We start from the raw sequence: 144179 nt of genomic DNA, 5'->3' as shown, positions 1-144179 counted from the left end.
ATTTCCAAGAAATACAATATATTTACCGTAATGAATTGAGTCAAATCATATAAATCCTGCTAAAAATTTTTTTTTAGATAGAGATCTCATTATATTTCTACTAAATACCATTATTACTTTTTTGTTTTTTAATTCTCTTCTCTCCTATAGAATACTATCATGTCAAAAGACTCCTCATTCTATAAACCCAAATTAGGTATTATATCTTTAATATACAAGGAGGTCAGGACACAGTCAATCATTAGAGTTTCCTAAATTTAACTTAGTGATTAATGTAATTATACCAGCATTAAAAAAAAAAAAAAAAAACTTATGAAAAAGTAACATTAGACACAGACAACTTTATAGGTGGTTTCAAATACAATTTTAAAAATTAGAGTTCCTGTCTATACAGTGTTCTATAAAACAGAATGAAAGTAAAGAAAGTACTTCAACTTATTTATGAAGCAAATTGTAATCGTGATATTTAAAACAGTGATTATAAGAAGGAAAAACTCTTACTCATCCTGAATTATGTCCAAAATTTAAGCAACCCCAAATGAAACACATATGCATTTTCCACTACATGGAATTGAGGAGCCCCAAATTCAAGATTCTTTTGAGTATACCATTTATATACATGTTGTTCAAAACTCATCTGTTAATCTAATAACCAAATGTATCTGAACACTGGAGAGAGGAAAGTTATTTTGGAAGCCGAATCTGACATATTCAACACCCTCTATCCAGGAATACTTTTTTTCTGCCTAGTTCTTGCCTGTAAACTTTGAAGCACTAATAAATTTAGTGTTGGTAAGATCTGTGTATTAGTTTTCTATTGCTGCCGTACAAATTAAAAACAATACAGATTTTATTTTACAATTCCATTGGTCACACATTTGACATGGAGCTCACTGGGCTGAAACCAAGCTGTTGGTAGTCTGTGTTCCGTTCTGAAGGTTCTAGAGGAGTACCAGTTTCTTTATTCATTCCTACTGCTGGTAGAATTTGATTCTTACAAATACAGAATTGAGATCCCATTTCCTTTTTGTCTTTCAGTTGTTTTAGTGACAACCCACATTGCCTGGCTACTGGCTCCTTTCTACACTTTTACAGCTAGTAATGGTGGGTGGTAATTTCCCAATGGTGCTAGTGGTAAAGAACTCTTCTGCCAACGCAGGAGACATGAGATGCAGGTTCGATCCCGGAGTCCAGAAGATCCCCTAGAGAAGGAAATGGCAACCCACTCCAGTATCTTGTCTGGAGAATCCCATGGACAGAAGAGCCTGACAGGCTACAGTCCATGGGGTCGCAAAGAGTCAGACATGACTGTAGCAACTTAGCAATTGTGAGTGAAGTCCTCCTCACACTTTGAATTTCTCATACCTGTCTTTCTATTGTTGCACATCTCTGATTTATCTTTTTGCCTTCTTCTTCCATTGCTAAGGGCTCATGTAACTACACTGATCCCATCAATTAATCCAGAATAATCTCCCTTTTGTAAAATCCATAACCTAATTCTATTTGCAAAGTTATTTTTCCATGTAACATAACATGTTCATGGATTTCAAGGATTAGGACACGGACATCCTTAGAGGCCATTATTCTGCTTATCACAATCTAAATATAATCCAGTAGATGGTGCCTTAATAATTAATTCCATCACATACATACAGAAAGAGGATCTTATATGACAATATTTGGCCATGGCCTTCAAGATCCTTCAAGACCTTCTACTGCTTCCTTGACTTCATTTCAGGCATTTTTTCCTCACACTCTATTCCTCTAAAATAGCAAATGCATTTGTAATTCAGTCTTTACACTTCCCATTACCTCAAATGTTTTCTCCATCTTTGCACAAATAACATCCCCATATCTGTATCAGTCAGTTCAGTTCAGTCACTCAGCCATGTTCAACTCTTTGCGACCCCATGGACTGCAGCATGCCAGGCCTCCTTGTCCATCACCAACTCCCGGACCTCACTCAAACTCATGTCCATTGAGTCAGTGATGCCATCCAACCATCTCATCCTCTGCCATCCCCTTCTCCTCCTGCCTTCAATCTTTTCCAGTATCAGTGTCTCTTCCAATAAGCTGGTTCTTCACATCAAGTGGCCAAAGTATCAGAGTTTCAGCTTCAGCATCAGTCCTTCCAACAAATATTCGGGACTGATTTCCTTTAGGATTGACTAATTGGATCGCCCTGCAGTCCAAGGGACTCTCAAGACTTCTCCAAAACAGTTCAAAATCATCAATTCTTCAGCACTCAGCTTTCTTTATAGTCGAACTTTCACATCCATATATGACTACTGTAAAAACCATAGCTTTGACTGATGGACTTTTGTTTTATAATACCATCTCTGTATAACACTGGTCTAAATGTAAATGGGGTTTAAACCCATGATATCTAAATTATCCACTTTCCTCACTCAGTCTCTGTCATATTATACCAATTTATGGTCTTCACAACATTTAATACTTTTTAAAATTAACTAGTAAAATTATAATTAATCTAGCAAATACCATTATTTCAAGACATAAGTAACCCCAATGACTACAATGTATAAATTCTTATTTGAATTACACAAAAAAAGCTATTTGGTATTCTTCTTATAGGAGATTGAATAGAAGAGGGCTTCATGGAAAAATCGATCCCTGTGAGAAAACAGAATCCAATATAAAATATGTCATATGAGCAATCTGTAGCAATAAATGCATAAAAAAATAGTAGTGCTATTTTATAATGGAGTTATGTTAGAAAAGACAGGCAACTAACCAGATGTCTGCTTTTAAAGATGAAGTTGAAACAGCAGGTCCATGTATATCTCACTTAGTGTTACCATATATGCACAGCAGTGGAAACTCTCACTGACATGCCTTTTATTTTTAACCACTCAATATTATCATTTAACAAAATGTAAAGTCTAACTTTATAGAATAAGCTTTCCAACTGGAAAAAAGCATTATTTCTGAATTTGCCTCTTACATGCCGAAGAAGCAGATACACTCTATTCCCCTCTGGCTAGGTGAAAATTTTCCTCAAGTCTATCTCCCAGGAGTTCTTTGCTCCTCACTCTAGGCCATACTGAGCACTGAATACTTTGTTAAAATTTTCTATATATATATATATATATAAATATGTTATCCTAGTTTCATAAAGACAAAAAAATAAGTGCTAGCCAAAGAACATATTAACAGTTTTATGAATTGGTTGGGTTATTGACTTTTAATATGCTAGACAATAAAATGTTATTTTAATAAACATTCATAAGTGCATTGTTCATAAGGCATATTATCTCTTCTTTCAATATTATAAATATGCAACATTTACATTGAATAAAAAAAAGTTACTTTGTAATTTAAATTTCAGCTCAAATTTCCATAAAATGATTCAGATTGTTCAATGACTATTTTAAAATAATCAAGCTGTATATTTTAACCTTTCCTAAAGACAACAGGAATGGACTAGTGAAAGATTAACCATTATCTACTACAATCTAAATATTTAAAACCAGGGCTCTAATGGCACTGATGAACAATGCACTCATATATTTAATCACCAAAAGTGTAAGTAAGAGTCGCTCAGTCATGTCCAACTCTTTGCGACCCCATGGACTACAGCCCACCAGACTCCTCTGTCCATGAGATTTTCCAGGCAAGGTTACAGGAGTGGGTTGCCATTTCCTTCTCCGGGGACCTTCCCAACCTGGGTCTGCTGCACTGCAGGGAGATTCTATACTGACTGAGCTACAAGGGAAGCCTGCAAAGAGTTAGCCAATTGTCAAATTTTGATTAAATGGAATTACATCATGACTTATTTTGGCTACTTTATTCTGATATGTTACCGAAGGTTTTACATTTTCATTTAATTTTAATAAATGTTCTGAAAAATAATGTTGGAAATAGATTTTAATATTGAAATTCAACAAAATGTGCCTTAAAATATAGATTTTAACATAAAAGCTCTAGTGTTTGAATGTCTGCGGTTTGCTTAAAATAGAATGAAGTAAAATGTATAATCAAGAATAGGATGGACAAATATATGGGAGAGATAGCAGCTGACGACTAATTGTTGTTACAAATGTTATAAATCCATTAGATATTCTCAGAGTTTAGAGAGCTGGAAAAATCCAAGCATTGAAAAGAATTGATGGCCAAATTTTTGGAATATAGTAACTAAGTTTCCAAAACATTCTTTGTTCTTGTTCAGTCTCTCAGTCATGTCTAACTCTTTGTGACCCCATGGACTGTAGCATGCCAGGCTTCCCTGTCCTTCACATCACTCAGAGCTTGCTCAAACTCATGTCCATTGAGTCAGTGATGCCATCCAACTATCTCATCCTCTGTCATCCCCTTCTCCTCTTGCCTTCAGCCTTTCCCAGGAGCAGAGTCTTTTCTAAAGAGTCAGCTCTTCACATCAGGTGGCCAAAGCATTGGAGCATTAGCTTCAGCATCAGTCCTTCCAATGAATATTCAGGATTGATTTTCTTTAGGATTGACTAGTTTGATTTGCTTGCATTCTTGATTGACATAATTTGATATCATATTTTAATTGACATAATTTGATATCTAAAAATACAATAGAACAACTATTACTAAAATTACTACAATTACTAAAATCACTGCCACTATCACAAGCCATTTTTGGTAGCCTGGGATGTTCAATTTGTGTCTCTGGCCTTTTATGTACCTTCGCATTTCCTTGTCCTCTTCTTTGAGAAGCACAGAAACTCCTGACTCCTTCCTCAATGTATCTGCCCTAGACAACTGCCTCGTTTAATTGGCTGATCCACTATGCCCTGTTTGTATTACTGTCTTTCATGTCTTGCCTCTCAATCTGTGTATTTTAATTTTTTTCCAATTTTAATTAAAAATGGCCTACCTAGGTATATATACATAATATATTCCAGACATACAGAAATTGTTTTGGATAGCCACTTCTTTTCAAGTGTCTAAAGGAGTTCTAAATCCAAGCTTGAGAACAGATTGTCTGCTGCATGTCTTTCTTGTGAGGAGCACAAAATTTGTAAGTTGTGTTTTATTCTCTACATCAGTTTAGGTGTCAAGGATGATATATGTAGTAATTTGTAGAGTAGCAGACCAAACATTGATGAGTTGACAGGTGTTAGATATGTGCTATCTTTTTAAAGATGCTATATTGCATCTGATTAAATTCACATTCCTACTTTAGCAAGGTATCTGTACATACAGGAATAAAAAAAAGGGGGGGATGTAATGAGAATCTTAAGTCTGTGTACCCTGAGGGCATCATTGAAAAGATGGAGTGAGATTGGTTTTAAAAAATAATTCATAAAAATCTGAGCCTATAATCAGCAGTGCTTTAGTTGCAAAGTTTAAAGCTAGGATACCTGCATCAAAACATATATATTATTTTTCATGCTTCCAGTCAAAATCACTGGTACATTATTTACTGAAAAAAATTCTTTGTGAATAAACCAGGATGTGGAAGGTACTCAAACAAGTTCAATTTTTAATGGAATGATGCTCTTCTCTGATGCCTCCAGTTGGTACCCTCTTAGCACTAAACTCTAGCTCTCTTTCCGCATAACGGTATGAGGGTCAAACTACTTGTTACAGTAAATGAAATGCTTCCCTTCCCATTGTCCAAGTTTCAGGAACTTCTCGCTCATATTTGCACACAACTTGTGCTAAGAACTCCTTCTCATGTTGTACTTCAGATTGAAATTGTAATCTGCTCACTAATACCTTCCAAACTGATACATGTAATCCTGCAGCTGCTTTGTATGATGTGACATCCATTTACCAGGTAGTCAGACAGAACATAAATTATGTCAGGGAACACAAGTAATATTGGGATTTTTAATTTAGTATGAAGAATTAATACATTTTTAAAACTTGATGTAAATGGAAACTTTTTGAGTCTCACTTCATTCACTTAGTTACAGATTCATTGGTGACTGAATATCCTCAATATATTTCTTTTTTATTACAAGTTATTGGTATTTATTACATTCTAAATATTTGTTTAATTTTAATTAGGATTTACTTTTATGGATTTATAGGTTTTCTTGAAGTTTCATTTAAAAACTGGTGGTAAGCAAGTGAATAAAATATATCTTCTTTGGTACCTCAATAACTATATGTAAGTATATACACGTTTGTAGTTAGTTTTTTGAAAAAACAATGGCTTACCCTGTGTGCATTCACGCACATGCTAAATAGCTTTAGTTGTATCTGGTTTTTTGTGACCCTATGGACTGTAGCCCATCAGCCTCCTCTGTCCATGGAATTCTCCAGGCAAGAATACTGGAGTGGGTTGCCATGCCTTCCTCATTGCCTACTCTAACTTCAAATAAATCTCTCAAGTCCTCCCTAGCTATATTGTCATAATTTAATCCAAGAGTCAACTTTTAACCCAGGTTCCAGACTCAACTTTAACTCAGCAAATTTCGATAAAATTTGCTCAGAAAGCCCTATTTGGAAGAAAGATAATTTCTTTTTTTTTTTTTTGCTACAGTTTAACATTATGATCATTGTCCCATTTTATTAAATAAAATTCCTAAATGGTATTATTAATTCATTATATTATCTCATTATCTTGTTTATGACACTTATCAATAACATTTCATTGGACATTTAATCAACTTTTAATTTGCTGCAATTTTAAGTACTATACAAAAATTGCAAATGATATCCATTTTAGACGTTTTTCCCCAAAATGCACTTAAAGCAGTAGAATTATAGGATTTAAACTATTTCTTCAGATTAAACTCATGTAAGTCAAATTGTTTCTTCAAAAAAAAAAAACAAAACTTAGATTATAAAAGCATCCTCCAAAAAGTGATAATAGAATATATATATGAAAGGACAATGTTTGAACCTTAGAATATTAATATTGATTTAACAGATATTACACTTATTATTTTTAAAATTTTATTTAATTTTAGTTTATTGAGAATTTTGATACATAGACATTTCAAGTTATATACTGTTATTTATGCCATTTTTCATTATATATACTCTTCTCATTTGTATTTTAAAGTGTAATGAGTGAACAATCTGGATAACAATGGCATGTAATTTTTCTATATGTCTTACTTTTTAATGATAATGTATATGACTATTTGGCCTTCCCTGATAGTTCAGCTGTAAAGAATCCACCTGCTAATTCAGGAGATGCAGGTTTGATCCCTGAGTTGGGAATATCCCCAGAGAAGGAAATGACAACCCACTCCAGTATTCTTGCCTGGGAAATTCCATGGATAGATGTGTCTGGCAGGCTACATACAGCCCATGGGGGGGTCACAAGAGTTGGACATGACTTAGAAAATAAACAGCATATGACTATTTAATACCTGTGATAATATAAAAAATGACAAAAATACAAAATGGGAACCTAGCAGTAACACTTTGTCTTTATACGTAAATCCTTCACTACTTCAGTGACAATGAAACAAAATGACTTTCTTCTTATTGTTTTAAATGCAGTAAAAATCCAAACTGTATTGTATCCAGTAATTTCTATGCAGTAGTAATTTGTATTGAATTGTATGGAGTAATTTGAATGCAGTAATAACCCACAAAATAATTTAAATGTAGTTATGTAAATGTAGTAAAATAAAATAAAACTAAGAAAGAGTGACAGGAATATGACCAATCTCCAGAAAGGAGGAGCAGAGACATAAAAGATGAGAAAGGAGCTTGATATCGAGGCCTAGGGCTCAATCTGTATTTCTAGAAAGGGCTTCAACTCTTACATGAGAGAAAAGGAAGTGAGTAGAGGGCACAAATTGGAAGGAGAGGGAGGTAAACCCTCAAGCCTCTAATCTATGGCCAGCACATGTGAAGAAAAGCAACGTTTTGTATAGTTTGATTGTGGGAAAGCCTACTTGACTCAGAAAAGGTAGCCATTAATGTTCTAGCCCTTTAACAAGGTCAACAGCCAGTAATGAACTTCAGAAAGCATAGCCAAAAATCACATGAGAAAACTGACAAATAGAAGTCTGTGTCTTTAGAACGAGACCAGCTTCCCACACCTAGCAGTGGGAGGTATTTTTACCAGGTGTGTGTGTGTGTCTGATCCTTTGTGACCCAGGTTCCTCTGTCAATGTGATTCTCCAGGCAAGCATACTGGAGTGAGTTGTAATTTACTCCTCCAGGGGATGTTCCCAGTCCAGGGGATTGAACCCACATCTCCTGGGTCTCCTGCATTGCAGCAGATTCTTTACCACTGTGCCACCTGGGAAGCCCATTTTACCAGAGGAGGTGATGTTAAAGTGAGGTTTTGGTTATCACAGCCTTATTAGTGAACAGCGAAGCAGACAAAACTCCAGGTATGCAAGAAAGGAGGAAGCAAAGGATGACTCAACCTTTTCTCTAATAAGACCTGGGGCTGATATTTGTTATCTATTATTTTTTAAAGTAATTGTTGAGGAAATATTTGATCACATAGATATACTAGTAAAATTAAAATCAGTGAAAAGGAGTCTTTTTATAGATGAGAATGAGAAGACAGGCAGAGAGAGATGAAGAAAAAGAAGGGAAGAAACATTTAGTCATAAAGACAACGAGTTAGGGAAAAATAAGTAGGACTGGACTTTAGTGAATTAGTCGATATATGTGTACCTCAAAAGAATACTCAAAATGATTTGAGAGATTAAAGTGAATTCACATAAATGGATATATGCTTTTAAATGCAATATTTTTCTTAAACAAAAGGTGGGTAAAAGTGGCAATGAAGATCAGATATCAGAATATAGAGGAAAATAACATTTTTTAAACTTAAAGTTATTTATTTCTTTTTAATTCTATTCCTAACAAATGTGTTACCTGTACATTCTTAACTATAACTGAAATCTTCAGCATACCATGCCATTCATTCTATTCTTTTTATATATGTATGTGTGTATATAAAGAGACGAAGAAGAGGAGGAAGAGAGACAGTGGGCTTAATAACCACTCTGATCATGGCTCAAAGTATCTTTTTCCGAAGTACTCCTTTTCCTCACTCTTAGCGTGAGGTTTTTGCTCATATTAAGCTGTTCCATCTCAAATGCCAGCACGACGTGTATCGGGTGAAGGAAGGTCTTCTTTCTCATCAGTAGGGAGTTATGTTATAGTGCCTCCCACTACGGCTCATTGTGTCCTCAGTGCTTTTCCTCAAGCTGCTTGTTTGTTCTACCTCTCTTTGGTCTTCCTTGGGGCTTCCCTGATAGCTCAGTTGGTAGAGAACCTGTCTGCAATGCAGGAGACCCCGGTTCAATTCCTGGGTTGGGAAGATCTGCTGGTGACTGAATAGGCTACCCAGTCCAGTAATCTTGGGCTTCCCTTGTGGCTCAGCTGGTAAAGAATCTGCCTGCAATGCGAGAGAACTGGGTTTTATCCTGGGGTTGGGAAGATCTCTTGAAGAAGGGAAAGGCTACCCACTCCAGTATTTTAGCCTGGAGAATTCCATGGACTGTATAGTCCATGGGGTCACAAAGAGTCAGACACTGCTGAGCAACTTTCATTTCACTTCACTTTGCTTCCCTTCCCTTTGTTCTTCTTGAAGTTCTGTATTGTTACCTGTTCTTTCTCCATGCCCAAGCCAGGCAAAGTATTTCAATGGTGTCTTTGATGCCAGGGGTTGAGCTTGATAGAAAGCAATCTAGAGGAAATCCTTACCATTCATCAGTCATTTTAAAAAGCAGTATAATGTCTTTATAAGAACTTTAGGATTTTGATACATATCCTCAAAGGAATATAATGAAAGTGATACAAACTTGGTCTGACATTTTATCCTTATTTACAATCTTATCAGTTTTACTCCATATTTTTGCTTTGTACTTGGCCTCTTCCTAAAACATTAAGAGATTGTAATAGAGGATCCAGGGTAGTTCAAACAGTAAAGAATCTGCCTGCGATGTGGAGACCTGGGTTCAATCCCTGGGTTGGGAAGATCCCCTCAGAAGGGCATGGCAACCCACTCAAATATTCTTGACTGAAGAATTCCATGGACAGAGGATCCTGGTGGACTATTGCCCATTGTGGTCACAAAGAGTTGGACTAACACACACACATACTGTGAGTGACTAATACACACACACACACACACACACACACTGGAGAGGATTAGAATAGGAAATTGACTTCTTAGAGCTGTTGGATTCTAGACTTCTGTATTAGTTTTATTTCATATTTGGTCCCATACTCTTGCTACTCTAGTTGGTCTTGATATTGGCCAATCTGCCCATTATGTGTGCAACATATATTTGAATGAGGAAAAAGAGTATCTCTTTCAAGCAAATGGTATTTCACCTCTCTCTGCCTTTACACGGAGAAGGCAATGGCACCCCACTCCAGTACTCTCGCCTAGAAAATCCCATGGACGAAGGAGCCTGGTGGGCTGCAGTCCATGGGGTCGATAAGAGTAGGACATGACTGAGCGACTTCACTTTCACTTTTCACTTTTGTGCATTGGAGAAGAAAATGGCAACTCACTCCAGTGTTCTTGCCTGGAGAATCCCAGGGACAGGGGAGCCTGGTGGGTTGCCGTCTATGGGGTCGCACAGAGTCGGACACGACTGAAGCGACTTAGCAGCAGCAGCAGCTGCCTTTACAGATAAAAGTATTAATCTTGTCAGCACTCTGTATTCAGCCTCTAGTTGTATTAAATTATTAGCTGTGTGATCTTGAACTTGTGATTTGATCCCTTATTTTGTCAAATATATGGAATTTGTAGTTTCTCAAATTTACCAAAGAATAATAAGAGATAATAGTAATGACACCTAGTCAATAAAATGAAGATTAGAATCATAATTTACTTTAATAATTTAACTTAAAATTCTGACACATGGTAAGTGCTCCAGAAACAATACTTACTATTTTGTTCACTGTGGTATTCATTGGGATTTTGACACATATCCTCAAAGGAATATAATGAAAGTGAGATTAACTTGGTCTGACATTTTATCCCTGCTTATGGTATCAGTGTGTCCTCCTGTCTTTTAAGCTTAATTTTTTAGTCATTCTTTCTTTACAGCAACATCCTAGCTTTCTACTTTGCTCAGTAAGCAAATACCTTGAAATAACACTCTACATTCTATCTTTATTTTAAACTACGGATATTCTTCATAAACAATTTCAAGATGGCTTAAACATATATAACTCTCTTGAAAGTTCACCTGTGACCTAGTAAGTTCTAAATCATATTTTACAAAGTCTTTGAAGCATTTGATAAGGCATTTTATCTAACAGTGTCACCTCTGACTTAACCCTCAGGCCAGGTAAAAGTACCTGATGAGAAAGCAAGTCAAGAGGCCAGCTTCCTCTCTGAGGCAAGTGAAGGTTGAGCTCCCCAGCTTATGAAGTGAAATTTCATGAGATTTCACATGAAACACTATAAGATGTACTGCCTGTCTGAGGATGTGTTTACATACAGATGAAAGTCTCCCACCTACCCTGAAAAACCAAATCAAAGCACAGAACGAAAAAAAACAATGCTGGAAAGAGCAAAGAAAAGTATGTGAGCCGATCTGCTGGATTGTTGGCTGAATTTGTGCTGGTCTTTGTATCATCACAGGGTACATGTCTGGAGTTGTAAATTAAATAATTTCTTCAATACAGGATCTACATGGATGAAACTTCAAAAGCTACTATATGTGGATAAGTGAGGAAAGAAACAAAGATGGTGAAAGGGGAATCAAATCAAGATAAGCTTATAAAACAGAAAAAATAGAAAAAAGGTATATAAAAAATAAGTAAAGAGTAAGCATAAAACATTACGTAAATCTTCTTGAGATGGATTTATTCCAGGTGGGAAAAAGGTGAATTTACAAAATGAGTACAAAATAATTGCATGTAGAACATTTAAGAAGGTAAAAGGGGAAGCAATGCCCCATTCCAACACTATTTAAAAGAGAAACATAAAAAGTTTTCCTTCCTGACTGTCTGCCTTACAGATTTCAAGCTCCAACGTCACATAAGACGGCAACATCCTTAAAAAAACAGCTTTTCACTTCCTTCTAGTAGTTCTACTTTTCTGATTTAACATGAATTGATAGTGAATTTGGTATCAAAATTGTTTCCAGAAAACAACCAGGATGGATAAATTCTATGAATTGATTCTTAGTTATCTGGACTTGTGTTTCTATCACTTAATGGCCACTCAGTAGCAATATATTTACGCAGATAGTCACATAGTAATCAACTGGCAGAATGTTCATTTTGTATTCCTGCAGTGCTGGGCTCTGGTGATGAAGTGAAAGTGAAAGTTGCTCAGTTGTGACCGACTCTTTGCTACCCCATGGACTATATAGTCCATGGAATTCTCCAGGCCAAAATACTGGAGTGGGTAGCGTTTCCCTTCTCCAGGAGGTCTTCCCAATCCAGGGATTGAACCCAGGTCTCCCTCATGTTATAAACATAAAATATATTATCACAGGTCAAGTGCATATGGTCATATATTACAGCCAGAGAAAGAGCAGAAAAAGGTGGTGCTGTTATTATGATTGTTGTTATCATTGGTGGTAGTAAGAGCAGCATTAACATTAGTAGGAGTCCAAGTGTTGTTGTTTAGTCACTAAGTCGTGTCCAGCTCTTTTGCAATCCCATGGATTGTAGCCCACCAGGCTCCTCTGTCCATGGGACTTCCCAGGCAAGATTACTGGAGTGGGTTGCCATTCCCTTCTCCAGGGGATCTTCCCAATCCAGGGATTGAACACAGGTCTCTCTCATTGCAGGCAGATTCTTTAGCAGCTGAGCCACAAGGGAAGCCCAAGAATACTGGAATGGGTAGCCTATCCAGTCACAGTGGATCCTCCCAACCCAGGAATTGAACTGGGTCCCCTGCATTGCAGGCAGATTCTTTACCAACTGAGCTATCAAGGAAGCCCTGGCTCTGGTGATGGAGAGTTGTTAACCCCAAGTCAGGAATACTTCCACACTCCTGTTCCTTTCACAAAAAGTTGAGACTACTACATGTATACTTTGGGTTTTCCATGTCAGTACACTAATTGGCAAAGAAACAGGTCACTATATTGATGATTGATTTTGATAATTGAGGCAGAATTGGGGTTATTACTCTGCAGGAGGGATAATGAAGAGTATGTCTGAAATGTTAAAAGTCTCCTAGGTCTGTTACTTAATACTCCCATATCCAGTGATTAAAGTCAAGGGGAAACTACAATGACCCAGGTAGACAGTGTGGTTCATGCCCTAGGCAGTAAGACTTGGGTCCTCCCAGCTAACTGGGGTCCTTGGAACAAAGACGTAGAGAATGGCTAGTGGGGGAAAGTAATTACTACGAACAACTCCAACTATGAGAAGAATTGCAGAGACAAAAACTGTTCTTTCTTGTTTTGATATGAATACATTTGTGTGTGTGTATGTGTTATGGCTTTGTTAAATTAACAAATGTTAAGTAAAATTCCCAATGTCAGTGTTGGATGGTGAAGCAAGGTTCAACAAAAGAGCACAAGAGAAATTGAAATAGAGATGTTTATTACTCACAGGTCCTGGAGGAAGTACTTAACATGCCTTTAAAGGTCACATGGGGAGGTCAGGGCAGCATGCAGGCAAAGTGGGAGACAGGACCTAGGACAGTGCTTTTCCTAGGGTCTGTAGTTAGAGTGCTTTGATGTTCCAGGGCTGAGGTCAGATTACTCAGTTTAAACCAAAAATTATAAGGTTTTAGTGAAACTTCACAGGATACACCAATGGAAGACCTTGGGGAAGAGGAGACTATTTACCACAAGGGCTGTTGGTAATGTCAGTTCAAGAATTTGTATTTGTTTGTGACTCTTCAGATTCTTTCCTAGGGTGCTTGAGCATGAGGGGCTAGGGTTAATGTAAAGTCACACAGTTTGCTTGGCCGGGAAAAAAAAAAAAAAAAAAACAAAAACATGGAGGTGGAGCAGCTTAAACTCTGGACAGTGTGTATATATGCAAGTTTCCCTCTTATCTTTCCCCTACTCAAAACAATACAGTATGATAATAGTAGTTAACCTTATATCTCAGTATTTTAAGTTATAAACTTACCCATCTGCCATGGCAGGAGACATAAGATATGCGGGTGCGATCCCTGGATTGGGAAAACTACAGGACAGGGAAATAACAACCCACTCCAGTGCTCTTGCCTGGAGAATCCCAAGGTCAGAGTAGCTTGGCGAGCTACAGTCCATAGGGTCGCAAAGAGTCATACGCAACTGAGGTGACTTAGCAGTAGCAAACAAATTATAAATAGGATACTGAGACTTAAGGAGAAAAATAATGAATACCAACTAAAGGTGGAAAAGAGCTTTAGTCTCTTCTTTTGGGGAAAGAGTAAGCTTGCTTGCAATTACCTGTAGAATAACTGCATCGGGTCTTGTGGAACATGATTATCTTATTGTTTTATTCAGAAGCTAACCTGATTTTCGGAGCCCTGTTTGAATGCTGGGGTCATTAGTTGTGCTGTGGTGGCTTCATTGTACATGTGGTGGCTCTGCTAAATTATGTCTCCTCGGATTTCTTTCCTGATATACTCTGGTTAGGGAAGGGCACAAGGATAGTCTGTGTGTGATCTGGAAGGTGAAAATGAAGCAATGCCCATATTGCTTCCATAATCAGAAGGCTGGTGAAGACGCACCGTATGTTCTTTCCACTCAGCCAAGTTGTTGCTTATCTGCTGGCTCACCTCCTTGGCACAGAGCAGTAGCTTGGCAGAATCTGTTCCACCTTTCCCAGCTCTTAAGTTAGATGCATATTTAGGCCTATGATGAAGTTTGCCAACTTTCCTGCAGGACACCAACATCATCAAATTTGGAGATGGTGAGAGACAAATACGGTTAGTTTTCAGTTTTCTGGCAGCTTGCAGTTTGTTGCAATTTGTCCATGTCTCCCCCAACTTTCCATCCATACTCCCTTTTTGACTGTCTGCCCTTTGTACCTCAAGGTTCAGCATCAGATGAAAACACAAGAGACATACAGAGTCTTTTCACTCAGCTGTCACACTCAAATTTCTGCAGCATTGCATATAAAGAGTCTGCTTCTCTTACAGAATTCTGACTGGTACACTGGCCTACCAGATATTAAACCTTAATCTTAAGCCTCTACATTTTAAATAATAATTTGCTGAAAGATGAGTAGTAGACATTGAAACGGAAGACAAAGTTTATATATGGAATCACTTCAGATGGAAATGTAACATGAGCTAAAAGCAGCGTCTCAAATTAGTGTAGAAATGGTGAACCAAAAATATATGGTGTTGAGATAACTGGATTGCTATTTCAGAAAGAAGATAAAATTGGATCCATACGTCATGGTGTATATGGGGCTAAATCCTAAATGGATCCAGAATCTACATTTTAAAAAGGGAATTATGTAAATACTGAAAAAGGAAAACATGCATGCACTAACTAGGTGACTTCTATCATATACCAGATATAGGAAAAATCTTCCTAGTTTGACACTAAAAATTCCAGAATCTATGAAAGTCTGTATACATAAATTCAGCTGCTTATTATCAACCACTTTTTATCTGTGTGAATGTGAGAATTTAGAGTTCACTGTGTATAAAATATGATTAATATAATTATAACAAATACACATGTTATAAACATGAAATATATTATCATAGGTCAAGTGCGTATGGTCATATATTACAGCCAGAGAAAGAACAGAAAAAAGTGGTGCTGTTGTTATGATTGTTGTTATCATTGGTGGTAGTAAGAGCAGCATTAGCATTAGTAGGAGTCCAAGTGTTGAGCTTAGTCTCTAAGTCGTGTCCAGCTCTTTTGCAACCCCATGGATTGTATCCCACCAGGCTCCTCTGTCCATGGGACTTCCCAGGCAAGATTACTGGAGTGGGTTGCCATTCCCTTCTCCAGGGGATCTTCCCGACCCAGGGAATGATCCTGAATCTCCTGCATTGGCAGGCAGATTCTTTACTACTGAGCTACAGGGAAGCCCAGGTATTCTATTATATCAGTGTAGGTTTAAGACAATTTTATTCTAAGGAGAAACAAGGACTAAAACTATGGATATATGTATGATAAAAATATGACTTAAAAACACAATTGTGAAATATATAAACATTTCTGAGTTGAAATATGACTGCTATCTGATTAGCCCGGATGGCCTGTCAAATAAAATTCGAAAGATTTGACAGAAACTGTGATAACATTTTGAGACACATTGAATAGTTTTTATAATAAGCTGTTAATTAGAGTCAATTGAAGACACAAAATTTTTGGATCTTAATGGAAGACCCAAAAGTTTTAAAACATTATTAAAATTCTCTAGTAATAACTGAGACACTAATTAAAACACAAGAGATATAAAAATCATTTTTGTATTTAATTTTCTTAACTGTTTAAAAGAAACCAATCATTATTTTTTTCTCTTCTAATTTCAAAAGTTTCATACACCCATAACAAAACAAGCTAATATGCTTTGCTGCTTTTCTGTCTAGCCTAATGATATGCTTACAGATTTGAAATCATTGTACTTTCCTCAACAATCTTTAATGAAGATATATTGCTTCTAATCTCACATAAAGCTGTCTTCCATATCACAAAATTGCATAAAAGCATAATACATGAAGCTCTGTAATTAAAGATGCCTGTATAGCAGCAGTTTGTTTCTCCTAAATATTCTATTATTATAGGAAAATAAACATATTTAACTTAATAAAATAATTTACAAATCAGGTAAAATGTAATTAAGAGGAGTAAAGAAATGCAGGAAAATGGCACTTTGATTTAAGATCAAAGTCTGGGTAAACGAATATCCTGATGCATTGAAATAAAGCACAGGATACAGGATTGCATTTGTGGTCATCTCACGTTTCATTAAGTGTTTTACTTGGATTTTTATGTTTCATATTTTTTTAAAGGAAGAAGGCATGTAATTTACTGGGGTAGGCACTATTTTTTAGTGCTTGTTCTTTGGGGACAGAGCCTCTATGAAATAGCAAGCATTTCTCTCAGGAGTGCTATAGTAAACCATGATAAACATGACTATCTTACTTGAATTAAGGAAACAGCTTGGCTTTTTTCACTTAGGATACTATCGGCACTATTACTGTTGTTGTCTAGTGGCCAGGTTGTGTCTGACTCTTCTGCGACACCATGGCCTGTAGCCCGCCTGTGATGGACAAGAAATCCCTTAGATTTGGAGTCATAGGATGCCAAGTCAAGTGGCAGCTACTGTGTCTTTATTACTTTTGAATCTCTTGGATGATGACTGAAGTCGAATCTGTTCATTTGAAAAAGTGACATATCATTAAATACCTCATATATTTGGAATATGATTAAGTCAGAGATATATGTCTAAAGCACAATGTAGATCATAAAGTAACATCAAAATATTCCCTATTATTAATATGATGCTACCTCAAAAATGTGTTTATTAAATCTTTCATTTCCTGGATCCTAGACAACCCTATGTAGAATAGGTAATTTTTTAATTCAATTCTCCATGAGGATATGGTTGAGATTTTTTTCATGTCCCCTTATAACCAATTTTAAACACTTAGACATTATCTAATCCAAGTGTTTCCAAGACTAACTTACTGAAAATATATCTGGTTCTGTTTCAGGTATATCTTAGAGTCATGTTTATTTGTAACCTGGGTAGAACTACGTCTAAGTGAGGGTTTAAAAATATGCTCCGAGCATCATTCAAGGATGCCACGTTTGTTGTATGTTCATTTAGTTTTCACATTATTTTTTGAAATAATCTGAAATGTCAAACTTTTCTCTTCCAGCTTTTCAAATATTACTTTTGGGAAGAAATATATGAGTATTCCCATTTATAATAATAAAACTCACTGTGGTATCACTACCACAGTATGAGAAATGGACAGTTGTATCTCCATTTTTCATACAAAAGGACATGAAGAAGGTATACACATACACATCGTCCAACAATGCATCACTAGTAAGTGGTGGAGTGGCCTTGCAAACGCAAGTGTTCGGATTGAAGTATATTGCTAAGTGTATTGCTATACTTAGCCAAACTATAAGGCAGATCTCACTAGTACTGTAATAAATGGCATATTTTGTCTTCCTGTATCATTGTTTTCACACAGATAGAGCAATCTCATTAACTTTTCACTGTGGTACCTACTACTTACATTGACTACTTCAGTTGTCACCTCTCAGATACAAGATTATTTACATTTAAGTAAATTAGAGTTTGCACTGGATAATAAGTGCTTCCCAGGTGGCACTAGTGGTAAAGAACCCACCTGCCAATGTGGGATACTCAGGAGACCTGGGTTTGATCCCTGGTTGGGAAGATCCCCCATAGAAGGGCATTGCAACCCACCCCAGTATTCTTGCCTGGAGAGTCCTTGGACAGAGGAGCCTGGCAGACTACAGTCCATTGGGTCACAAGAGTCTGACATGACTGAAGTGACTTAGCACTTGATAATAGGACAGGAATCAAGAAAGATACACATTTTCCTTGACCTTTGAACAAGGACAAGTTTAGTGACACTGAAAGCTGCATGGTGAAACATTCACCTACAGTCTTTCTTCTATAACCACAGAGCACTGGATCCAGGACTTGCCTTCAGATTTCAAAATCTGGGGGTGTTCAAGTCCCAGGGTCAGCCCTCTGTATCTGTGGTTCAACATCATTGGATTCAGCAAGCGGATCATTTAGTACTGAGTTTATTGGAAAACAACGACAACAACAACAACAACAACAACAACAACTGTGTGTCAGTCGACTCATGCAATTCAAATACATGTTGTTCAAGGGTCAACTTATGTTGTTGTACAACCGAATAGCTAGATGGCAGGGAGAGTAACTAATACACTTCACTGTTTATTTTCCCATTTTAAAACATGTCTATTGCATTGTCCCATATGATATTTCTATTTTTATATTTAACTTGTACATTTTTATGAGTGACAAGAATTGTTAAATTTTAAAAAATGATACATTTACAGAATCTCTGAATATTTTTAAGGAATCCTTAGAACATTCTTATTTCACTATTTTTTGAAATGCATGGCTCATTCACTGCACAATTTTATTTATTTATTTTCTATCCTATAATAAGCAGGAGCTTTATGAGTTAAGATTTATATGTAATTATCTAAAGTAAGAAACAGAAGGCATTGCTGATTTGTGTCTCCAGATTTTTTATGTTCAAATGAAAAACATTATATAGTTCCTTGCTATATATAGTATACATCCAGTGAGGTTATAATCACTTTTGGAAAATATTTTCTCCAGTGTTAAAACTATAAACAACTCAGAAAAGTAAAACATCCTAGTCATCATTTCAATTCATAAAACTTCAACTAAAAATACTAAGTCACCTCTTGCACTGATATAAATTAAAACAAAATATATTAATTGCACATATTAATATTGTTAGATGGTGATTGCAGCCATGCAATTAAAAGACACTTACTCCTTGGAAGGAAAGTTATGACCAACCTAGCCAGTGTATTGAAAAGCAGAGACATTACTTTGTCAACAAAGGTTCATCTAGTCAAGGCCATGGTTTTTCCAGTGGTCATGTATGGACATGAGAGCTGGATTATAAAGAAAGATGAGAGCCAAAGAATTGATGCTTTTAAACTGTGGTGTTGGAGAAGACTCTTGAGAGTCCCTTGGACTGCAAGGAGATCCAACCAGTCCATTCTAAAGGAAATCAGTCCTGAATATTCATTGGAAGGACTGATGTTGAAGCTGAAACTCCAATACTTTGGCCACCTGATGCAAACAGCTGACTCATTTGAAAAGACCCTGATGCTGGGAAAGATTGAGAGCAGGAGGAGAAGTGGATGACAGAGAATGAGATGGTTGGATGGCATCACCGACTCAATGGACATGGGTTTGGGTGAACTCCAGGAGTTGGTGATGGACAGGGAGGCCTGGTGTGCTGCAGTTCATGGCGTTGCAAAGAGTTGGACATGACTGAGTGACTGAATTGAACTGATACGTTCTTTTAACCTAAATTATTTTATATTTTTTGTCTATAATTCAAAACTTCTCTATTTTAGATTTACAGGTTTTCATTTTTTATAATCCATTCTAAATGCATCCTAGATTACTTTTGATATTTTTATCATATCTAACATGTAGCTGGAGGATTATTTATTTTTGATTGTTTATTTGAAGGCACAAACAATCTGTGTTATATCATCTTTAAGTTAAAGATCTATAGATTTTAAGATACAATTCATGCAATAAAATAAATTAAGCAATTATAATTTTAGGAAAATATAGAAAATGATGGTCAAATTGCTGAAATTATTTCCGTGGGTCATGTTAACATGAATTGTTAATTACTAAATATGTGTGGAATCACAGGTTTTGAGAGCAGTCTTTCAGACTTGTTCTGTATCCAGAAGGAATTCTTGTCTTTCTCACTAGTTTTATCTAATAAGTTAGCTGGCTACATTTAGCTTGTTGCTCACATGGAACTACCAGCTCCCAATTGCTTGCCACCAAATCTCCACTGATTTTGAGAATACCCTTAGGCTGGAACTTTCTAAAATTCTGTTCCAAAAAAGTTGACTCATCTGGGGAGAGTTTCAGACCTGTCTATTGTGGTGGCCTGCCTCTCCCTCTGGGAAAATCTCTGAGCTGCTACTCCAGAGCTGGGCGCAGGGACTGGGGGCCCTTTCTCTCAGGTTGACACCCCTTTTCTGTGAGCCAGGAGCTGGTCAGGAGCGCTGGTCTCTATTCAGGTCTTGCTTCTCTGAGTATGGAACCTCCCACCCCACAACTGAAGTGAAATGAGGGCTATTGGGGTTCCAGTCTCAAGCCTGCTATGTCTGGTGTAGAAGTTCCATCCTGTGAGGGGGTACTGGATGTAAAAGGGAATCTCTCAACCCTGGGATGCTCTTGCTTCTAGTTTAGTCTTTGAAACATGGATTTGGGGAGGTGAGACATGCTGGTGCTCTGCCTCCCTTGGGGATACTCTACTGCCCTTGAGTGGAATCTGTGGGGGAGATTCTTTGTCACCCACTTAGAATGTAGGTTCCATCTCATTCATTGTGGAAGTGGAGTCATGGCTCAAATGCCACAGACTCACAATTTTACAGGATTGATTTAGTAAGTTTTCTTCAATACATGTGTTATATTTATCATATGCCTTTAGGTCAATTTACAATGATTTTAAATGGTTGGTTGGTGTTCATTTATTTATTTGTTTTTCTAATTTTTACCATTTATGAATCTTTTAGTTGGGTAAGAGTCCAGATATTTCCCCAAGGCACAATTCCAAAAGTCGTCTTTCCCAAATATTTATTTGAAAGCACTTAAGTAAGCTTCAGAACACAGAAAAAGTAAAGACTGGAAACATACTGTAGGCAGGGTGAAGAGCATAAGCAACGTTTCCAATGAGATCGTGAATACAGGACACATTTAAGGAACAGAGAGTCCAGTTTCACAGAAACATTAGGGTCACAGAGAAGTGTTGAAAGAAGAGACTGGAAAGACAGGATCATAGTTTCCACCAAGGAAAATAGAGGAATACTTGCTGGAGGAGACTCTTGGGTGTCCACCTGGACAGCAAGGAGATCAAACCAGTTGAACCTAAAGGAAATTAACTTTGAATATTCATTGAAAGGACTGATACTGAATCTGAAGCTCCAAAAGTTTATTCGCCTTATGTGGGAAACTGAATCATTAGAAAAGACCCTGATTCTGGGAAAGATTGAAGGCAGCAGGAGAAGTGGTTGACAGGGGATGAGATGGTTGGATGAGATAGTTGGATGGCATCCCGACTCAATGGACATGAGTTTGAGCAAACTTAGGGGGATAGCGAGGAAAGGGAAACCCGGTATGCTGCAGTCCATGGGGTCACAAAGAGTTGGACATGATTTAGTGACTGAACAACAACAATGTTTAATTTGGTAGATAGTGTAATATTACTGGTGACTTTAACAAATAGATTAACATTTGGGTTTTTTTAGAATTTTATTTTTAATTGGAATATAATTGTTTTACAATGCTGTGTTAGTTTCTTCTGTACAACATGAATCAGCTTCAACCAATCCATTCTAAAGATCAGTCCTGGGTGTTCATTGGAAGGACTGATGCTAAAGCTGAAACTCCAATACTTTGGCCATCTCATGTGAACAGTTGACCAATTGGAAAAGACTCTGATGCTGGGAGGGATCGGGGGCAGGAGAAGGGGACGACAAAGGATGAGATGGCTTGGATGGCATCACCGACTAGATGGACATGAGTTCGAGTAGACTCCGGGAGTTGGTGATGGACAGGGAGGCCTGGCGTGCTGCCATTCATGGGGTTGCAAAGAGTCGGACACGACTGAGCGACTGAACTAAACTGAACTGATACATACATCCCCCTCTGCCACCCCACTCCCCAATCCCACACTTCTAGATCATCACAGAGCACCTGGCTGAGCTCACTGCTATACAGCAGCTTCGCACTAGCTAGCTGTTTCACATGTGGTAGTGCATATATGTCAATGCTACTCTCGCAATTCGTCCCACCCTTTCCCCTCCCTGTGCCCACAAGTCCACTTGCTACATTTGCATCTCTATTTCTGCCCTGCAAATACATTAATCAGTACCATTGATCAGGCAAGATAATAACAGCTGCCATAAAAGGTAGAAGGAAGTAATGCTTTATTATAATTAAATATTAATATCAATATATAATGTGACTGTGAATTTTATGTGTATATATATGAATTTTATTTATGTGTATATGATTTTGAATTTTATGAATACACAATGGCTACCAGAGATCCCCTTTTTGAAAGCAAATTAAGAGCTTCAGTATTATTTAAAACTTGAGAAGAAGAGGGTTATGAACTTAAAACTCAGAAAGCTCATCTTCATGATGAAAATTAAATTCCTTTGTGAATAATCTTCTTCTTTTTTTTTTTCTCATTCACAAGTCTTGTTCAGTACATAGCCGTGTGGAATGTGTATGAGTGGTGGGTGGTCTTGGGAAGAAGTACCACTCTGGGTGTCAACTTAATCCAGATGTAGAAAACCCCATTTCCCCATTCATCAATCTGTCAACTCAGTGTGTTCCCACTCTCATTAGGGAATCCTCAGTTAAATTCAAGTTAGAGTGGTACCATGAAAGTAGATGTCGGCTTTAGAACATAGGCCCAGAAACTGTGAACTGATATAAATGAGGAACTGCGGAGAGTACATGGCCAGTCTTCAGAAAATCATAATGGAATAAAATATTCCCATGAATGATTTTTTCATAGAAAAAAATCAGTGACAACTAGATACACCTTAATATGTGTAGCACATACTTAAACTTTAACACGATGGTTGAGAGTGATGCAAATGTTCTCAAAGATAATTTTTGCATCTGTTCACACCCTTTTGACATGGCTCACTGGTGTGAAGAGTGATGCCATCCTCACTGACAGAAACGTAATGACTTCATACTGGAGCACAAGAAAAAAGAACAGAAAAAGATGCCAGATTGTTGGCGCTGCTGTCACTGTTTTCTTTCGCTAACACAGTTGTTGACAGCCAAAATTGAAAACACGCTGAGTTTCCCTCAGCACCTGATGTTGGGAGATACTTCATGGCAGAGGCACAAATCCTGAGATGGGTTAGGAGAGCACGGCATAGGAAATAGAAGGGCACAGAAACATCTGAGGCCAAGACCACATATCTGTTGCTCTGTTGCCAGGAAAACTGAGTCAGCAGTGTTCAAGATGGCTCCTAGATACTCTGTTACAGACCTCAGTCTAGGAATCTCTTCCAATGACTGCTAAATCATGTAGGAGGGACACCCTTTCAAGGTAGGAGTACATTTAGATGCTAAAGAAATGCTGAGGATTTACTTCTTTGTAAACTGATGGCCCTTTCCCCCTCAGAAAGAAGCAGCCATTTTCTTAGAACATGAATGATTCTAGATGTATGAAGACAAAGAAGAGATATATGATCTTTTTGCTGATGTTCACTTGGACTGGGAAGAATATTAATTTATATATTTTTATTTACTTAAGAAACAAATTATAATTTTTGGAAATATTTTGTGGTACATGGTTCTTAGATTTTGATTAAAAGCATGCAATAAAATAAAATAAGCTCATTATATCTTTATTCTGGGCAGATGAGCAATCTCATTAGGGAGGGGAATAGAAAAATAACTTCATGGCAACCCACTCCAGTATTCTTGCCTGGAGAATCCCATGGACAGAGGAGCTTGGCGGGCTACAGTCCACGGGGTCGCAAAGAGTCGGACACGACTGAGTAACTTCACTTTCACTTTCAACATACTTTATCCGGTATTTACTGTCACAAGGTGGCACCAGGTATATGTGTGTGTGTGTGTATATATATATATATATATGCTGCTGCTAAGTCACTTCAGTCGTGTCCGACTCCGTGCGACCCCATAGACCGCAGCCCACCAGGCTCCCCCGGCCCTGGGATTCTCCAGGCAAGAACACTGGAGTGGGTTGCCATTTCCTTCTCCAATGCATAAAAGTGAAAAGTGAAAGTGAAGTCCCTTAGTGGTGTCTGACTCTTAGCGAACCCATGGACTGCAGCCTACCAGGCTCCTCCGTCCATGGGATTTTCCAGGTGAGAGTACTGGAGTGGGGTGCCATTGCCTTCTCCATATATATATACACACACATACATATATGTATACACACACATATATATATATATATATATATATATATATATATATATATACACACACATATATATATACACACACACTTTCAAACAAAGCAATAGAAATGAAAATAAGATGGGTCAGAATTGAAGAGAAGGTAACAGAAGATAAAATTAAAAATGCACTACCAGTTACATGCTCTGAACTTAAGACAAAAGAGGCAATTGTTGTGTTGGCAAGGGAAAATAAGAACCAACTTATTGCAGATCAGTGAGAGTTGTGGAATGGGAAATATTCTTCAGGATCCAAATTTGTCCATTCAAATGGTTTATGGTATTTCTGCTGATACTTTATAGTTCATACATTTAGTAGATATATTTGTTGATATGTGTGTTCTTACTATGAAGATTCTTAAAGCCATATTGAATTTTTAGTAGTGAAAACTCCCCTTTTCCCTATTTTAATACATTCAAAGGTAAATATACATGATACATAACTCTTCCACTTTTCATATAGTTCAGAGTCTCTAGGATCTATTTAATTTAAATTCACATGCCATTTTATACACCCTCACATTCATTCTAATACAAATTAACTAAAATGTATCTTTTCAATAGAATAATTTATCTATTAACAGTTTAGAAAAGAAAATGACTCCTAAGGGAATTCACCTTAGATATCATGAGACACACAATTTTATAAGTCAAATATTTACTGTAATTGTTATATGCAATAAGTTAATACTTCTAATAAAAATGATTCTTATCTTTTGGAGGTCACATTTTCTAAAATGTCCAATCCAAAAATACAAAATAAACCAATATAAAAGTAGCACAAAGAAAAAAAAAGTTTCAATTAAAGTGGTATGGATGCTAAGTAGCTTCAGCCGTGCCCAACTCTTTGCGATCCTGAACTGTAGCCCCCCTAGGCTCCTCTGTCCATGAGATTCTCCAGGCAAGAATACTGGAATGGGGTGCTATGCCCTCCTCCAAGGGATCTTCCTGACCAGGGATCAAACCTGGGTCTCTTATATCTCTTGCATTGGCAGGCATGTTCTTTACCACTAGAGCCACCTGGGAAGCCCTCAGATTAAGTAATACAATGGGATAAAAGGTATGGTTAAAATTAGACTGATGAATTAGGAACTTTGAGGTCATTTACTTTTGTAATTAACCTACCCTCACTGGATACAATAAAAATTCATGTTGTTAGACACTTATTCTCCATTAATCCTTTTGTTAACTTCTCTCAGGCTCCTAATCTTACTCTCCAGTAACTGTTCCAAACATTTATTGTGCCTGATAAGCCTTGAATCTGAGGTAGGCAAATTAAATTCCACAGGCCAAATTTGGCCAAACCGTTGTTTTCACGTGGCCCTGAAACTAAGAATTACTTTTTACATTTTAAAAGAGTTGGAACAGGGAAAAAAATACTGTCTGTGCTTGAAAATATGCTCCCTGAAAGCTTTGATCATGACTGCTTTAATTCTGACATCTCTATCTGCTTTTTTGACTTTTCATACTGTTCATAGGGTTCTCAAGGCAAGAATACTGGTGTGGTTTGCCATTCCCTCCAGGAAAGACTGAGGACAGGAATAGAAGGGGGCAAGAGAGGATGAGATTGTCCTTTTTAATTTGATTTGAATCTCCCTGGTTCTTGGTATGACAGGTGATTTTTTTAAAAATGTGAATATTGGATGTTTTTATAACATGCTGGGTCTTATTTATTTAAACCTTTTGATTTAGCTATTTTTTTTTCATCACCATTCCATCAATGGAAAGTGACAGTGTGCTGCCTCAATACTTGCAGGTGAAGGTAGAATTCTGGGGTCCCCGCTTGGCCTGAGTATGTTGATGGGAATTCTGGTTTCCCACATTTTCTCAGTTGATACCAAGGTAGGGAATGCCTTGTTAAACAGTGAAGGTCTTGACCCACCACTAGGCTTCCTATGACTCTGCCTCAGATGGAAGGAGGGCTACAGAGAGACCTTACTATTGTCAGCTGTGAATATAAGTCCAGGCTACCCATGAGGTTTCTGATACCCTAAAATCTCCCCATTTCTCTCCAGCCCCAGGCCCTGGAAACCACCATTCAACTCTCTGTATCTATGAGTTCAGCCTTTTTTTTAAAGATTCCATGATACTGTGATTTCACAGATAGAAATTGATACTATGAAATCAATACTATTTCACAGATACTATGAATTCATATAATACTTGTCTTTCTCTGACTGACATATTTCATTTAGTATAATGCCCCTGAGGTCCATCCATACTATCACAAATGTCAGGATTTCCTTTTTTTTCTCATGACTAAATAATATTCCATTCAGTTCAGTTCAGTCCAGTTCAGTCTCTCAGTAGTGTCTGACTCTTTGTGACCCCATGAATCACAGCACGCCAGGCCTCCCTGTCCTTCACCAACTCCCGGAGTCTACTCAAACTCATGTCCATCTAGTCGGTGATGCCATCCAGCCATCTCATCCTCTGTCATCCCCTTCTCCTCCTGCCCCCAATCCCTCCCAGCATCAGGGTCTTTTCCAATGAGTCAATGGGCATATGTATATATATATGTGTGTGTGTATCTGTATACATATATATATTATATATATATATATATATATATAATATCTATAACACATCATCCTTGTATGGGCACTGAAGTTTCTTCAATACTTGTTTATTGTGAACAATGCTGCAATGAATATGGGAGTGCAGACATCTCTTTGAGACCTGGATTTCATTTCCTTTGGATATATACCTGGAAATGAGATTTCAAGATCACATACTTCTGTTTTAATTTTTTGAGAAACTTCCACCTGTTTTCTGCAAATGGCTGGGCCAGTTTACTTGCCCATCAATAGTGGAAACAGATCCCCTTTCCTCCACATCCTCTCCAACACTTATTGCTTGTCTTTTTGCTAATAAATCCTAACAGGTGTGAGGTGATATCCCATTGTGGTCTTTTTTTTAAAGAATAACTGGGAGTATATTTTGCTTAAAATTAATTTTTGTTGAAATATAGTTGCTTTACAATGCTGTGTTTGTTTCTGCTCTACTCACCATGGTCTTTATTTGCATTTTCCTGATGATTAGTAATATTGATCATTTTTTCATGTATCCTTTGGCCATTAGAATGTCTTCTTTGAACAAATGTCTATTCAGTTCTTTGCCTCACCATTTTTAAAAATTAAATTGTTCTTTTTAGGATAGATCTGCTATTCTAAATCCTTCATCTGCAGATCTATCGATTTCCCCTTCATTTTTGGAGTACACGTTGCTGAGTAGAAGATTCTGGGTGAACAGTTTTTATTCTTCAACCCTTAAGGAAAGGTTTTTCTTCTATTAAACTGCTCAAGTATTTTGTTGTTTGTTTGTTTTAATTGAAGGATAATTGTTTTACAATGTTGTGTTAGTTTCTGCTGTACAATGAAGTGAATCAGCTATGTGTATACATATATCCCCTGCATCTTGAGCCTGTTTCCAGCCCCTCGCCTCACCCCACCCCTCTAGGTCATCAGAAAGCACCACGTTGAGCTCCCTGTGCTCTATAGCAGCTTCCCACTAGCTATCTATCTCACATATAGTAGTGTTAGTCCTAGTCTCCCAGTTTGTCCCACCCTCGTCTTCCCTCCCTTTGTCCATGCGTCCACCTCTACATCTGTGTCTCTATTCCTACCATGCAAATAGTTTCATCTGTAATGTTTTCCTAGATCAGTTAGGCCATACACTTTTTATTAATCAATATTTTCAGAGAATATTAAATTTTTATCCCTACCATCTCCCCCACTATACAAATATCTTCTTTCTCTCACCTTACCACATTCCATCACTCCCACTCCCTCCAATAAATATTCACAAAGTTTTTATTTCCACGCATTTGAATATAGTAGCTAGTAGCTACTGGTCACAAGTGTCTACTGAGTGCTTGAAGTGTGGGTAGTCTGAACTGTGAAGTATCATAAATGTAAGATATACACTGAATTTCATGGACTTAATTTAAAAATAGAATGTGAAATATAGCATTAATATTTTTAAAACACCAAGTCAAATGTTCCAAGCCATTGCTTTTCAGATAGATGTAACAGGCTTTTTCTTCCTCTCTCCTTTCCTTCTTCCATTCTTTCCAACTTTAAAAATCTAAACTCGTAAAGCAGTTGTAAGAAATAATACAGATAGCAGCTATATACCCTTTATCAAGATTCTCATAATGGTAACATCTTAATAAACCACAGCATCATATCCTAATTAGGACATTGACTTTGATACAGTCTAAATACTGTACCATCATGATTTTTCCCTTTTATAACCACACTTACTTCTCTTCCCAGAGGCCTCCAACTTAATTTCTGTCCATTAGTAGTATGTTTTATATTCCTGTAATTTGTCATTTCAAGAGCATTGTGTAAATGGAATGATATATTATGTAATGTTTTTGAGATTGGCTTTTCTCACTCAGCCTAATTCTCTGGGATTTCTCCTAGGTTGTTGGGAGTATCACTGACTCATTTCTTTGATTATTAAGCAATATTCCATGCTATGCATATATCAGTTCATTTAATCATTTTCTCATCCCACTACATCTGATTTATTTTCAAGATTTATTGTTACTGTAAAGCTGCTATAAACACTTTTGAGCAGGTTTTGGGTGAACATAAGTCTTCAGTTCTCTGGGATAAATGTTCAGAAGCATAATCACTGTGCTCTATGGAAAGTGCAAACTTGGTTTAAAAAACAAAATCTATCTGTTTTTAGGAGGAATAATGCCTCTTTACATTCCCAACAGCAAGCTGTAAGTTATCCACTTTCTCTACATCCTCAACAGCAATTAAAGTTGTCATGATTTTTAATTTTTGCCATACTGATAGGTGTACAATGCTATCTACTTGTGGTTCTAATTTGCATTTCCCAAATGGTTAATGATATAGAACATCTTTTCCTGTGCTAATTTGCCATCTGTTTATCCTCATAAGTAAAATGTTTGTCTTCTGCTCATTTTCAAGTTGAATTGTTTTTCACTATTGAGTTTTGAGAATTCTTTATATGTTTTAGATACGAGTTTGTTGTTAGATATGTGTTTTGCAAATATTTTCTCCTACTCTGTAGGTTGTCTTTTCATCTTCTTAACATCATCTTTTGAAGAAAAAAATTTTAAACTTTGTTGCAGTCCAACCTACCAGTTTTTCCTTTTGGGGATAGTGTTTTTGGTATCAAATCTCTTTGCTTACCCCTAGACTTTATCCCATATTGTTTTGAAAACTTCTATAATTTTATGTCTTTTGTTTAAGTCCATAATCCATCCTAAGTTAAGTTTTGAATAAGGTGAGAGACTTACACTTAGGTGATGATGATTGATTACATGGTTGATGATGATTGATTTTTGTCCCTAGGTTGTTTGGTGCAAATTTCTGCATCTTTTTGTTGGATTGACCCTTTAATCATTATACTATGTCATTCTTTGTGTGCTCAGTTGCTCAGTCATGTCTGACTCTTTGTGACCCCCATGGACTGAAGCCGACCAGGCTTCTTTGTCCATAGAGATTCTCCAGGCAGGAATACTGGAGTGGGTTGCCATGCTCTCCTGCAGGGGATCTTCAAAACCCGGGGATCGAAACTGCACCTCCCACATCGCAGGCGAATTCTTAACCATCTGAACTGCTAGGGAAGCCCATATGTCCCTCTTTATCTCTGGTTATTTTATTTGCTCTGAGGGTTACTTATCTGATATAATATACCCACTTCTACTTTCCTTTAATTTTTTTGTGATATATCTTTCTCCATGCTCTCAAATCACCTATATCATTATATTTGAAGTGAATTCCTTGTGGACAGACTATATTCTCCTCTTCCAATTTCTGTTTTTTAATTGCTGTGTTAAACCATCTGTATTTAGTGATCTATTAGAGCTTGTATGTCACTTAATTTTTCTGTCTTTTATTTTTTCCTTTACGTATTTTTATGTTTTTATTTTTCATTTTCCTGTCTTCCTATAGGTTTCATGAATATATGGGAATTTCACCTTTATTTAGCCATAGTGTTTGTGGTTTTTCTAGGTACTGCATTATTTATACACATAATTTAACTACTGAGGCCATCATTTTACCACTGTGAGTAAGGTATAGAAAGTTTATTTCATTTTACATACCTTCATTCCCTGCCCCTCTCTTAGAATATAATTGCTCCAAATCTTTCCTATTCAATATATTTATAACAGCATCATTCAATGTTAAAAATTTACTTCCACTGCCAAATATAATATGTCAATAGAAAGAAATCCTTGTCTATTTATTCTAATTTTTAATTAGTATATGTTTTCTTCCATTCTGACTTTCCAATACACCTTGTATTTAAAAACAATCATTTTCTTTCTTTTTAGATGACTTCTTTCTTAAGCAATACTTTGACAAGTGTGTGTGGACATGGTTTGGGGGTGACTTGGAGAGTGAAAGGCAAAGGGTGAATGAAGCTGATCATTTTATGTAAGTAACTCTTTAAATTCTAGTGTGAAAAGAAGAGCCCCAAATGAGACAACAGCTAGAATGAAGGACAGTGAGCTTTTAAGGCGGTTTTGTTTGTTTTTAAAATGGTAGAATGTGTATCTATTGATAGAAATGAAACATTACAGAAGCTGGGGATAAAGTGTATAAAAGAAAATATTGGGACTTCACATCACAATTGCAACTATATCTTAGAGCCCTCACACCACAAGTAGAGAGTAGCCCCTGCTCTTCACAACTAGAAACAGCCCATGTGCAATAATGAAGAGCCTATGCACCTTATCAAAGGCCCAGTGCAGCCAAAAAAAAAAAATTCTAAATAGTAAAGAAAATATTAAATGAAGGTTTTAAATACATGACAAAGTAGGAGAAATTTAATTTCAAGCATTAAAAGTACATGTCTTCGGCAAGAGAGATCTTTTCCTTGCTTTGACAGGAAGGGACAGAGTAGATAAATAGTATATGAAATCACTTTTATATGGAGCATAAAAATACGGTACCAACGAACTTATTTACAGAACAGACATAGGCTCACAGACATAGAAAACAAACTTATGATTTTGAAAGGGGAAATAGAGATAAATTGGGAGTGTAAGATTAACAGGTGCCCCTGTCATATATGAAACAGATAAACAATAAAGATATAAGATATATAAACAACAAGAATTTACTGTATAGCACAAGGAACTACATTCAACATTTTATGAAAAACTATAATGGAAAATAATCCAAAATATAGATATACATGTATATGTATAACTGAATCACTTGCTGTACACCTAAAGCTAACATAATTTTATAAATCAGCTATACCCCCCAAAATAAGATAGGAGGGATGTTTGGGTATCTCATGATGGGAGAATACACAGTTTTCCAACTGTCATACTTTTTTTTTCCTCAACAAGAAATAAGACAATTTACTTTGTGAAAGGAAGGTCAAAGGAGAAAATTTATTATAAATTCTGATAGAAAGACGTGAAATGGGGCAAACAGATAAATGGAGATGAAGTTGTTTCAGAAACACAGTAAGAGACTCAAAATGTTGAGGGCCAATTTTTCACTTAAAAACTTTTGGGAAAATTTATTAACTATGATTTATCAATTTTGTAGTTAAAGATCTTTATATTTTTTAAACTTATTTTTATTGTATGATTTTCTTGTATATCCTGACTCTTTCTTGCTCAAGGAATTTAGGCTACATAGGGGAGATATGAAAATATTAAGTGGAATCCTTAATTAAATATTCAAGCTTGCTTGCATTTTTACATTTGCAACATATATAAGTAAGTAGCAAAATATATGAATGTGGATTGTTTTAAAATGTTCACTTGACTTGAGATTATTGCAGCATCTGGTTTATGGTTCACCAACAATATTAATAAGAAAGTAAATACAATATGCTACTTTGAGCTATAAATCATATTTATTCATCCTCTAAGGGCTTATAAACCCTTGTGTGCATAAGATCTCATTGTCATAAATTCTCCTTACTCAGGGAGGTAGTAATATGTACTAGCACTTTTTTAAAATTCTGGCTTCAATGTAGTGAGTTTGTTGTTTTAAGATCTTGCTTGACCACCTACAACATGTGTTTGTAAATCCCTATATACAGCTTTGTATTTTTCATGAGGCTTTCTATTCCAATAAGAACAGCTGGTGAAATTAAAGTTACTGTCCTAAATTTCAATTAGAAGCCATTGGTGTAAAGCTATTTTCAGGATCATTTGCTTGGCTCTGGAATAAACTCCTTTTAGTTGTTAGAAATGTAATCTCACTTTGCTAATGTTTAGCTCAAGAATGGATATCAAGAAGCTCTGAAAAGTCAATGAAATGTCTATAGTAGATTTTTAAAATTAGTTTGGCCTGGGCATCAATAACTTTGGTGGCATTATTTGTTAAAATATATTTTTTTTAATTTTTGCAATTATTTGTTTATTCACTTTTGTTTGCAATGAGGAGTTTTCCTTTCAATTTTCAAAGAAAGGATCTCATTGAAGTTTGTAAAGGATTCCAGAGTTTAAAAACCCTATAGTCATCTGTTCTAACTCCATCAATTTACAAATAAAATCCTGAGGAAATACACATAATATGTGCCAATTGAAAATACTGCAAAGTGATATAGACCCCTGTTCATCTTGGATATCTGCCTTTTCCAATAGAGTACTATTCCTTTTATTTTCTGATTTGACTATACTGATAGATTGTACATTCTTATAGTAGAAGGGGCTGTAAGAAAACAGAATAACTTTCCTATTCCAAAATTGAGCGTCATGTTTTGGGGTTTTGAGATTTCATCAAATTAACACCTTTGAAATTGAATGACTCATTGAAAGACTGGTTAGGAATGAAAAGAGCAATTTATGATAATAAAAGTATTTGGAAAATGTGACTTAGGTATGCTTATCTTCAGATTAAAATTATACTCTAGTCACTGGTCAATCCACTTTGGTGACCATAGTCTGTAAAAATTAGAGCATGGAATTGCAGAATTGTTTGCAGAAGACAGATCCTAAAGAGAATCAGAAGTGAAGTGAAGTCGCTCAGTCGTGTCTGACTCTTTGCAATCCCATGGGCTGTAGCCTACCAGGATCCTCGGTCCATTGGATTTTCCAGACAAAAGTGCTGGAGTGGGTTGCCATCAGAAGGGCTTGAATATTAACTCTCTATCAATTGTACCAAATTCATTCATCAAATAATTTATTTCTTCCTCACAGGAAGTGAGAGAAGAGGTGTGGCAATGCCAGAGGTAATGTAATAATAGAAGCTCCTCTTTATGCAAAAGCAAGAAGCAGAAAAAAAGATAAAAACATTAGACAGTAGGAAAAAATTGTATTATCAATTGAGCCCCTCTAAATCCTTAGTACAGTATTGTACTAAGCATAATTGTGGCTATGATATGAATATTTTGGTGGTATAATGAAGCCAATATAGGAACTTTGAATTAAACACATCTCACTATCTTCTAAAAATACTGAAGATGGTAGAAAAAAATACACAAAAGCAAAATTAAGCCAGAAATCTAAATTAAGTAGGAGAAAATTCTAGTACCTTTAACAGATATTAAACAGGGTTCATAATTATCAAAGAGATATTTGAAAAAAGGAAATAGAAATTATCAATTTGTCTGTTTAATGCTATCATAAGGTCACAAAAAAAAAAAAAAAAAAACGAAAAAAATTCGGTAAAGTGAGAAAGACATACCATATCTTCCCTACTCAGTCTCACTACTCAAAAGACTCAAGTTCTGTAACAGAAAATTGGACCTATCCCTCTCATGATATTCAAAGGAGACAAAGGAAGTAGGGATGCAGTTATTTAGCTGTGATGTCCATCATTCATGAAAAATAGAGGTAGTAATGATAAAGAAAGGTACAACTGTTTCAGCAGAGGTTGCTGCAAAATTTTGCTCATGTTCTCCATCAGTTCAAATTGCTTAATAACAATACAGATAAAATCTGAGACACCATTATCTTCTTGTGTGTGAGGAGTAAAGGCTTCTGAAAACTTGAAGTTTGAATGGAAGTTTTAGACATCAATCTGATATCCGGCTCAACTAGTACTGTTCAATTTAAAGCCATGTGGAGCATCAGGGAAGGGCAATCCATTCAGAAAAGTCATCAGAGAACTTTGAAGTGGACCCGTATCGACCACTGGAAGATGTTGGTAAGGAAACAAATCAAACATGAGACATATACTTGCTGAACACATTTCAAAGTAAAGGCAAATGAAGGAAGGACAGGAAAGATATACAGAAGAATAGCTACACCTACACAAAAAAAAATGTATTGATCAATGCGGAAGAAAATTTCACAAATTGTCAGTTTCAGCCATAAAATGTGAGAACAATTGGTCCCTATGAAACAGGATTATATAGCCTTAAGAACAATGTTCAGTTAACAAAACAGAATAAAAGGCAGAAAGAGTACAGATGAAAATGAAAATAAAAGAAAAATGAGGAAGGTTGACAAGTTTACATGGGAGCAAAATTTGCACTGTGTAACACTAATTCAGTGAAATGGACAAGAGATCTGACTGTCCTCAGGAAAAGGACAAAGAATAAAAGCTATGAGATGTGATATATTAATAGAGATGACAGATAATAAAGAATCAGTAAATCTCAAACTAGCTTTCTTGAAAAAGAGAACAAGTAGAGCAGAAGCAACCGTTATATTAAAGAGAAAACTTCGGAGGGGAAGAAAAACCAGTGTGTGTGTAGAAAGAAAGTGGTTGCCACATACATGGGAAAATATAATATTTTCTAAATTGAGCCTGTAAGGCTTTAAGAAAAGGTATTAGAAGTTAAGAATAATATTTCTACTCAGTAATAAAAGGTTTACTCAGAGATTTACCTAAGTTTCTTTACTTGGAGTCTACACACTTTCTACAGTGAAAAATTCCAGTGCAAAGTGTTCTAAAGTAAAGTATTCTCTGTCTAAAACCCAAAGAAGATGTAAAAATCACTAAGAAAGATTACATATGGTAAAAATATATGTTTTAATTAATTTTAAATATGTTAATGATATCACTATTATTATATTAAGATACATATTTAATTCATAGAAAACGTTAAACTTAATATGTAGTTCTTTATGAATACCATTGGAGTACGAACATGGCACCCTTCAAAATACTTCTCAAATAGTATTCAAATTATTTAAATTAAATTAAAATTATAATTATAGATAAAATACGTGCATATATTTGTGAGTAATACTATTTTTCTGTCCGATTTTCAGTTACATTAGGTCACTTATTTTTTTTGTTTTTCTGCTTTTACAAGCAAGGCTGGCTCATAGGCATGTAACCAATTCAGTCATATAGGATTCAATGGTCTGCCATTGGCAACTTACAATTCTTAATAAATTTGGAACAAAAGCCCTTGTATTTTTATTGTGTACTGGACCTTGTAAATTACCAGATCAGTGCTGGTGCCACTCAGAGTCTTTTTTACTAAATGTTTGCTTCACTTCTCCTCTCACAATCCCCCTCTCCATTCTATCTTCCTTTTCTTTTTTTTTTTTCTTTAATAATTACCATAAATATTTGGGTGAAGAATACTTCAAACAACTGGAAAACTATAGTAAATAATAAAACGAACACTTAAATACTCCTACCTGTGCAAGTGTCAAATGAAAGGAACCATAAAGAACTTGCCAAAGTAGGTAGAAGGGTATTAAAGTGCATTTAATAAGAGAGTCTGGGCTTCCCCAGTGGATCAGTGATAAAGAATCCACCTATACTGCAGGAGATGCAGGTTTATCCCTGGGACAGGAAGATCTTCTGGAAGAGGGCATTGTAACCTACTCCAGTAATCTTGTCTGGAGAATCCCATGGACAGAGGAACCTAGTGGGCTGCAGTCCATGGAGTCACAGAGAGTTTCACCATGACAGGTGAAATTAGGAGATATACACAGCTTTGAAGAAATCCTCACACTGGAAGGGAAGCTCTCCCCATGTCCACTCCAGGGAGGGTGTGAGGAGATTAGTTAGAGAGTTTGACTGTGTCCATGACACTTAGAAGACGTCCATGTATGTGAATGGAGAAAGGTGATAGACTGGCTTGAGCAGCTTCCTGACCTGAAGCAAAGAAGGCTGTCCTGAGAAAGTGACCCTTAGGGTAAGATTAGGGGTTTCTCTGTGTCCTTGGTGATTCTGTAAAATAATTATACCTCAAGTTTTCCTGTCAGTGGTAAGACTACTTAACAAACAAAACACATAATCTCGGAAAGTCATCAAGGGATACAGAAGGAAGGATGGGGTTCTTGGAGGGAGAAGATCATCTCACAGACGGCAGGGAGCTTAGCACAGAGAGGTCTCTGTTCTAATGTGCTAAGTCATTTCAGTCATGTCCAACTCTTTGTGACACCATGAACTGTAGCCCACCAGGCTCCTCTTTCCATGGGATTCTCCAGACAAGAATACAGGAGTGGCTTGCCATTCCCTTGTCCAGGAGATCTTCCCAACCCAGGGAATGAATTCCCATCTCATATCTCCTGCATTGGTAGCTGGGTTCTTTACCACTAGCACTACCTGGGAAGCCCTGAGGAATCCATAAATTTGCTCCATCCTTTGGCAAATATTTGACTATTTCTGCAAATGTCTTCCTAATGTCACATTTTTTGTAAGTGTACAGTGATTAGAAATGCTATATTTTCTTATTTATATTTTTCTGTATCCCTAAGTCCTATTTCAAGTAGGTTTTTTTTTTTCCCCCTTTCCTCAAGAGTTTAGAAGGGAAAGGATCCTTTGACATCTCAGCCTCTGACTTCAAGCTCTCATTTCTCCTCCCATGGAACAAAATAGTAATTTTACTCTGCAGTACTCAGCGTCCAGCAGCAAATGCCTAACCCAGGTCCCAGGACACTCTCATTTATTACACATGTGTGGCAAGGGGAAAAACAGAATACCCAAATTGCAGAATACAAGAGAGGAAGGAAGGAAATACAAAGACCAGGGCATAGATGGATTTCAAGTGTACTGCCTTTATTGTCTTAAAACCATACTATTTTTTAAGAAAGTCTCCTGAACCAGACAATCAAAAGTCAAGACTATGCTTTCTAGCTTGGGCACATGACTGTGTTCTCAAGACTTGGGAGTCACTGCCTCTCTCCCCTCCAAATGGCTGTGTGGCAATTATGATGTATGTTTCCATGTTGTCTCTTTTTTTCTCCTGAGAAATTATATCTGACTTTATATCATCAGTCTATTTCTTGGAATTCTTCCCACCTTTTTCTCTCTCCATCACTCTTCCATCTATTAGTTTCACTACTATGCTTCTGTTATAGGTCTTTAGGCTTCTTTTCTAATATTTGAAAGTGGAAGTGAAGTCACTTAGTCCTGTCTGACTCTTTGCGACCTCGTGGACTGTAGCCCACAAGGCTCATCCGTCCATGGGATTCTCCAGACAAGAATACTGGAGTGGGTTGCCATTTCTTTCTCTGATATTTGAAGGTTCTAAAATTTTAAGGCAGTTATGGTTTTTCCAGTAGTCATGTATGGATGTGAGAGTTGGACTGTGAAGAAGGCTAAGCACTGAAGAATTGATGCTTTTGAACTGTGGTGTTGGAGAAGACTTTTGAGAGTCCCTTGGACTGCAAGGAGATGCAACCAGTCCATTCTGAAGGAGATCAGCCCTGGGATTTCTTTGGAAGGAATGATACTAATGTTGAAACTCCAGTACTTTGGCCACCTCATGCGAAGAGTTGACTCATTGGAAAACACTCTGATGCTGGGAGGAATTGGGGGCAGGAGGAGAAGGGGACGACAGAGTATGAGATGGCTGGATGGCATCACTGACTCGATGGATGTGAGTCTGAGTGAACTCCGGGAGTTTGTGATGGACAGGGAGGCCTGGCGTGCTGCAATTCATGGGGTCACAAAGAGTCAGACATGACTGAGAGACTGAACTGAACTGAATTGATACATATAATAGGACTTCTTTATAGCTCACTTGGTAAAGAATCTGCCTGCAATACAGGAGAACTGGTTCAATTCCTGGGCGGGGAAAATCCTCTGGAGAAGAAAATGATAACCCACTCCACTATTCTCGCCTGGAGAATCCCATGGACAGAGGAGCCTGGCAGGCTACAGTCCATGGGATCACAAGAGTCGGACATAACTTAATGACCAAACCACCACAATGCATATGATAGTGATTGGTGATAAGTCAGTTCATTAAATCCTAAAGGATCAAAGTAAAATATCAAGATTCTAAGTCCAGTGATTTAACATTTATTGGAGGGGATGCCTGTATGAACAGAGCTGAAGTAAGGCTGTTTTATTTATTTATTATTTTATTATTGTTTGTGTCCTGTTTGTTTTTCTGAACTGGATATTCAAGGTTAAAGTTTTCTTTTTTTTAATTTCTCACTTTATTTTATTTTTATTTTTTTAATTTTTACTTTATTTTACTTTACAATACTGTATTGGTTTTGCCATACATTGACATGAATCCACCACGTGTGTATACAAGCTCCCAATCCTGAATTCCCCTCCCACCTCCCACCCCATATCATCACTCTGGATCATCCCCATGCACCAGCCCCAAGCATCCAGTATCCTGTATCGAACATAGACTGGCCATTCTCCCAAATCATCCCACCCTCTCCCTCTCCCTCAGAATCCAAAAGTCCGTTCTATACATCTGTGTCTCTTTTGCTGACTTGCATACAGGGTCATCATTACCATCTTTCTAAATTCCGTATATATGTGTCAGTATACTGTATTGGTGTTTTTCTTTCTGGCTTACCTCACTCTGTATAATCGGCTCCAGTTTCATCCATCTCATTAGAACTGATTCAAATGTATTCTTTTTAATGACTGAGTAATACTCCATAGTGTATATGTACCACAGCTTTCTTATCCATTCATCTGCTGATGGACATCTAGGTTGTTTCCATGTCCTGGCTATTATAAACAGTGCTGTGATGAACATTGGGGTACATGTGTCTCTTTCAATTCTGGTTTCCTCGGTGTGTATGCCCAGAGGTGGGATTTCTGGGTCATAAGGCAGCTCTATTTGCAATTTTTAAAGGAATCTCCACACTGTTCTCCATAGTGGGTGTACTAGTTTGCATTCCCACCACCAGTGTAGGAGGGTTCCCTTTTCTCCACATCCTCTCCAGCATTTATTGCTTGTAGACTTTTGGATCGCAGCCATTCTGACTGGTGTGAAATGGTACCTCATTGTGATCTTGATTTGCATTTCTCTGATAATGAGTGATGTTGAGCCTCTTTTCATGTGTTTGTTAGCCATCCATATGTCTTCTTTGGAGAAAAGCCTATTTAGTTCTTTGGCCCATTTTTTGATTGGGTCGTTTATTTTTCTGGAGTTGAGCTGCATAAGTTGCTTGTATATTTTTGAGATTAGTTGTTTGTCAGTTGCTTCATTTGCTATTATTTTCTCCCATTCAGAAGGCTGTCTTTTCACCTTGCTTATAGTTTCCTTTGTTGTGCAGAAGCTTTTAATTTTAAGGTTAAAGTTTTCAACAAGAAGCAAAAAATACCTGACCTAATCTTTGTTTCTCAGCCTGAACTATTAGATATATCGCTAGCCTTTAAATCACAGAAACCCATTACCTATTTTCATTTTCAAAATAGGTTCCCCTTTTCTCCCCCAAAGGAAATTAAGTTTGCTAAGGTGATATTTGCACACGTCTGAAACGATGGTTTATTGAAATTTGATAATGTGTTTAATAGTAGGTATTTTATTACAAGTGCTCTGGTTAAAAACTTTTTAACTCTGGGATTCTCATTTATTGCTGGCTTTGTGGCTGGAAATCCTGTTAAAGAAAAAAAAATTCTGACATTTGTTAAAGACTATAACTTTGACTTTATTCAGGGAGGTTATTACCATGGGGTTTCGTAGTTGGGAAGCTGAATTCAATCTCTCTCCTCTGTGACCACATTCATGTAGTAACCCCTACAAAGGGCAGCATAGCCACCTTTAGCCTCAAAACATTAGAAAAGACTTCACAAATCAGTGATTCCCATGCTAGCTTTGTCATTACATACCAGTAGACAACCCAGGAAACTTTCAAACATCCATTTAAAAATTTTAAAAAAGGTCATATGATTTCAAGTACTAGAATTCAGAGTGCTGTGACTAAAAAAAATGAGTCTGTTTTCCTCTATTCAGATAGGAAATATTCTAGAAAGGATTTTGGCCTTAGCATCAGAATCAATCGTAGCATTATTATTATTTTATTATTCCTATATCTGGTAGTTCTTAAATGATTATAATGAGGACTTTCTTTATTGTCCTTTCAGTAGATAGTATTTTCCTTGTGCTACAATTATTACTGCTAATATTAGCTAATACCAATAATTATTGCTACTAATACTAGCTAATACTATCTACATATGTTAGAACCATTGCAACTTCTTTCTTAGATACCATCTTAAGTCTTAATAATATATCAGTGAAAGTATTATTATTCTCAATTTTAGATTAGAAATTGGGTTGGTTGGAGTGACCAAATAATATTATTTTCAACATCAAATGCCTTCCCAAGTAGCACAGTGGTAAAGAATCAGCCTGCCACTGCAGGAGACCCAAGAGACATGAGCTTGATCCCTGGGTCGGGAAGATCCCCTGGAATGGGAAATGGCAACCCGCTCCAGTATTATTGCCTGGAAGATTCCATGGACAGAGGAATCTGGCAGGCTACAGTCCACTGGGCTGTAAAGAGTTAGGCATGACTGAGCACCCTACATGGTTCATGGTACATGATCAATCCCAGGCTTGAAACTATATTGTCTGAATTCAGAGCTTTTGTTTTGTTCAATAGTTTATTATATATAGAAATGCAAACCTTAGACTTCCAAAGTTGTATAGATGTACCAATTATAAGACACCTTATGTGTATACTTTGTTCTGATACAAACCTAAACTAGAAGTTTTTCATACCAAAGGAGGAGCAGAGAATCTGTTAGTAACTGAATGCTTCCTATGTGATAAACACACTCTAGTCACTTTAGTAAACATCATCTCAAATGTCTTACAACAAACAGTGGAATCATTTATTATCATCTATTATTTTATATGAGAAAACTGAGGCACAAAAAGGTTAATTGTCAGTTATCCTTTGAAAAGCCCATGATGCTCATCTAAAAAGCATGATGGATAGATAGCCTCTTATGTAGGAGAAAGACTCAGTAAGTAGATGAGAAGACCAAAGAGATTTAGTTAAGAAAATTTGGAAAACTTCAGTGAAGTCTTCTATGTGAAAGTGAAAGTCAGTCATGTCCAGCTCAGGGACCCCAGGACTGTACCTCACGAAATCCCCTGTCCATGGGAATCCCTAGGCAAGAATACTAGAGTGGGTTGCCATTTCATTCTCCAGGGTATCTTCCCAACCCATGGATTGAACCTGGGTCTCCTGCATTGCCAGCAGATTCTTTACCATCTGAGTCATGAGAGAAGAAAATTTTATAACTAGAAACCCTGATTCTTCTTCCACTCTATAATGGAGCATCACAATTCATTCTGGTCCTTTGATATTTCCTGTTTGTGCATTTTTTTAACATATCCCATAAATGTGTAAATGTTATTTAATAATGAAGTAAGAACACATCTATACTGTGTTGATCAAGTAATTTTTTTTCTTTTTTCATAGATTCTTACATTTATGACACCACCTACTATGTGTCAGATGAAAGCAGGTTCCGAAAATCTGGCAGTAACTGGCAAAATGAGGCAAGAGTTTGTTGTTATATTTAAAATATTAATATACCAATATTTATCAAATAATGTTATAAATTGATAATTAAGTTATAATCAAAAAGTAGGGATATAATATATGCTTATCATTCAAACTATTATTTTAAGCAAAGTATTATTTTCTCTGATCTGTGCCTTAATTCTTATGCACATTTTGACAATTTTGATCTTATATATTCTTGTTGTCAGTTCTTTTAAAACTCTGTGATACTAGAAATGTACAAATACTTACTTATATATCTATAAGTATGTATCTGTGTCTATTCTTTTGTCTTTCTAGACCTGATAATTCCTGGACCTGATGATTCCTGGGCCACAGTAGAATGGAAAATATATCCACCATAACCAATATATCTCCTCCTTGGATATTATACATTCTTCTAGATTCTCATTGTTCTTCATATTTTTAAACTTATAAGCAAGGGCTTTTCTTTCATTCCTTCCTTAATCTATTGTTTTTTTCATGAAAGGATTAGTTTAATGGTTGTTGTTCACTTGCTCAGTCATGTCTGGCTCTATGTGACCCCATGGACTGCAACACGCCAGGCTTCCCTGTCCTTCACCATCTCCTGGAATTTGCTCAAACTCATGTCCATTGAGTCGGTGATGTCATCCAACCATCTCATCCTCTCTCATCCCCTTATCCTCCTGCCTTCAATCTTTCCCAGCATCAAGGGCTTTTCCAATGAGTCTGCTCTTTGCATCAGGTGGCAGTAGTATTGGAGCCACCCAAAGAAGGACGGTGCCAAAGAATGTTCAAACTATTCTACAATTGTGCTCATTTAACATGCTAGCAAGGTAATGCTCAAAATCCTTCAAGCTAGACTTCAACAGTATGTGAACTGGAAATTTGCAGATGTACAAGCTGGATTTAGAAAGGGCAGAAGAACCATAGATCAACTAGCCAACATCCAATGGATCATAGAAAAGGCAAGGGAATTAAAAAAAAAATCTACTTCTACTTCATTGGCTATGCTAAAGCCTTTGAATTTAAGGATTAGAAAATATACTTATTTAAAAAATCAAAGAAAGCCAATGATTATTATGTCGGGCTTCAAAATTTATAAGGTGTGGCAATAAATATTTAAAAAAAAAAGATAGAACAAGTGTGAGTCTCTATTTTACTTTTCTTAACTTGAAGTTTTATAAAATTTTTGTGCTTACATGTATACTGTTGAGTAACTACCAACATCCAAGTAGCCCACAGTTGAGGATGCATTAAAAAAGAAAGAAGAGATATTATTACGTTCACTTCCCTCCTTATGCACTAAGGAAAAATATTTGGCAATATTACTTATAGGCTTAGACTCATTAACAGAGGAAAGTAAACCTATGCATTTTGTTAAAGATCTGAGAGAATCACAATTTCTTTTCAATTAATATGTAGCTATCTGTTTAGGTCCTAATGTGTAGTGAATTAGTTAATAAAAATATTTAACTTTATTCTTCAGAAATTTTGCAACTAATTCAAAGATTGCCAATAGTGAAAGAAAGATCATTGATTTATGTACATTTTCATTTCTCCCCTCCCTCTCTTCTTCTCCTATTTCCTCCCTGACTCCGTCTTTCATAACAGGCTTCACACTCTGTCTTAATAAAAGTCATATATAATTGGGCTTCCCGGGTTTCACAGTGGTAAAGAATCTTCCTGCTAATGCACGAAACACAAGAGATGTCTGTTCGATCCCCGAGTCAGGAAGATCCCTTGGAGAAGGAAATGGTGACCTGCTCCAATATTCTTGCCTGGAGAAACCCCATGAACAGAGGAGCCTGGCGAGCTACAGTCTATGGGGTCCCAAAGAGTCAGACAGGACTAAGCATCATGCATAGATAGGTAATTAAAAAAAATAATTGGTACAGCTTTACTGATGTTTCAAATCTCTGCCTTATAAAATACCTTATGCTCTGCACTGATCAGGACTTATTCTGGCTGCTCATCAGAGGCTTAAGTAATTTAAGTGAAATTATTTCTTTCCCACAGTAATGTCAGAGGTAGGTTCCTCCACTATATATAACCTCCATTCCCAGAGTCACATCGAAGTCTACGGTGACTGCTTCACCTCCAGGTTCGCTTGTCTATATTCCAAACAGCAAAAGGAAGTAGAAAGAGAAAGTCACACACTTACCTTCAACGGTAACTCCTGGATATTGAATTCACCATTTTTATTTACATTCCATTTTCCACTGTCACACCAAGCCTTAATAGTGTCTGCAGAATGATGTAAACATTGTGTATTATCAACCAAGTTCCCAAATGGTCGTTGGCTCTGCTAATTCTTTAGAAAACCATAAAACAGATTTTGACTTGCCCTATCTCTATCATAAAACCAAACAGCTTAATGAATACTAGTAAGTAAAATTGTTACTAAAGTTTTAGTTAATACTGATTTATAGATTGCATTGTTCTAATCATAAGGCTGTTAACAGTCAGCCATTTGTTTTATATTATTAGCTATAAGATATTTTCTAGATGTGTGACTAATTATACACCAAGACCAAAATACCCTTGCTGAAAGATTATCAGTTACTTCAATAAGCTAGTGTTATAACTGGCAATTTTAACTTTTTTTCCCCTGAATTTTATAACAACAGTGAATCCTTATAAGTAGAAGAACATGATTAGATTTTATATTTTGGAAATGTGTAAATACTTTGGAAATTGTGTAAATATTTATTTTTTAGAGTGATTTGTCACCACCAACTTAATCTCCCAAAAGATTATTATATAGTAATTTCAACACCTTAAAAAGAAAACACAAATCAAGACAATTGCTCTCCAGATGGGCTAATAAAAAATAATGTAATGATTCATCACACTTTCCCACCACACGTGCTGGCTTATCTGTAGTTATTCTTGACTTTACCATGTATTATGAGTCAAAATGACTAATGCAAACAGATGCAACAAATGGCAGCTTAATGCACAAAGATGAGGAATTAGAGTTACAGTGCGGGATCTAACCATTTAACATGAGGATTAACCTCAAAATAAAAGCAGCTTTGTTACTATATATCAATGGGTTTTAAAAGTATATTATTTTCTTTTTATGTGTAAGTTTTCATTAATTTATTAGATTAATAATTTATTTTTATTACATCATTTTCCAACATAAGTAAAACACATGAGATAATGGAACAAAGAAACTTAACATGTTGTCTTTTTAAAAAATATATTAGTTACATATGAGACAGACCTCTTTATCATAATGGTTGTATAAAATATTATATATAAATATTAACAAAATACAAATAATTTCAATCCCCCCAAGTTATACCTGGTTGTCATTAGTGAGACACTACTTCTGGTTCCTGTGTGGTAGAATTTCTGTGATAATTCTAAGATTTTCACATTTCAAACATCATCATTACTACTGATGAAATTTAAGGAACCTGCAGTTTAGCCCTGTTGCTGATCTACACTCCACTTTGGGAATAAGGCATAGATCCCACAAGCCGAGCGATTAGCAGCCTGTAGTGTACACGACACCTAGTCAACATGATCTATATGCTCTTCTGTTCTTGGCACATAGTTCTGTTTACAGTTGGCGTTTGAGCATGCTGCAAAATCCTAGCCAAAAGAATGGCTGCACATTGTATGAAATAGCAAGCCAGTGCTTCAAATAAGCTATTTCTCCTCTAAATTTTCTCCTCCTTTCTCTGAGTAGATGATTCTGAAAACAAGGTCATAGTGGTCCACAGAGCATATGATGGAAACAGCCTCAAGAGCTGGCCCCCCGGGTTGGACAAGGTCTACCAGGTGTCCTGTAACAGGATTATCAGTGGAGTGGAAATGTGCTTTGCCACACTTAGTGCTTATACTATTTAGGTTTCTTTGTTACTGTAGCCTGTTCTGCTTTAGCTAAAACATGGTCAAACATCCTTTTTAAGGTTAAGCTTTTACTTCAGCTCTCTGAGTACTCCAAATGCATTAGCTTTACTCTGAATGGACCAAAGTGTCTTTCTGAGATTAGAGATGACACAATTAAAACAAAGTAAAAATAAAGTTTTCTAGTGTAAAAATGCACAGTGTAAAATATAGGATTAAGTAATAAGTATTTATCTTCCAAATACTGGCATCAACACATGAACATAAAATGTTTATGGTTCTAAACTTTTCCTACACATTTAAGACATTAAGAAGCTTACTGAAATTTTAACAAGTATATATAAGTATTTCTCTTCCAACTATTTGCATTACCATATGGACATAAAATGTTTATGGTTTTAAACTTGCCTACAAATTTAAGACATTAAAAAGCCTAGTGAATTTTTAACAAAATATAAAATGTATATGTATCATAGCAAGTTTTAAGAAATTTTGCCTTGCTAATTATTCAATTACCACTGAATTAAAATATTGATATCTAAGAAATCTTAAATAATACAACTCTATTTTTCAGTAGAGACCATCATTAAAAGAAAATTCTTCTGGATTTGTTTCCAAATACAAGATCCACAGAAATGAATTTTTATAAATACAGAATAAGGGGCTCTTTGTGTGAAATTTACCCTTTCTTGTTTATTGATTGATATTTTATAGAATATATCTTCATTTATTATAATGATCCTTTCATATGTAGTATTCTAATTGGACCTATCTTCTCCTAAAATTATTCAAAAGGTATTAATATCCACAATTAAAAATCAGAAAATTGGGAACAGATTATCCCATTAATATTTTTTCTTATAGGAATATATAGTGAGATGGTAGTAGTCAAAAAGGCAAGGAAAGCCAAATATAAATTGAGAGTGACTTGTAATAATGCATTTGCTTTTCTCAGTCAAGTGTTTCAAACTAGAAGATATGTTAGTAACTGTACTTTACTTTTCATAATTTTTACAGACATCTTAACAATCATTGTAGTCATTCGCATTTGGATATTTAATTCACAAGTTAAATCTATAAAATTGTAAATGCATGCATACTCAGTCATATCCAACTCTTTGTGATTCTATGGACAGTAGCCCGCCAGGCTCCTTTGTCCATGGAATTTTCCAGGCAAGAATAGTGGAGTGAGTTGACTTTTCCTATTCCAGGGGATCTTCCTGACTCAGGGATCGAGCCTCCATTTCTTACATCTCCTGCACTGATAAGCAGATTCTTTACCACTGCGCCACCTGGCAAACCCAAATACCTTTTATATATTGCCAATGAAAATTTTCCTTTTTTATTAATACTCCTAATAATTCGTGTGAAACTGCTAACAGCTTTTGAGGCCCACTTCTCCCTTTTCGTCTCTTGCGTCGTATTCAGAGAAACCAATACGAGAGTCCAGTATTCCCTCCTTTGATGCTGGAAGTTCAGACCACACAAGCCAGGGCCAGTGGAAACTCTTCCTATCATCAATAAAAGCCAAAGCTGGTGTTCCTCTTGGGTCACTCCAAGCATTTTTAAACCTTCCTGGGTGCTACCCAGCTCTCTCCAGAAAAACCTCATGACATGAGTCATACAAACTTCTTATCCTTGTGTACTGTATATATTGTCATCTTTGGAAAGGGCTCCATTGCACATTATGGGGTGAGCACAGTACAACGTGTTTTTATCTTACTTGTAATAACGTGTCCATATCTAGAATAGTAATTCATTCATCAAAGTTAAATCATACTTTATCTGTGACAGAAAAAATTATTTTATGGAAATATGCCAATACTAGCCCATCTCCTTCTCAGTAAGTATTATGGTCTTTATCTATCTGCTTTTATGAAGGGCTATAAAGTAGAAATAATAGTGTCAAATATATTGATCTGTCTCTAAGCCATTTTGCAATGAAAAATGTTTCTGTATAAATTAAATTTAATATAAGTTAAAACTTACTGCTCTATCAAAGGAAAAACAAAAACTAATAAACAGAATAGGCTTCTACTGTTATTCTTACTATAATGCTGCATTTTTGGTAAGTAATCTTAAATTAATGCCTCATTATTAGGATGACAGTACATTTCATTGTTTAAATAGGACAGTTTTAATAGTGAAAGGGCACATTAACAGTTTGCCAAGATTATATGGATAAATTAGGACTGTTTCTGACAACTTATAACACATTTTCTACTGATGTGTTGTAACAGGAAATAGAAAAAGGTCAGTTGATCTGAAGCTAGATCTAACTGTAAAACCTAGAATCATAAAGCTCCCTGAAGAAAACAATAGACAATTAAATATCTATATATAGGAAATTTGATAAATGTAAGCTATATTTTCATGATAGCATAACTTACTGCTCTCTAGAATAAAGATGTATCACCAGAGATAATCTCAAAAATATAATATTGAGTAAAAACAAGCAAATGAACAGGTCAAACAATGACAGTTCATACTGTATAGTATCATAATCTCAGATTTTAAAAATATGTGAACAATAAGAGTCTATATTCATTAACAAAAACCAAAACCACCCAGTGTTCTAAATTACTATCAGCTGGAAAGATAATTCCCTAGATTGCAAGTACAAAAGATATGTGGAAATAAAGTTTCATAACCTAGCAGTGGACTCATTTTCCCTGATAGACTTCAGAACAGTTTGTCATTCTTTAAGCACTTCAGGTTTATGCATTTGAAAATTTGCACTTCATTAGTCCCCGTCTAGATAGCATTCACTGTCTTGATCACCTGGTGAAAGAGATGAAGCTCTAACATAAGCTCATCTGTTAATATTTTAAAAGTCTTTGCTCTGTGAATCCTCCATTTTCTCTGCTTCCATAGCTCCTACAGTACTTAGTGCATTGGCATTACTCAGATCCCAACTAAAACCTGGAATCTTTGAGAGAAGAATGATGACATATTCATCATTACAAGCCATCACAATCTGTGAAACATAAAAGTCTACTGATAAATGTTGAAAAAAATAAATTACAGATTTTTTAATGGAGTTAAGTCTTATTGATCCAGGTCAAAGATTTCATGTACAACTGAAACATTAGGTCCTAGTAAAATCAGAGAGTTACTATAAGAACAGGACCAGAATTGTACTTCAGTATGCTGTGATTTGCTATAAAATGCTCCTTAAGTAAACAATAAGTTAGCTATCAAGGCTTATCTTATTCTGAACTTATAATTTTTTTTTCAATATAATATACCACATTAAACAAAGGGGCTTCCCAGGTAGCTGTGTGGTAAAGAACCTGCTTGCCAATGCAGAAGACTCAAGTTCTGTCCCTGGGTGGGGAAGATCCCCTGGAGAAGGACACGGCAACCCACTCCAGTATTCTTGCCTGGAGAATCCCATGGACAGAGGAGCCTGATGGGCTACAGTACACCAGATTGCAAAAGAGTAGGACCCTACGTAGTGACTAAACAACAACAACATTAAATTATCTAGGTAAAATTAAAAAGTCACAATGCTCAGGTCAAGCACAAACAAGGAAAAAAAAATCTCTTTCTAAATATGTACAACTTTACAGGTTCAGACAACAGTCTTTTTACTCATCCTGATAGTAACCCCATAATTAGAATTTAATCCAAATTTCAGTTATTTTCTCATATACTCAAAATGATTTTAAAAATATTTCTTTTACTCGCTAGTGTAGAAAATGAGTTAACAAATAGTGAGTCTTTTCAAAACCACATAATAGACTTAAATGAGAGTAAGAACCAAGGTGAATGACTTTAACTGGATTCAGTTTGCATTTTAAATATATAACATTGCTTCTATTTCTTTAATACAGTAAGTGTAAATATATACACGATAGTTCATGTATGTATGTGCTTAAAACTGAATAATAAGACTACTGATAAGGTATTTATTGAGTAATTACCATGTGACGGATTGTTTATGCGTGTTCAGTTTTTTTCTGAAACTTTATGACAGATACAGATATAAATATGCAATTTAACCATAGATACTATCAAGGGCTCTTTTCTGAGTGCTAATTATTTTTTCAGTTCACAGAAGCTAGTATTTTGATAAACCTTAACATTGTATTTAGTATATGGTTTAATTCCTAATTCCCTAATTTTATGTATTTGACAAGAGAAGAATAGGTGAGGACTTATTAACTCTCTGGTTGGAGTCAGTTATCTGGGGAAATCTCTGTCTTTCCATGGAATTTGAGGAATTAGTACCACTTTTGCTTTTTTAGTCAGCATGACCTTTGAGCATAAGCAGTACAGGACTATTAGTGGATATCAGCAGTGCCAGGCAATTAAGTTAGATACAGTCAACTAGCAGTTGAGGAGCTTCCTAGTGTTTTCCTGTGTAAGTACAAGCCCTGTTGCTGACTCACTGTAGCCTTGCATTCTAGTTCACTGTGCAGTTAATTCCTCCTTCCTCTATAGGAGGGGATAATTATAGCATCTGCTTTGCCTGTACATTTTACTAATACAAAAACTTGTGTTGTTTCAGATTGTTCAAATAGGAAAAAGTGAAGTCAGAAGTGTTATACTCCTATTGATACAGTAAGTGCTATTCTCACTGTAACTTTACAAGTTGGAAGGGGCAAGTCCACTTTCTAGGGTTACTTTTATATGGGAACCCATTCCTGAAGGTTCTGTCCTCTTGATCTAATCACTTCCCAAAGGCCCCGACTCAAAATAGGCTTAATTTTCAACATAGGGCTGTGAAAAAAGACTTCAGTTCACTTTAGTTCAGTCGCTCAGTTGTGTCCAACTCTTTGCAACCCCATGAATTGCAGCACACCAGGCCTCCCTGTCCATCATCAACTCCCAGAGTTCACTCAGACTCACGTCCATCGAGTCCGTGATGCCATCCAGCCATCTCATCCTCTGTCGTCCCCTTCTCCTCCTGCCCCCAATCCCTCCCAGCATCAGAGTCTTTTCCAATCAGAACTCTTTGCATGAGGTGGCCAAAGTACTGGAGTTTCAGCTTCAGCATAATTCCTTCCAAAGAAATCCCAGGGTTGATCTTCTTCAGAATGGACTGGTTGGATCTCCTTGCAGTCCAAGGGACCCTCAAGAGTCTTCTCCAACACCACAGTTCAAAAGCATCAATTCTTCGGCGCTCAGGCTTCTTCACAAGCCAACTCTCACATCCATATATGACCACAGGAAAAACCATATCCTTGACTAGACGGACCTTGAACTATCTTGAACCTTTGTTGGCAAAGTAATGTCTCTGCTTTTCAATATGCTATCTAGGTTGGTCATAACTTTTCTTCCAAGGAGTAAACGTCTTTTAATTTCATGGCTGCAGTCACCATCTGCAGTGATTTTGGAGCCCCAAAAAAGTCTGACACTGTTTCCACTGTTTCCCCATCTATTTCCCACGAAGTGATGGGACCAGATGCCATGATCTTCATTTTCTGAATGTTGAGCTTTAAGCCAACTTTTTCACTCTCCTCTTTCACTTTCATCAAGAGGCCTTTTAGCTCCTCTTCACTTTCTGCCATAAGGGTGGTGCCATCTGCATATCTGAGGTTATTGATATTTCTCCCAGCAATCTTGATTCCAGTTTGTGTTTCTTCCGGTCCAGCGTTTCTCATGATGTACCCTGCATAGAAGTTAAATAAGAAGGGTGACAATATACAGCCTTGATGTTCTCCTTTTCCTATTTGGAGCCAGTCTGTTTTTCCATGTCCAGTTCTAACTGCTGCTTCCTGACCTGCAGACAGGTTTCTCAAGAGGCAGGTCAGGTGGTCTGGTATTCCCATCTCTTTCAGAATTTTCCACGGTTTATTGTGATCCACACAGTCAAAGGCTTCGGCACAGTCGATAAAGTAGAAGTAGATGTATTTCTGGTACTCTCTTGCTTTTTCCATGATCCAGTGAATGTTGACAATTTGATCACTGGTTCCTCTGTCTTTCCTAAAACCAGCTTGAACATCAGGAAGTTCACGGTTCACATATTGCTGAAGTCTGGCTTAGAAAATTTTAATCATTACTAGCATATGAGATAAGTGCTATTGTGACTTTTGGAACTAACACCCAACAAACACTTAATCAATAGCAAATGAAAGTCACAATTCCTCAACAGGTCACCAGAAGGATGGTGACTAATATTTTTTCTTCTACCCTACTGTTTCCCAGACCCAGACTCAGGACTTAAATTTGTGAGTGGCAGAGATTCAGATAAAGTTGAGTTTTAAGACATTTCAGCTATCTTCAGCCAAGGTCAGAAGCCTAGTAAAGCTAGATGGGCTCTTCAGTCTTGAAGTTGATATATCAGAGTCCTCTGAACAGACTGGACCTGATGAGGTGTCTGCTTTGCATTGATGGAATGTGATGGCTTCTCATGCTGAAATAGACACACGTCTCTAATAAGGGATGTGCCTCATAAGACAAACTTTTCTTCACCTCTTCTCCTAGTAACTGGTTCAATGATAAGGGTCAAATCTTTATGTGGTCTCTCTGGAATAGAAAAAGAGAGTATATGCTGAAAGAGCGGCAGAGTCTCTCTATGCAACCACAGCATCTGAGAGAGCAAGGAAGGGAACGTGCCTGAGGATCAAGGAATAAGGAGTATAAATTTGGATAAGAGAGCTTTTAACAATGGGGAAAGCACTTTTCTGTGACACGAAATTTAACAGTCTCAAAATAGTTTGGGGAGATAATGCTAATAGACTGCTGAGATAAAAACTTGGAAAAAATTGTGGCCCTTACTAAATAAAGTAGAAATGCTAGAATTTCCCAGTGGACAGGAGAAAAGGGATCGAAACACACAAAAAGAGGGTGTGCTCACATGAGTGGTCTACCGAATACCAGAAAACTCAATTACAGCTTTTCCTTGGAGGTCCAAGAGTATTTCCCATTTATCAAGGCAATAAGGAATGCACTCATTACAGGACAGAGCTTTGTTAAAACATTAGGATATGATTGTTCTTTGTCGCCTGTTGATGTTAGGAAATGCTGTTATGGAACTTGGGTTTCTGCAGACACACAGACTTAGAGAATGAACTTATGATTGCCAAGTGGGAAGGATCGGGGAAAGGGTTAGTTTAGGAGGTTTGGGAACACATGTGCACAGTGCTATGTTTTGAATGAATAATTAACAGAGCCCTGTTGTATAGCACAGGGAACTCTTCTCAATGCTATATGGCATCCTGGAAAGGAGGGGAGTTTGAGAGAGAATATATATATATATATATATATATGACTGAGTCCCTTTGCTGTCCACCTGAAACTATCACAACTTTGTTAATCAACTATACTCCAATATAAAATGTAATGGTGAAGAAAGAATTTGGGTCTCTAAATCCAAGGGGATAATAGGATCTTGAAATAAGGCTAAGTGATTAGACTTAACTCTCAGAAGCAAAGTGAGCAAAATTATAGCACTCAATAGCAAAGTCTAAGCAACAGTGAGTCCCAACCCATAGACATTTATGGAGATAGTTAATATAATATGATCTTCTCAGAGACATGATAATAAGTAGTCACCATGGGGTATTACTTAATTTATGCAATAAAAAAATCACAAAGGATAATTAGGATGCTGATTTTAAAGTCATAACTCCTTGATTGGTTCCAGGTCTCAGCCATTTCTCAAGTTCAAACTCATTTTCCAAAGATAGGAACACCATTCTACTTGTTTGATTTCTGGCTAGAGGAGGTAGGATTTCCTGAAATTTTGCCAGACATGCTTTCTGGTTTTCAATCTTTTTTCTTTCCCCTTAAAGTGATGATTATCTTGAACTTGACATTCTCTCTTGTCTGTGGATCTACAGTACTCACCAATAGTCACCAAAGTACATAAACATGTTAACTACCATTCCTCTATTCCTATTCAGTTTCAAAGATATCTCACCAGCCAGTAATCTTCCTTTCCCTGGGAAAACATCAACAATTTTGCTACCAGAGCATGCCAGGAACATCCACACATACTCCAGTTACCATCAGTGATCAAAGATCTAATCAATCAGCATGTGATGCCTACTCAGTTGCTGAGTCATGTCTGACTCTGCAACTCTTTCGACTGCAGTCTGCCAGACTCCTCTGTCCATGGGATTCTTTAGGAAAGAATACTTGAGTAGGCTGCATTTACTTCTCTGGGGAATCTTCCCACCCCATTGATCAAACCCACATCTCTTTTGTCTTCTGCACTGGCAAGTGGATTCTTTACCACTGTGCCACATGGGAATACATTTCCAAAATCTTACTGAAAATTTGTTTTGTAAATTTCCCTTAATCTAGTACCAATTGTTTTAAAATCAGTTTCCTGGAAATGATCTCTATTTTGGAGAATATCATGCAGAAGGTATATTGAAGAGTATTCTTAGAAGATATATCTAAAAAGAAATCAGGAAGGCAGATGGGGTAGGAAGAGAAGCTGTACCATATTGACTCCTGTGTAAAGCTGTGAAGCTTGGATGACCCTTCAGAGTTGAACCAAACAGGAAAATGGCCAGACCTTTGTATCTGTCGTTGGCCTCCAGTTGTCTCCAGAAGCTGAGAAATAGGTTTGACAGTTCCTAGCCTGTCTGAAAAAGCATGAAAGTACAACCTTCCATAGTGATATTTGTGACTTCATTTTGCTTCCACATTGATCTATAAATTTTAGTACATATAAAGTTAATATGTTTGCAGCATCTGTTATATACTTGGTGGTTTGTTGTCTGCTTTTCCTGTTAACCAGTTTAAAGATATATAAAAGTATTAAACTATGATTGCAGATTTATTATTTCCTAATTCTGTTAAATTTTGCTTTATATAATTTTGCTATGTTTTGAGTGCATACTCCCTCAGAATTGTTCATGTTCTTGTTGAATTAAAGATTTTTAAGTGTATTGATGTCATATGGCTGCACTTTTCCATAGCCAATGATTTGCTTTATTCTTTACCATGCAAATTATTCCAAATTGTTGAATATATATTTTAAAACAGAAAAAAAAATAATAGATACCTGGTCAACATTGATGAGACTCTGATACCAAGTCAATTATTTAAGGTGATTTACATTACAGTTGACCATAAAAGTCATCATTCACTTATAAAATATTAAATGAAAAATGCACTCTGACTTCCACAAAAGTGTGAAGAAATATACTCATTTAAACTTTTCACATTGCTCCAGTTGTCAAATATATACACAGCAGTAACTTGAATCTTTTCTATATTTCTGAATATTCATATGGTTTCACTACCTCAAATTGTTAAATATGGTAAACTGCGGGGTCCAGCCCCGGTGGATCCAGGTGATTCGAAAGTGGGGACAGAGTTGGCGTCCTTGGAAATAACTTATTTTATTACAGATAGAGAGGGATTAGAAAATTAGCAGAGAAAAAGAGGCTGAATAACTTGGTTCACATGGAGTACCAATCACCACCTACATAGGCCGCAGGTATCTTCCCGTTCTCCTGAAGGAGAGGAGGCACTGAGCCCCCCCCCTCCCCCCGACCCCCGGTCCAATATTAGAAGCCCAGGCAAAATTAGTAGGCTTGATGGGTACCCATGCACCAGATGGGAATTTGGCCAGAAAATAGTAGGAGAGAAAAAGAGGCTGAATAACTTGGTTTACATGGGATACCAATAAAATTCCAAGACAAGGAATTTGCACCATCTACGTTGGGCCACCAGCGCCACTTGAATATCAGAAGGTGCCCCTCCTTGGGCTCCTTCTCACATGGGCTTGAAAGCCGGGACAAGTAAGTAGACGTAGTGGGCATCCACGCTCCAGATGGGAATTCAGCCAGAAAAACGCGGAGCAAGAAAGAACGACATGGGGGAATCAGTCTTTCTGGAAACTGATCCCATTTCTTTATTTCTTAGGTTTGCTTATATACCTTTTGTTACACATAGGGATGAATACAGAATCACGTGGGGGTCAGCAGTCCTGACCTTTATCAAAATCAGGTGCTTTACATAAAAAATAATCTTAGGGGTTTTACATCATCTTATGGCCATGAGGCCTGCTGACATTTTACGACCCTTTCTTTCTGATAACTAAAAAACTTATTTTTTCCAAGAGTGTTTTTCCTTAAGCCAGGCACCACCCTCCAAATAAAGTTGCATTCCTATAGGGTGAGGGTGTAATGAGTTACAATCAAGAAAGGAATTTATTTAACCCAAGGTTAACATGATTAATTTTAAAGGTTAATACTTATTTCTCCTATATGTTAGTTATACTCATTATAAGGGCAGGGAATATGGAGATTTAGCAGCAAACATCAGCCCAACAAATGAAAATCCTTTCACCAATGTTTCCCTTAAGATCTATTTAGTCTTAAGATAGTGATAAAGTTACATTTTTACATAGCAAGGACACAGTGATTTATAACAAAGTACAGTGATCTATTACAAAGAGAAAATTCATTAACTCAAAAAGTCTAGTATTGTTAACCTTAAAAACTACTATATTTCCTTTTCTATATTCCAAATACATTGATTAATATATTCCCAGGTGCCTAAGGATATGGAGGTCTGGCGGCAATCATTGACTCAATGAGAAAAGACCTATGCTAATTAAGACTCTCAAAATACTCCAAACTCTCTGTGCTGTTTATGGTTGAGAGGTAGTAAACAATCATGTGCTAGTGGCAGGAATATGGATAATCCTGTCACACAAGCTAGTTTGCCAGCAGAGAGGTTTGACCTGAGACACCCTTGTCACACCCAGGACAGGGAATTAGCAGCAATTATTGGCACAACAAATGAAAAACCCTTCACCAAATATAATTTCTAGCCAACCCACTATACTAATAATTTCTAACTTCCCAAAAGAATTTGTCTTTAGTAAGTCTAAAACATCTCATGCCTCTCAGGTTGGGAGGCTGTAAACAATCACATGTGGCCAGACGAACCTATACAGGTGGGCTAGATAACCTTCAGAGGAGTTTGTAAGTTGAAACACTGTTGTCATGCCCAGGAATTTTTATTGACTTGGAGCTGTAAGCTAACTCCTTCTCCGAGAGAACCAGTGGGGAACAGACCCCCATAAAGTTAGAGGTGTAGGCGAGAGCATGAAACAGTAAAGTAGACAGACTCTGGTTTTGGGGTTAGATGCTCAGAAACAGGGGGTTTCCTGAGGCTTGATCACGCCTTTGCGTATGCCAAGCCTCCTTCCTCATGACCTTTGCTATGGGCAGAGTTCCTCACACTGGCCCCTGGCAGTAAACAATAAAATCAGCTTTAGAAATTAAACAAACGTAAATTTCTTTGTTTTTTCTAAACTTGAAGATTTCTAGAATCTTATTAATCTTAATTAAATGGAAAATAATATACTAGATTCTTCAGAGGGACACGGAAAAGCAATGGAGTACGGGAAATCTTGAAAACACGCATTTTTACCTTATTTTTTTTTTTACATAAGAAGAAAGAGACATGGAAATGTTGAGTACACATCTTAAGGTCATGAGTTTGCTGACTGGCAAAAATAGGTCCAGGACCCATATCATGTGATCTCAACCCACTATACAGTCAAGTAAAAACTGTATTTTCTTTCTATTTCTTTCACTCTTCAGCACTGAATTTATTTCTCTGTAGAGACATTTAGCATTGATATACTATTCAATAGTAAATATCCAGTATATTTTTTCCAATATATTTTTAACATAGTTAAATAATTCACCGAACACCAAATTACTGAAGCACATTATGTAATAACCATTTAGAGTACACTGATTTGGAAATGTTTATTATTTATATTAAATAATAGTTGAGAACGATTTGAATTTGTTTTTTGGAATGTTTTTTTATGTTGTAGAGTGTACACAAAGGGAAATAAAGCTGGGCAGGCTTCACACTAATTTGAATAGGAAGCTGTAATTTTGGAAGTGTAAATGTAAAATTTATATCTAGGTCAAGCAATTCAAACAATAAGTAGAATAGTAACAGGGTTGGGAAAGGGCAACATGCAGTCTGAATAGTGAAGTTTCAGTGATATAAAAGAACACCAGAAAAAAAGATGTATTCTCTTTTGCTTTCTGCCAGCAACACAGCTTAGATTGCCACAGGTTCTAAAACAAAACAAAACAAAACACAAACCCAGAAAAAGGAATAAAAATTTGCCTGAAGAATAAATAAATAGAAAAAAAAATCTATTCCTTAATTCAGAAGCTATTTACACATTTTTATCTGTGTTATAGCATTGCATACATACTGGTTTTAAGAAGTCAATTTTGTGTTCTGTAAGTGAGTAATCAGTGAAGGAAATACAGAATAGAAATGTTTGTTCAGTGTTCCAAGTTAGATTGAAGGAGATAGAACTATGACTTTTATCACTGTTCATTTAAATTATCATCTTGTTAAAAAAAAATCAGTACTATAATGCTAACTTTGAATGTTTCCTCTCTCTCTTGTTGGAGACACAGTCGATAATATTTTCTCCCACCACCTTTTCTGATTAGATTTCCACACATAGAAATTCAATCATAACCAGAAAAGTGAGACCTCTTGCCCTAATTCAGTTAGAATCCTAATAGCTATTTCATAGAAATTGATGCCACATTCATATCAGTTAAGTTCAGTTGCTTAGTCGTGTCTGACTCTTTGTGACCCCATGAATCAAGCACGCCAGGGCTCCCTGTCCATCACTAAGTTCCAGAGTTCACTCAGACTCACATCCATCGAGTCCGTGATGCCATCCAGCCATCTCATCCTCTGTCATCCCCTTCTCTTCCTGCCCCCCATCTCTCACAGCATCAGAGTCTTTTCCAATGAGTCAGCTCTTCACATGAGGTGGCCAAAGTACTGGAGTATCAGCTTCAGCATCATTCCTTCCAAAGTACACCCAGGGCTGATATCCTTCAGAATGGACTGGTTGGATCTCCTTGCAGTCCAAGGGACTCTCAAGAGTCTTCTCCAACACCACAGTTCAAAAGCATCAATTCTTCAGCACTCAGCTTTCTTCACAGTGCAACTCTCACATCCATACATGACCAAAGGAAAAACCATAGCCTTGACTAGATAGGCCTTAGTCGGCAAAGTAATGTCTCTGTTTTTGAATATGCTATCTAGGTTGGTCATAACTTTTCTTCCAAGGAGTAAGTGTCTTTTAATTTCATGGCTGCAATCACCATCTGCAGTGATTTTGGAGCCCAAAAATATAAAGTCTGACACTGTTTCTACTGTTTTCCCATCTATTTCCCATGAAGTGATGGGACCAGAGGCCATGATCTTCATCTTCTGAATGTTGAGCTTTAAGCCAGCTTTTTCACTCTCCACTTTCATTTTCTTTCTTTTTTTTTTCATTTTAATATTTTTTTTATTTTTTATTTTTAATATTTTTTTTTTAATTTTAAAATCTTTAATTCTTACATGTGTTCCCAAACATGAAACCCCCTCCCACCTCCCTCCCCATAACATCTCTGTGGGTCATCCCCATGCACCAGCCCCAAGCATGCTGTATCCTGCGTCAGACATAGACTGGCGATTCAATTCTTACATGATAGTATACATGATAGAATGCCATTCTCCCAAATCATCCCACCCTCTCCCTCTCTCTCTGAGTCCAAAAGTCCGTTATACACCGCTGTGTCTTTTTTCCTGTCTTGCATACAGGGTCGTCTTTGCCATCTTTCTAAATTCCATATATATGTGTTAGTATACTGTATTGGTGTTTTTCTTTCTGGCTTACTTCACTCTGTATAATCGGCTCCAGTTTCATCCATCTCATCAGAACTGATTCAAATGAATTCTTTTTAACGGCTGAGTAATACTCCATTGTGTACATGTACCACAGCTTTCTTATCCATTCATCTGCTGATGGACATCTAGGTTGTTTCCATGTCCTGGCTATTATAAACAGTGCTGCGATGAACATTGGGGTACATGTGTCTCTTTCAATTCTGGTTTCCTCGGTGTGTATACCCAGCAGTGGGATTGCTGGGTCATAAGGTAGTTCTATTTGCAATTTTTTAAGGAATCTCCACACTGTTCTCCATAGTGGCTGTACTAGTTTGCATTCCCACCAACAGTGTAGGAGGGTTCCCTTTTCTCCACACCCTCTCCAGCATTTATTGCTTGCAGATTTTTGGATCGCAGCCATTCTGACTGGTGTGAAGTGGTACCTCATTGTGGTCTTGATTTGCATTTCTCTGATAATGAGTGATGTTGAGCATCTTTTCATGTGTTTGTTAGCCATCCGTATGTCTTCTTTGGAGAAATGTCTATTTAGTTCTTTGGCCCATTTTTTGATTGGGTCATTTATTTTTCTGGAATTGAGCTGCATAAGTTGCTTGTATATTTTTGAGATTAGTTGTTTGTCAGTTGCTTCATTTGCTATTATTTTCTCCCATTCAGAAGGCTGTCTTTTCACCTTGCGTATATTTTCCTTTGTTGTGCAGAAGCTTTTAATTTTAATTAGATCCCATTTGTTTATTTTTGCTTTTATTTCCAGAATTCTGGGAGGTGGATCATAGAGGATTCTGCTGTGATTTATGTCTGAGAGTGTTTTGCCTATATTCTCCTCTAGGGGTTTTATAGTTTCTGGTCTTACATTTAGATCTTTAATCCATTTTGAGTTTATTTTTGTGTGCGGTGTTAGAAAGTGATCTAGTTTCATTCTTTTACAAGTGGTTGACCAGTTTTCCCAGCACCACTTGTTAAAGAGATTGTCTTTACTCCATTGTATATTCTTGCCTACTTTGTCAAAGATAAGGTGTCCATATGTGTGTGGATTTATCTCTGGGCTTTCTATTTTGTTCCATTGATCTATATGTCTCTCTTTGTGCCAGTACCATACTGTTTTGATGACTGTGGCTTTGTAGTAGAGCCTGAAGTCAGGCAAGTTGATTCCTCCAGTTCCATTCTTCTTTCTCAAGATTGCTTTGGCTATTCGAGGTTTTTTGTATTTCCATACAAATCTTGAAATTATTTGTTCTAGTTCTGTGAAAAATATGGCTGGTAGCTTGATAGGGATTGCGTTGAATTTGTAAATTGCTTTGGGTAGTATATTCATTTTCACTATATTGATTCTTCCAACCCATGAACATGGTATATTTCTCCATCTATTAGTGTCCTCTTTGATTTCTTTCATCAGTGTTTTATAGTTTTCTATATATAGGTCTTTAGTTTCTTTGGGTAGATATATTCCTAAGTATTTTATTCTTTTTGTTGCAATGGTGAATGGAATTGTTTCCTTAATTTCTTTTTCTACTTTCTCATTATTAGTGTATAGGAATGCAAGGGATTTCTGTGTGTTGATTTTATATCCTGCAACTTTACTATATTCATTGATGAGCTCTAGTAATTTTCTGGTGGAGTCTTTAGGGTTTTCCATGTAGAGGATCATGTCATCTGCAAACAGTGAGAGTTTTACTTCTTCTTTTCCAATTTGGATTCCTTTTATTTCTTTTTCTGCTCTGATTGCTGTGGCCAAAACTTCCAGAACTATGTTGAATAGTAGTGGTGAAAGTGGACACCCTTGTCTTGTTCCTGATTTTAGGGGAAATGCTTTCAATTTTTCACCATTAAGGATAATGTTTGCTGTGGGTTTGTCATATATAGCTTTTATTATGTTGAGGTATGTTCCTTCTATTCCTGCTTTCTGGAGAGTTTTTATCATAAATGGATGTTGAATTTTGTCAAAGGCCTTCTCTGCATCTATTGAGATAATCATATGGTTTTTATTTTTCAATTTGTTAATGTGGTGAATTACATTGATTGATTTGCGGATATTGAAGAATCCTTGCATCCCTGGGATAAAGCCCACTTGGTCATGGTGTATGATCTTCTTAATATGTTGTTGGATTCTGATTGCTAAAATTTTGTTGAGGATTTTTGCATCTATGTTCATCAGTGATATTGGCCTGTAGTTTTCTTTTTTTGTGACATCTTTGTCAGGTTTTGGTATTAGGGTGATGGTGGCCTCATAGAATGAGTTTGGAAGTTTACCTTCCTCTGCAATTTTCTGGAAGAGTTTGAGTAGGATAGGTGTTAGCTCTTCTCGAAATTTTTGGTAGAATTCAGCTGTGAAGCCGTCTGGACCTGGGCTTTTGTTTGCTGGAAGATTTCTGATTACAGTTTCAATTTCCGTGCTGGTGATGGGTCTGTTAAGATTTTCTATTTCTTCCTGGTTCAGTTTTGGAAAATTGTACTTTTCTAAGAATTTGTCCATTTCTTCCACATTGTCCATTTTATTGGCATACAACTGCTGATAGTAGTCTCTTATGATCTTTTGTATTTCTGTGTTGTCTGTTGTGATCTCTCCATTTTCATTTCTAATTTTATTGATTTGATTTTTCTCTCTTTGCTTCTTGATGAGTCTGGCTAGTGGTTTGTCAATTTTATTTATCCTTTCAAAGAACCAGCTTTTGGCCTTGTTGATTTTTGCTATGGTCTCTTTTGTTTCTTTAGCATTTTCCACTTTCATTTTCATCGAGAGGCTTTTTATTTCCTCTTCACTTTCTGCCATAAGGGTGGTGTCATCTACATATCTGAGGTTATTGATATTTCTCCCAGCAATCTTGACTCCAGCTTGTGTTTCTTCCAGTCCAGCATTTCTCATGATGTACCCTGCATAGAAGTTAAATAAGCAGGGTGACAATATACAGCCTTGATGTACTCCTTTTCCTATTTGGAACCAGTCTGTTATTCCATGTCCAGTTCTAACTGTTGCCCCTTGACCTGCATATAGGTTTCTCAAGAGGCAGGTTAGGTGGTCTGGTATTCCCATCTCTTTCAGAGTTTTCCACAGTTTCTTGTGATCCACACAGTCAAAGGCTTTGGCATAGTCAATAAAGCAGAAATAGATGTTTTTCTGGAACTCTCTTGTTTTTTCCATGATCCAGTGGATGTTGGCAATTTGATTTCTGGTTCCTCTGCCTTTTCTAAAACCAGCTTAAACATCAGGAAGTTCACGGTTCATGTATTGCTGAAGCCTGTTTTGGAGAATTTTGAGCATTACTTTACTAGCATGGGAGATGAGTGCAAGGGTGCAGTACTTTGAGCATTCTTTGGCATTGCTTTTCTTTGGGATTGGAATGAAAACTGACCTTTTCCAGTCCTGTGGCCACTGCTGAGTTTTCCAAATTTGCTGGCATATTGAGTGCAGCACTTTCACAGCATCATTTTTCAGGATTTTAAATAGCTCAACTGGAATGCCATCACCTCCACTAACTTTGTTCATAGTGATGCTTCCTAAGGCCCACTTGACTTCACATTCCAGGATGTCTGGCTCTAGATGAGTGATCACACCATCGTTATATCTGGGTTTTGATGATCTTTTTTGTACAGTTCTTCTGTGTATACTTGCCACCTCTTCTTAATATCTTCTGCTTCTTTTAAGTCCATACTATTTCTGTCCTTTATTGAGCCCATCTTTGCATGAAATGTTCCCTTGGTATCTCTAATTTTCTTGAAGAGATCTCTAGTCTTTCCCAATCTGTTGTTTTCCTCTATTTCTTTGCATTGATTGCTGAAGAAGGCTTTCTTATCTCTTCTTGCTATTCTTTGGAACTGTGCTTGCAGATGCTTATATCTTTCCTATTCTCCTTTGTTTTTTGCTGGATTTAAATATCTCCATCTCAACTATCTTTTACATTTAACTCAATGGATATGTGGTAAGTATTTACTTTTCTGTCCTTAAAAGAGTAATAGTAAGTGAAAGTCACTCAGTTGTGTCTATTTGTGATCCCGTGGACTGTAGCCCACCAGGCTCCTCTGTTCATGGAGTTCTCCAGGCAGGAATACTTGAGAGCCATTTCCTGCTCTAGGGGATCTTCCCAACCCAGGGATCAAACCCAGGTGTCCTGCATTACAAGCAGACTCTTTACCATCTGAGCTACTAGGAAAGCACAATAGAAGAAAGTTATGAAATATTAAATGCTTAGCCCTCCCTAAGACAATATCAACTGTCCATAACATTTGAAGAACTTCTGACTGTAGTGTGGCAGAAACCTGGGAGTATACTGCTCACATGGAGGGGAGAAGCTGCTGTGTGTGTGGAGCAGAATTAGCTGAGAGACCCAGTTGCCATGCCTCCAGGATTCATTGCAGTACTCCGGCCAAGGTCCTGTGACCCCTGGGCTGTTCCAGTCAGCCAGTGATTGACAACAGCAGAGGTTCTAGAGCTGAGCCCTTCTTGTCCAGTGTTGAACTCCTCAAATAGGCCGTCTTTGTTTGGATCTTTCCCTTTGCCTTACCCAGCTTTCTCAGAGCTGCACTGCAGTGTGAAGCTTTCCTCTCGTTCTTCCTTCCAAGTTTCTCTTCAATGGAACCAAATCTGATTCACATTCAAAACTCTTTTTGACGAATTCTGAAATATGAGGAAAGTGGGCGGAGCACAACCAAGGACCTGACAAAAACTGGTTAGAACCAACTCGATCTAAGATGGTGGAAGATTTGACTCCCAGTGGACCTTGAGCCACATGATACCCTCATTGTAATACATTATCATGCTGAATGAGAGACCCACCAGCTCCATGATAGTTCCAAGGCTGACAAAGATCAAAAAGTGGACAGTGGCCCAGTTTCTGGAATTCTTAACTGCTTCTCCCAAATAATTGGAATAATCCTTCTGCTCATTTGTCTATGAAATTAGCCAGCCCATAAAAACTAACCACCCCATATTTGGTAGCCTGTCACTTTCTGAGATCTCTCACACATCTGGAGTGTGCTTCTCTCTAAATAAACCCACTTCTTACTTAGCAGTTTCAGTTCAGTCGCTCAGTCGTGTCTGACTCTAGTGACCCCATGGACTGCAACATGTCAGCCTTACCTCTCCATCACCAACTCCAGGAGATTGTGCTAACTCATGTTCAAGTAGGTGATGGCATCAAACCATCTTATCCTCTGTCCTTTAATAAAGTTATCTCTTATCACTTTGTCTCTCACTAAATTCTTTCTGTCAGGAGACATCAAGAATCTCAAATTCACTGGAACAATTCTATCTCCTCCCCCTTTTATAATTTATAGTGAAAGTCACTCAGTCATGTCCAACTCTTTGCAAGCCCATGGACTGTGAAATGCTCCAGGCCAGAATACTGGAGAAGGTTCCCTTCTCCAGGGGATCTTCCCAACCCATGAATCGAACCCAAGTCTCCCACATTGCAGGCTGATTCTTTACCAGCTGAGCTACCAGTTAAGCCTAAGAATACTGGAGTGGGTTGCCCATCCCTTCCCCAGTGGATCTTCCTGACCCAGAAATTGAACCAGGGTCTCCTCCATTGCAGGCATATTCTTTACCAGCTGAGCTACTAGAGAAGCCCATTTATACTTTATAGGAATATTCCAATACACATTTAAAAATTCTGATGCAGTCTTGGGACTTGTTTTCTGGAGAAGCCAAACTAACACATACACATATATACACACATATTAAATATCAAAGAAAATTGGAAAAAAAAATGAAAAATTCACAATTAGTTCAGACATAAGTCAGAAAATCAACAAATAAAGAACTCTCATATGAGGCTGTGAGGAACCAAATCAGAGACAATCAGGGCTATGAATAGATTTTGCTAACAGCAATTGCAAGACCAATTAACTTTTAAGGTTATTCCATGTGTCATTTCCTTATTTGCAAATTGTCTGGCTCATGCATTTAACTTGGACTAATACTACAAGATTAGCTTAGTAAATAAATAGGATAATTGTCTTGGATGTTCTAGAGTGAATTTTCATGTCTGAGAGAGAACTAGGATAGAGTCTTACTTAAGCTTACTGGACTGCCCATGATTGGGCAAAGAGACAGCTCTTCCAAAATTATATCTCCATACATAAACTACTAATAATACAAATCATGCCCAGCTTCATTTCCCTCTGAATTTCCAGTTATGTTAGACATTTTAAAACATAATCATTTTCTAAGAAAACTGTGATTTTTCCCTTAAAATGACAGTCAAGAATTTAAAATATTTTCAAAAACCTACAATACAAAAAAAGGAAACTTAAAATGGGTAACTGGAGGAAAACAAACTTTACAATGGAGATGAGGCAAATTATGTGTGTTCATATGTTTAAGTACACATGTGTGTATTAAATAAATTATCATTTTATATAACTTTTTATTAGTATATTCAGAAAAGTGTTGTAAGATACTTTATCTGTTAACCCAGGCAAGATTATTTTGGAGTAAAACATGTAGAAACTAAGTATACATTGTTACATATAATAAAACCAAGACTTGAGAGAGCTCAAAAATAAAACTTAATCTTTCCTAGTCTCTTCAGATCTCTCTAGAATGTCTAAATAACTCTCAGATGAAGAAGTGTTTTCCAGGGTTTGGGGTGGGGAGACACACATTCAGCTTGCTGTTAGGAAAACATGGTGTAAAAGTAAAGCCGAAGTGTGTAATTCTAAAACTCTTGGTTGAAGTCTCACACAATTTGATTATAACTGTGTCTATGAACCATTCAAACAGACAAGCCTATAAAGATAGTAAGGATGTGGCATACATATCTCCATTAATTCATAGGATTTCTAAGAATCTCATAATGGAGTAAGTGAAAGTCACTTAGTCATTTCTGACTCTTTGCAACCACATGGAATGTAGCCTGTCAGGCTCCTCTGTCCGGGCAAGAGTACTGGAGTGGGTAGTTGTTTCCTTCTCCAGAGGATCTTCCCAACCCAGGGATCAAACCCAGGTCTCCCACATTACAGGTGGATTCTTTACCATCTGAGCTACCAGGGAAGCTCCCTCTTATAATGGAATGAACTCCAATAAAAATTTTAGATAACTCACAGTGTTTAAGAAAGCTGTGATAGTACACACACTGCTACTTGAACTAAAAGTCGGAAGAGTTTATACAAAGTAAATAGATACTTTGGAGCTCCAAACTATTAAGGACAGTAAGCAGACTGAGAAAAATCACTCTCTTGCAAATCTGGGTTACATTTTATGTTAAAGGAATTTTAATGCAAATGGTGGAACCCAAAGCCCATAGGATGATTGAACACTAATTGAGAAACTGGCAACATATGTCAGCTTGAATTTCAAATGTGCCACTCTCATTTACTTGTCTGGAGAACCCCATGGACAGAGGAGCCTGGCAGGCTACAATCCAGGGGGTTCCAAGAGTCAGACACCATTTAGCTAAATCACTACCGCTGACTGTTGAATGCTCTGTGCCTCTTCCCAGCTTCCCCTTTAGAATGAGAAAGTCTATGGCAGTTACGTTATATTGATCCCACTATTGAATGTTGAGATGAGCAGGAGTAAATACCTTGACAGGACTTCTGACTAAAAGGAATGATATTCAAGGAGTACTACCCCAAAAGTTATATGCAAGAAGCCTCATTGGTCCCTGACTCTGAATTAGATGACAGGATCCTAAACCTCAAGCCTGATACTAATGTAATCCATGAGACTTTTGAGGATCTTAGGTGGTATGGATTTAAAAACACATGTGGGAAAAAAGTAAATTACTTGTGGTCCGAAAGCTAACTGTGACTGTTTTTAAATACTTCAGTAGACCCCTTGATACCTCTTTCATCAATATGGAGGTCTAATTTGCCTTTCTTTAAATATAAACTGGTTTTAGCAAATCACTTTTAACCACTGGAAGGTAGCTGATTGTTATCGTGTGACTTGAGAGGCCTGTTAGCAAAAACAGCTTCTGCCTGTTTTGTTCTGTTGAGATAGTTGTTTTGTTTTACTTTTCAAGTGGCCATGGATTACATATCCAACTTTCCTGCTGCTGCTACTGCTACTGCTGCTAAGTCGCTTCAGTCGTGTCTGACTCTGTGTGACCCCATAGACAGCAGTCCACCAGGATCCCCTGTCCCTGGGATTCTCCAGGTAAGAATACTGGAACAGGTTGCCATTTCCTTCTCCAATGCATGTATACATGCTAAGTCGCTTCAGTCTTGTCCAACTCTGTGCAACCCCATGGACAGCAGCCCACCAGTCTCCTCCATCCACAGGACTCTCCAGGCAAGAATACTGGAGTGGGTTGCCAGTTATCCTAACTTATGCTTTCCTGGTAGCTCAGTTGGTAAAGAACCTGCCTGCAGTGCAGTTTAATCCCTGGGTTGGGAAGATCCCCTGGAGAAGGAAATGGCATTCCATTCCAGTATTCTTGCCTGAAAAATCCTATGGACAGAGGAGCCTGGCGGGCTACAGTCCATGGGACACAAGAGTCAGACACCACTTAGCTAATTTCACTACATTTCAACAGTTAAAACAGCATAAATCATATTTTCCAAGGTTCAGTGAACTAAGGCAAGGAACGTGTATCTTGGCAATATTGCTTACAGTTAATTAATACAATGTGATTTGTGATGAAGGTGGCCATAGATCTGAATACAGGAGCATAGAGACTAAAATGCATGCTTCCTAATAATAATTATTTGCTGACTCAATCAATGCACACATGCTTGGTAGAGACCTAAGGGCATTTGAGATGGTATAAGTTTATGCAAATAGGGAATGAGCTGGAAATGCCTCCATCATACAAATATCAAGAGTTATCTGTATTTTGAAACTTACAATTCTTTAAAGAGTTTCATTTTATTATTTTTCCTTTTTAATGTGTTAATTAATAAATTATAGCACAGGAATTGAATCAGAATATGCTATTAACTTACCTATCAATATTTATTTGACTGCTAAATTTTAACTTAAGCTAAAAGAGTGAATTTGTAAATCATGTGACTTAGCACACATGCATGAACAATTTGGCGTCTAATACAGCAAAGTAAGAATAAATAATCATTATTTAGCCAAGAGGCTAAATAAATAATAGAGAAGTGTCCTGATCCTGATCTTTATACAAATTCTTCCTCTTTGGACTTCCCTGGTGGCTCAGACGGTAAAAAATCTGCCTGCAATGAAGGAGATACAGGAGACTGGGGTTGGGAAGATCCCCTAGAGAAGAGAATGATAACCCACTTCAGTATTCTTGCTTGGAGGGTCCCTTGGACAGAGGAGCCTGGTGGGTTAGAGTCCATGACATTGCAAAGAAGTGGACATGACCGAGTGACTAACACTTTCCCTTTTCTCCACTAAAGGATAAATAGATGACGACTTAGAAGAGCCAGTACATTTGCAAGTTTCTCTGATTACTTCTCATAAATTTTCATATTGGCAGCTGGAGATACCAGAAACATAAGGTTTTAAATAAAGTACAATATTTCTCCACACAAAAAGAAAATATAATCTAATTGTTAAACTCTCAAGTTTCTAGTTCTGACAAAGATCCTATTTTAAGCAAAACAAAGAGCTCTTTCTGTGTTGTTGATTATATAAAAATCAAATAAAATGAGCAAACCTGTATAAATATCCATTTTATGTGTTAATGTTTGTAAATGGGAGCTGATTTCTCCAGTTTTGATTGTTTCCATTATGCAGTGAAAGAAATACTCCAGAGAAATGAAAAGATTTCTAACACAAAGTACACTGTGTGAGTCCATTCTGCTGACCACAGGATACTGCTACATCTCTGCTGGATTAAAACTTCAAACCCATTAAGCAGAGCAGAAGCACTGTAACTTCCCAAGTCAAAAGTTCAGCAGGGAGTGTTTCAGGATGCTTCCTACCTCTAATTTTCTCTAATAACACAGATGCAGTTGTCATCTCTTAGGGCACAGTGGTCAATAACTGCCGTGATTCTCTGTCCATGGCCAGTCAGATAAGAACCTATTTTCTCCACTAATTGGTGAAGCAGCAGTGACTCTGAGGGGGTGTAGGGGAAAGAAGAAAGGCTGGTTTAAAATATATTGTGATATGTTTTCATTCTGAAGTCAGGAAAGATTACGTTAGGGAAGCTATGTATGGTGCTGTGTCACCTTTGAACCCTTGGTGTTCCCTGCTGATTATAGCTAGCTCTATAGGGGACATAACAAATTAGTCACATTTTGTGAGACTGACACTTTCGTCTCTTGCCATATGGGATAACTGAAGAACTAACTAGGGAATGCTTTCTAATTTTCTGGCAGTGGATTTAGCAAGCAGTTCTCTAAATGCAATAATCTTTGAAGGCCATGTAATGATCACATTCTCTGAATCACTGTAACAGACAAACTGCTTTATAAAAACAATAGTTTTTATCTATCTCTCTATAGACTACCCACAATTTTACTACTTTTATGTATATGTATGTGTACTATCTAATAATAAAAACAGTAATTGCTGATCATGCTGCTACCTGTATCCTATTCTCAGAGTGGAATTAGTCAGGCAGTTTAAACACTGGCATTTTGGGAGGCAATAGTTTTATAGACAGACACATGCGTTTTAATAAATACTGATCCACAAACTGAAAATAATTCCTTTTTTTCTGATTTGTATAGGTATTTATGAAATAAATATTTGTATACATATTTATGAAATAAAGAGCTTCCCTTGTGGCTCAGCTGGTAAAGAATCTGAATGCTGCAATGCAGGCGACCTGGCTTGGATCTCTGGGTTGGGAAGATTCCCTGAGAAGAGAACTGTGACCCACTTCATAATTCTTGCCTGGAGAATTCCATGGACTGTATGGTCCATGGGGTCGCAAAGACATGATTGAGTGACTTTCATTTTCACTTATGAAACAGAAGTATTCACTAGAGAAAATTAGGTCAAAGGAAGGATATATACATATGGAGTAGTGTTAGTCACTCAGCTGTGTCAGACTCTGTGATCCCACGGACTATAGCCCACTAGGCTTCTCTTGCCGTGGGATTCTCCAGGCAAGAATACTGGAGTGGATTGCCATTCCCTTCTTTAGAGGATCTCCCCAATACAAGGATCAAACCTGGGTCACCTACATTGCAGGCAGATTCTTTACCATTTGAGCTACAGGGAAGACAGATATACATATATACATTCTTAAATATATTAAAATATTTCATGTAATTTTCATACTGCTTTTGGAGACTAAAGTACAAACATATATATGAAAAACACTGTTTTAAGTAATTATATGTGTTTTTTAAAATTATGGATAAAACACATTTATCACTACACATAAAGTTAGTTGAGGTGATGAAATTCCAGTGGAGCTATTTCAAATCCTAAAAGATGATGCTGTGAAAGTGCTGCACTCAATATGCCAGCAAATTTGGAAAACTCAGCAGTGGCCACAGGACTGGAAAAGGTCAGTTTTCATTCCAATCCCAAAGAAAGGCAATGCCAAAAAATGCTCAAACTGTTGCACAATAGTGCTCATCACACACGCTAGCAAAGTAATGCTCAAAATTCTCCAAGCCAGGCTTCAGCAGTATGTGAACCATGAACTTCCAGATGTTCAAGCTGGATTTAGAAAAGGCAGAGGAACCAGAGATTGAGTTTGGGTGAAATCCGGGAGTTGGTGATGGATAGGGAGTCCTGGCGTGCTATGGTTCATGGGGTTGTGGAGAGTCAGACATGAGTGAGCTACTGAACCGAACTGAACTGAAAACACATTTTCAATGTATTGAACATCCATTGACAAAGTTTAAATAGTATCAATACCCAGTCTTATAACACAGTTTTAGATCTCAAAAGTTATATCATCACATTTCAAATGGCCTCATTGTACATATTATGTGTATACATATAAATATTCATTACATACACATAATAATATATATAAACCTATGTTTATGTATATATGTACATATAGATGCTATTTCAATTTAGAACTTCAACTAATGCCCATTGATAATAGATTTTTTAACAGAAGTCTTTAAATAGAAAATGGCTCTGTTGAATAAATTCCATTTATAGTTCTTTTTAGAGGAATATTTATATTATAATTTCCCATCAGGTTTTCTCTCAATGAACTGCAATATCAATATCCTGAAAAGTAACATTCCAGTTTCAAATATAAAAGCCATAGAAATCCAGCAACACTTTAAATTATTTCCAAATCTAGTATAAATAAGTCTTCAGGTTTTACTGTTTCTGAATCCTGATAAACTTGAATACCCTTACTTTTTCACTCACAAAAGAAACACTGCTCTACAGTAGTACCTTTATCAATTTATTAACAATGTTTTTACGTGATGTTTAGAGAAAACATTGATAATGAATTCAGTTCAGTCGCTCAGTCGTGCCCGACTCTTTCAAACCCCATGAATCGCAGCACACCAGGCCTCCCTGTCCATAACAAACTCCCAGAGTTCACTCAGACTCATGTACATCGAGTCAGTGATGCCATCCAGCTATCTCATCCTCAGTCGTCCCCTTCTCTTCCTGCCCCCCATCCCTCCCAGCATCGGAGTCTTTTCCAATGAGTGAACTCTTCACATGAGGTGGCCAAAGTACTGGAGTTTCAGCTTTAGCATCATTCCTTCCAAAGAACACTCAGGGCTGATCTCCTTCAGAATGGACGGGTTGGATCTCCTTGCAGTCCAAGGGACTCTCAAAAGTCTTCTCCAACACCACAGTTCAGAAGCATCAATTCTTCAGCATTCAGCTTTCTTTATAATCCAATTCTCACATCCATACATGACCACAGGAAAAACCATAGCCTTGACTAGACGGACCTTAGTCGGAAAAGTAATGTCTCTGCTTTTGAAAATACTATCTAGGTTGGTCATAACTTTTCTTCCAAGGAGTAAACGTCTTTTAATTTCATGGCTGCAATCACCATCTGCAGTGATTTTGGAGACCCAAAAAACGAAGTCTGACACTGTTTCCACTGGTTCCCCATCTATTTCCCATGAAGTGATGGGACCAGATGCCATGATCTTCATTTTCCGAATATTGAGCTTTAAGCCAACTTTTTCACTCTCTACTTTCACTTTCATCAAGAGGCTTTTTAGTTCCTCTTTACTTTCTGCCATAAGAGTGGTGTCTTCTGCATATCTGAGGTTATTGATATTTCTCCTGGCCATCTTGATTCCAGCTTGTGATTATTCCAGCCCAGCATTTCTCATGATGTACTCTGCATATAAGTTAAATAAGCAGGGTGACAATATACAGCCTTGACATACTCCTTTTCCTATTTGGAACCAGTCTGTTGTTCTATGTCCAGTTCTAACTGTTGCCTCTTGACCTGTATACAGATTTCTCAAGAGGCAGGTCAGGTGGTCTGGTATTCCCATCTCATTCAGAATTTTTCACAGTGCATTGTGATCCGCACAGTCAAAGGCTTTGGCATAGTCAATAAAGCAGAAATAGTTGTTTTTCTGGAACTCTCTTGCTTTTTTCATGATCCAGAGGATGTTGGCAATTTGATCTCTGGTTCCTCTGCCTTTCCTAAAACCAGCTTGAACATCAGGGAGTTCACAGTCGTATTGCTGAAGTCTGGCTTGGAGAATTTTGAGCATTACTTTACTAGCATGAGAGATGAGTGCAAGGGTGCGGTAGTTTGAGCATTCTTTGACATTGCCTTTCTTTGGGTTTGGAATGAAAATTGACCTTTTCCAGTCCTGCGGCCACTGCTGAGTTTTCCAAATTTGCTGGCATATTGAGTGCAGCACTTTCACAGCATCATCTTTCAGGATTTGAAATAGCTCCACTGGAATTCCATCACCTCCACTAACTTTGTTCATAGTGATGCTTTCTAAGGCCCACTTGACTTCACATTCCAAGATGTCTGGCTCTAGGTGAGTGATTACACCATCATGATTATCTGGGTCATGAAGATCTTTTTTGTACAGTTCTGTGTATTCTTGCCACCTCTTCTTAATATCTTCTGCTTCTGTTAGGTCCATACCATTTCTGTCCTTTATCGAGCCCATCTTTGCATGAAATGTTCCTTTGGTATCTCTAATTTTCTTGAAGAGATCTCGAGTCTTTCCCATTCTGTTGTTTTCCTCTATTTCTTTGCATTGATCTCTGAGGAAGTCTTTCTTATCTCTTCTTGCTATTCTTTGGAACTCTGCATTCAGATGCTTATATCTTTCTTTTTCTCCTTTTTTTTCACCTCTCTTCCTTTCACAGCTATTTGTAAGGCCTCCCCAGACAGCCATTTTGCTTTTTTGCATTTCTTTTCCATGGGGATGGTCTTCATCCCTGTCTCCTGTACAATGTCACGAACCTCAGTCCATAGTTCATCAGGCACTCTATCTATCAGATCTAGGCCCTTAAATCTATTTCTCACTTCCACTGTAAAATCATAAGGGATTTGACTTAGGTCATTCCTGAATGGTCTAGGCAGTTTTCCCTACTTTCTTCAATTTAAGTCTGAATTTGGTAATAAGGAGTTCATGATCTGAGCCACAGTCAGCTCCTGGTCTTGTTTTTGTTGACTGTATAGAGCTTCTCCATCTTTGGCTGCAAAGAATATAATCAATCTGATTTCGGCGTTGACCATCTGATGATGTCCATGTGTAGAGTCTTCTCTTGTGTTGTTGGAAGAGGGTGTTTGGTATGACCAGTGCATTTTCTTGGCAAAACTCTATTAGTCTTTGCCCTGCTTCATTCCGCATTCCAAGGCCAAATTTGCCTGTTACTCCAAGTATTTCTTGACTTCCTATTTTTGCATTCCAGTCCCCTATAATGAAAAGGACATCTTTTTTGGGTGTTAGTGCTAAAAGGTCTTGTAGGTCTTCATAGAACCCTTCAACTTCAGCTTCTTCAGCTTTACTGGTTGGGGCCTAGACTTGGATTACCATGATATTGAGTGGTTTGGCTTGGAAATGAACAGAGATCATTCTGTCATTTTTGAGATTGCATCCAAGTACTGCATTTTGGACTCTTGTTGACCATGATGGCTACTCCATTTCTTCTGAGGGATTCCTGCTACATTTGTAGATATAATGGTCATCTGAGTTAAATTCACCCATTCCAGTCCATTTTAGTTCACTGATTTCTAGAATGTCGACATTCACTCTTGTCATCTCCTGTTTGACCACTTCCAATTTGCCTTGATTCATGGACCTGACATTCAGGTTCCTATGCAATATTGCTCTTTACAGCATCGGACTTTGCTTCTATCACCAGTCACATCCAAAGCTGGGTATTGTTTTTGCTTTGGCTCCATCCCTTCATTCTTTCTGGACTTATGTCTCCAATAATCTCCTGTAGCGTGTTGGGCACCTAATGACCTGGGGAGTTCCTCTTTCAGTATCCTATCATTTTGCCTTTTCATACTGTTCATGGGGTTCTCAAGGCAAGAATACTGAAGTGGTTTGCCATTCCCTTCTCCAGTGGACCACATTCTATCAGACCTCTCCACCATGACCCGCTCGTCTTGGGTTACCTCATGGGAATGGCTTAGTTTCATTGAGTTAGACAAGGCTGTGGACCTAGTGTGATTAGACTGAGTAGTTTTCTGTGAGTATGATTTCAGTGTGTCTGCCCTCTGATGTCCTCTTGCAACACCTACCATCTTACTTGGGTTTCTCTTACCTTGGGCATGGGGTATCTCTTCACAGCTGCTCCAGCAAAGTGCAGCCACTGCTACTTACCTTGGATAAAGGGTATCTCCTCACCGCTGCCCTTCCTGACCTTCTACGTGGGATAGCTTCTCTAGGCCCTCCTCACCCGCACAGCCACCACTTCTTGGACGTGGGGTGGCCCCTCCTGCCCACTGCCCCTGACCTCGGATGCAGGGTGGCTCCTCCTGGCCGCCCCTGACCTTGGACACGGGGTAGCTCCTCTCTGCCGTTCTTGCGCTGTCGCAGCCAGGCACTCTCAGCTGCTACCCCTGACCTCGGTCATCGGGTAGCTTCTCTAGGCCGTGCTTAGTGCTTCGGTTGCAGCTGCCTGCGCTTAGTGCTTCTGTCGCAGCTGCCTGCACTTAGTGCACCGGTCACGGTTAGAAGTGCTCAAAAATTACCAGTAGAATTCTGTGAAATATTAATAAAATTTCATATTAAATATTTTCACCCCATGTATGTATTTTTTCACACCAACTTAAAAGTTCTCTAAAACTATAATAAGTTTAGTATAGTAATATAGTATAGTATTAATGTACAAAGACAGCATTAAGGAAAATATAATAATGAATTAGTGATATCGACAATATTTTGAGTCTGGAAATAAGGTCCAAGTGTTTGTAAATCATAGCATAAATAAAAATGTCTGGGCAAGAATATGGTTAAAGCCATTTAGAGAGCAGCAAACATCCTCAGGATTGTATTCCATCATCCTCATCTTCAAAAGAAGGAGTATTTTTTTAACTTAAAAAAAATTGATTTGTAGGTAATTTAGAATGTGATGTTAGTTTCAGGTGTACAGAAAGTTGACTCAGTTATATACATATTCTTTTCAGATTCTTTTTCATTATAGGTTATTGACATATATTGAATATAGTTCCCTGTGTTATACAGAAGGTCCTTGTTCATCTCTTTTGTATGTAGTACTGTGTATATATTAATCTCAAACTCCTAATTTATCCCTCCCTATCATCTTCCCCCTTTGGTAACCATAAGTTTGCTTTTCTATATCTGTGAGTCTATTTCTGTTTTGTAAATAAGTTCACTTGCAAAATTTTTTTTTTTAGATTTCACTTAGAAGTTATGACATATGATATTTTTCTTTCTCTCTCTGACTTACTTTAATTAATATGATAATGTCTAGGTCCATTCATATTGCTGCAGATGATGCTGTTTCATTATTTTTACTGGTATGTCATATTTCATTGTGTATATATACCACATACTTTTACCCATATCTTGGTTATTGTAAATAGTGCTGCTGTGAATACTGGGGTGCATGTATCTTTTTGAATTAGAATTTTCTTTGCCCAAGAGTGAGATATAAAAAGTAGATATGATCCAGAAAAGAGTTTTTTCCTGAGAAACTGATAGAAGAGCCTCCATTGCAGTTTATTAGCACATTGGAAAGTTAATGAATCTGCACATTCCTTGAGGACATCCCACATACCACTTGCTACTCCTCTGCAGTCTGGAATTCTGACAGCCAAGTAAGTGTACACAAGTTCTTGTGCACACTTCTTCATGCAAAAACACACATCTAGGAATAGATTGGAATAGTTCCCCTCTCCACAACCCAGTAGAATATGAATTACTCCTAAAAAAAAAAAAATGTCTTGTAACTAGTGACGCTTAGGTATTCCTTAAAAAATAAAGCTGCTTTCTGTTTAGTCACTTTGCTGAAATCAATTATTGTACAATTCCCATTACTAAACAATAATTTTCTAGTATTCTAATGTTACTTTAAATGTGTACTGGCAGCAGAGGATCACCAAACATTAAAGACTAACACTTTAAAAAAAGTGATTAAAAGAAACAAACAAAACAGAAATCAGGTGGAAAAGTAGATGATTCAGGAAGCAGATAAAAATAATCTTAAACATGTATTAATATACAAGATATGAAAGAATGTGTAATTGTGGAATAAAAAATAAAGACTTTCACCAAGGAGGATATATGGATAGTAAATAAGCATGTAAAAAGTTGTTCAGAAAGATGTAAGGGTAACAAATAAGCATATGAAAAGATGCTTCATGTCATATGTCTTTGAGGATGTGTAAATAGAAGCAACAAGTTACAACTACACATCTATTGGAATGGCCAAGACCAGAATATTGACAATACCAATACAGAAATGTGAAGAAATTTGTGCTAGTTTTGCTGTTGTACCTCAAACTGCAAGTTACTGCTACAGTATATGTTAAGTACTTAGTTAAGAGGAAAAGGCATTAAATCTGCAAGGATATTTTTGGGGGACAAGGGAGAGAGACTACATTTACACAATTTTTATTGTAATACACTACTATAATCATTCTGTTGTTCAGTCAGTTCAGTTCGGTTGCTCAGTCATGTCCGACTCTTTGCAACCCCATGAATTACAGCATGCCAGGCCTCCCTGTCCATCACCAACTACTGGAGTTTACCCAAACTCATGTCCATCGAGTCGGTGATGCCATCCAGCCATCTCATCCTCTGTCATCCCCTTCTCCTCCTGCCCTCAATCCCTCCCAGCATCAGGGTCTTTTTCCAATGAGTCAACTCTTCCCATGAGGTGGCCAAAGTATTAGAGTTTCAGCTTCAACATCAGTCCTTCCAATGAACACCCAGGACTGATCACCTTTAGGATGAACTGGTTGGATCTCCTTGCAATCCAAGGGACTCTCAAGTGTCTTCTCCAACACCACAGTTCAAAAGCATCAATTCTTCAGCACTCAGCTTTCTTCACAGTCCAACTCTCACATCCATACATGACCACAGGAAAAAACATAGTCTTGACTAGATGGACCCTTTTTGGCAAAGTAATGTCTCTGTTTTTTAATATGCTATCTAGGTTGGTTATAAAATGTCTTCCAAGGAGTAAGGGTTTTTTAATTTCATGGCTGCAATCACCATCTGTAGTGATTTTGGAGCCCCAGAAAATAAAGTCTGACACTGTTTCCACTGTTTCCCCATCTATTTCCCATGAAGTGATGGGACCAGATGCCATGATCTTCGTTTTCTGAATGTTGAGCTTTAAAGCCAACTTTTTCACTCTCCTCTTTCACTTTCATCAAGAGGCTTTTTAGTTCTTCTTCACTTTCTGCCATAAGGGTGGTATCATCTGCATATCTGAGGTTATTGATATTTCTCCTGGCATCTTGATTCCAGCTTGTGATTCTTCCAGCCCAGGTTTCTCATGATGCACTCTGCATATAAGTTAAATAAACAGGGTGACAGTATACAGCCTTGATGTACTCCTTTTCCTATTTGGAACCAGTCTGTTGTTCCATGTCCAGTTCTAACTGTTGCTTCCTGACCTGCATTCAGGTTTCTCAAGGGGCAGGTCAGGTGGTCTGGTATTCCCATCTCTTTCGGAATTTTCCACAGTTTATTGTGATCCACACAGTCAATGGCTTTGGCATAGTCAATAAAGTTCGTTATTTTTGTTAATCTATTAATGTGTCTAATTTATAAATTAAGCTTTAAAGGCAAAAATGTATATAGGATTTGGTGTTATTTTCAGTTTCAGGCATCCACTAGAAATCTTGGAATACACACCCTGCAGATAACTGGGGGCGAAGGGACATGTCCTGTATGTTCTTTTTCCAATTAGTCTGAAAACTGTCAGTTAAACTGATTGATCCTGGCAGAAAAGATACATAAAATTTCTGAGATTCAGATTTTTTTTTCCTCTCCACTGAAAGAATCAGTATTATTTTGAGTATAGCAAAACATTTAACAGTTCTCTAATAGTCTATTCTGGAAAAAAAAAAAAAAAGGATAAAATATTTTTTTATATAGAAGTAAACACCCTTTCAAGGGCCACACAACAGGCTATTTTGGCACTGCTTTTGCTTTCTCAGCCCTTGCTGGTCAAGTAAGTGGAGCATGCTGTTTGCACTGGTCTATTCTCTCACAGGGAGGGGGTGGTTTCCAGTTGATGTGTTTGATTGCTTTTCTGTATACAATTTAAACCCTGGAATTTTGTAGCTTTTAAACAGTAACCTAAGGTAGATTATGTCTTCCCCAGTAAGACGGCCAATTTCAGTCTTTTTGAGAGGATAAGAGATAAGAGATAGGGGTGAGAACCAAGGGAAATCATCAAAGGAATATAAAGAGAGCCAGGGCACAGAAAGGAGAGTGAAAAATAGAGATCACAGGGAAAATATTCTTGTTATGCATTGGCTCTTTCCAGAATGGGTGGGTATGTTTTCAACTTCAAATCCGATGTTGAATCAAATCGTGTTCCCAGTGCTCTGTCTCCTGCTGATGATATTCTTGTTCCACACTCCTGATCCTGCTGAGTGAGTTTTGCATTTTTATAAGGTCTGATTATAAAATGAGTGACCTTAAATCCATTGCTACCAAGGGATTCTAGCTAATGGGTTTAAGTCTGAATTATACTAGTAGTAAGATAAATATGTCCACTCAACCATGTGTTTATACCTTTCTCCATTTCATTTTACATCTTATTGATAAAATTGAATTAAATTGTCAAGACTCACAGGAAATGATCTGGTGTTTAAGATTCTCTAGTCCTTAAAAACACTTCAAATTTCAGAAGCATAGGCTTTTTCTGGCCAAGTAAAAACATGTTTAAAAGCATAAGGCATTTTAGAAAATGTGGGGTTGTTTTTCCCTAAAGTACTCAGAAAAAATAATGATTTTCATTCTTGTTGTATTCTCTTAAATCTGCCCTTCTTTCTATGAAAGGTGACATATATCAAGGTGATGTAGTTGTTGAGAAACTAATTGTACAATAATTCAGAGACTGAAGAAAATGCTTCATTAAAATAGTTAAGGATGCACTATTAAATAGGTAAAATTTAAGGTAAGTAATGAATAAAATTCGGGTAGTTTTTGAATGATGGCCACACATGTCAGTCTCTCTCACAAATGGCTAAACAGTACATTGTTTCTCATAGATACTTATTTCAGTTTGAACTTGGAGAAACATCAGTCTTGCTATATTTGTGCCTGCTAAGTCACTGTAATCATATCCGACTCTCTGCAACCCTTGGACTGTAGCCCACCAGGCTCCTCTTTCCATGGGATTTTTCAGGCAAAAATACTGGAGTGGGTTGCCATACCCTTCTCCAGGGGATCTTCCCAACCCAGGAATTGAAACTCAGTCTCTTTTGTCTCCTCCATTGGCAGATGAGTTCTTTACCACTAGTGCCATCTAGGAAGCCCCTTGCTAGATTACCACCAAAACAATCTTTATGAAAAATAGAGTATTCTAGTGTTTTTCTTTCCTCAAGTAAGAACACCTTTCATTATGCAAGACTGAAATTCTATGGACAGTAAGCAACAACGGCCCTTTCCCATTCCCCATCTCCCCCCACCCTTGTCCTTGGCAGTCACCTTACTACTTCCTGTTTCTATCCGTTTGACTGCTTAGATATTTCATGAGTGGAATCATACAAATTTTTTTTTTTTTTACTGTCTCATTTCACTTTGCATAATATCCTCGAAGTTTATCCATGTTGAAGCATGTGAGAAGATTTTCTTCTTTTTCAAGTTAGCATAATATTTCAGTGTATGTATATACCATACATAGCATGGTTTTGAAGCTTCAGAATATTTTGTTCTTGCCTTGCTTTCCAAGCATACAATAGTCTTGACAAACTTATTATGTTTGTCTATTATTTGTGTGTTTCCATCCACTGTGAATCTTTAAAGTGTGTCTGTGTGTGTTAGTCGCTCAGTCATTACTAACTCTTTGTGACCTCATGGACTGTAGACTGCCCGGCTCCTCTGTCCATGGGATTTTCCAGACAGGAATACTGAAGTGGGTTGCTATTCCCTTCTCCAGGGTATCTTCCTGAAACAGGGATCAAACCCAGATCCCCTGCATTGTAGGTAGGCGCTTTACCATCTGAGCCACCAGGCAAGCTTAAAATAGTTAAAATAAGTTTTACCTTAGGATTTGATTTCTCTCTGAAGACTTACACACATCAAAAGCACAAAATGAAGATTTTTTTCCTGCCCTTTTCTATAGTCCTTCTAAACTGAAGATAGAGATTTTTGAGTTTCTCAGTTTTCTCAAGGGCCTCAGTTCCTAGACCCATGGGAAACTGTTATATATTGTAGTAAAGTGGTGTTGGGAGACAGACTGTTAGTTTATATATGTTGAGCTTGAGTTAAGCTTAATACTTTTGGCTTTGACTGGCTATTTCCAGATCCATGTTGGATCAGAGCTCCACTGCCCAGAATCCACCACCTGAGGAATTAAATATTAACCGAAAACACTCTTGCATCAGGAAGCTAATTTGTAATTCTCTACAATGACCTACCATTGCTGCATAACAAAAACATTTTTTTTTTTAAAGAAAACTTTTAAAAGGTTAATTATGATACTAAGGTTGTGGTGGGAAACAGTGGAAACAGTGTCAGACTTTATTTTTGGGGGTTCCAAAATCACTGCAGATGCTAATTGCAGCCATGAAATTAAAAGACGCTTACTCCTTGGAAGGAAAGTTATGACCACCCTAGATAGCACATTTAAAAGCAGAGACATTACTTTGCCAACAAAGGTCCGTCTAGTCAAGGGTATGGTTTTTCCAGTAGTCACATATAGATGTGAGAGTTGGACTGTGAAGAAAGCTGAGCACTGAAAAATTGATGCTTTTGAACTGTGGTGCTGGAGACGACTCTTGAGAGTCCCTTGGACTGCAAGGAGATCCAACCAGTCCATTCTAAAGGTGATCAGCCCTGGGATTTCTTTGGAAGGAATGATGCTGAAGCTGAAACTCCAGTACTTTGGCCACTTTATGTGAAGGGTTGACTCATTGGAAAAGACCCTGATGTTGGGAGGGATTGGGGGCAGGAGGAGAAGGGGTCGACAGAGGATGAGATGGCTGGATGGCATCACCGACTCGATGGACGTGAGTTTGAGTGAACTCTGGGAGTTGGTGATGGACAGGGAGGCCTGGTGTGCTGTGATTCATGGGGTTGCAGCGTCGGACACAACTGAGTGACTGACCTGAACTCAACTGAACTGAACTGAAGGTTGCGGTATCTTAAGGAGGAAGAACTATCATCTGTGTAAACTTTTTTTTTTTTTAATTATCTTTGAATGTGACATGGTCTCATTCACGTTCTGCATATTTTTAACTTTCCAGTCTTGTCTCTTCAAACCATTAGGCATTTTAGAATGTACGCTCTCTCCTTTATTGCACATTTCCAATTTTTGAAACTTCTTGATTTTTCTTTTCATTCATTCTTATTTCCTAGTAATCCTTTCCTGAATTGAATATGTACTTGCTCCCTACAGAAGTGTGATGGCATCCAATATTTCCTCTGAACAGAACTCCATTTTATTTTTTAAAAAAGCAACTATCTAAGCAATATTTATGTTTGTGCCCTGACTCTCTATTTCTTTTATCTCTGTATTTTTCAACCCCACTAAGATCTCAAGTTTTAGTTATCTCTGAGGGGCTACTACTGGTGCTTCCCAAGTTTCTTTTGCAGGTACTCTGTGAAAAATAACATATTCTTTCCCCACTGCACATTCACATAATCTCATCCTCTCCTAGTTTTTGAAATACTACAAACACATACATATCCCTTTCTGCCATCACCTTTCCTGCTCCATAAAGGAATGGGTCTTTCATCTGAATTAATATGCTAGTCACTCATCCTGAGATGAGAAACATGATCAAGTGGAGGTGTCCCTGGAAGAGCAAATTCAGGGCTTGTCACTAATTCAAAAGCTGCACGTTTTCCTGCTCTGTTGAGCTTAAGGTGAGCTTGTTCTTATTCCAAATATATTCCTTTATCCCCAATAAAACCAGCTCCCTCTTTGCTTCACTTTGGCTAACAAGCTTATAAATATATTTGTGAATTATTAACCTAAATAACTAAGACCATGACTGCCAACGTTAAAAAGAGTTTCTTCCAGAGGGAAGATCCTCTAAGTATATGTCATATTTGCTTGTGGATGGAGGACCATTGAGAGACCTTGTACAATACATCTGAACTGATCTCTTTCCACATGGGAATTGAAATTGAGAACTGTAATTATACTTGCATATTTATTGCCCTGCATGAACTTGCCTCACACATATCACTCTTTGTTTAAAAAGACTTCCTTTTTCTGCAAATTGCAATAGAACGCTAGCTATTTAGTTGATGTAAGCAAATTTAAATCAGGACTCTGAATTCTTCGGGATTTCCCTGGTGGTTCAGTAGTTCAGGCTCTGTGCTTCCATGTAGCGGACACAGTTTTGATTCTACCCCTGGTTGGGGAACTAAGATCCCACATGCCCTCATGGGGTTCCCCCCACAAAAAAAAGACTCTGAATTCTTGAATTAAATATTGCTATCCATCTAGCCACATAGCACTAAGGACAATGGAGGCAAATTAATAATGCTGCCCATTATTGTAAAATAAGTACAATTTAAAATAAAATATAGTTCAAATTTAGAGTATATTTAGAGTCCCCAAATTTCAAACTTAGAGAACTCAAATTTTAGAAACAAGAAACTGATTTTCTATTATTAATTATTATTTATTCCTTTACTTTAAGCTTATGATATTAATTACATAGCCTGAAAATAGTGCTTAAATTTTCAGTGTTTATTTATAATTTCCCTAGTTTTCTTTCCCTGGTCCCCAGAATATGTTAGACATACTCATGCAAAAAGATATAATCTATGTGGAAATAAATGAATGATAATTTTAAAAAGGTATTCACTAAGGCTGACTTATTGCAATTTAAGATGTTTACCATCCCTCCTTCGTTTTTGTTCTCTTTTTATTTTCATATTGTGCTATCATAGAAAACAGATTCTAGATAGGCATATGAAAGTGCTGGAAGCCCAGATATTAGTCGTTTATCCTTGATAATCACCTTCACGCTCTTCATTCACTTCAGGCAACTACAGACTGTCTCGTACTTGTTGTATCTTATTACTTGCATGTACAGGTTGAAAAACTACTTAGCAGAAGTAGGTTTTCACTTGCTGAGAATGTTGGTTTAATTTACACCATATGGCATGGACTATTTTGTGGAAGATGCACCATTTAACTTTCCTGTAAGGAGTAAATTTGTGAAACCTTGGGGTTATGGGCACCAAATATGTAATTATTCAAGCAATATATGGATTGATTGCATCCTGGATGACTGCCCAGCTGCCTGCCCTGAGCTTAGCATTGCTGCCCTAATACTATGTTCCCTGCTGGTCTTCAGGTGAGACCACTCAATAGTAATAGCTTGACAATTCAATAAATCCTTATTAGATTTTTTAAAATAAAATTCACCTTTAATCACAAGAAAAATTTAAACAAAAAAAATTTTTTTTCTGCTCTTTGGCTTTTCTCTCCCCCTCTACTCTATACTGTACCTGTGCTTTATACATCAACCAAATCTTCTCCATGGGCAGAAGTACCTGGTCAACCACAGTGAGCAAATATTAATAAGTACCAGTATGTTCCAAAGCCAGTTCCAAAGCCAGACTTCGTTTCGGAGCTAAGTCTCCATTTGATGCAGCTGTGCTAGCTTAATATATATATATATCTTACATGTACTTTAAATATTCCTTGAAAATAACAAAAGAAAACAAACAGAAAAAAACCAAACAAAGAAAAACTTTGACTCCCTCTTCTAATGATTCCATCTATGATGCTCATTATTTAATAGATAGTGTACTGAATAACTTGTCAACAAAATTGTTAGGGGAACCACTGACTGAAACCTCCCACCCTAGCCAGGCCCTATAGTAACCACAAGCTACTACCAACTAGAAGAATTTCGGAAAAGTCAAAAGGAGAGAGGAGATGCCAGTTCATATGTCCTACCAACCTTCCAGAATCCTTCTCACTGGAATCCATGTTGACTGAGTGATATGTGCGCCACCAGGAATGACCCTGAGTCAGAATGCCTGGCCGGAGACAACGTGGAAACTAACTCCATCACCATAAACCCCAGACTGAAGGCCACGTGGCAGAGTAGTTCTCTTGGGTTCCTTTATCCTGCTTCTCTCCCCACTGGGCACCCCTTCCCAATAAAGTCTTTTGCTTTGTCACCAAGTGTGTCTCCCCAGACAATTCATTTTCTGAGTGTTAGACAAGAATGCACTCTGGGGCCCTGGAAGGGATCCCCCTTCCTGCAATAAGATAAAATATTTAAACGTTAATTTTTCAACACACTAGTCATGGCTGTTACTCAGTTTTTAATTAATAGTGCCTGGTGATACAAACAGTAAAATTGCACAGTCAAATGGACCAGCCGTACTACTATATAACACCTCAGAGTCCTAATCTATAGTGTCAGATATTTTCATTGTTCCTGAAACCTAGCGGGGCCCTCATGAGTACAAAAATCTTTCCAAGTCCCCATTTCCTATTAGTAGGCCTTCCCTGGTTTCCAAAGGGCAGATTCAAACAGTTACTAATTAAAAAATGAGAGCAGGCAGGAACAAAGAAAAGCTGTCAAGAAACAACAGTGCAGCAGTAAAGCAGAGTCGTAGTTCCTCCTCAAGGGACAGACACAGCAATGTATCTTTGAGGTCTTGCATAGGAACTAAGGCCCCCCACCTTGGCGGGGGATGGTAACTTCAAGTTGAGCACAAAAATCCCGGAACACTACTCTGCCACTTCATCATCAACTGATCAGAATGAAAGGCATCCATCCTGCAGGCCATACTCCAAATTTTACCTTTAAAATGCTTCCCTGAACACCACTGGGGAGTTTGGGTCCTTGAATATGAATCACCTGTTCCCCTTGGCTTGGCTGCAACAAACCTTTCTTTGCTCCAAATGCTGCCATTTCAGTTTGTCAGGATTTAGCATGCCTCAGGCACAGAAACTTGTGTTTGACAACAATTACTGTGTTTAAGTCACCTGAAATAATACTGGTGGAAATGTTTTGGAAATATTGCTCACATGGAAAGAATTCTTGCTGAAATGGCTAAAACAAGGTTATTCAGGACAGGGCTTAGTCATAAGTGTGTTTGCTGTACCATTATGGTTATCCTCATGTGTGCGTGTATGTGAGAGCATGCATTGCATGAGAGATAAAGAGCTGATGCCTTAGGTTGGGTTCTCAAGCAAGTCTTTTTAATTAATTAATTTTTGGCTGTGTTGAGTCTTCCTTGCTACACATGGGTTCTCTCTAGTTGCAGAGAATGGGGGCTGCTCTCTAGCTGTGGTGCATGGACTTCCCATTGTGCTGGTTTCTCTAGCTACAGAGCCCAGGATCTAGAGCTCATGGACTTCAGTCGTTGTGGTGCACTGGGTTCAGTTGCCTTGAAGCATGTGGAATCTTCCTGGAGCAAGGGTTCAAACCTATGTCCCCTGCATTGGCAGGCAGATGCTTGGCCACTGGACCATGCCCAAAGTCCCACAAGCAGGTCTTAAACAAGAATTTGCATCTAAGGGACTTCTTAAGGAAGTTTTTGAATTTAGACTGCTACGGAAGTGAAGGAAACAGGGCAGGCCTGGGGAAATAGCTGAATCAGTTTGTGACTTGGGAAAGTTCCAGCACAAGTACCCCCTGCTCACTGCATTTGCCAGCACAGCAGTCCCATAGCTCAAGAGCAACAATTAAAAGTTTAAATACTTGCTATAGAAAATAAAAAAAGTCTTTAAAAATCAGAAGATGGGTACACACAAAGAATAAAAGGGCTTCATTTGGATAAGGGTGGAGAGCTGATATGTCAACTTCACTCTGTAGATGACAGTAGAGAACTATCTTCCTTACTTACAATAGCATTTGGCTCTTCACTGTTCCTGCCACTCTTCTTACCAGTGCAGCACCTTTCATTACTCAAATGTAGATGAAAAAGACTTAAACACAAATTTTCTTAAAGAAAGATAAGAAATCTGCTAAAGTATTCATTCAAAGGTGACTTCAACCAGACTCTAGATTCTTTCTTCACAGATATAAATGATGGAGATGGAAGGAAAGAGGAAAGTTCAGAGTCATGTCCAGGCTTATGATATTATCATAATTTGTCCAGAACTTTCTTGGTCTCCATTAGTATCAATTGCAAATATGGAAATATTTTGTGTCATATTTTTGTCTTTACTTTTCATGTAACAATAGTCACTTAGTGTACACTGTGTATGGAAATTTTCTGCTTATAAGAAATTTAGAGAATGTTTCAAAAACAAACATAAGTGGTTATATTATCCATAATAAAGTCAGTAACCATAATAACAAACATAGAACATTACCCCTTCTGATGCCATTTAGACACAGCTGCCATCACCAAGTTCCAGTTTAAAGTAGAAAGTAAAATCAGGCCTTTTCCTTTCTTTTAAGAACACAGCCTAACATTTGCAAATATTACTTCTATGCACATGCCATTTGCAAGGATTTAATCCAAGGATATGATCACATAATGGCTGCAAGCAAGACTGAGGAATGTAAGAAATGTAAGGTCAGTCACTGCAGAAATCAGAAGTTACTATTATTGCAATGAAGAAGTGGGGATATCAGCAAACAAACAGTATGTCCAGTGAACACTTCTTTTCCTGGTGCATATGTTTGTTTTCTCTTTTTCTTAGTCATATTGCTTGCTATTGTTTTTATGTTTGTTTTGATTTATTACATTATACTTGCTTTATGGTTCATTAGCTTCAGGCTTGAGTTAATTCTAGCTATAACCTTGTGATTACTTATTTGTACTGTATCTAGTTTACAATATCAAAATCAGAGTAATTTCATTTCTTAAAAGGACACAAAGTCTTCTTAGCTATAATTTTTCCTTCAGAATCTCTTTAGCTTCCTCTCACAGCATATTATATGATATGTCTCATTTTCAGTTATTCTGGGATAATTTATAGTTTTAACTTTCCAAGATTGTTGTACATGATTGAAATTCCTTTCATGTACATGGGAAAAAATCTTAAGCATGTCATTTAAGACCATAGGCAACATGGACCCAACTTGTCATATTACCTTCTTTACTTAATTTTCCTACTTTGTCTTTATTTATTTCACTATAAATTCTTAAAAAAAAAAAAAAGCATAGGAAATCTCTACACTTGACCATGAACCATTTTAACTCTTGATGCATTTTTTTTTCAGCTTCATAATATTTATTGGGTTTCTTGGTTTCTCTGAACCTTCACTCATTTGCTAAGAAGTAATCAATACAGCCTAACTCTTGAAGAGACTATTTGTGAGAAAGAACACAATGAAGCAACTAAATGAATGTTATTTAGGGAGTGTGGGGGGAAATTAAGTGATTTAACTATTTGGAAAAGGACTTAATTACATGAAGAAATTTAATCATATTTTCCCAGGAAAATTCAGAATTTTGTCATGAAAGTTTATGCCAGATTTTCTCATGGTTCTTCTGTTTTTTGTTTGTTTGTTTTTGTTTTTGTTTTTTATTTCTACACTGTGTTTTTATTTAAAATTTCTCAATTATTCATGTTCTGTTATTCATTATCTTTTCTGTAAATTCTTATACATTGATCATGGTGACATTTTGTGTTTACAATGTTATGTCTTCTCTCAGTGTCAGTGGAAAAGAAAATTGATAATGCATATTTAAAATATTCATCATAATCCTAAGTCTTGAATTGTTGTAAACTACCTTTATTTCTGGGCTTCCCTGGTGGCTCAGTTGTGAAGAATCTGCCTGCCAATGCAGAAGACGCAGGTTCGGTTCTGAGTCAGGAAGATCTCCTGGAGAAGAAAATGACAACCTAGTCCAGTATTCTTACCTGGGAAATCCCATGGACAGGTGGACTACAGTCCAAGGAGTTGCAAAAATATTGTATGTAACTTAACAACAACAACCTTTATATTTCCAATCCTCACTCCTTGGTTTATGACATTAAAATGAGAGCTATACTGGATCTCACATTTGGTCTTTGTCTTTCTATACGACTTAGTTTCAGGTGCTTCAGAAGACGAGTTTTGTAGATCAAGAGAGTAGTTAAGTAATTCTACTTAATCAGGACATAATAATACTTAATTAGGACCTAAACTATTACCAGTTTCTAACAGTCAATGAACATCCTGTGCTGGGAATTTTTTTTTTTTTTTTTTAACATGAGAGCTTGTGACTTAGAAGAGGGAGTAATGCTAAGATAAAATGAATCTTAGGTTTCAAACTAAAAATGTAGTTTAGGACATACAAACAGCTTCTTAAATATTACAGGCTAGATTTTACATTTACAAAAATAGGTTTAACTTTGTTTTCATTTGGTTTTGGAGACCAAATTTTGATTTTCGCATGGTTTTTTTTTTCCAAACTGAACAACTACTACACTTTGTGGGAATAAAATTCCAGCTCAAGGAGACACAAGGAAACTAAGCTGAGATTGGATAGTATTTAACTATATGTGAAACACTGAAGAGTGCCTAGATTTTGCTAGTACTGCATTTTTATTTCTCTGACGTTTTTCTCCGTAGAGTAAAACATTCTCCGTTCTGCTATAATGCAATGTGTGTATCCCTAGAAATCACTAAGCTATGTAAAACTGCACAATGAAATAGCATCATGGTCTATGGGGGAGAAAGCTCTGGGACACAAGTGAAAATTTCATCAGTGATACATAAAAAGAAAAAGATATAAATTAATTCAAAAAGTGTAGCACAGTAATATACATTATCTTGCAAGGAAATATATAGATATATACTACAATATATATGGCATCTCACCTTGAATATAAACTGAAGCTTGCTTGTAAAATTGAAAGTTTGTGTACTGTGAGCTATGGTGAAGTGGTGGAAGAAGAGAGTTTTTTGTAATTGGACAGAAAGTTGGAACAGCACAAGCGCAAGGGTCTAACTCAAAAAGTATATGGTGAAGTGATGTACATCATAGATATTTAGAGCTTGCTGGTCTATTTTGTGCATTCCTATTCCTCTCATGTCAGTCAGGTGCAATTTGTTGCATTATTCCCATAGGAAAAATCATGCATTAAAAAACACATTGCATTATTCTCAAATTATTTCTTAGTATGTAGTTGCCTTGGAACAAATTTATATTTTGGAAAGAATTATTGCAACAGAATTGCCTGTGTGTGTGTGTGTGTTTATTTTGCAGTAGGCACAGAATGCATAAAGACATATATGGTCACTGTTCTTTTGACTGGTATTAGAAGATGAAAAAAGTCAATAAAAGGAAGATTTAGGGATAAAGATGTAAGGTAGAAATGTTCACTGCTCACTAGCCCTTATAGGCTTGACATTGGGAAACAAAGAAATTAATTATGTATGGCATAAATAGTAATAAATTTATTCATGTTAAAGGCATGAATTTATGAAGTATCAAACAAAGGCAAAACTAATATTTTGATGGGAGTTTCCTGCTATTGGAGTTTTGAGTTTGTTTGTCCTGAATCTAAAATAGTTGACAAAGATAGGTTAGCAAACCAGAAAAGTTCTCTTCTGTTTCTCATTTCTTTATGATAATCCTAAATAGTGTGCTGACCCACAGCTGGAATGAAGTGGTTTAATAAAGTGTTTCATTAAATTTGTATTCTAGTTTTTTAAACATCAATTTAGCTAGTAATTACTATCACATAAAGGGGTGAGAGTAAGTATAGTTTTTAATTTTTAAGACATGCTCTGTTTCTACTGCATTGGCAGGTTCTTTACCACCTGAGCCACCAAGATTATGCTTGTGTTTCTTACCAAAATCATTGATGATGTTGACATGAACTTATAATTGTTTTCGTACTATTGGAAATAAAACAACTGATAAATTTCGCGCTGTAATAGTTCAGTTTTATATGGCAGATAGATATTTTGATGGGAAAAAGACCACAATGAGGTCAATGGGGGCGGGGCAGGGGGGTGGATAAAACCTCCCAAACAAAGTTACATTTATAAGTTACCAATTTAGAAATGAACTGCCAAATGATTGCAGCCTGGAACATTAGAATGAATTGGATTATCAACTACTTTCAGCCATTTGGGGGAACATTTCCAGCTTGAGTGAAACTAGGACTCATTTTATTATTGTTGTCATTTTCAAGTCTAACCCTAACCCTCTACAAAGTTATCATGTCTGAATTTGATTCTACTCATGCAAAAAGCAGGTCGGCATATTTATTGGAAACATTCAGGTTAAGTTTCATGGTAATTGAGCACAGATTGGTGCAGATTACTGGGTTTGCTATATATATTTGATTTTCATTTTGAGTACCCACAAGTTATAGTTGTGCTTGGCTCAGTTGCCTCAGTTGCGTCCAACTTTTTGCAACCCTATGGACTGCAGTCCACCAGGCTCCTCTGTCCATGGGGTTCCCCACGGAAGAATACTGGAGTGGGTTGTCATGCCCTCCTCCAGGGGATCTTCCCAACCCAAGGATCAGATCTGCATCTCCTATGTCTCCCACATTGCAGATAATTCTTTACCCACTGAGCCACCAGTACATTACACTCTTTAACCTCACTGAGAAATAAACTTTTATTTGTTATAGCTTTCTGTGCTGTCTGCACCACCTCATTCTGATGGAATGTAAACATACATCATGCAGATTTTTTTAGGGCAAAGCTGAATGAATTACTGATGTAAAATAAAAATTAGCTGAACTACTAGTTAATGGGGCTTTCCTGATAGCTCAGTTGGTAAAGAATCCCCTGCAATGCAGGAAACCCCAGTGTGATTCCTGGGTCAGGAAGATCCCCTGGAGAAGCGATAGGCTTCCCTTGTGACTCAGCTGGTAAAGAATCTGCCTACAATGTGGGAGACCTGGGTTAGAATGTGGGAGATCCTTGGGTTGGAAAGATCCCCTGGAGAAGAGAAAGGCTGCCCATTCCATTATTCTGGTCTGGAAAATTCCATGGACTGTATAGTCCATGGGATTGCAAAGAATCAGACACAACTGAGTGACTTTCACTCACTAATGAGGTTTTTTTTCTTGTATACTTTCTTTCTTGTAACTGAAAAACACAGAATTGTTACTGCTAAGTGTAGTCACCATGCCATTATTATTATATTGTTATTACAATAACCATTTTAAATATTAGAGCCCAAGAACTTGTCTCATAACTAGAAGTTTGTACCCTTTGACCTGAGCTTTCCCGTTGGCTCAGCAGTAAAGAATCCACCTGCAATGCAAGAGACACAAAAGATTTGGGCTCAATCGGGAAGATCCCCTGGAGGCAGAAATGACAACCCACTCCAGTATTCTTGCTGGGAAAATCCTGTGAACAGAGGAGCCTGGTGAGCCACAGTCCATGGAGTGGCAAAGAGTCAGACATGACTGAGCGACTGAACACACACGTACGCTTTGACCTACATCTCCCTATTTCCTCCACCCCATCAGCCCCGGACAACCACCCGCCTTCTCTCTGTTTCTATGAGTATGGTTTTTTGAGTCTACTCTATGGACTCTGGCCCACCAGGCTCCTCTGTCCATGGGATACTCCAGGCAAGAAAACTGGAATATATATATAATATATATAATATAATATTATATTATAATATAAAATAATATATACTATTATATATATATATATTTTTTTTCTTTATCCATTTATCCATTCAAAGACACTTAGGTTGTTTCCCTACCTTTACTATTGTGAACAATGCTGCAATGTACATAAGAATGCTAGTGAATATCTCTTTGAAATAGTGATTTTGTTTCCCTCTTGTATATACTCAAAAGTGGGATTGCTGGATCATATTTTAGTTTCATTTTTACTTTTTTTTTTTGAAGGACCTCCATATTGTTTTCCAGAATGGCTGTACCAATTTTCATTCCCACCAACAGAGTACATTCATTATTATTATACCCATCTTTTTGGATAATAGCCATCCTCACATATCTTGGTAGGACATGCTTTATCTGGTAAGATATGTTTTATATCTTACCAGATATCACAAATAAATAGAAAGATAGAAAGATATCATGTGTTTATGGATTGGAAGAATTAACATTCTTAAACTGCCCATACTATCCAAGGCAATCTGCAGATTCAATGAAATTCCTATCAAAATTCCAATGGTATTATTTACAGAAATAGAAAAAAAAATCTAAAATTAATATGTAATCACCAAGATCCCAAACAGCCAAAGCAACCATAAGAAGGAAGAACAAAGTTATAGGCAAAACACTAGATTTCAAATTGCACTACAAGGCTTCCATAGTGGAAACAGTATGTCACTGACATAAAGAGACACAGACTGGTGGAACAGAATAAAGAGCCCAGAAGTAAACCCATATATATATATAAACAGTCAACTGATATTTGACAAGGAAACTAAGAATACACAGTGCAGGAAGAATGGCATCTTTAATAAATGATGTTAGGATACTGGATGCTCACATGCAAAATAATGTTTTTGGACTTCTATTTTACATAATTCACAAAAATTAATTCAAAAGACTAAAATATAAGACTTGAACCCTCATCCCCCCAAAAATTCTCCTAGAAGAAAACACAGAGGAAAAGCCCTTTGATGTTGGTCTCAGCAATGATTTTTTTAAAAATATGACACGGAAAGCACTGGCATGAAAAGCAAAAATAAAGACCTACAATCACATCAGTCTTAAAAGCTTGTGCATAGCAAAAAAGATGGTCAACAAAATGAAAGGGAAACTTACAGAGCAGGCAAAAATATTTGAACTCATGAGTTTTTAGCAAAGAAAGATCTATGCTATTATCTCCCAGAAACATTAACCTATCTTTGCCTATTTTTTCACAATGAAATTTGTTGCTTTAATCCACACCTACTGTAAAGGACAGCATGCCTTTTTTTTTTTTTTTTAATAAGAAAACTATTTTCTTTGACTCACAACTTTCTTCAGAAAGTCATCAGGATGTTTTTACTTAAGTATAATTTTTTCCTCTTTTGAGTATATAAGCTGATATTTTAACACCTGAAAAATGAAACTCTTTGTCTTCATTCTAGGTAAAATGCAATAGAATCACTGGTTTTCTCTGGTAGAGGACCAGGTTCAATTGTGTTTACTTTGTATAGATTTTAACTTGAAGATAAAATTAACAACAAAGATGTATTTAGTTTCACAGAAAACATTTTAGCAAAATGAGACAGAAGGCTATATATTCTCTGATAACTTTTGCAGTGTCTGAAAAATGTTTGAGGAGCAAAATCACACAAATGGAAATCTGGTATATGACCTCCATGACTGCTGGCTCCTTTCTTCCTTGTGAATTTCTACCCAGGTCTGACTTTTTGATGATTTCAAGCATGCTGAAATATTGATCCTTAAATATACAATTTTAATTGAATTGAAATATTCTTTTATCTATTACTAATTAGTTAAGGATTAAAAAAAAAATTCACACCTAAAAAAATTATGTGACTTTCTGCTATTTTCTCAGAAAGAATAACTGTATTGATTAAATGGCGGGCAGGGGCAAGGGGTGGGGGGAAACAAAAAACACCCCTTCTAACAGTGTAAACAATTTCTTTTTTTTAATTTATTTTTTAACTGAAGGAAAAATTTTTCTTCTAGGTTTAATACTTACTGGGTACATTTTATAAAATTTTGACGCTGTATTAAGCCAAATCCCTGGGAAAACTATATAACTGGTAATTTTTCTGATTGTATTTATACAGGGAAATAAACACAGACTGTGTATTGAAATCTCTGAAAGTCATGATACAGATGAAGATTCTGTGGTACTATTGATATTATTAATATTTTGGTTTTTCCAGAGTCAGCCTCTATTGAAACTTCAACAAGCTATTCTGCTAGTCTCTATATAGAACTTGGCAGGGGTTACAGCTAGCAGTTGACAGCAGCTGAAGTCATTTCACTTTGACAGAATCCATAAAGCCAAACACTGTAATAACTTCTCTGATGGAATTTTAGTGGTGAAACTCTTTGTCTTGTTACCATTGCTATTCAATTCCAACTGGGTCTTCACCTAGCGGGAATGATAAAGATGCTCTGTGGTTTCTGTTTCCACCTGTGACCCCTGATCAACTGGAGAGTGGCAAATTTTCCTCAAAATGAATTTGATACTGGGAAAATTATGCTGTCAGAGAAAGTCCTCTTCCTCTAAGGACCTCTCTGGCCTTCTACAGTAACAAGAGGCAAACTCGTCCTCTACAAGGTGCTTTCTCTCTCTCTCTCTCTCTCAACTTTAACAAAGTCAGTTGGAAAGAATCATTTACAGCATGCATCTACAACTTCAGGCCAAGATGCTTAAGAGGAAAAGAACATAACAACAATCGTTTAGGTTTTCTCCTTTTTTGCTATGCTAGAGTTTAGCTTTACATATGTTTTTCTTCTAATTGATCTAATGGTAAATTTCAACAATGAAATTAGGATGCTTTATATGGCAACTTTGAAATTAATACCTGGTAACTCTGTGTGCTTGTACTTTGAAATTAGAAGCATGGTTTCTCAAAATAGTCGTTTAGGATACCCTCACTTGGATAAATCATTGTCATAAGAATGAAATGAAATAGAAGACTATAGTATAATATTATGTTTTCAAGGACAGTGCTCCTTAGTTCATGATTTTCTTCTGATATAGCAACAAAATCTATGCCTAATAAGTGAAGCTTTGTAAATTGGACGATAACAAGTCAATGATTTAAGAAAAAAGTAAGTGGATTAAAATAAAACATGTCTTTGAATTTTCATTAAATATATGAATGAACATATATATAACAATAACCTCAGATATGCCGATGACACCACCCTTATGGCAGAAAGTGAAGAGAAACTAAAAAGCCTCTTGTTGAAAGTGAAAGAGGAGAGTGAAAAAGTTGGCTTAAAGCTCAACATTCAGAAAACGAAGATCATGTTACCTGGTTCCATCACTTCATGGGAAATAGGTGGGGAAACAGTGGAAACAGTGTCAGACTTTATCTTTTTGGGCTCCAAAATCACTGCAGATGGTGATTGCAGCCATGCAATTAAAAGACGCTTACTCCTTGGAAGAAAAGTTACGACCAACCTAGATAGTATATTCAAAAGCAGAGACATTACTTTGCCAACAAAGGTCTGTCTAGTCAAGGCTATGGTTTTTCCAGTGGTCATGTATGGATGTGAGAATTGGACTGTGAAGAAGGCTGAGCACCGAAGAATTGATGCTTTTGAACTGTGGTGTTGGAGAAGACTCTTGAGAGTCCCTTGGACTGCAAGGAAATCCAACCAGTCCATTCAGAAGATCACCCCTGGGATTTCTTTGGAAGGAATGATGCTAAAGCTGAAACTCCAGTACTCTGGCCACCTCATGTGAAGAGATGACTCATTGGAAAAGACTCTGATGCTGGGAGGGATTGGGGGCAGGAGGAGAAGGGGACGACCGAGGATCAGATGGCTGGATGGCATCACGGACTCGATGGACGTGAGTCTGAGTGAACTCTGGGAGTTGGTAGTGGACTGTGCGGCCTGTGGTAATTGACTGTGCTGCGATTCATGGGATCGCAAAGAGTCAGACATGACTGAGTGACTGAACTGAATTGACTGATGTGTATATCAAAATGTTTCTACCTGGTCACCAGAAGATTTAACATCATTACATTTGGAATTCACATTTTATTAGGGCATGTCCAACAAGAAAATTTTAAATATCAGAAAATATTTTGCCTTTTTAAATCATAAAGCTTGGCTTGATCTAATTGAAAGTTATACATGCATATCCTCCTGAAACAGAACCCAACTGTGTATTATGAAATAGATAATGCAATCATGGTTTAAATATATGAGCATAAAACTAAGCTTTGTTTATGTGACTAACTGGCTATTCAAGAGTTGAAAAGGGTTCTAAAATGTGATAAATTTTATCAATATTATAACTAACCACAGGACTGTAAATTCTATATATGAAGTTAAATGGTAACAGGAATATTGATAGTTTTTCACAGGAGCGCAGGAGCATTTATTATGATTTACATAATTTTAAGAGGAAAGCAAAGCTAAATTTTATGTTGTTTTAGTAATCGAAAATCTATTAAATAATTCAAACCAAAGACTATTAACTGATAACAGGACTGAAATATCAGCATTTCCAATTTTAATAAATTCTTTATTTTAGAAAGTTGAGAGACCTATCACTTTTATGTTTAAATAAAGGCCAATATTTTTTAAAGTTCCTAATCTGAATCTGAACTTTTACTAGTGTGTTCTATTATAAATATTACATTAAAATTATTACATTATTACAATTATTAAAGTTAAATGTTTTGAAACAAAATCACTCCCAGACATATATTAAATCTAAAAAGAAAGTTCAGCTGTGACTTAGAACAAGTATAGAACTACAACTGTAAAAATGTGTATTCTTTGTGAAATTGCAATAGCAGAGCAGAAATGAATTAAATTAATAAGTAAAAGTTTATTGTTCAAGCCTTATCCCATCTTTTCATCCTACTTCAAGCTAATTCACACTAAGGAAGAGTGATGATGAGAAGGAAAAATGATGAGGATACTTATAATAATATTGGTTGGTCACTATAATAATGATGGAAACCTCTCCCCATTTCTATATCCGTTCACTTATGACCTCCTGACACACTCCTCGTGTATCCTCACAGAAAAGGTCAATGTTACAAAAGCTTATCATTCTACTTTTGAGTCTCTAAGAGATGTATCCTCACCCTCTGAGCCTCCCCAAATCCCAAACACTTATTTATACTCTAACACATACTATGTGTGCTAAGTCACTTTAGTCGTGTCAGACTCTTTGTGACCCTATGGACTGTAGCCCAACAGATGCCTCTGTCCTTGGGTTTCTCCAGGCAACAGTACTAGAGTGGGTTGCCATGCCCTCCTCCAGGGGATCTTCCCAACTCAGGGGATCAAATCTGTGTCTCTTATGTCTCTTGCATTGGCATGCAGCTTCTTTACCACTAATGCCAACTGGGAAGCATACGCTTACAAATATTTAAATAACCACTTGCTAACATCACATCTCTTATAATTTAAGAACCTATACCCTGAATTTTGTTGGATATTGAAAAAGCCCGATCTCTCTCTTCAATATTTTGAGATTTAAATAATGGAAAAATCCTGAATTCACTTTTTGAATCTCTAGGCATAGGCTACAACGTGTGTGAGTGTTAGTCGCTCAGTCTTGTCTGACTCTTTCTGACCCCAGGCTCCTCTGTTCATGGAATTCTCCAGGCAAGAATGCTGGAGGAGGTAGCCATTTCCTTCTCCAGTGGATGTTCCCAACCCAGGGATCGAATCCATATCACCTGGACTGCAGTCAGATTCTTTACCATAGGAGCTACTAGGGAAGTTCCATAGTCTACAATAATATTGGCCAATTTAATATGGATCCTCTTAGTAAATATGAGTATATGTGATAGCTAAATAGAATTCAGCTCAGTTCAGTTCAGTCGCTCAGTCATGTCCGACTCTTTGCGATGCCATGAATCACAGCACACCAGGCCTCCCTGTCCATCACCATCTCCCGGAGTTCAATCAGACTCACATCCATCGAGTCCGTGATGCCATCCAGCCATCTCATCCTCAGTCATCCCCTTCTCCTTCTGCCCCCAATCCCTCCCAGAATCAGAGTCTTTTCCAATGAGTCAACTCTTTGCATGAGGTGGCCAAAGTATTGGAGCTTCAGCTTAAGCATCATTCCTTCCAAAGAAATCCCAGGGTTGATCTCCTTCAGAATGGACTGGTTGGATCTCCTTGCAGTCCAAGGGACACTCAAGAGTCTTCTCCAACACAGTTCAAAAGCATCAATTCTTTGGCGCTCAGCCTTCTTCACAGTCTAACTCTCACATCCATACATGACCACAGGAAAAATCATAGCCTTGACTAGACGGACCTTAGTTGGCAAACTAACATCTCTGCTTTTGAATATGCTATCTAGGTTGGTCATAAATTTTCTTCCAAGGAGTAAGCGTCTTTTAATTTCATGGCTGCAATCACCATCTGCAGTGACTTTGGAGCCCCCAAAATTAAAGTCTGACACTGTTTCCACTGTTTCCCCATCTATTTCCCATGAAGTGATGGGACCAGATGCCATGATCTTCATTTTCTGAATGTTGAGCTTTAAGACAACCTTTTCGCTCTCCTCTTTCACTTTCATCAAGAGGCTTTTTAGCTCCTCTTCACTTTCTGCCATAAGTGTGGTGCCATCTGCATATCTGAGGTTATTGATATTTCTTGTGATTCCAGCTTGTGTTTCTTCCAGGCCAGCGTTTCTCATGATGTACTCTGCATATAAGTTAAATAAGCAGGGTGACAATATACAGCCTTGATGTACTCCTTTTCCTATTTGGAACCAGTCTGTTGTTCCATGTCCAGTTCTACTGTTGCTTCCTGATCTGCATACAGATTTCTCAAGAGGTTAGGTGATCTGGTATTCCCGTCTCTTTCAAAATTTTCCACAGTTTATTGTGATCCACACAGTCAAAGGCTTTGGCATAGTCAATAAAGCAGAAATAGTTGTTTTTCTGGAACTCTTTTGCTTTTTCCATGATTCAGCAGATGTTGGCAATTTGATCTCTGGTTCCTCTGCCTTTTCTAAAACCAGCTTGAACATCAGGGAGTTCACGGTTCATGTATTGGTAAAGCCTGACTTGGAGAATTTTGAGCATTACTTTACTAGCGTATGAAATGAGTGCAATTGTGTGGTAGTTGAGCATTCTTTGGCATTGCCTTTCTTTGGGATTGGAATGAAAACTGGCCTTTTCCAGTCCTGTGGCCACTGCTGAGTTTTCCAAATTTGCTGGCATATTGAGTGCAGCACTTTCACAGCAACATCTTTCAGGATTTGAAACAGCTCAACTGGAATTCCATCACGTCCATTAGCTTTGTTCGTAGTGATGCTTTCTAAGGCCCACTTGACTTCACATTCCAGGATGTCTGGCTCTAGATGATTGATCTGGGTCATGATTATCTGGGTGATGAAGATCTTTTTTGTACAGTTCTTCCATGTATTCTTGCCACCTCTTCTTAATATCTTCTGCTTCTGTTAGGTCCATACCATTTCTGTCTTTCATCGAGCCCATCTTTGCATGAAATGTTCCTTTGGTATCTCTATTTTTCTTGAAGAGATCTCTAGTCTTTCCCATTATGTTGTTTTCCTCTATTTCTTTGCACTGATCGCTGAAGAAGGCTTTCTTTTCTTTTCTTGCTATTCTTTGGAACTCTGCATTCAGGTGCTTATATCTTTCCTTTTCTCCTCTCTTCTTTTCATAGCTTTTTGTAAGGCCTCCCCAGACTGCTATTTTGCTTTTTTGCATTTCTTTTCCATAGGGATGGTCTTGATCCCTGTCTTCTGTACAATGTCACGAACCTCAGTCCATAGTTCATCAGGCACTCTATCTATCAGATCTAGGCCCTTAAATCTATTTCTCACTTCCACTGTATAATCATAAGGGATTTGATTTAGGTCATACCTGAATGGTCTAGCGGGTTTCACTATTTTCTTCAATTTGAGTCTGAATTTGGTAATAAGGAGTTCATGATCTGAGCCACTGTCAGCTCCTGGTCTTGTTTCTGTTGGCTGTATAGAGCTTCTCCATCTTTGGCTGCAAAGAATATAATCAATCTGATTTCGGCGTTGACCATCTGGTGATGTCCATGTGTAGAGTCTTCTCTTGTGTTGTTGGAAGAGGGTGTTTGCTATGACGAGTACATTGTCTTGGCAAGACTCTATTAGTCTTTGCCTGCTTCATTCCGCCTTCCAAGGCCAAATTTGCCTGTTACTCCAGGTGTTTCTTGACTGAGCGTGGCAGAGAGGAGCTACCACACGTCCGAGGTCAGGGGCAGCGGCCTAGAGTGCCAGGCTGTGATGGTGCAGGAACGGCTGAGAGGAACTACCCTGCGTCGGAGGTCAGAGGCAGCCAGGAGGAGACACCCTGCGTCCAAGGTCAGGGGCGGTGGCCTGGAGGATCTACTCCGCGTCCGAGGCCAGTGGCGGCCGGAAGGAGACACCCCACGTCTGAAGTCAGGGGCGGCCAGGAGAAGCCGCCTCGCGCCCGGGGCCAGGGGCGGTGACCCTGAGGAACCATCCCGAGCCCGAAGCCAGAGGCGGCAGCTGGGAGGAGCCACCCACGCCCGAGGCCAGGGCTGGCGGCCTGGAGGAGCAACCCGAGGAGCGTTGGCTACACAGGCACAGGAGGAAGCCTAGACGAGCTATCCCACATTGAAGGTCAGGAACGGCGGTGGTAAGGAGATACCCCTCCTCCAAGGTAAATAGCATTGAGAAGTTATTATTGTTAAACTTCAGTTATTTTTGAACATTAAATATGGAGAAAAACCCAATGTACTGATGGCCTAAAGAACGGGAGGGTGCAGGGAAAGCACATCGTTTAATTCACTCTGACTGCTTTCAAGATATCTCTGTGTTTTTCAGTTTGTCCGGTGCATACATGGGTCAAGGGTGATAGAGATATGATGGGTTTATAAATCTGCAATTGTGTTTTCTTGATTTTTTTTTTTTTTTTTAATATTCTATGATTTTCTGATGGCCTTCTTCTAATGGCTCTAATTCTGATGGTCTCAGGTCCCTTCCTTTACCTTCCACTGAGAGAAAGAGTGATTATGCTTTCTTTTTAGAATTTTGGCTGGTTTATTATTACTGTCTTTTAAAAAACCTTTTTAGGTTATTTAAAAATATGTCTCTTGTATATTGTATGTAGGTGAATCTTGCTTTGAAAGCAAGTCTGTTTCTTTCCTTAGTTTTTAAATTTCTGGTCCATGTTGCTTTTTTAAAAAAAAATTTCGTGTAACTGAATGCCTATGTATATTTGATTAACCAGAGAGAGCCTTTTCTAATTTATTTTTCTATGTGTATGCTTTGGGGGATTTTGCAATCAGCTAATGTGTTTTCATTTCAGTGTTTTATATTTTTGATGCAATAGTTTGTGGATGCATGTTTTTTAATGAAGGTCTTGTGAAAGTATGGAATAATTTTCATGATTCTTACATCAAGAAATCACTCTTATGCCTAAACTTTGATACCTTTAATGGTTGGTATTTGGTAGAATGGAAGAAGATGCTTTTTCCTGGAAAACATTAAGTTCCTTCTCTCCCCTCAGATTTCCTTCACATCTCAATTTCCAAGCAGGTAGTTTCTCTCTTTTCCATCTAAGCATCTTCTCTCCAGAAGATTGATCCATTTTTTCTTCCATTTTGGTTTTTTCACAAACTAACTTGGTCTACATAAAATTTGAGCCAAGAGTTAAGTATTATAACATGAAAATTGATTACAATTTTTTTCTTTATGGGATTTGAAGTTAGTAGTAATCCCTGCTTTCTGCTTAAACTGATACATGAGTTTTGTATGATGTGATTGGTACTTGTTGATTTGTATAGTTGTCAGATATTATGTTGCCATTACCTTGGTTGGGCTTCCCAGGTGGCTCAGTGGTAGAGAATTCCTTACAATGCAGAAGACTCAGGATTTGATTCTTGGGTCAGGAAGATCCCCTGAAGGAAATACATGGCAACCCACTCCAATATTTTTGCCTGGAAAATCTCATGGACAGAGGAACCTGGCAGGCTACAGTCCATGTGGTCGCAAAGGGTCAGACATGCCTTAGCATGTATGCAAACAATGAAATACATTACTTTGATTACTTACAGTTTTATTTAATTTCTTTTATGTATAGCACTTATGATGGATTTGCTTAATTACATAAAAGTTTTGAAAATTTTTTGTGATCATGCCATCTCAGAAATAAGTGCCATTAAAAATGGTAACGGTAATCATCAAACTGGGTAAGCAACAAAAAGACCCATGGAGAGAGGCTGTTGATTAGTTGCTAAGTCATGTGTCCCATTCTTTCTGTGACCCATGGACCTCTGTCCATGGGATTTCCCAGGAAAGAATACTGGAGTGGGTTGCGATTCCCTTCTCCAGGGGATCTTCCTGACCCAGAGACTGAACTGGTGTCTCCTGCATTGTAGGTAGATTCTTTACCTCTGTGCCATCAGGGCAAAGTCTAGAGATCAGTCAATCCACAAATACAACATTTTCTTGTTTGTTTAAATCTCAGCATTAGTTGCTTTAATTAGTGTAATGTTTACTGAATAGGCAGAAACATTTTTTAAAATATCTTTCTTAAAATTTCTTAGCAAAACGAACACCTTTTATTAGCTGAGACTATTTAATGCTGTGGGCTTCCCTGGTAGATCAGCTGGTAAATAATCTGCCGGCAATACAGGCAACTCCAGTTCCATTCCTGGGTTGGGAAGATCCGCTGGAGAAAGGATAGGCTACCCACTCCAGTATTCTTTCTTGGATAATCCCCATGGACAGAGGAGCCTTGTGGAGTACAGTCCATGGGGTCACAAAGAGTAGGACACTACTGAGTGACTGAGCACAGCAGAGCATAGCAGCGCATTGAATATTGTACCTTCAATCTGGTATAGTATACTGTGGAAAAGGCATCAGTCTTTAAAATGAGATGTTGGCCTCATGCCTGCGTTTCACCTCTAATTTTCCAACTGACAAAGTGCCTCTCTTTAAGCGTCAAAATGTAAATGGTATTTCTGCTTATCTCAGAGCTCTTCTGTGTTTTACAGCTGTTTGTGAGAAAGATTCTTAGGATTTAATCACTTACTTTAGAATGTGAGGAGTCAGGTGCTCAAAAGTTGTATTGCATTTAATTCAGAGCTTATTCTAGACTGTGTGTGAGCATATTTTAACTTTTATGCATTCATGAGACAATAATTTTATTCCTCTTTTTCACAGAATGCAATTGAACATATGGAATACTTTTTAATTCACCTTGCTTGAATTCACACTACTTTCCTAGTTCCATTGTAACCAAATATTCAGGGTGGTTCTTAAATGCTAAACAAATAATTACTCCTCTTTTGGTATATGACAGACTGGAAAATAAATTTTATACAAATATAATTTGAGCTTCCTTTACTGTGCCTAATGTGTTAACTTTAACAATTGTTAAGAGACTTGAAATCAAAGGGGCATTAATATGTAATGTAAAAAATGTTCATTTATTACTTGATGAATTGCACCATATAATGAATAGCACTATATATATTTGACATGTTTTCAAAATGTAAATATTTTTCTGTTATATATTTATTGGGAAGAGATTTTTATGAAATATTGCAATGTGAATTTTATTAAAATTTAAAATAAATATTAATATAATAATTAAAATTGGAGATGTATGCAATGGCACTCTTTTTTAAAGTATTTATAAAGGAACAAATGTTGATATATTAGAAATATAGTTCTAATAATATATTGATGAAGCTATGCATATTCCATTTATTTATTATCTCTACTGGGGGAAAATATATTTTGACCAGAGACAGGAAATATAAGTTTGTCCCAGAAAGTATGAACATGGTCAAAGGATAATGGTGGTGTATCAGAAGAACACAGGAGACTTGAAAAGTGTGAGTGTGGAGGGGGATTTGTACCAATTAGGGTATAATTTTAGAATCAATCTCAATGAAGATATTGATAAGTGATCATCAATTAATAACCAAAATTCCATAAATGCACTGTAATCTACTAAGTAAATGAAGAAGAAATGAAAGCTCTCCTTTATAGAATAATGTCAAATAATATGTAAGAAAGAAATGACTGAGCTAAAACTTAATTAGTGAGTGCTAAAACTTGAGGCAGAAAATCTTGATGATAAATTAGATTATCATAGTCTTAGATTACCCCACTACAAATTGCTTATTCATAACAAAGAGAAAGGTGGTAATTTTGCAACAGAGAAATTCCAGAGACTCTGTCTTAAACTAGAGGTTAAAGTTACTACTTTTTTGATGCTATTTTTACTATGACTCACAATGTGTTTGTGCTTGCTTACTTGCTCAGTCATGTCCAACACTTTGTAATCCCATGGACTGTAGCCCTCCAGGTTCCTTTGTCCATGAGATTTTCCAGGCAAGAATACTGGAGTGGGTTGTCATTTCCTCCTCTAAGGATCTTCCTGACACAAGTATGGAACTGGTATCTCTCATGTTTTCTGAATTGGCAGATGGATTCTTTAGCACTGTGTCACCTGGGTTGTTATATCAAACTAACATCATTTGACATCTGTTGTGATGCACTTAAAAGATACAATATTGCTTTCATTGCATTTATTCCAAGAAATCATAACATGAATATAATCAATCCAATTTCACAGACATTAAAATATTGATTCATTTTTTCAATTATGTGAAGATCATAGAAGGACAAAACAAAACCAAACAAAAAAGACCAGAGAACTGTTTCAGATTAAAGTACACTATGGAGATATGAAAGCTAAATGTTATATATCGCTCTTCACTGGGTCCTGGAGCAGAAAATAAATAGTTAAAGCCATTCTACAAACAACGTTCTTCAAACAATGTCACATTCATTGAACTGTGAATATTGACTCTCGATGAGAATATGTTATTATACCAAAGTAAAATTTTTCCATTTTATTAATTATATTGTTAAGTGAGATCATGTCCAATGTACTTAGAAATAAACGGGCATTAAGATCGCATGCAAAGAGTTGACTCATTGGAAAAGACTCTGATGCTGAGAGGGATTGGGGACAGGAGGAGAAGCGGACGACAGAGGATGAGATGGCTGGATGGCATCACTGACTCGATGGACGAGATTCTGAGTGTACTCTGGGAGTTGGTGATGGACAGGGAGGCCTGGCGTGCTGCAATTCATGGGGTCACAAAGAGTCGGATACAACTGAGCGACTGAACTGACTGAAGATTCCCTGGAGAAGGAAATGACAAACACACTCCAGTATTCCTTCCTGGGAAATCCTATGGACAGAGGAGCCTGGCAGGCTACAGTCCAGGGGATCACAGTCCAGTGATCCAGTAAATGTGTCCAATTGGACACAATTTAGCAACTAAACTGCAGCAGCATATCTTCTTTTCAGTCTCAAATGATACAGAAACAATAACATATGTATGCACATATAGGGGCTTCCTGGTGGCTCATCAGTAAAGGAACTGCCTGTAATGCAGGAGATGAGAGTTCAATGGCCGGGTCAGGAAAATGCACTGGAGGAGGGCACAGCAATCCACTCCTGATTCTTGCCTGGAGAATCCCATGAACAGAGCATCCTGGCAGGTTACAGTTCATAGGGTCAAAGAGTTGGGCACAACTGAAGCAACTGAGCATGAATATAAATATACACACATAATACATAGATGTCATCTCTAAGAGAGAAGGAGAGAATGGAAAAATCAAATGTGACAGAATGTAAACAAATGATAAATCTTAGTATATAGAAATTTTTGGTACCACTCTTGCAATAGTCTTATGTTTTAACATATACAAATAGTAGGTACACAAAGGATTTATAAGTTAAATAATATTAAGAAATAAATTTTGTTAATGATAGTAGTACTTATAAAAACTTGAAAATGAGTACCTAAATATCATAATTTATTTCCTGAAATATCTACATCATTTTAAGTATATATACTATTATGTTTTATAAATTATAAATTCAATCATTTAAAATGGATAACTATTTTTCTCTATTGATCAGAAAATTCATGACAGGTTTATTGTTAACTTGGAGAATGGGTACTTGGAGGGCTTATGTGCTCAGTCGCTCAGTTTTGTCCTACTCTTTGCAGTCCCATGGACTTCAGCCCACCAGGCTCCTGTCTGTGGGATTTCCTAGGCAAGAACACTGCAGTGGGTTGTCACATCCTACTCCAGGGGATCTTCCAACCCAGAGATCAAATCCACATCTCTTGTGTCTCTTACATCTCCTGCATTGGTAAGCAGATTCTTTACTGCTAGTGTCACCTGGGACGCTTTAGAGATAAATTTAAAACAAATAGTTGTCTCACTGAAATCATTTGCAAAATTTAAGTTTTATGTGCATTTTTTGTGCAAATATTTTTGACATTTATATTAGATAGTTAAAGGCTACATTCAACAAAAGTGTGGGAACCACTTGTAGTTCAAATTTGCTTGGTCACTATGCAATGTTTTATTTGTTCTTACCTTTGTAGAAACACTTTACTTTGGCCATTATTCCCTGCACACTCTGTGTAAGTTTAATAAGTCCACTATGTGTATACCGACATGTATGTTTGTATTGGTTTTGTTCACCCCTAAGTTGTCTCTTTGGTCCCCATTTTCTTTTCTAAATCACTTTATAATTACTCTGATAATAAATGAGCATCATCAAAGCTGAAAAGTTTTTTTTACCACCAATTAACATTTCAACTAAATATTAACACTATTTTCAGGATTATGTAATGTAGATTATGAGTAATTGAGATCAATGCCAAGAATAATGGCACTTACAATATATCTTGGGGCAATGTGCAAGTTGAATGTACATTTGTATTAAAACAAAAGATTAAGTTAGCATACCAGAAAACATTCTTCTACTTCATTATTCCTACTTTGATCAATTATCGTACTGGAAAATAAAATTTATTTGTGTATTCTTGTTTACAGTTAATATAAAACACTGTCTTTAATTGGTATTTTAAAAATTTAAAATAACATGCATAGCAGAAGATTCTTCACACAGAATCTTAAAAACAATATAAAATATTCATGGAAAGATAAGTTTAGTAGGTATAAAATTGCTTTTTGAAAACTATAACATCATGAAAATTGTTTTATGGCTTTTCACATTTTTCAAAATGTAAAACACAATTTAAAGCCCATAATAAGAATGCAGAAACAAATATTTGCTGATTATCCATTTATGGACTGGTAGAATTTATGACCATTATATCTACTACTGGGGGCAAGAATCTCTTAGAAGAAATAGAGTAGCCATCATAGTCAACAAAAGAGTCTGAAATGTAGTACTTGGATGCAATCTCAAAAATGACAGAATGATCTCTGTTCATTTCCAAGGCAAACCATTCAGTATCAAAGTAATCCTAATCTATGCCCTGACCAATAATGCTGAAAAAGCTGAAGTTTAATGGTTCTATGGAGATCTACAAGAAGTTCTAGAACTGACCCCCCCAAAAGATGTCCTTTTCATTATAGGGGACTGGAATACACAAGTAGGAAGTCAAGAAATACCTGGAGTAATAGGCAAATTTGGCCGTGGAGTAAAAAAATGAAGCAGGGCAAAGGCTAATAGAGTTTTGTCAACAGAACGCATGGGTCATAGCAGATACCTTCTTCCAACAACACGAGAGAAGACTCTACACATGGACATCACCAGATGGTCAACACCAAAATCAGATTGATGATATTCTTTGCAGCCAAAGATGAAGAAGTTCTATACAGTCAGCAAAAACAAGACCGGGAGCTGACTGTGGCTCAGATCATGAACTGCTTATTGCCAAATTCAGATTTAAATTGAAGAAAGTGGGGAAAATCACTGGACCATTCAGGTATGGCCTAAATCAAATCCCTTACGATTAAACAGTAGAAGTGACATATAGATTCAAGGGATTAGATCTGATAGAGTGCCTGAAGAACTATGGATTGAGGTTCATGACAATGTACAGGAAGCACTGATCAAAACCATCCCAAAGAAAAAGAAATGCAAAAAAGGCAAATGGTTGTCTGAGGAGGTCTTACAAACAGCTATGAACAGAAGAGAAGCAAAAGTCAAAGGAGGAAAGGAAGGATAGACCCATTTTAGTACAGAGTTCCAAAGAATAGTAAGGAGAGATAAGAAAGCCTTCCTCAGGGATCAGTGCAAAGAAATAGAGGGAAACAATAGAATGGGAACAATTAGAGATTTCTTCAAGAAAATTAGAGATACCAAGGGAACGTTTCATACAAATATGGGCTCAATAAAGGACGGATGTGCCTAACAGAAGGAGAAGATGTTAAGAAGAAGTGGCAAGAATACACAGAAGAACTATACAAAAAGATCTTCATGACCCAGATAATCACGATGGTGTAATCACTCACCTAGAGCCAGAAACCCTGGAATGCAAAGTCAAGTGGGCCTTAGGAAGCATTACTAGGAACTAGTGGATGTGAGGAATTCCAGTTGAGCTATTTCAAATCTTAAAAGGTGATGCTGTAAAAGTGTTGCACTCAATATGCCAACAAATTTGGAAACTCAGCAGTGGCCAGAGGACTGGAAAAGGCCAGTTTTCATTTCAATCCCAAAGAAAGGCAATGCCAAAAAATGCTCAAATTACCACATAATTGCACTCATCTCACACTCCAGCAAAGTCATCATGCTCAAAATTCTCCAAGCCAGGCTTTAACAGTATGTGAAACATGAACCTCCAGATATTCAAGCTGGATTTAGAAAAGGCAGAGGAACCAGAGATCAAATTGCCAACATCCATTGGATCACTGAAAAAGCAAGAGAGTTCTAGGAAAAGCATCTACTTCTGCTTTATTGACTATGCCAAAGACTTCGGCTGTGTGAATCACAACAAAATGTGGAAAATTCTGAAAGAGATGGGAATACCAGACCACCTAGCCTGCCTCCTGAGAAATCTGTATGCAAGTCAAGAAACAATGGTTAGAACAGGACATGGAAAAACAGACTGGTTCCAAATAGGAAAAGGAATATGTCAAGGCAGTATATTGTCACCTGGCTTATTTAAATTATATGCAGAGTACATCATAAGAAATACTGAAGTGGATGAAGCACAAGCTGGAATCAAAACTGCTTGGAGGAATATCAATAACCTCGGATATGCAGATGATACCACCTTTATGGCAGAAAGCAAAGAAGAACTAAAGAGCTTCTGGATGAAAGTGAAAGAGGAGAGTGAAAATGTTGGCTTAAAACTCAACATTCAGAAAATTGAGATCATGGAATCTTGTGCCATCACTTCATGGCAAATAGATGGGAAAACTGACAGACTTTATTTTGGGGGGCTACAAAATCATTGCAGATGGTGACTGCAGCCATGAAATTAAAGGATGTTTGCTCCTTGGAAGAAAAGTTATGATCAAACTAGACAGCTTATTAAAAAGCAGAGACATTACTTTGCCAACAAAGGTCGCTCTAGTCAAAACTATGGTTTTTCAGTAGTCATGTATGGATGTTAGAGTTGGACTATAAAGAAAGCTGAGTGCCAAAGAATTGGTGGTTTTGAACCAAGATGTTGGAAAAGGCTCTTGAGAGTATCTTGGACAGCAAGGAGATCCAACCAGTCCGTCCTAAAGGAAATCAGTCCTAAACATTCATTGGAAGGACTAATGCTGAAGCTGAAACTCCAACACTTTGGCCCCCTGATGCAGAGAACTGACTCATTTGAAAAGACCCTGATGCTGGAAAAGATTGAAGGTGGGAGGAGAAGGAGACAACAGAGGAGGAGATGGTTTGATGGCATCACCCCCTCAACGGACATGAGTTTGAGTAAACTCTGGGAGTTGGTGATGGACAGGGAGGCCTAGAGTGCTGCAGTGCATGCAGTCGCAAAGAGTCAGATATGACTGAGCAACTGAACTGAACTAAAGACTTTTATGTATATACATAGAATAACTGATACAGAATAAATACTTTTCAATATGTATTTTCAACTGATTTTCTAAGTAATCTTCCAATTTTACATCAGATATACCATTGAGGAAATATTCTAAACCCACTGGTTAATCATAATAAGTGAAAGTGAAAAGTGAAGTGAAGTCTCTCAGTCGTGTCCAACTCTTTGCGACCCGTGGACTGTAGCCCATCAAGCTCCTCCGTCCCTGGAATTCTATAGGCAAGAATACTGGAGTGGGTTGCCATTTCCTTCTCTGGTTAATCATAATAGTAACACAAAATTATGTTATTTCAGTCACTTTAACAATGAAAATTTGTTATCCATAAGACAACTGATTAGTTCCCCAGTTTATTCAGATTAATACATGAGATAAAAAAAAATTGGCTTATTTTTAACTAAACATATTGACTATCTGTGAGTCTTTGTATGTGTATAAACTTGTTTATCTTTTTCTCTCCTTGAAATTAAATTACTTCAAATAAACTTTTGTGTTAAAAATAGCTGGTATTGGTATTCTCCCTAATTTACCCTAAAATATAGATTTCGATAAAGAAACTTATACATGGTTTCAATTCTGTTAATAAGTTAATGTAATATATATTCTTGATAGCCTCAATTTTATTTCTGTTGAGTGAAATCTTGAAAAAATGTGACCTAAGTGATCATCAACCATCCTTTGCAACTGGGTGAACAGCACAGTTAATTGGAAAAAATGTGAAAATAATTTTGAATAACCATTATTATTTCACGAGAAAAAGCAGTATTAGTCTTACATTTTGAAGGATTTAGATAAATTTTCCCTCCTTGTACTTTATCACTTTCCCCTTTCCGTTCTCCTGTATTATTTCCTCCTTTTTCATTTCCTTTCTTTCTGCTCTCTTTTTCCCTTTTCTTTGAGCTCTCTATCCACTTTTTATTATTTACAGAAATTAGTTACTGCCATTATCCAGATTCAGAGCATATATGGTCTGATTAATAATCAATATTAGAAGATATCATATATACAAAATAAATAAATGTTGCTTTAATCTTTGTATTATTTTGGTTTTGAATTGTTGTTTCTGTTACTATCATTATTTGATTATAGCAGCTTGACCTTCAGCCTAGTACATGAATATGCTAATTACATACATTGGAAATTTGACAAGGATGTAGAATAGTTGCCAAATTAACTAGCAACTACTATATGGAAGGTGTACATTCTCCATTGTGAAATTGCCCCCATACTTTGTTATTTTTCTTGCCCACTTCATCAATGTGTCTGGTTACTATGCTTTGTCCCTGACCCGCTTAGCATGTTCAAGCAATATTATTAATTAGTTGGCAAAAAGGATACACAGCTCATTTTTAATGCTAAATAAAAGAAATCTTAGCAAATTATAGGGAAATAATGATTTAGCTGCTACTACTGTGGCTAATTATTCCTGGGTGGGAATATAATTATCATCAACCTTTTTGAATCAGATGCTATTATTATCTTCATTGCAACAATTTGTAAAATGAGTCAGAGAGAGGCTTTGTGGATTGCCATGTCCACAGAACCAGTAAGAGCCAGAGAGAGGATTGAAACACCTGAGTCTGGCTTGAGAGCCTCTAGCTCAAGTTCTGCTATTATTACAGCCAAAGTACTAATTAGGGAAGTATAATCTCAGGTTCTGTTCAATGTTATAATACTCTAATTTTAAATAAGTACTAAGTTGAATTTTATAAATTTAAAGGTATAAATACAAGTGGAAGGGTCTTTATTGAATACTTAATTTTTATTCTACACAATTTATATGCAAATCAAAGACAAAATATATATTATTGAATATGAATAAGAGAATAATTCAGTTAATTATTGGAATATTAGTGTGTTTTATCATAGTAGACTATCAATTTATTTTAATAGATTCATAATGATTTTACACATATGTAAAAATGCAATAGGCGCTCACTTTGGGAATGAATTCTATTAATCTTTTTTTCACAATTGTATTTGTACCTTCTAATATTTCTTTCAACAGCATCCCTCCCTGACTATTTTTACCATGATTAAATAAGGGGAGTTAATTTTAATCAGCTTTAACATAGCATTACATTCCAACTTGTGTTAAATTAACAAAGATACAGTAAATGGGGCCAAAATGTTTGTAAAGTTTAATGTGAAAGTTTAAGCAGTAAAAGCTTAATAGCCCAACATATATTGGAAATCTTAGTACTTTTGTATTTTTCAATATAAAGTAATCCTCAAAACAATAACAGGCTGGCCTCTGGTTTGTGCAGTTCTTATGAGAAAATTGTTTTCTTAAATATTGGTAGTAGAATAACTGAATTATTATAACAAAACAAGTTAAATCATTTCTGAGTTATCTTTTTTTAAAAGTAATCCTATCAACTGATGTTTATACTAATTCCTATATCCTAGGCATTATTAGATTTTTCACCATTTCCCATCACACAGGTCATAAGTTAATCAATACAATTTATTCTGAATACCTCAAAGAATTTCAGTCTTATTTAGTTCATTCATAATTAGACAGAATTGAAGTATTAGTAAGTTCATAAGAGTCATGGAGCTAGATAAGCATGGTATTTAACCTGGATAAATCTATAGAAAATTAAAGTAATAATACCGTTTAAATAAGGCCAAAGAAGAAAAGTGGTCATTAGGAATTCAATATGGTCTTATCTATGGCATACTACACCAATTATTGCACATATAGTGAAAGGATTTTTCTTCCATAACAAAAGCTGTATTTTAATTAATAAGCATTTTTTCATGAATATATTTTAATATAAGAAGTCTGTTCCATACTAGTCCTTTAATGGATTGCTTCCTGAATTATTACCAAATAACAGTGGAGAAAGCTGTGAAATTCTTAACCAGTTCTGTATGTACTGGCATATCAATGTATTATTACTCTTCTCTTCTTCTAGCAACCACTATCCAAATCAATTCAAAGTGTGAAATCCCCCCAAACATCTTTACATTATATGTGTCACCAAGTGGTGTCTGACTATTTTGCAAGCCCATGGACTGTAGCCCGCCAGGCTCCTCTGGCATGAATCCTGGAGTGGGTTGCCATTTCCTCTTCCAGGGAATCTTCCTGACCCAGGGATGACACATATGTCTCCTACACTGGCAGGTGATTCTTTACCACTGGGCTGCCTGAGAAGCCCTTCAGAGTCTTTACCCTGGATAAATCCAGTCAGCATTCTCTGCCTTTTGTCTTTGTCCCATGAGGTGTGATTGGGCCAGTGCTATTTTTTCTAGGATGAGAAGATGGATAACAACCACCAATGGGCTCATCTGCCTGTTTGTGGGGAGGGGCTTCCCATCTTCCTGAGGCACTGATAAAAGTAGTTGTTGATTCTCTTGCTTTTTTTTTTCCCTTCTGATGTTGGTTAGTTTGTTTTAACTTGGCCTTTTTTGAATTCAGACACGTTTGTGCATCGGTACCAGAAAGAAGGAGGCTATAAATTGGCCAACAGGTTAGCAGAAAGTCATGACATCTGCTTTGGATTCAGGTGAGCAAAGCAGGCTAGCTCTTTATATGGTGCTGCCTGACTCAATAGTGTTCTAGACGGGGCAGAGGATCAGTGTCAAGTTTCAAGGTAAAAAATATTTAACTTTCCCCCTTTTGGGTCAGTTTCTTCCTTAGGGAAGACTTCTTGTTAAAGCTGTAAATCAGATGCTTCTAAATTCCATGGCTGAACACCACTCTCATAATTTGCTTTGGTTTCATTAAGATTTTATATTAGATTAACTAAATTATAATACTTTGAATATCAGTTAAATGAAAAATGTATATGTGTAGTGGTGAATATAAGATTATTTGTTTTAGTACAAGAGTGATGTTAGATAACATCACAATAAAGAAAAGGAACATGATGGACATCCCCTCTCCCCATACACAGTGGTCAGAATTTGGAAAACTCTGTTACAATTTAAATGTTCTTAATATATTCTAGATAATTTAGGGATAAATCAAAGTAAATGAAATGTTACTTTATCCATGAAAGATTATAGATGCAAATAGCAATATACATAGCAAAGTATAAACTGAATAGTAACCATTGTAAAAGGATTTGTTGAGCTGATATTATGTTATAATTAAATCAACAAGTAAACTATCTTTATATATTTCAAGGTCATAATTTAGATTTCCAAACACCTTAACTTTTGATAAATATGGAATCATGCATCAAAAATATTTTTAAAAATTAGAGGAGTGGTAAAAGCATAACTAGCTTCTGAAAATTAGAAATTAAAATATAAAAATTTTAAAATAATATATTACCAGGCATCAAGTTAATCACAGTTAGTATCTTTCTGATTTTGATAGCATTTTCTAAATCCTATTATGTGAGGATTTTCGATTATTTTCAATTTTATGTCATTGCTAAAATAGATGGACAAGAAACATCTAGTTATTATTTTTGTTGTTCAGTAGCTCATCAGTGTCTAACTGTTTGCAACCCCATGGACTGCACCACACCAGGTTTCCCTGTCCTCCACCATTTCCCAGAGTTTACTCAAACTCATGTTCATTGAGTCAGTGATGCCATTCAGCTATCTCATCCTGTGTCACCCTCTTCTCCTCTTGCCCTCAATATTTCCCAGCATCAGAGTCTTTTCCACTGAGTTTGCTCTCCACATCAGGTGGCCAAAGTATCAGAGTTTCTGCCACAAAAACAATGCACTTCAGTTCAGTTCAGTTCTTTTCAGTCGCTCAGTCGTGTCTGACTGTTTGTGACCTCATGAATCGCAGCACGCCAGGCCTCCCTGTACATCACCAACTCCCGGAGTTCACTCAGACTCACGTCCATCGAGTTCGTGATGCCATCCAGCCATCTCATCCTCTGTCGTCCCCTTCTCCTCCTGCCCCCAATCCTTCCCAGCATCAGAGTCTTTTCCAATGAGTCAACTCTTCGCATAGGGGGCCAAAGTACTGGAGTTTCAGCTTCAGCATCATTCCTTCCAAAGAAATCCCAGAGCTGATCTCCTTCAGAATGGACTGGTTGCATCTCCTTGCAGTCCAAGGGACTCTCAAGAGTCTTCTCCAACAACACAGTTCAAAAGCATCAGTTCTTCGGCGCTCAGCTTTCTTCACAGTCCAACGCTCACATCCATACATGATCTTTTAAATAGCTATAAAAATAGTATCTGAACTTTTATATGAGACCAATAAACACATAAGATATCTAATAACACTAGTTTCTTGGCAAAACAAAAAAATTCAGTAAGGAAAAACCTTACTATAAATTAGTAAATGACACATCAGTGTGCTTATAGTTTCAAAAATCTCTATTAGAGCACTAATTGAGACAATGAGTAGAGCAACATTCACTTTTCTATCACTATGGACTGTCCCTTTTCATTCTGATAATGGTCTATATTCTGACATTAATTTCATAGGTTAGCCTAGTGATACTTATATTTTGCATGTTATATCTTTGCCTATTTCGCAGCTACCTGTGTCTTTATATTGAAGTACATCTGTCCTAGACATATACATACAGACATAGCATACAACTGGATTTCACTGTTTTATTTATTCTGATAATATCTATTAATTGAAGTGTAAAGCCCAGTAATATATTATGTAATTATTATGCTTTTGGATTTAGGTATACTTTTCAACATTTATTTTTCTGTTTGTCCCCTGTGGTTTTCATTCCCCTATATATACGATTTTCCCCTTATACGCTGGAAGTGAGAAATAAATTCAAGGGAACTGGACATGGAACAAATGACTGATTCCAAATAGGAAAAGGAGTACATCAAGGCTGTATATAGTCACCCTGCTTATTTAACTTATATGCAGAGTACATCATGAGAAATGTTGGGCTGGAGGAAGCACAAGCTGAAATCAAGATTTCCAGGAGAAATATCAATAACCTCAGATATGCAGATGGCACCACCTTTATGGCAGAAAGTGAAGAAGAACTAAAGAGCCTCTTGATGAAAGTGAAAGAGGAGAGTGAAAATGTTGGCTTAAAACTCAACATTGAGAAAACTAAGATCATGGCATTTGGCCCCATCACTTCATGGCAAATAGATTGGGAAACAGTGGCTGACTTTATATTCAGGGGCTCCAAAATCACTGCAGATTATGATTGCAGCCATGAAATTAAAAGATGCTTACTCCTTGGAAGGAAAGTTATAACCAACATAGACAGTATATTAAATAGCAGAGATATTATATTGCAAACAAAAGTCCGTCTAGTCAAGGCTATGGTTTTTCCAGTGGTCATGTATGGATGTGAGAGTTGGACTGTGAAGAAACCTGAGCACAGAAAAATTGATGCTTTTGAACTGTGGTGTTGGAGAAGACTCTTGAGAGTCCCTTGGACTGCAAGGAGATCCAACCAGCCCATTCTAAAGGAAATCAGTCCTGAGTGTTCATTGGAAGGACTGATGTTGAAGCTGAAACTCCAATATTTTGGCCAACTGATGCGAAGAACTGGCTCATTTGAAAATACCCTGATGTTGGGAAAGATTGAAGGCAGGAGGAGAAGGGAATGACAGAGGATGTGATGGTTAGATGGCATCACTGACTCAATGGACATGAGTTTGAGTAAACGCCAGGAGTTAGTGATGGACAAGGAGGCCTGGCGTGCTGCAGTTCATGGGGTTGCAAAGAGTCAGACATTACTGAGTGACTGAACTGAACTGAACTGAACTGAAGATCTGATAGACAGAGTGCCTGAAGAACTGTGGATGGAGGTTCATGACATTGTACAGGAGGCAGGGATCAAGACCATCCCCATGAAAAAGATATTCAAAAAGGCAAAATAATTGTCTGAAGACTCCTTACAAATAGCTATGAAAAGAAGAGAAGTAAAAGCAAAGGAGGAAAGGAAAGTTATACCCATTTGAATGTAGAGTTCCAAAGAATAGCAAGGAGAGATAAGAAAGCCTTCTTCAGTGATAAATACAAAGAAGTAGAGGAAAACAATAGAATGGGAAAGACTAGAGATTTCTTTAAGAAAATTAGAGATAGCAAAGGAACTTTTCATGCAATAATGGGCACAATAAAGGACAAAAATAATATGGACCTAACAGAAGCAGAAGATATTAAGAAGAGGTGGCAAGAATACACAGAACTATACAAAAAAGATTTTCATGATCCAGGTAGTCATGATGGTGTGGTCACTCACCTAGAGCCAGACATCCTTGAATGCAAAGTCAAGTGGGCCTTAGGAAGCATCACTACAAAGAAAGCTGATGGAAAGCTGGTGGAGGTGATGGAATAATAGTTGAGCTATTTCAAATCCCAAAAGATGATGCTGTGAAAATGCTGCACTCAGTATGCCAGCTAATTTGGAAAACTCAGCAGTGGCTGCAGGACTGGAAAAGCTCAGTTTTCATTCCATCCTAAAGAAAGACAATGACAAAAATGTTCAAACTACCACACAATTGCACTCATCTCACGCACTATTAAAGTAATGCCCAAAATTCTTCAAGCTAGGCTTCAGCAATATGTGAACTGTGAACTTCCAGGTGTTCATACTGGATTTAGAAAAGGCAGAGGAACCACATTGCCAACATCCTTTGGATCATCAAAAAAGCAAGAGAGTTCCAGAAAAAAAAACATAAATTTCTGCTTTATTCACTATGCCAAATCCATTGACTGTGTGGATCGCAAGAAATTGTAGAAAATTTTGGAAGAGGTTGGAATACCAGATAACCTGATTTGCCTCTTGAGAAATCTGTATGCAGGTCAGGAATCAACATTTAGAACTGGACATCAAACAACAGCCTGGTTCCAAATCAGGAAAGGAGTATATCAAGATGCATATTCTCACCCTGCTCATTTAACTTATATGGAGAGTATATCATGAGAAACGTTGGGCTGAATGAAGCACAAGCTGAAATCAAGGTTGCTGGGAGAAATATCAATAACTTCATATATGTTGATGCCACCACCCTTATGGCAGAAATTGGAGAAGAACTAAAGAGCATCTTGATGAAGGTGAAAGAGGAGTGTGAAAAAGCTGGCTTAAAGCTCAGTATTCAGAAAACTAAGATCATGGCATCTGGTCCTACCACTTCATGGCAAATAGATGGGGGAATAGTGGAAATATTGAGAGACTTTTTTGGGGGGGTGCTCCAAAATCAATACAGATGGTGACTGCAGCCATGAAATTCAAAGATGCTTGCTCCTTGGAAGAAAAGTTATGATCAACCTAGACAGCTTATTAAAAAGCAGAGACATTAAATTGCCAAGGTCTGTCTAGTCAAGGCTATAGTTTTTCCAGTGGTCACATATGGATGTGAAAGTTGGACTATAAAGAAAGCTGAGTGCTGAATAATTGATGCTTTTGAACTGTGGCATTCAAACTGTGGTGTTTTGAACTGTGGAGAGGACTCTTGAAAGTCCCCCAGACAGCAAGGGGATCCAAACAGTCCATCCTAAAGAAAATTATTCTGAATATTCATTGGAAGGACTGACAGTGAAGCTGAAACTCTAATACTTTGGCCGCCTGATGCGAACAACTGACTCATTTGAAAATACCCTCATGCTGGGAAAGATTTAAAGCAGGAGGAGAAGAGGATGACAGAGGATGAGATGGTTGGATGGTATCACTGACTCATTGGATATGAGTTTGGGTCAACTCCAGGAGTTGGTGATGGACAGGGAGCCCTGGCTTGATACAATCCATGACTGAATGACTGAACTGAACTGATACTATTTTTCCATATCAATGTGGCTTATTTGAACAAAGTTTTAGTTTCTTTTAATTTTTTATTAGCTGGATATGACTTAGCAACTAAACACAACAACAAAATTAAAGCTATTTTCATTATTTTCAGTGTTAGCTGTAGAGTTGTATCACACACTCAGCTTCTCAAATTCTAACTGTAGTAATATTATACAATTTTTAAAAAATTAGCACTCATAAAAAAAGAAATCAGTCTATCATGTCCAACTTTTTGTGATCCCATGGACAATAGCCTGCCAGTCTCCTCTTTCCGTTATTATTATTATTATTACTTGTATTTTTCTCCAGGCAAACATACTAGAGTGGGTAGCCATTCCCTTCTCCAATTCCGGGATCAAACTCAAGTCTCCCTCAAGACAGGTGTAATTTTTTACCATCTGAGTCACCAGGAAGCCCACTCATACATATATATATTTGTCTCAGAATGAGTTATTTAAAATGGGAAAATAATGTTTTACTATACTATATTGATATATTTCTGTTTAAAAATGAAAATTTTAGATATATAGCAAATAATAATGAGTAAATAGTTTGTAAATAAAAATACAACTGACTGGAGTTGATTTCCATGTCAAAATTATAATTTGAGGCAGCAATAATGTTTTTGGAAACAAGACCTTTATTTGGGATTATTTTATCTGAGTATATTTTAAATAATTTAAAGTTTTGTTATCCTTCATGAATAATTTGCTCCTTATCTTTTATCGTCCATTAATGATGAGTCAGGCTTTTACAACACAATTGTAATGAAATTGAACATCAGAATTACTTTCTTATTGAAAGTAACCCACTGATTAAATTATCTTGTATATGCTATATTGCAATTAAAAAAATCTAGTTAGTTTCAAGTATCTGAAGCTTAATATCAAATATGTACTAACCAAATTTTTAATTCAACAAAATAATTTTGGCTCATAGCTGTGTCTCATTATCTTTACTGGGTGTTAATAATAAAATCCTAATAAAGAATTTCTTTCTGGACTATATAGTTTTCAATATAGTGGAAATAATCAACAAACATAAAATAATCAGTATTTTTTAATGAGAAAAGTTAGGCTACACACAAAATGGTATGTAAACTAGATGGAAGAAACAGATATATTTTATATTATGTTTAAAACTTGGTAAAGGAGATATGATAAGTTGAATAAATTATATGTATAAGTGCCATCATCATGCGCTGCATAATGTACTCTCAACAGATGGAGACATTTTCCAAAGTGCATCTGTGTTAATATTCAATGAGACTCTAGAACTCAACTGGCTCATTATTATTTTTCTAGCAAATTATGCATGACTTAGTGCCTAAACAATAAGCAACAACATGTTCAAAAATTTGGGGGGTGAGGGGATTTAGGGAGTTTCAGAATTGGCCTGCCAATGCAAAAGGCTTGGCTTTAATCCCTGGGTTGAGAAGATCCCTTGGAGAAGGAAATGGCAGTCCTCTCCAGTATTCTTGCCTGGGAAATCCCATTGACAGAGGAGCTTCGCTGGTTACAGTTCATGAGGTCTCAAAGGAGTCAGATATGACTTAGCAACCAAAAAACAGACAACATGTTCAGAGATTATATATATATATATATATAATATAAATGAGACTTTTTTGTTGTATAGGTTATGCAAGAAAACTGGAAAAAATAGGTTCTTGATATAAATGAAAAAATAACAAAATTCAGTTTGGTTATTTATAATATATAAACTTAATACTCATTTTGAAAAATAATTTTATTCCTGTTTATTTTGATAATAGATTCACTATGTGAACTAAAATAGTACTTATTAGCATGGCATTAATATTTACCAACATAGATATAAATATATATTTTTTCCCTCAGGGATTATGTTTTCTCATGCTGAGATATCTAAATTCTGATTTTTCTTAGTGTTTAAACTGTGAGATTGATCTTTTGTTGCTGCTGTTTGCTTGTCCTTGTTTCTTTTATTTTTTGGTTCATGTTAATCTGCTCAAGTATCTCTCATCTTCTTAATGAGAAAACTTAAGATAAATTATATTTTCATAAGTGAAATCAGATTTTAAAGTCCTTATAGCAAATGTACATGTATATTGACCCTCTTTCTTAATAATGATGATATATTACCTACAGATTCTTTGTGCAAAAACTCACTCTACTTTTTTTCTGAAAGAAAAGTGATGGTTTCTAATAGTTATAACTTTTTCTTTGATTTCATCTTTCATTTTTTAAATGATATTATGCTACCCCCTTCTCAGAATTTCTTGATCTACCCACCCAGAAGAATAGGCAACAACTGACGTACACCTTCTTTAAGAGCTTACAATGACTAATTGTCGCTTTTATATGCTTAATGTAGTCTTTTTATAGATTATTCAACACTTAGTTATTCTCTAAATGATTTTACCTTGACAGCAATGGATTTAATTTGTCTGAACAGTGCTCCCTTGTAATTGTAAACATTGTGTCATTTTATTTAGTGAAGTTAAATCTGTGTGTTGCAATGAAAAGGTGAAAAAATTGGGGGAAAAGAGATTCTTGTTCAGTTATACAAGTCCATCACTTTGCTTCTATAAAATGCATACTATAATAACAGCGTTTTAGGTATCAGATATCACTTGTGCGTTATCTGCCTCTCCACTGCTTTTTCTCGTCATCTTGAAATCCAGATTTCTGTCCTAAATAAATTAATTTCAGTTCTAAGATCATGAAAGATAGTTTCATTGTTGCTTCTCATTTTGTGCCTTATTCCCCATCTACTTCTTTTGTTTAGTGAAAATCTACTGAGGTTTTAATCCTCTGTTAAGTGGTAACCTTCTTGTGATGTTCGATTTAAATTTGAAGCAGAATTTACCTCTGCAGTTTTTTAAAATTCTGCTTGCTTCTTACACAGTGCAATTCTGAATGGCCGTTAGATAACATCCTTTAATTTCTGTCATTCCCAACTCTAAGAGTGGGAAAAGTTATGTGAAACAGATGCACTTAGAGAGAAGATAGCCTTTCAGACTGATCAAGCAGACTGGAGACATAGCTTTGGATATGCAGCTAGTGAAGTGGCTAATATATTTCTTTAGCATGGCACATTTTCTCAAAGGGTCACTGACAAAGCTGGACACACGCAATGCCTTTGTGAGGTAGAGTTGCCATTGCAAACTTGACACAAACAGTTAGCTAATATATTCTCCTTTATACCAGGAAGCTGGATCTAAGAGAGAGAGTGCCCTGAAAGGGCTGGCCCAAGCATGCTCTTTTCGTTCTTCTAAATCCAACTGGTTAAGTCAAAGTACAGGGATAAGTAGGGATTCAGGGGAAAAAAAAAAAATATATATATATATATATATGTGTGTGTGTGTGTGTGTGTGCCCTTGTATTTATTTAGGAAATAAAAGGAAGTAAATAATTTGGAATTCAGCCCTAATGTTCTGCATCCGTGATATGATCTCTGAGGATCATTTTAGAATTTTAGAATTAAAGAGACTTTAGAATTAGAGAGATCTGTGATCAACCTCCTCCAAGATCTACAGCTTGAAATATGGTAGTCTTGGAGCCACTAAGAGAGCCTAGTGTAGTCCAGAATAACTGAAGAGGTCATGCAAGACAATTCCTATCTCTCCAACCATTTCATGAGAAATAGAACTTACCTTGGCAGGCTTTCATTATTGGAAGCCTATATTCAAGCTTTCATGTGCCTTTGCTGAAAGATATAGCTAGGCTATCATGGTTTATGGGTTTCCCTCATGGCTCGAGGCAAAGAATCTGCCTGCCAATGCAGAAGCCATAGGGAATGCAGGTTAGAACCTTGGTTGGGGAAGATCCCTTGGAGAAGAAAATGGCAACCCACTCCAATATTCTTGCCTTGTAAATCCCATGGGCAGAGGAGCCTGTCTTGCTACAGTCCATGGGGTCACAAAGAGTCAGATAAGACTTAAGGACTAAACAGCAACATCTTGGTTTACATAGGAATACAAAAGTGCTTCTGCACTGCTGACTCTTGTTGAATTGTGTCTTTTACAACTGGTCGGAAGTGTGGTCTGGAGTTTGTCTGGTTTACTCACCACATCACCAAAAGCTAGATAATACACACGTACCACACAATTTATCACAGGGACTGTGATCATCCTAGAACTTCCTAAATATTACGACTGTGAAACTGTAGGTGCCGGTGGTATGTCATGTGCTTCAGTGCTTTGAAGACTCACTGGCAGAGGGGGGAGGGGGGATGTGAGAGAGTAAGAGCAGCTTAGTGATGAGAGTATCCTGAATAGCATATTGGACATCTGAAGTTATTTCACCAAACTATTCTTTTGTGGTGAGGTCCATATTAAAAAAAAATACACAAGGTACTTCCCTGGCAGTCTAGTGGATAAGAACCCACCTGCCAATGCAGGGGACACGGGCTTGATCCCTGGTCTGGGAAGATTCCACATGCCTTAAAGTAGTTCAGCCAGTGGCCACAAATACTGAGCCTGAGCTCTAGAGCCCATAACCCACAATGACTGAAGCTTGTGGGTCAAGAGCCTGGGCTCTTCAGCAAGAGAAATCACTGCAATGTGAAGCCCATGCACAGTAACAAAGAGTAGCCCTTGCTTGCCACAACTAGAGGAAGCCCAGGTACAGCAACGAAGGCCTGGAACTAACAAATATAACTAAATAACAAATTTAAAAAGTAAAACAAACAAACAAAAAAACAGTACGAAAGCACAAAGTGCAATGAACTGAATGTTTGTGTTCCTCCAAATACATATGTTGAACCCTAATCCAAATGTCATGATATTCGAACTTGGGATTTAGTGTGTGTGTAGGGGGGTGATTAGGTCTTGAGGATGGACCCCTCATGAGTGGGATTATTGTCCTTATAAAACAGACTCTAGTGAGTTATAACACCGCTTCTGCCACATGAGGACACCTGAAATGCTTTCTATAAACCAGGACACCGGCCCTAATCAGCCAACACCTTGATCTCGTACCTCCTAGCCTTCAGAATTCGAGAAAAAGATATCTATTGTTTGTAAGTAATTAGGTCTCTAGCGTTCTGTTATTGAAGCTCAAACAAACTAATACATATAGTGAGTGAAAGCCCTGCCCTGATAGAATTTATAGCCAAGTGGGAAAAGGCAACATTTTAAAAATCTTTCTCTTTTTGAATAATGTCAAGTGCATGAAGTAAATGTAAAGTAAAATGACAGAAACTGAAAGAGACTAATTTCATGTGTAATTCAGAGAAAGCCACTCTGAAAATTTACTTTTTAGGTTGATATATGAATGGAGGTCAGTCAGTCGATGTTAGAGAGAGCTGCTTTACTTCAGAAGAACTCTCCTAGAGGTACGAGGTACAGTTCAAGGATGCAGTTATGAAAGGGATGTAAGCCAGGTACCAGTTACCTTAGTAGACTTCTTTCAATAGTTAATGGTCATAAAACTCCAATTATTCTTAACTGAGCTATAAATTGCTCCAAAGATCTGTGGAGAGACAGAATTAAGAGAGAAAGGATTAAGAGTAGGACAATCAGACCATATGTGGTCCAGAATAGGAATGTGTAAAATCAGAAGCTTTGGAATAACCTTGAGTTTAGAATATGAATGTAGAAGACATTATCAGAATAAGTACTTGAGAGACATGTGCTTAAAGAGAGTTAAAAAATATATGGTATAGGCACCTTGATAGATTTTAAAAAAATCTTCTGGATATATCACACTTTAATTATTGCTGTGGATTCCATAGATGTTAGGTCAAAGCTTTTCAATCCTTAGTTTTATATTTCAGGCAAATTTTTCCTTCAGAAAAGTACCCCCCCCAAGTATAGCAGTGTGAGATGTGGGGACTTTTAAAATGTTATTGTAGAAATGATAATATTGAGATTTCAGTCATAAGGATGATTGCAAGAGTAGTAGAAAATCTAAGTCTCTTGAGGTAAGAGAATATTCCTAAAAATATTTTTCTTAGTACAGAATTTTTATGAAGTAAATGTATTGATTGTGTATATAAAATTTGGCAGAGTTTTCCAATGTAAATTTAAAGTGATAGGAAAAGCAAATATCTATTAAGTAAACCCACAAAGGAATTGAGTTGAAATGATTCTATTGTTTTGGTAGCAAAATTGTTGAGAACTCTCAGCAGCTAAAATATAACACAAGTTTTATGTTTTTGAGGCATGCAGTGTTAGTCACTCAGTCGTGTCAGACTCTGCGAGCCCATGGATTGTAGCCCTCTAGTCTCCTCTGCCCATGGAATTCTCCAGGCAAGAATAGTGGAGTGGGTAGCCATTTCCTCTCCATGGGATCCTGACCCAGGAAACAAACCCAAGTCTCCTGCATTGCAGGCAGATTCTTTACCATCTGGGCAACAAGGGAAGCCTCTCTCATGTTTTATTTTTACACTTTCTTATATAACTTAACAGTTGACAGACTACATTACTGGTGATTGTCAAACTTATTGGAAAAGTTCTTGAGAAAATAACTTATCCTTTCCTTGACCTATTAGAAGCCATCAACTCAGAGAACAAATCTAATTCTGCTTATATAGAAAGTAAAAAGGGAACAGACCTTCAATGTCACAGGTTTTATTTGTGTTTTTTTTTTTTTTTTTTTTTTTAGGAAAGAGATATGAGACACAAGGAAAGGGATACATTTTCTGAGGTTGATTTCACTTCTTGTTATTGGTGGATAATGAAATGTGAGAACTCCAAGCAATTAAAATTATCAGGTGGAAGAAACATGAGTTTATAGCATAGTGTGATTATAAAGAGAGGAAATTAAGAACAGTAATAAAATCTTGGGTATCATTTTAGGGACAGAATTTTCCACCTCTCAGAAGTTTTAGAATGAGTGAAAAATACTTTGTGACCCAGGAATTGGCATAGAAGTCAGCACCTCAGTAATTCTTGCTGTTTAAGAATAGTTACCATCTCCAAATTCTTATCTCCAGGCCTTAAGGAGTTGAGAAAAGAAACTAATCTGATCTTCATGGTCCTTTTGCAGGATGGGATTGATGAGAAATAGCTAGGACTTGCTGTATGTTAGAATGAATAGTACCAGTTAAGCTTGTTAAAAAATGTTCGTGTTCAGGAAGCAATTTCATACATACAATAAGAAAAGTGTACAAATATATTTACATATTGTATATTTACATGCACTTACACAGTCACAGAACCTATTTTCATTATTCACATTCTGTAATAGCAAATCCTGTTACTCACTAAAAGTAATTTGTGTCCCCAAACAAAGTGCTGTCTGTAATTGAATCTGTTCTTCCAGGTGTGGGTTTTCTTTGAGAGCAAATGACAGTCTCTGGAAACTACATCTGTCAAAAATAATTTTAAAAATTTCTTAGCAAATATCATCAGAAACTCTTCTTTCAGCTGACAGAGATAGCAATAGATCTTCGTTACTTTAACTCAGAACTATAATACATCATTGGTTTTCTATCATAAACAGTTTCTCAGGAACTTTGAGAATTTTTCAAGAGATCATGTTGGTCCATTACATTGATGAAATTAAGTATCTCTGATTTGATGAATAGTAGGAGTTGCATACAACTTAGATAAATAGTAAGACAATAAAATTCCAGAGTGTAAGATAAATTCCAATAATACTTGAGGGTCTAACACCTCATTTAATTTCTTTGGGGTCAGTGGTTTGAAAGAGTTGAGATATACTCATTAAATAATAAAGAAAAGGTACCTCTAACTTAGACACCTTACTACTATGAAATACAGGAAATGTTCAATGACCCATTTGGATTTAGGGGTTTCATTTATGATACTTGATAGCTCCATTCATGTGTTAAATAGAAAATAAGGCTGCCAAATGTGAGTGAAGTAAGTGAAGTCACTCACTCAGTCGTGTCTGACTCTTTGCAACCCCATGGACTGTAGCCTACCAGTCTCCTCTGTTCACGGGATTCTCCAGGCAAGGGTACTGGAGTGGGTTGCCATTTCCTTCTCTAGGGAATCTTCCCAACCCAGGGATTGAACCTGGGTCTCCCACATTGCAGGGAGATGCTTTATCATCTGAGCTACCAAGGAAGCCAATGTGAGTGAAACCCAGGGCAAAAAAGTTTCTCCTATGGACCCAGCTACCCAGCAAGATATCTGACCCACCAGATCTAATATCTCTTGTGGAATCCAATACATTATATAAATTGTGATAAGCTAGGAAAATCACAAACCCTGGTGGCTTAGTGGTAAAGTATCCACTTGCAATCCAAGAGATGCAGGAGACAGGGGTTCGATTCCTGGATAGGAAAGATCCCCTGGAGAAGGGAATGGCAACCCACCTCAGTATTCTTGCCTAGAAAATCCCATGGACAGAGGATCCTGGCAAGCTACAGTCCATAGGGTCATGAAGAGTCGGACACAACTGAGTACACAACTGACCTGATCTCACTAGGAAAACCACAATATAGGCCCCTAAAGTTGTCAAAGAATATCATGCCCTATTTTGCAGGCAATTATTTATTCTTCAGAGAAACTGGATCTGGCTTACCAGTGTTAGGTATTGAATACCTTATGATGGTGACCAAGTGACCAAATGGCCTCATCTCTTCATGACAAATATCATCTTGGATGTTACACGATCTAAATTATTGTTAATCTGGTATGATCATTACCACTTCCTCCTTAAGTGGAAGGCTTATTTGGGTTAAAATTAGGTAGATCCTAAAAGTAGCTGCTTTGTCATGTGGGCAAATTTCATGATTACCCCGTGTCCTCATGAGGATTTCCTCATAACGAAACCAATCCAAGTCTGGTTTACAGACATTCTTACAAGAGTCTAACTCTTCTTGAAAATGAGAAGCTGCAGGTCATCATAGACACAACCTACAGGACAGTGGGGAGAGCAAAATTTCTCACATTTGCCGAAATTTCAGCATGGAGTTGGCAATTAGAATAGAAAGAGAAATGGCCAAAGATAGAAATCTACACAAATTGTATGTTATTTCTACACATAACACTTTTTAGTGTTATCTTCCCCTGGAAAATGCTTATGAACTTTGCTGTTTTCTTTTTCAAGGATCCAAGGGCATAGTACTGATCTCTTGGTGTTTGGTGTAATCTTCCTACAGGGTGGGGCTTTGTAAATATAGCTTATCCTTGCTATGTTTCAAAGAACTACAGATGGTTCCCAAGTTACAACTGTTCTGTTTAAGTGTTTTTGACTTTATGATGGTATGAAAGCAATACAGTCAGTGGAATCCCTACTTTGAATTTTGATCTTTCCCCAGCCTAGAGACATCTAGTACTCTCTTTTGTGATGGTAAGCAATGGCAGGTGCAGCTCCCAGTCAGTCACATGGTCATGGGGGTAAAAATCAATACACTTACACCTATTCTGGCCCCAGACTTCCATTCTGTTTTTGCACTTTCAGTAAGGTATTTAATAAATTACATGGGCTGTTCAGCACTTTATTATAAAATAGGCTTGTTATAGAGGATTTTGCTCAACTGTAGACTAATGTAAGTGTTCTGAGCACTTTTAGGGTAGGGTAGGCTATGCTATAAGGTATAGTAAGTAGGTAAAGCAGGTATATTCAATTCATTTTTTACTTCTGATATTTTCAGCTTTTGACAAATTTATTGAGATGTAACTCCATCATAGGTAAAGGAAGATCTGCATAGCATACCTGAGCCGACAGAGGGAAAAATAGTGTCTGAGGAGTGTCTAAAGGCCCGATGTGCTGTGAAATAAGGTAGGGATGATTTGCCTCTACTGAATATACTTGCAACACTAGCAGCAATTGATACAATAAAAATGTGAAAAAGTAACATCATTCATTAATTTCATACATCCTTATGAGTACCTGCACTCATGCGGTTTTATTCATTCTAGCCACAGACTTTTACCAGAAATAGAAAGCTTGTATAATTTTTCAGTTCAATGTAATAAAATGTAAATTACTAATATTGTTGATATATTATTGATTTATTGGGTATACAGCTGATAATATAATCCATGCATCCTGTATATCCTTTGTAATTAGCACTGAGTGGATATTTTCTAGACAAAGATAATTTAAAGTTTTTCATGAGATATAGAATAGCTATCCTCCTGGAAAACAGAACCTTTTAAAGTACTTTATACTTGCTAAAATGTTTATTCAATATGTCATTCAAAACAAAAAACGTTGCAAGTATGGAACAATTCACATAGATTTCTTTTTATTTTCAAGCTTTTTATTTTGTATTGGGGTATCACACAATGTTGTGACAGTTTTGGGTGAAGGCTAAAGAGATTAATTCTTAACACATATTTATATGTGTCCTACTAGAATAATTTATTTTTTTTGAAAAAGAGGAAGAAACATAAGACTATAAAAGAACTATAATCCAAATATGTGTGCACACACACATGCATTTAAAAAAATAGCTGAAAAGTAGAGCAAGTTATGCAAGTCATATATATATGTCTCTATATAGCTTTTTGTACCTCTATATAATTGTGCAATTATGAATTTTGTACATGTATATGTATTTATTAAAAATAAAAACTATGTTTTATAATGAAATGGAGTTTTAGTAGCAAAGTTCTGTATAGTAATATCTATGGTTTTTCCAATGGTCATGTTGCGATATGAGAGGTGGACAATAAACAAGGCTGAGCACAAAGAATTGATATTTTCCAATTGTGGTGCTGTAGAAGACCCTTGAGATTCTCTTGGACAGCATGGAGATCAAACGAGTCCATCCTAAAGGAAATCAACCCTGAATACTCATTAGAAGGACTGATCCTGAAGCTAAAGCTCCAATACTTTTGCCACTTGATGCGAAGAGCAGACTCAATGGAAAAGACCTTGATGCTGGGAAAGATTTAGATCAAAAGGAGAAAGGAGCAGCAGAGAATGAGATAGTAAGATAGCAAACTCTAGGAGACAGTGGAGGACAGAAAATTGTGGCATGCATCACTGACTCGATGGATGCAAGTCTGAATGAACTCCGGGAGTTGGTGATGGACAGGGAGGCCTGGCGTGCTGCAATTCATGGGGTCGCAAAGAGTCGGACACGACTGAGCAACTGAACTGAACTGAACTGAACTGACAGTCAGTCTGTGGGGTCACAAAAAGTCATACATGACTTAGCAACTGAACAAAAACAACAAATCACTGCATGCACATTAGCTGCTCAATTGATATTTTTAAAAACATGTTTAATGGTATTGTATAAGACGAGAAATTATAGCAAACATAAGAGGGTCACAATATTTTTTATCATTTATTGTGTATTTTTTCTTGGTTCAAATTGTACACTAGTCTCATTCAACAGAGATTCAGAGACAACATAATCACATACAAATCGCTTACTGTGAACCATAGGATGCCTGCACTCCCTGCATACATAATAGTCATCCCCACTTTGCAAACTTAATCATTTCATCAGCATGGACACTTTTTAAATTACCTGTTTACACTAGTGGCTATTGAGCTACAAAGGGCACATTCTGTTAAGGTGACCCTAAATCCTCACAGCCAAAGAAGGAAAATTCAGTGCAAAATGGCACAGGTGGGGACTGATGAATGCTTGACCAGACACCCTGTGAACATCTGCATCATGATGTTACTTATTAGACAAACTCCCAAGACATCAATAATAATGCTAATAATAGCACTGACCTGTATAGAACTCTGTCTTTTCCAAGTTGATATCACACATTTTATAAATTATGGCTCGATTCATGCTGAACTAAAGCTGGAGAGCTATATCTTGAGAATTAATCTATGTTTTTCTGTTCTATCTTTCTCTTGCTCTCCCTGCAGCCCCTTCCCTGGTATCTTCCAGTCTTAAGCTGCACTCCTATGCCAGATCTAAGATGCCAAGAAAGAAACAGCCAACTGAACTTATAAGAGAGAGATATTTGTTTACTAGCTAAAATATGTTCCTTCCCTGACACTAGATATGAATTAGCCTGGGCAAAGAAGAGTTATTTGTCGAGTGAATCAAACTGGACAGAAAAGATCCAGTGTGTCTGGAAGCTGTTTGGGAATTGGTAGAGGAACTCTTTTCTATCCATGGTCTCCATTTTGCCAGAGGCCAGGTTTCCAGCCACCAGCTGTCTGGTAGATCCCAACAGACAGCCTCCTTCATAACAGTCTTGCACTATGGCAATATCATACCCTCCCTCACAGTAAGTGAAGCCATGGAAAACATGGATAGGGCTGCTGATCTAAAAGGAACTGGAAGAAATGTTCTCCAATTTTTTTTTTAAGGACACAGATTTAGGGAGTGAAATAAGAATGAAAAATAGTAAAAATAAATACAGAAATCAATGAGTTAGGAAAGGAAAATATATGATAGTTGAGAACTAAATATCTGGGCCATTTGAAAAATAAAAATGAGATAAATTTTATCTAATTTAATCATGAAAAGACAGAGTCCTAACGCACAAATTTAGAAAATGTCCAGAGGAAAATAGCCACAAAACTGAATAATTTTTTAGTACAAATTATTACTTTTACTAGCTAGTACCATTAAGAACATGGATTGAATATTATTATGTTCACTAAGAGCTTCTCAGTCACTCAGTTGTGTCTGATTCTTTGAGACCCCTGTGAACTGAAGTCTGTCAGACTCCTCTATCCATGGAATTTTCCCGGCAAAAATCCTGGAGTGAGGTGTCATTTCCTTCTCCAGGCAAGCAGACTGGCGTGGGTTGCCATGCCTTCCTCCACGGGATCTTCCCAACAGAGGGATCGAACGCAGGTGTCCCACATTGCAGGTGGAATCTTTACTGTCTGAGCTACCAGGGAAGCCCATGAAACTAGAGTAGGTAGCTTATCTTTTCTCTAGGGCATCTTCCCAACCCAGAGTCTTGTGCATTTCAGGTAGAATTCTTTACCAGCTGGGTTACCAAGGAAGCCCTTCAAAGAGCCTAGTGCAATCCAATAATTGTCTTTCTTAACTGGTTTTTTTCCATGTTATACACTCTTCTTTGTTCTCTGTAGGTGGGTAGTGATTTTTTGGATTGTCAATTCTTTTTTGAGAAGCTATTATAATCCTAGAGTTTATAAAAATATTCTTTAACATGTTTCTGTTACACAGGCTTTGCACTGAGATTTTGGTTACTAGTTACTTTGTAATGAAGAACATCTATTACAATTTAAAAATCTCTACAGTTTCTGAGCCAACTGTTTCTCTCATTTTTTTCCTCCAGTGCATGAGAAGCTATACTGCCAGACGAAATGGCTTAGGTTACTTGTAAAACAATCTAGATATACCGACTTGGCTCAAGTGATAAAAACACACCTTAAAGATAGGTTGTGCAAAGCTGACTTTAAAGAAGTGTCATCTTAAAGAATGAATGGCATCAGAATTTATGAAAATTAAGTAAAAACAGCCTTCTATCAATTTGAATTGCGAGTCCTTGACATTGCTGGCATTTGTTTGCAAGTGAGTTCTAGCAGGCTTGTCATTTTCACAGTTTAATGTAAAATATACTTCCCAATGGTAAAGTAATTATAAAAATTTCCATACACAATTATCCCTGAGAGCAAATTGGAAGTCATATCTGGTTGGGGTACATCAATAATTGATGGCCTAAGAACTTCACTGAACCATATGATGACTGGTTGCATAAGACACTGCAAATTACTCCTGGAGAATAATAAGGATATGCTCAGGATAGATATATTTACAATTGGCAAAAGGGCAGTTTATATCACTACAGAGGCAGCACACTAAATAATTATATGCACAGTTGTATTTTCCCGATGTTCAATAGTACTATTGTCTATTGGGACTCTTTACAAAGTGTATAACTTTAATTATGTCATCCAAATTTGGTAAAGAGTCTTTTAAAAAGTTATTTTTTACGAAGAGGTAAAACATTAAAACATTTACATGCTTCAAAATAAGTGCTACATAAAAAAAATTAAAAAATGAAAGCTCTGTCTTCTTTGTTTCTATTTACTCCATATCTATACCCTGAATCCTGGAGGGAAGAATTTTTTAGTGGAGGAATTTCCTTCCAATGTTTGTTTATATAAATACACTGTTTTCTCCCTTCTTTCACTATCAGTATGCTATACACATGATTCCATACCACATTTTTCCAACTGTAGCAATATATGCTATAAAAATTTCTGTATGAGTATCAAGATCTCTATCTTTTTGGTATAACTACTAAGTATTCCCAAAAGTGTTTTGTGGCTCAGCTAGTAAAGAATCTGCCTGCAATGCGGGAGATCTAGGTTCGACCCCTGGGTTGGGAAGATCCCCTGGAGAAGGGAATGGCAACCCACTTCAGTATTCTTGCCTGGAGAATCCTGTGGCCCAAGGAACCTGGTGGGCTACAGTTCATCGGGTCACAAGGAGTTGGACACGACTGAGTGACTAACAACCAAGGATGACAAAAACATGCAGTAGAATATTTTAAAAGATCTCTAAAGATAAACATTTTGATATTTTCATTTTTAAAAGCAAATAATTCTACCATAAATAATGATGTATAAATAATTTTGTGAGTACATAAATATAAACATAGTATAATTTTCAGAAGAAAAATTGCAGAGTGAGAGAGAAACTTTAATCACTGTGCTGTGTTCTCAGTTCTGTCTGACTCTTTGTAACCCCATGGACTGCAGCTTACCAGGCTCCTCTGTCCATGGCGTTCTCCAGGCAAGAATACTGGAGTGGGTTGCCATGCTCTCCTCCAGAGAATCTTCCTAACCCTGGGATTGAACCCAGGTCTCCTGCATTGCAGGCTGATTCTTTACCATTTGAGCCACCAGGGAAGCCCAATTTTAATCTTAATAGATGACAAATTTTCCCTATCAAGATTTACATCATTTGGCATTCTCAAAACTGTGTTTGAGAGTGTCTGTTTTTCCATAACTTTATGAACAGAATATGCTGTCAACATTTGGATTCCTGATAATCAGTTGAGAAATGATTTTTTCCTTATAGCTTCAATTTTTATGTTTTAATGAGAAATTGAATACATTTTCACATGTTTTACTACAATTTATGTATTTTAACTTAAAAACTTTATTCATCTTCATTATGTATGTGATTTTTACTAAAGGGATGTTTGCTCTGTTCATGTCAATGTCTAAGTGCCATTTGTATTAGAAAGATCAGTGTCTGTGATATGAGTTTCAATCATTTTTCCTAGTTTGTTATTTGTTGTTTGTGATTACTCTCTTTTTAAGGTCATGCAGAAATGTATAATTTTATGTAACCAGATATATCTTTAGTTATTTCTGGAATTTTAGTAATCATTAGAAATACTTGTCCAATTGCAGTTTATATTCAAAATTATCTTTAGGAAAAAAACTTGTTAAATGTATTGGGATACATTTGAATGTATTAAAAACATAGAGATAAAATTAAATTTTTGTGTTTATTCTTGTCATTGAAAATTATGGGCAACTTTTTATTTTTTCTAATTTAATATTGTATTACTCAGAAATACCCTAAAATTGATCTCAGTTTAAATCTAGAACACTTTTTGTTAAGTTTATGTTGATATGTCTTAGCTTTTTGTTTTAATTAGACATGATATTTTCTTTCATCACATTTTTAATATATAGGAGAGCTAACGATATTTGTGTAATAATTTTGTACTCGGCTAACTTACTGAATTTATTTATAATATTTTTTTTACCTGATCTCTTGGATTAAACAAATAAAATAATATTTTAATTTGGAGTATTGACAAATGTTTATGTATGTTTATATGCTTAGTGCATTAAAAAAGAAACAGTCTACATGCTATGATCTCCAGTTAAATATAGAGACTGTGTTTAGTTTTGTTTTTGACTCTAATGGAAAGGCACACACACACATCTTTACATTTATATATATATGATAAATGTATGTATGTATTTGTCTTGTGTGGTTATCAATATATACACAACAGTACATAATGTGTAGTTTGTATGCCATATGTGTATATTTGTCTATACATATAGACAAATGTATATATACATATATGTACATATACTTGTGTGTATATATATATTTATTTATTTAATTACATATAAGCACATATATACATATATATGCAAGTATACATATAAATAGGCTTACCTCGTGAATCAAATAGTAAAGAATTTGCCTCCATTGTGGGAGACCTGGGTTAACACCTGGGTGGGGAAGATCCCCTGGAGAAGGAAATGGCAACCCAGTGTAGTGTTCTTGCCTATGAAACTTCCATGGTCAGAGGAGCTTATTGGGCTATAATCCATGGGGTCACAAACAGTCGGACACAACTGAGTGATTAACACTTTCACTTTTTAATACATATATGTACTCACATATCTATACACACACACACATACATACCTTGCAAAGGAAATATTTAGTAATTATAATTTACCTAAATGTTTCCTCTTTTAATTAGGAATTGTTTTGATTTTTGCCAAATGATGTTGTCTATTAAAAAATTATGTTTTGTCCTTAGATCATTAATATTATAAATTATGTTTAAATGTTTTCTTACATGTAAACAATCTAAAAATATGCAGCTAGCATCTATTTTTATGTTAGTTAGGGTACTGACACATACATTTATAAATAACGTCAATATTGATCAATGTTCTCTATCTCATTGCCAGTCTTTGTCAAGTATTGGCAGTTTAGCAAGACTACTATCTGTCCTTAAAGTCCCCATTATTTTTCTTCTGTTGAGAAATAGACAGCTCTCTTTACCACCACTGTTCCTTTTACCAACTGACATTTTAGGAAAAGGTCTATGCCTCCAAGTTCTAAGCAATTTTGCATAAACACTGCCTCTTTAATTTCGAGCCATCAGCTGTGATGGCACAGAAGCTCAGCTGAGAGGAGCTACCCAACTTACAAGGTAAGGAGGAGCGGCTGTGCTTTTCTGGAGCAGCTGTGAGGAGATACCCCAAGTCCAAGGTGAGAGAAACCCAAGTAAGACAGTAGGCACTGAGAGGGGGCATCAGAGGGCAGACAGACTGAAACATCAATCACAGACAACTAGCCAATCTGATCACACAGACCACAGCCTTGTCTAACTCAATGAAACTAAGCCATACTCTGTGGGGCCACCAAAGACTGACGGGTCATGGTGGAGAGTTCTGACAGAATGTGGTCCACTGGAGAAGGGAATGGCAAACCACTTCAGTATTCTTGCCTTGAGAACCCCATGAACAGTATGAAAAGGCCAAAAGATAAGACACTGAAAGATGAACTCCCCAAGTCAGTAGGTGCCCCATATGCTACTAGAGATCAGTGGAGAAATAACTCCAGAAAGAATGAAGGGATGGAGCCAAAGCAAAAACAACACCCAGTTGTGGATTGGACTGGTGACAAAAGCAAGGCTTGATACTATAAAGATCAATATTGCACTGGAACCTGGAATGTGAGGTCAACAAATCAAGGCAAATTGGAAGTGGTCAAACAGATGACAAGAGTGAACATAGACATTCTAGGAATCAGCGAACTAAGATGGACTGGAATGGGTAAATTTAACTCAGATGACCATTATACCTACTACTATGGGCAGGAATCCCTTAGAAGAAATGGAGTAGCCAACATAGTCAACAAAAGAGTCTGAAATGCAGTACTTGGATGCAATCTCAAAAACGACAGAATGATCTCTCTTCATTTCCAAGGCAAACTGTTAAATATCATGGTAATCCAAGTCTATGCCTCGACCATTAACGCTGAAGAAGCTGAAGTTGAACAGTTCTAAAAAGACCTACAAGACCTTCTAGAACATCCAAAAAAGATGTCCTTTTCACTATAAGGGACTAGAATGCAAAAGTAGAAAGTCAAGAAACACCTGGAGTAACAGGCAAATTTGGCCTTGGAGTACAGAATGAAGCAGGGCAAAGGCTAATAGAGTTCTGCCAAAAGAATGCACTAGTCATAGCAAACACCCTCTTCCAACAACACAAGAGAAGACTCTACACATGGACATCACCAGATGGTCAACACCAAAATCAGATTGATTATATTCTTTGCAGCCAAAGATGGAGAAGCTCTATACAGTTAGCAAAAACAAGACTGGAAGATGACTGTGACTCAGATCATGAACTGCTTATTGCGAAATTCAGGTTTAAATTGACGAAAGTGGGGAAAACCACTAGACCATTCATATGTGACCTAAATCAATTCCCTTATGACTATACAGTGGAAGTGAGAAATAGATTTAAGGGAAAAGATCTGATAGACAGAGTGCCTGATGAACAATGGATGGAGGTTCGTGACATTATACAAGAGACAAGGATCAAGACAATCATGGAAAAGAAATGCAAAAAAGCAAAATGGCTGTCTGGAGAGGCTGTACAAATAGCTATGAAAAGAAGAGAAGTGAAAAGCAAAAGAGAAAAGGAAAGATATCCCCATTTGAATGCAGAGTTTCAAAGAATAGCAAGGAGAGATAAGAAAGCCTTCCTCAGCAATCAATGCAAAGAAATAGAGGAAAACAATAGAATGGGAAAGACTAGAGATCTCTTCAAGAAAATTAGAGATACTAAGGGAACATTTCATGCAAAGATAGGCTCAATAAAGGACAGAAATGGTATGAACCTAACAAGCAGAAGATATTAAAAAGAGGTGGCAAGATTACACAGAAAAACTGTACAAAAAAGATCTTCACAACCCAGATAATCATGACGGTGTGATCACTAACCTAGAGACAGACATCCTGGAATGTGAAGTCAAGTGGGCCTCAGGAAGCATCACTATGAACAAAGCTAGTGGAGGTGATGGAATTCCAGTTGAGCTATTTCCAATCCTAAAAGATGATGCTGTGAAAGTGCTGCATTCAGTATGCCAGCAAATTTGGAAACTCAGCAGTGGCCACAGGACTGGAAAAGGTCAGTTTTCATTCCAATCCCAAAGAAAGGCAATGCCAAAGAATGCTCAAACTACCACACAATTGCAGTCATCTCACACGATAGCAAAGTGATGCTCAAAATTCTCCAAGCTAGGCTTCAACAATATGTGAACCATGAACCTCCAGATGTTCAAGCTGGTTTTAGAAAAGGCAGAGGAACCAGAGATCAAATTGCAAACATCCATTAGATCATTGAAAATGGAAAAGTTCCAGAAAAACATCTATTTCTGCTTTATTAACTATGCCAAAGCCTTTGTCTGTGTGGATCACAATAAACTGTGGATAATTCTGAAAGAGATGGGGATACCAGACCACCTGACCTGCCTCTTGAGAAACCTGTATGCAGGTCAGGAAGCAACAGTCAGAACTGGACATGGAACAACAGACTGGTTCCAAATAGGAAAAGGAGTACGTCAAGGCTGTATATTGTCACCCTGCTTATTTAACTTATATGCAGAGTACATCATGAGAAACACTGGGCTGGAAGAAGCACAAGCTGGAATCAAGATTGCCGGGAGAAATATCAATAACCTCAGATATGCAGATGACACCACCCTTATGGCAGAAAGTGAAGAGGAACTAAAAAGCCTCTTGATGAAAGTGAAAGAGGAGAGTGAAAAAAAATTGCCTTAAAGCTCAACATTCAGAAAACGAAGATCATGGCATCTGGTCCCATCACTTCATGGGAAATAGATGGGGAAACAGTGGAAACAGTATCAGACTTTATTTTGGGGGGCTCCAAAATTTACTTCTTGGGCTCCCAAATTACTGCAGATGGTGATTGCAGCCATGAAATTAAAAGAGGCTTCCTCCTTGGAAGGACAGTTTTACCCAACCTAGACAGCATATTAAAAAGCAGAGACATTACTTTGTTAACAAAGGTCCATCTAGTCAAGGCTATGATTTTTCCAGTAGTCATGTATGAATGTGAGAACTGGATTATAAAGAAAGTTGAATGCCGAAGAATTGATGCTTTTGAACTGTGGTGTTGGAGAAGACTCTTGAGTGTCCCTTGGACTGCAAGGAGATCCAACCAGTCTATCCTAAAGGGGATCAGTCCTGGGTATTCATTGGAGTCTTCCCTGGTGGCTCAAATGGTGCGGAAGACTCCAATGAAGGACTGATGCTAAAGCTGAAACTCCAATACTTTGTCCACCTGATGCGAAGAGCTGACTCATTTGAAAAGTCCCTGATACTGGGAAAGATTGAGGGCAGGAGAAGAGGACGACAGAGGATGAGATGGTTAGATGGCATCACTAACACAATGAACATGGGCTTGGGTTGGCTCCGGGAGTTGGTGATGGACAGGGAGGCCTGGCGTGCTGCGGTTCGTGGGGTCACATGGAGTCGGACATGACTGACTGACTGAACTGAACTGAATTGAACTTTTATTTCTCTGGTATTGCATGTTCTTATGAAACTTTACTTTTTTATGAATATATAAAATTTTTGAATTATTCAAAACATACTACCAGAGTTTTCCAAATACCTAATATAACACTGAGATATATCTATTCTAATTATATGTTCTATCCAATTTTGTTTTAAAATGTTCAATTAAAATTTTTAAATTGAGGCAGATGTTTCTGTTGACAGTTGTTCTTTAATTCTCCAAGGTTTTCAAATGGTTAGAGCACAGGGGGGATAAAAAAAGAGAGAGAGAGAGAGGCAGGCTTATATTTACCTTTCATCAACAGTCAAGAATACAAAACTTGCCAGACATTCAGCTTGATTAAAAAAATAACAAAATTTCTGATATAAGCTTCCCAGCAAATCTGTCTCAGGGCATTCCTTTGAAATACTGGTTGAGTCATTTTGGTGAAAAGTGGTACTCATGATATTTGCATCCTCATAGTTGTTGTTATTTAATCTCTAAATTGAGTCCATCTCTTTTGTGATCCCATGGGCTTTCGTCTGCCAGTCTCCTCTGTATATGGGATTTCCCAGGCAAGAATACAGAAGAGGGTTGCTATTTCCTTCTCCAAAGGATCTTCCTAACCCAGGGATGGAACCTTTGCCTCCTGCAAGGCAGGCTGATTCTTTGCCACTGAGCAACCAGGAAAGCCCTTCCTCAAGGTACTTATAAGTTAATATGATTGGTTGTTGTTTCTGTTACTTTGTTTCAACATTATATTATGTAAAAAAAATACATATACAAAAATTATAGAGAATAACATAATCCCATTTATCCTCTCTCTGGGGCTCCCCAGGTGGTGGTAGTGGTAAAGAATACGCCTATCAATGCAGGAGACACAAAAGGCTCTGGTTTAATCCCAGGGTTAGGAAGAACCCTTGCAGGAGGAAATGGCAACCCACTCCAGTGTTCTTGTCTAGAAAATTCCATGAATAGAGGAACCTGATGGGCTGCAGTCCATGGGGTCACAAAGAGTCAGACATGACTTCGGACTGAACAAATTCTCTAGTTTCAGAAATTACTAATCATGGCCAGTCATCAATATCTTCATCCATATTTCTCTACTACTTTTTACTGAAGCAAATCCTAGATATGCCATTTAAACTATGAATAATGTAGTTTGTTTCTCTACATTTATGGATGATTAAAAATAGACTACTCTTGTTACCTCTAAAATAATTAACAATATTTTATTAATATCTATTAGCCAATCACCAGCTAACTCATCATCTGACTGCAGACATATGATCAAGTCAAACTGAGATCAGCTAAGGCCAGTCCAGAGAATAAAACTGTCCAGCAGAAGCAAGATCCAAACAAACGTTCATTATTTTAAGATCTGAGATTTTTTGGTACATGACAATAGAAAATTGATATCCATTATTTGACGTTACGGAATAATTTATTCATAATGTGTTTCAATTCTATGGTTTCCTTTTCTTTCTTTTTTTAACCTTTGACTCTAACCCATAGAGTCAAATTCAAAATTCACACATACATGTAAATGAGTTTAACTTTTATCTTATTTGTGTGTGGTTAATCTGCTATCTCCACATTAACAATTTAAATGTCTGCCTTTAAGCACTCTGGAGAAGGAAATGCCAACCTATTGCAGTATTCTTGCCTAAAGAATCACATGGAAAGTGGAGCCTGGCTGGCTACAGTCCACAGGGTTGCAAGAGTCAGACACGACTTGGCAACAAAACCACCAAACAACCACCACTACCCACACAAATTTGAAATGCCAATGTTGTTGCATCATAGACACACAAAATTGGAAAAGTTTCTAAAGCTTCTCTTCTGTTCCACTGATTGGTCAATCTGGTCATGTGCCAATACACATCTTTGTAATTACATTGGCTTTTTAATGTGTTTTAATATCTTGTAGGACATATTAGCCTCACTTTCTTCTTTCAATATTTTTCTGTTTGCTTCTTTTTGCTTCTTTTTCCAAATAAGTTTTACGATCAAGTCATCTATGTCCAGAAAAACAACTGTTGGCATTTTAAATGGGTAGCTTTAAATTATAAATGACCTCAGAGAGAACTAACATCTCTCGAGTCCTTCTTTTCAAGAAAATGAACTGTTTTTCTACTTGTTCAAGTCTCTTTTGTGTCAGTTAGATCTCAGAATAAAATTTCATAATTTTTATTGTATAGATTTTGAATGTCTTGTTCTTTTTTTTTTTTCTTTTCTAAACATTAGTGCAACTTCTCTCAAGAAGGATAGTCTATAGGCACAAAATATACAACAAAAGGCTAAAGACTTTTCATACTTTTTTACTAAAATGAAAGAGGAAATAATACAAACCTAAGATAATGCAATTATTGAAAATGAAAAAGGGAAACCCACAAGCAATGCTCAGGTTTAAAAAAAAAAAAAAACAAACTTTTATTTAACCTGAGGACTTTCTGATATCCATAATTTAGTATTAAATAGAATAAAAAACTTGTTGGAGATAAAGCTTATGCATATTTTATTTTTCTTGAGAGAGCAAGCACTATATTATGGAACATAATATTTTCTTAACTTTTTCCAGCCCCAACTGTGCTTATGCTCATTAGTCTGTGCTCATATAGTGAAGAAGTTATTAGATAGAATGAATGGTTTTACATTAATGGCTCAGAATATATATTCTGGTCTAGTAAGCCTAGATACAAACATTTTCTTTCCATACCAGATGGTATAGTCTCAGCCCCATGACAGTAATTATAGATGCATTTTCTACCATTATGGGTAAGCAAACAAGTATTAAACAGCTTCAACAATACATTTGTGACAAAAAAAAAAAAAAAAAGGAGCTTTTCTGTGTTAATGTGTCAGCCATTACACAGAGCTCATTGCCGTTAACAATAAAATTTTGGATTGATAGAACTCTGTAATGTGACAATGCACATGGGAATTAGACTACTCATCCATCATGTGTAATGTTAGAACAGAGCAATTCCACATTGAATTAGTTCTGAATAACACATTTCTAAAGACCTTTTTCTTTCCCTGCATGTCATGTGCCTATGTGCCTAACAGAGAAGGCAGCTGTATTTTCCATTATTCCCATTAACCACACATTTCATCTGAAAAATCAATGATCAGCTACCTAAAAGTACACAGTGATAGAATATACCGGAATGATCTTAGGAATGTATGAGAATTCACAAGGAAATCACTCACACTTAAGTTTAAATTTAAATAAAGAAACAATGGATGTATTTCCTTTCTTTGTAAGTCATACATTGAAAATTATTTAACCAATGTATTCAACACATTTTGCTAGGTTTGGTGACATATACAAGGATAAACATATATTCTTTCCTTATAGACCTTTCAGTCTAGTTTTGAAAAAAAGTGCATAGTTTATGTCAATGCAATAAATACAAATGGATATTTTTCAATTGTAAAAGGTATTATTTTTCTTTCAGTGTTATCAACTGGTCATCTACCATGTAACTTTTAAACTGTGGTCTTTAGGAAACATAGACACAAGAGAGAATGTGGATGAGGAAAATATTGTTTAAAAAAATCCATTATTAATTTCAAATATAGACAATTTGCAGTTGAGAATGTTTGATTAGTTTCTTCTGAGTGGTATAATTTTTTACAACAAAATTATACAAAGAATTCTACTACCTTGTATGATATCTTTGTAGGTTAAAGATTTAAAATTCTATAAATTAGAATTTATAGTTCAGAGAAAACTCTCTCTCTCTCTCTCTCTCACCCACACACACACACCCACACACACATACACACATATTTTGTCTTAAAATTATATTATTTTAAGTTTTCTCTTAGAATTATATTATTTGAAAACCAAGGACAACATAAGATAGGACTTGCCAATCATGGAACAACAAACTGGTTCCAAATAGGAAAAAGAGTACGTCAAGGCTGTATATTGTCACCCTGCTTATTTAACTTATATGCAGAGTGCATCATGAGAAACGCTGGGCTGGAAGAAGCACAAGCTAGAATCAAGATTGCCGGGAGAAATATCAATAACCTCAGATATGCAGATGACACCACCCTTATGGCAGAAAGTGAAGAGGAAGTAAAAAGCCTCTTGATGAAAGTGAAAGAGGAGAGTGAAAGAGTTGGCTTAAAGCTCAACATTCAGAAAACGAAGATCATGGCATCTGGTCCCATCACTTCATGGCAAATAGATGGGGAAACAGTGGAAACAGTGTCAGACTTTATTTTTTGGGCTCCAAAATCTCTGCAGATGGTGATTGCAGCCATGAAATTAAAAGACACTTGCTCCTTGGAAGAAAAGTTATGACCAACCTAGATAGCATATTCAAAAACAGAGACATTACTTTGCCAACAAAGGTCCATCTAGTCAAGGCTATGGTTTTTCTTGTGATCATGTATGGATGTGAGAGTTGGACTGTGAAGAAACCTGAGCGCCAAAGAATTGATGCTTTTGAACTGTGGTGTTGAAGAAGAATCTTGAGAGTCCCTTGGACTGCAAGGAAATCCAACCAGCCCATTCTAAAGGAGATCAGCCCTATGTTTTCTTTGGAAGAAATGATGCTAAACCTGAAACTCCAGTACTTTGGCCACCTCATGTGAAGAGTTGACTCACTGGAAAAGACTCTGATACTGGGAACGATTGGGGGCAGGAGCAGAAGGGGACGGCAGAGGATGAGATGGCGGGATGGCATCACCGACTGGATGGACATGAGTTTGAGGGAACTTCGGGAGTTGGTGATGGACAGGGAGGCCTGGCATGCTGCGATTCATGGGGTTGCAAAGAGTTG

The sequence above is a fragment of the Capricornis sumatraensis genome, chromosome 12, assembly GCF_032405125.1.
Source record: "Capricornis sumatraensis isolate serow.1 chromosome 12, serow.2, whole genome shotgun sequence".
Lineage (NCBI taxonomy): Eukaryota > Metazoa > Chordata > Mammalia > Artiodactyla > Bovidae > Capricornis > Capricornis sumatraensis.
The sequence above is the reverse complement of the archived record's forward strand: the minus strand, read 5'-3'. Positions refer to the sequence as shown.